General features: G+C 42.1%; 8 protein-coding genes and 1 long non-coding RNA gene across 17 annotated transcripts; 2 read left to right on the forward strand and 7 right to left on the reverse strand.

The window, feature by feature from the left end:
- Nucleotides 1–21924: 21924 nt before the first annotated feature.
- LOC147208876 (uncharacterized) lies at nt 21925–23208 on the reverse strand. Its single transcript, XR_015098930.1, has 2 exons — nt 23152–23208; nt 21925–23075 (listed from the first exon to the last, which is right to left on the reverse strand). It is a non-coding gene; the product is annotated as an uncharacterized LOC147208876 (long non-coding RNA).
- Nucleotides 23209–23249: 41 nt separating this feature from the next.
- Nucleotides 23250–25022, reverse strand: LOC147208877 (uncharacterized). 2 transcript variants are annotated; one of them, XM_086101296.1, is made up of 6 exons: nt 24640–25022; nt 24457–24570; nt 24029–24370; nt 23872–23935; nt 23587–23696; nt 23250–23413 (listed from the first exon to the last, which is right to left on the reverse strand). In XM_086101296.1, exons 2-5 carry the CDS (start codon nt 24472–24474, stop codon nt 23656–23658), a joined length of 465 nt encoding a protein of 154 aa, XP_085957422.1. In that variant the 5' UTR covers nt 24475–24570; nt 24640–25022; the 3' UTR covers nt 23250–23413; nt 23587–23655. The 2 variants fall into 2 exon arrangements, with proteins under 2 accessions (XP_085957422.1, XP_085957414.1); XM_086101288.1 differs by having other exon boundaries at nt 23250–23436.
- A 3364-nt stretch (nt 25023–28386) lies between these two features.
- ubl3b (ubiquitin-like 3b) lies at nt 28387–38958 on the reverse strand. Its single transcript, XM_086101308.1, has 6 exons — nt 38797–38958; nt 38379–38492; nt 32250–32358; nt 31216–31302; nt 31037–31114; nt 28387–29846 (listed from the first exon to the last, which is right to left on the reverse strand). The coding sequence occupies exons 2-6, from the start codon at nt 38403–38405 to the stop codon at nt 29794–29796; spliced, it is 354 nt and encodes a 117-aa protein (XP_085957434.1). The 5' UTR covers nt 38406–38492; nt 38797–38958; the 3' UTR covers nt 28387–29793.
- Nucleotides 38959–39410: 452 nt separating this feature from the next.
- sesn4 (sestrin 4) lies at nt 39411–67888 on the reverse strand. Of its 2 annotated transcripts, XR_015098938.1 has the most exons (11): nt 67671–67888; nt 62580–62777; nt 61156–61338; nt 59924–60172; nt 59484–59580; nt 57676–57800; nt 57416–57582; nt 57182–57326; nt 55716–55857; nt 42495–43011; nt 39411–40729 (listed from the first exon to the last, which is right to left on the reverse strand). XR_015098938.1 is itself a non-coding variant. In XM_086101340.1 (9 exons), exons 1-9 carry the CDS (start codon nt 67734–67736, stop codon nt 55768–55770), a joined length of 1320 nt encoding a protein of 439 aa, XP_085957466.1. In that variant the 5' UTR covers nt 67737–67888; the 3' UTR covers nt 52376–55767. The 2 variants fall into 2 exon arrangements, 1 of the variants encoding a protein (XP_085957466.1); XM_086101340.1 differs by lacking the exons at nt 39411–40729; nt 42495–43011 and having other exon boundaries at nt 52376–55857.
- Nucleotides 41249–51262, forward strand: foxo4 (forkhead box O4). Its single transcript, XM_086101322.1, has 3 exons — nt 41249–42945; nt 44199–45608; nt 46625–51262. The coding sequence occupies exons 1-2, from the start codon at nt 42496–42498 to the stop codon at nt 45594–45596; spliced, it is 1848 nt and encodes a 615-aa protein (XP_085957448.1). The 5' UTR covers nt 41249–42495; the 3' UTR covers nt 45597–45608; nt 46625–51262.
- A 3703-nt stretch (nt 67889–71591) lies between the features above and the next one.
- On the reverse strand, nt 71592–75745 carry LOC147208881 (UDP-N-acetylglucosamine transferase subunit ALG13). Its single transcript, XM_086101381.1, has 4 exons — nt 75543–75745; nt 74520–74682; nt 73504–73642; nt 71592–72306 (listed from the first exon to the last, which is right to left on the reverse strand). The coding sequence occupies exons 1-4, from the start codon at nt 75621–75623 to the stop codon at nt 72195–72197; spliced, it is 495 nt and encodes a 164-aa protein (XP_085957507.1). The 5' UTR covers nt 75624–75745; the 3' UTR covers nt 71592–72194.
- A 1309-nt stretch (nt 75746–77054) lies between these two features.
- rap2c (RAP2C, member of RAS oncogene family) lies at nt 77055–83559 on the reverse strand. Of its 3 annotated transcripts, none has more exons than XM_086101363.1 (5): nt 83186–83559; nt 82902–83101; nt 82166–82316; nt 80898–81105; nt 77055–79268 (listed from the first exon to the last, which is right to left on the reverse strand). In XM_086101363.1, the coding sequence occupies exons 1-4, from the start codon at nt 83315–83317 to the stop codon at nt 80905–80907; spliced, it is 684 nt and encodes a 227-aa protein (XP_085957489.1). In that variant the 5' UTR covers nt 83318–83559; the 3' UTR covers nt 77055–79268; nt 80898–80904. The 3 variants fall into 3 exon arrangements, with proteins under 3 accessions (XP_085957489.1, XP_085957480.1, XP_085957496.1); XM_086101354.1 differs by having other exon boundaries at nt 80898–81183; nt 83186–83546; XM_086101370.1 differs by lacking the exon at nt 83186–83559 and having other exon boundaries at nt 80898–81183; nt 82166–83077.
- Nucleotides 83560–84109: 550 nt separating this feature from the next.
- Nucleotides 84110–107008, reverse strand: mbnl3 (muscleblind-like splicing regulator 3). 5 transcript variants are annotated; one of them, XM_086101393.1, is made up of 8 exons: nt 106759–107008; nt 106124–106641; nt 98047–98211; nt 96993–97196; nt 96698–96922; nt 95089–95236; nt 93729–93829; nt 84110–92215 (listed from the first exon to the last, which is right to left on the reverse strand). In XM_086101393.1, exons 2-8 carry the CDS (start codon nt 106295–106297, stop codon nt 92198–92200), a joined length of 1035 nt encoding a protein of 344 aa, XP_085957519.1. In that variant the 5' UTR covers nt 106298–106641; nt 106759–107008; the 3' UTR covers nt 84110–92197. The 5 variants fall into 5 exon arrangements, with proteins under 5 accessions (XP_085957519.1, XP_085957544.1, XP_085957527.1 ...); XM_086101418.1 differs by having other exon boundaries at nt 106124–106312; nt 106546–107008; XM_086101401.1 differs by having other exon boundaries at nt 93729–93826; nt 106124–107008.
- Nucleotides 107009–112610: 5602 nt separating this feature from the next.
- On the forward strand, nt 112611–116622 carry atox1 (antioxidant 1 copper chaperone). Its single transcript, XM_086101440.1, has 4 exons — nt 112611–112725; nt 114732–114807; nt 115564–115694; nt 116271–116622. The coding sequence occupies exons 1-3, from the start codon at nt 112720–112722 to the stop codon at nt 115686–115688; spliced, it is 207 nt and encodes a 68-aa protein (XP_085957566.1). The 5' UTR covers nt 112611–112719; the 3' UTR covers nt 115689–115694; nt 116271–116622.
- Nucleotides 116623–142967: the final 26345 nt, after the last annotated feature.

Consider the following 142967-nt stretch of genomic DNA (forward strand, 5'->3'; position numbering starts at 1 on the left):
TGTCATTTTAACAACAATATTGAACTGCCACCAAATTGCCGTTTACTTTTTATCTAGCTTTTATCTACATTGTTGATTTTGAAACAATTGAATTGTTTTGTTTGTTTTCCAAGTCTGTCTATGATGTTTCACATTAATGTTAGCAATGAGCTAGCAGACTTTGATATGGTTGCCGTCAACATATTGGTGTTTTAACATACAATGTTCAATTGCATTTCAAAGTACAGTCAAACCTCGGTTTTCGAACGTCTCTGTTCTTGACCAAATCGGTTTTTGACCAAAAATTTCGAGTTTTTAATGCCTCGGATGACGACTTGAATGCGTCACTTGACTCCTCTCGCCTTCCTTACACGAGGAAGTGCTTCCTCGTGGAGCGTTCCATTGTAAATAGACGTGTTCAATAAAGATCTTTTTTTTTTTTTTTAAAGAGCGTGGTTTCGGTTTTCGAACAAATCGGTTTTCGAACCGCCTTCTGGAACGGAATATGGTCGAAAACCGAGATATGACTGTATACTCTGTTGTAGGTGTTTCTGCGCTGTGTTAAAGTAGCAGTTGTTTCAAGGGTCATGATCACAGCAACATTGATGCTAATTTCCATTAGCCTGCCGATGGCAATTCACATTTAATATATGTGAGCATTAAGCTAATGTTTTTTTGGAATGATAGGGTTTGGGTGAACATTTTTGGTTTTTAAATGAATGACGATTCATTCTCTTTTGTTTTTTGTGTTGACAGCCACCTTCAACTATAGGAGGGATTAAGAACTTGAAGCAAGCACACTTGACTTCTCATCTGGAGAAGTGCAGGTGAGTCTGGGAAATCTTGTAGCTCCAGTTAAGCATCCCATCATTGTATTTGATATCCATCCATCCATTATGAACACCGGCGCCTATCCAAGCTGTCTTCGGGCAGAAGACAGACGACACCCTGAATTGGTCGCTAGTCAGTCACAGGACACATATAGACACAAATGACCATTCACACCAACATGCACACTGGCGAGTATACCACTACACCATCAGCGACTCCTCGTATTTGATATTCTAAAATATGTTGAAAAATAAATTTCTCAGCCCCTTTTGCCCTTGGAAAGAAAAAATCCTGGAGCTATCCCTGGCTTCAAATGATGTTATATGACATTCTCCTATTTCTTGACTGGGAGTGAGCGAGAACAGGTGCAAAGGAATACTTCAAAATGGGTTTAAATAAGCTTGTATGTATTCAAACTGAACGGGGAGGTGAGTCTGGAATGCATTAAATCAGAACCGGGTATGTGGACCTGCAGCTTAAATCAGAGAACTACCGCTACCAATACAATCACTTATGGAAACTAAGCAAACAATAATTAAAAGCAGTCCGTTGAAGTACCAGCAAGCATTTGTTTTGCCCTGGTCAAATTTTTGGCGGTCCAGAATGTTTACGACATTGATGCTTTTTGTCCTGTTTACGTGACGTTAGCGAAGAAGCACCTCAGACAAACAAGGCCTGCTCTCCGTCCAAGTCACTATAAAACACTTCCACGTGCTCTTTCAATTCAGTTGCACCTCCCTGATAAAAAGAAAAAAAATTCACTTTACATCCTCACACATTTCCAGAGAAGTGAAAGAGGAGCAGAGCTGCATGGACGGCCAGTCAAAAACAAAACCGAGAGAACGCGGCGTCTCTCTCTGCATTCTTTCCATCATCAGGAATTCGCTGAGGTTTGGATCCCGCAAGCTTTTCCCGTCCACACGTGGGACCCTTCGCGCGTGAGCCAACCTTTAGAGTCCGCACCTTCACAAAAACTTATAGAGAGTTTTGACTTGAGTCAGGGAAGTCACAAGTCGCGTCAAACAATCTTGCTTAGTCACAAGACAAATTTGGACTGGCGTCAATTGGCCGTACTAACATGTTCACATTTTTTTAGCGGTCCTCTACCGGTCTCGTTATTGTCTACAGTGAAGCGTTCCTATATTGTAGGTCATCTTTTGCAATCCCCCCCCCCCCCCCCCCGATTTTATCCAATTTTTATCCAAGATTTTTTTTTAATGTGTTTGTTCAGGACATGGGAAAATCCCATGATTATGTCACAACATGCCGGGAAGAACGGAGCACTATTGAAAGACATGCAGCATAATTAACTCTTTCATTTCACAAGACGTACTTGTACGTCTTTTTAAAATTAGGCCACGCCTACCAAGGACGTACTTGCGCGTCTAAGTCTTTTTTTGCGTCCTAGAGAGGTGGAGGGTCTGATGCAATCTGTGAATGAGAATAAGCCGTTTGCATTGTAAATGTTGGATTGATTATTTTTAGTCATCATACATTCGCTTATGCCTGACATGATAAATTGATTATGCTTGCAAAGAAGAACGCTTATGCTTGCAATCATTAATTGACTATGCCTGCAATGAAGAACGCTTCTGCTTTTAATAAAGATACATTCTTTATTATGTACTCACATTTTATCCATTATATACTCACTTTTATAATCAAGAATGCTTGGTGCACTGTGTGGAAGTTTAGGGACGCAACCACCTTTCCGAGGACATGGTTGGGACGAGATAAGTGTTAAGACTAAACAGTTAGCAACGGTGAACAGTGAATGGAGCCATCAACACCAGCTGCGGCGTGATGTTTTTGTGACAATTGCACACATGTACGTAATTTGCACTCACATACACACACATAGTCAAACAAGTTCAGTGTGTGTTCAACAGCCCCCACCCTTTAGGTTGGACACACCTATGTAGTAGCTTTCCCAATAAATGAGGAGGTGAAGGGGGAGATCGTTAGGGTTACGTGCGGAGAACTGAAACCGAATGCTTCTCCTCGTTCCCTCCTGGTACCAGAATCGAGTCTCCTGTCTCCTCCTTTTGTTTATTCCTGAGTGTCAAATTGGATAAACCTGACAGTAAATCGTGTAAAAAAAGCGACCAGTAGGTGTCAGTGGTGCCTCACGTGCTTGAAATGCATTCTTTTACAAAAAGCTCTTTTCTCCGTTTTTTGCCCAGGAATCGCCAGTTTCATGGAACTTAGCCATTTTGTAATGCCGATTGCTGAAGAATGGAAAATGATAGAAACCATTTTTTTTTCTGCTGAAAGAAGAGAGTCCAAACTTTATTTTGGTAGGCTCCATGGTTATATAGCATTAGAACCAAATATTCCGTGGGCCTTGCAAGATCAGTCAAAATCCAGTAAAATGTTGGGATTGAGGGGGTTGCTCCAGTGAAAATGGCTCGGATTGAATGAGTGAAGAGCAGTACGTACGTAAAAAGAGGAGCAGTACGTCCCCTACGAAGCTGCAATAATATTCACGGTTTTCACAGAACAGAAAGTCTTTTTCTGTGCTGGCGCTTTGCATTACATGTTCGTTTTAAAGATAGCTGATTGTTCTCGTGGTATGGTTTGTTTGAACATTTTTTTCTGATTAGATACAGTATACAATGTCATTTTTTGGGGGGTGTCATGATTGAATTTTACAGTAACCTTCAACTGGTAGTGACGCATAAACAATATAAGGCAAACTATCTGAAAATCGGGGTAAGCGAGTTTTCATTTCCTCGAAGTGATGTTATCCGATAGTCTCCATCTCTTGACCGAGAGAGAGAGTGAGAATCGGGGATAAGGAATATTTTAAAATGTGTGTTTAATTAACCACAAGTGTGTTTACAGCATGTGGGAGGGGTAAATTGACAATTAAAGAATTATTTGGTCGATTCTTATTGCGGATTTTCACTGATTGCAGGCGAGTGTAGAATTGTCATCAAACCTTATCATCAATGGGGGTTCACTGAAATTCAAGTCTAAGTCAAGTTGATTTTCCCGAATGCCAAGTCAAAGTCAAGTTGAATTTCAGCTTGGCAAATCCCAAATCCTAAAAGTTGTGACTCGCTGGGAGCTGTGACGCTGCACCAAAGGAGAACAAGAAGAATAAGAATAAGAAAAAAAAATCTGCAGCTGGAGTGCAACACGTTCTCTTGGAAGATGGCGCAATGACATTTTTGACTAGAATCCAACTTGTCCCTGGGAGCTCGTTGCTTCCAGCTGATATTTCATCCATGCGGGGTCCATCAAGTCAACTGGCGCAGATGAGCGAGAGAGGTGGCCTCGCATTTTTCAGAAAGTCATCATCCAGACTCAGACCGCGGCTTGATTTGATTTAAAGGGGGTCTCACAAGCTTCGTGAATGCATGTTACTTGACAAGAAGTCTAAAATATGCAAAGGCCACCGTGAAGGAAGATGAAAAATGATCCTGGCACAGGAAAACCTCTGCCTAGCGGATAGCATGTCTGCCTCACAGGCAAGAGGTTCTGGGTTAGAATCTTGGATGTGTGGCTTGAGGGTTACTTGTGTAGAGCTGTAGTTTACTAGAAATATTTAATTGCGTACTAGTCGTCCAAAAGTGGCACTCGCAGAAATACGAATGCTACTAGTAAATTGTTATTTGTGGGCTGAATTGTCATACGAGTGATGAAAGAGTTTATACATGGACTTAACCTGGTTTTTCAGGACTTGGAATAAAAGCTCAAAACAGCTTTACACAGAGGTCCTGTTGAAAGTTCCGTGCATGTGTGCGTGCCTGTTCGTGTGCGTGTTGAAGGCTTGTCAGCCCATGAAGAGAAGGCCCGGGCCAACTCGCTGGCCCTTGTTCACCCACAACAAACACGGCAAGGACAAACGGAGCAAAGGTTTGAACCCGGGCCACGGCACCATTACGACATGTCCGCTAGCATTACGAGCCTTTTGACTGGCCAAGGCACAAACATTTGGGACAATTAGGGGGGTGGGGGTTCAGTTATGGGGACGCAACAGAATGAAAAGCTTGTGGCAGAATAATCATAAGAGGGAGAATTGTAATGGAAATCAACAAACACCGTCAAAACTGTGAGCTATCGATCCATCTATCTATTCGATCTACCTAGCTAACTAAATGGAGCGATAGTTCGCTAGCTAGCTCGCTCGCTAGATTGATAGATAGGTGGAGAGAGAGATTTTTTTTTTCAAAGGGTAATAACATTAATCTTTACAAGAACAAAGATTCTGTCGGGATAAACAGTGGAGAGAATAACCCCCTTCAAGAAAATCATGATTTGAAAAATCACATTTAAAAACTAAATATTCTTCATATATTACAATATTTTGTAATATATGAACAGGACTATTATATAAATAAATAAATAAAATGCACTTTTTCTGCACGGAAATTTATTCCTGTAATAATAAAAAAAACTTGTTGTAAAACTGTGATTCTCAAAGTGCGGTGTGAGTAGCACCAGCAGCACTCCAGCTCCCTCTAATGGTAAGAAAAATAATTATTGTAGGATTCACTTCAGTTGTATTTAACTTTTAAGTATTACATATTTGCACTTAATCTTTGAGTTTGTTTGAAACTTTTTTTTTTAAATTCTCTTGATATTTAACTTTTATGTACAACACATTTGAATTGAATCATTAAATCCAGTTTTTCTATGAGCTGAAATTGTCCAAACACTTCTGATGTTAAAAACTGTGTTTAATGTTGCAATGGCTTACAATCACATCAAATGTACTTTTTTTTTCCAGAACAAAACCTCTTAAAGCAATTCAGTATGCTGCTTTAGTTTAATCTTCGTTATGATGATGGCACGACTTGGATGGCCATGTAGAATTTATTAAGTCATAATTGGTGTGAAATGTTTGAAAAAAAGCCACTTTTTTCTTTTGGGGGGGTCAGATTTATGTCTCATCAGAGCTTTAATTGGTGGAGTCATTGGTTTCGTATATTCATTTTCATGGTCCCCATATACTGTACATTTTCTCCGATGGCGAACACCCAACCTACAGCTCAACCGTTTGGAAATAGTTTGAGAAGCACTGTTCAGAACAATATGTGTTCAGTTGAGTTGGCAGCAAAACGCGGAAACAGGCCGTCTGAACGCGAGATGGAGCGAGCAAGAGATGAGCGAGGCAGCGCTGGACTCCTCCTGACCTTTCTTGTTGCTGCTCTCAGCGCTCGAGCTGCTCATGCGAGGCGAGGGGAGCCTGCAGGCCCAAAGGGGCACACGCGCGCACACACACACACACGTACACTTTGAAACAAGACACATCCCACTCAGCAGAGGTGCTAATTATGACATTTATGAATGTTTGCAGATTTCTCAGGCATGTTTTGCTAGTTGAAGTTGGCTGTGATAAGCGTTGTTCTGATCAACCAGATGATGGGAAAAATGCCATTGATATTGGGGGGGCAGCTCATTGGCTTTCTTAGGACGAGATCCGATCGGTTAATTCGTTAAGGTTGGCCATAAGAAACAAAAACAAAAAACCTGAATAATTATAAGCGCAAGTTTCATCCGATTGGAACTGATTCGCTGCTGTCAACACAGGGCACGTTCAGAACTTCATTCCACTCTGAGAGCGTGTGTGTTCAGAGACGCAAGATGCCTCTCATTAATTTCTGAACGCAGCCTGTGTTATAAAACAATCGGCAGCTTGTGCTTGAACTGTTTCTAGCTTATACTGCCTGACGCACTGGGCTCTGACAGTCCTTTTTAGGAGCAATCTCAATAACCGATCGGCACATTGGAACAATGCGCTCTGAGTTTCAAAACAGGCGTACTTCTTCTGGTTAAGTAAGCACTGAGGAAATGTTGCTCCACACGCATTGGGTTGCGGAGGTGAAGCCGCGTATCTTAATCTGCCGCCCCTCTTGGGATTCCCCCGTCAAGACGTCTTATTAGCTGGGATAAAAGCCGCGATAGCGAAGGGCCGGGTTGGCAAAGAGGGCCGTGAACCCCCGCGGGCCCACGTTGACCTCCACCTGATCCCTCACAAACTGGAATGACAGCCCCGGCCGAGTCCAACTGGCAGCCGGCAGCCGACGAGCGCTGGACTGTGAAGCCTTCGGAACCCTTAATTAACAACATACACACTGCAACGCGCGTCCGATCGCTGCCAGTGGGATGAAAGGATGCCGGTGGCAAGTAACCAAGGTTAAATATTTTCTTACTGTAATCAAACAGATTTTTCAGGAATCTGGATCAGACTTGAATACTGGGGTACCTTCCAAGATGTCATGCATTGAAATGAATGGAAACACCAAAAATGTGTCATGTGATTTCTTTTCTTTTTTTTGCACAACAATGGGTACTTCTACTTGAAGGGGCGGAGCCTGCGGCAAAAATGTTCTTCCTGTGTCTCCACTTGTCTTAAAAACAGTATTCTGATTACAATTGCATGAATGTCCATTAAGTCGCTGCCACAGTGTCCTGCACCGCCATCTGCTGTCGAGTGAAACTGAAGTCAAAGCGCCCTCGGGCTCGCATTGCGAGGGTCATGTGACCAAATGCAGAAAACAGGTGAGCCGTGACCAGTCTCATTTTCCACAAGTATACAGAGCGTGAGTATTGACGCCACCTCTGTCCATCTCAGCGCTATGCAAGTAGGCTGCAATGTGTAAAGAAGGAATGAGCTTAGACTGAGTCATTATGCGGTGTCACTGAGCAATAATCACACACAACGTGAACACGAGCCTTCATTCTTCCGGTGAGGTTTTTCCCACTTTAATGATGTGAGCAGGTGTCGGAGCGTAAACATACAGAAAAACACCTGAATGTCACTCATCGTCAAAGGCCGCGACATTTGCCGTACACAGGCGGGAATGATCAGCATCCTGTTGGGGTCCCTCGTGCAGCGGTTCACATCAAAGGTGGAAGGTCACATCTGTGCAAGTCATAAGGAGGTCAAAAATTTGAAGCAGAATGCTCCCAGGAAGTCCGAAAGTCAAGTCCAGTCTTGACAGACTTGGAAAGGGGAAGGATTATGCAACACGTGCTAACGAACAGCGTCTGCGAGAGGAAGCCGTACTTCCAATACAATATCATATCGATCGCTCTCCAACACGTTCAAGGTCACATTAATACCTTCGTATAAGGCTGCCTTGACATGAATGTTTAAGAATAAGAAATAAGAAAATAAGAAAACCTTTATTAGTCTCGCAATGGAGAAATTCCCAATTCACAGCAGCAAAGTTATGAAAGGAAGAAGTAGAACAACAAAATATAGGAGCTGCTGGAAAGGCAGCCACTCTCGCGGCGCCATTTTGAAGTCAAAATAACAAAAATAACACAACACAACACATAGGACACAGACAGTCGTGCAATCTTCACCACTTTTCTACATACACTTTGTTGTCTGAAGCAGTTATATATGAAAGAGGAGAGGATCAAAGTGTCCTTTCAACAGTGGGTCAGACGTCATGCTGAAAATGTGCACACGTCTGCTACAAGCTAAGTTTTGAAAGCAAACACGAAGCTGTAGCGTCCATTGACAAGAAGAGATTCGTTCACTTCTCCTGTCCCACGTAATCCGCTTCAAACTCCAAGCCGCGACTCCCAGTTCCAAATCTGCATCGGCGCTCCGCGCTAACGCTCCTTTCTTCTCATCATCGGCTCCTCAAGCCTTACATCCATCCAGCCGCAGACCGTTCAACAGCACTGATCTCTTCGTTGACAAAGCGGGGCTGTGAAAAATGCTGCCCATTACAGGCGCAAGACACAAGCGCCCCGGGACAGTCCAGCAACAACAGTCAAATGGCGCCGACATTCCTCCCAGTCAAAAACAGTGCTGGTATACCCATGCTGCCGAAAAGGCGCAACCACCAAGCACAGTCTCCTCCTTGATGAATGTCGTGGCCAAAAAATGCTGAAAAAAGTCCACATCAAGTCCACACGACGTAACAACAAACACAAAGTGACAAAACAAACACAAAAACAACAAAAAAAGCAAGGCTCATGAGAGCACTTGCCGACGGCTGCCTACTCGGGCGCCATCTTGACTTCAAAGAAAGATATATATATATATATAACCAGATATGAGAGTTACCGTGGCAAACAATTGGTGAAATCAATAAAAGAGACTCACGACTAGGGCCACGACTAATCATGCCTGTTGGTTAGTTAGTTAGCAGGCGACTTCATCGAGGTGTGAGGAATAGACAGTCTGGGCTGCACCGTTTCTATACTGCACGAGTTTGCAATACATTCCTCATTTTATTGGAGATCAGGGCCAATTTGTAATGGCTTCTTCCCGGTGTGATGGAAAAAAGACAAGCAGGAAAGATAAAGCAGCTGCCTATGGCGGAAGCTTGCCAAAGATTATCTTATTTTGGACTCGCACTAACAAGTACACAAGGTCCTTTTGGCGATCACCACAGCAAATATTTTTCATGGGATTCAAGGGACATCACTAAGCTTTTACTTTCTGGCCTGCATGTTGTCACTTTCTGGCTTCACTCGTGCTATCTAATCACTTCAGCATGTGTCCGATGCTCTAATTTTTTATTTATTTATTTCTCCTCATATGAAGTCAAGTTCGAGGAAGGCTGGGATCCAAATCAACCATCACCACCACACTCAGGACAGACAAGAAGACATTGTCGACGAATTCCCGACCACATACGTCTTTGCTCTTGCGAAGAATACAACTTTTTTTTTTCCCTTGTAAAAATGCTGTTTTTACACCAAGTCCCATCCATGAGGGAATAGTTTGTGTTTTGAGTCATGAGTGAGTCTTAACATATTAAGATAGTGGACTTTGGTTGGAAGAAATGATGTGGCTTGGTTGACTTTTTAGGTGTTTTTTATTTTTTTACATGTGTTTTCTTTATTTGACATGTAAGTTTTAACAGGAAACTTCAACTTGGGCGCCCGTGCCCCACCACACTCCGATTTCACGTATTGAAGAGGTGCGAACCGCTGATGTCCAACTTTTATTGAGATTCAGTGGGAAAAGATTTCTGCGCCTCAGACCGGACACATTTCACAAGTTACAATACGAAACAACTTTGCGGAGCATTATTTATGTTACATTCATACTGCTCATCTAAAAATACATAGACATATAGTTTGTTACCATACCCTGAAAACAAATCCAAAACCCGAGCCCCTAATCTTAACCTGAAAACTAACCCTAACCCAAAACCCTAAACACTACCCCAAAACAAATTCCCTACCCTAACCCGAACCCCCTAACCTGAACCCAAACACTAACCCCTAAACCCTAACCCCGAAACCTAACACTAACTCTAACCTTAACCCGACCCCAAACCCTAATCCCCCTAAACCCTCACCCGAACCCTAAACCCTAACCCTAATCCCTAACCCTAACATCTAACATCTAACCCTAACTTTAAAACCTAACCCTAACCCCGAATCCTAACCCCAACCCCAACCCTAACCCTAATCCCTAACCCTAACCACAACCCTAACACTAAACCTAACCCTAACAACTAACCCTAACCCTAACCCTAATCCCTAACCACAACCCTAACACTAACAACTAACCCCAACCCCTAAACCTAACCCAAACCCCAAACCCTAAACCCGAACCCAAACCCTAATCCCTGAACCCTAACCACTAACCCTAACCCCAACCATGACCCGAACCCCTAAACCTAACCCCTAACCCTTACCCTAACCCCGAACCCTTACCCTAACCCTAATTCTACCCCAAACCGAAACCCTAATCCCCTTGACCCTAACCCCAATCCTAACCTCGAACCCTAACCCCTAACCCAAACCCTAAAGCCTAACTCTAAACCTAACTCTAACCCGAACCGAAACCCTAATCCCCCTGACCCTAACCCCGAACCATAACCCCAACCCTAACCCCAACCCTAACCCCTAACCCTGAACCCTAACCCTAACCCTAACCCTAACCCCTAACCACTAACCCAAACCCTAAAGCCTCACCCTAAACCTAACTCTAACCCGTACCGAAACCCTAATCCCCCTAACCCTAAACCCAAACCCTAACACTAACCCTAACTCTAACCCTAAACCTAACCCAAACCCTAATCCCCTACCCCAACCCCGAACCCTAACCCTAACCCCAACCGTGACCCCAAACCCCTAACCACTAACCCTTACCCTAACCCTAAAGTCTAACCCTAAACCAAACTCTAACCCGTACCAAAACCCTAATCCCCCTAACCCTAAACCCAAACCCAAACCCTAACCCTAACTCTAACCCTAATCCCCTACCCCAACCCTAACTCCTAACCCTAACTCTAACCTAAACCTAACCCAAACCCTAATCCCCTACCCCAACCCCGAACCCTAACCCCTAACACTAACCCTAACCCCTAACCCTAACCCCAACCATGACCCCAAACCCCTAACCACTAACCCTTACCCTAACCCTAAAGCCTAACCCTAAACCAAACTCTAACCCGTACCAAAACCCAAATCCCCCTAACCCTAAACCCAAACCCTAACCCTAACCCTAACCCTAACCCCAAACCCTAACTCTAACCCTAAACCTAACCCAAACCTTAATCCCCTACCCCAACCCTAACCCCCAACCCCAACCCTAACCCTAAACACTAACTTTAACCCTAACCCCAACCCAAACTCTAATCCCCCTAACCCTAACCCCAACCGTGACCCCAAACCCCTAACCACTAACCCTTACCCTAACCCGATCCCGTAACCCTAACCCAAACCCTAAGCCTAACCCTAACTCTAACCCGACCCGAACCCTAACCATCCTAACCCCGAACCCTAACCCTTAACCCTAACCCCAAACTCCTAACCCTAACTCTAACGCTACACCTAACCCAAACCCTAATCCCCTAACCCCAACCCCAAACCCTAACCCTAACCCTAACCCTATACCCTCTAACCTTAACCCTAAACCCTAACCCCAAACCCTAAGCACTAACCCTAAACCCTAACCCCGACCCTAACCCAAACCCTAAACCCTAACCCTAACTCTAACCCGACCCCAAACCCTAATCCCCTAACCCTAACTCCGAACCCTAACCCCTAATAAAAACGTGTGATGCAAATCCATATTGACACAAATGTTGAAATTTAACATTTATTCTACATATTTTTACAGCATTGGAAAACGTTAAGAATGTTTGTGTCATGTTTGTCCTCCTACACAAACCATAGTGAAACCAAATATATATTTCCCTCCCCCATCTTTTTCCATTTTCAAACATTTTTGAAAAAGCTCCAAGGAGCCACTAGGGCGGCGCTAAAGAGCTGCGGATTGCCGACCCCCGCAGTAGGCGTTTGCTCAACATGAATCAATAAGCACTGGAGCAGATGTTACTGACAAAAACAAGCTTACTGAGGACTGTTGTTGTTATGTCAACATACATGGCTTCCTTTTATTCCTTTGTTTTGGGGAGAATGAGGCCCTGCCACTGAGTCATACGTTGAAGAAAGCAGCAGCCGAGCAAATGTGTGGTTCTCCTGATTAAGACGAGCGTTGTATGAAATGTGTTCCTTTGTTAACACCCTGCTGGGTTCCTTCTGGCCCTGCATGAGTATGTGTGTTTTCACACTGGCCAAGTCAAATTTCACATGTCACTCACCATTTACAGACACGGGATTGCACACTCAAATGGCAAACCATGCAGCTGCCTTTCTTATATCGGATCTCAATACAAAGCGGAGAGTACTCAGATTTCATGAAAAAGGACCCCGCTATAAACATGCTCAACAGGCTAATTTTTAATTAATTAGCATTAATAACCAATGACTAATCACTAATCACTCTGAGAAATTACCTTTATCACGTTATTTATGGATTCCCAGCAATGCTATTAACCCTTTCAGCGACAGCGGTGACTGCAGTGGACAGCTACTCATATTATCAGGTTCCAGGTTGTCATTATTGGTGCATGAAAGGGTTGAAATCACACGGTAGATTGTTAATTATTTTTTTCTATTAATAACATATGCAATGAAATTTCTTGATATAAAGCATACAGGAGGTGCAGTTTTATTCCCTTTCATTCCGCATTGTGCAGAATGACTACTAAGAACAAAATAATAGAATGGATGTTTGTTTATTTTTTTCTCCCAAGAAAATGATCATTTGAGATGTAAGGATTTCAGCCGACATAGACATTATGCAAAACTGTAAGAATTTACCGAGATTCATACATGAATATACATTTTCCATCACCGGTGTACCTAATGGTATGGCCAGTGAGAGGATGTTGTGCTCAGTTCTGTCTGTGCACACGCGCGCGCGTGTGTGTGTGTGTGTGTGTGTCGCTTTGTAGGCCTTTTTACTTGGTCCTCACTGTGCCCAAAGTGCAGGAATCTGTGTGTGGGTGTGTGGGTGGGTGTGTTCACAGCTGCTTTTCATATCTGCCAGATAAGAAAATGTTCAGCAGCAGAGAAGAAAAACATAAATCTCAATCAATCATAAATCTCTTTTTCATCCTAAATCTCACACCGTCCGATTATCACTCTTCTCGGGCTTTCGAGCAAATACAAAAATGTGTCTTGCGTAACTAGATTTATGTTTTTAACACCGTTTTCTAATACCCAAGAATTCTTTTGTTGAATATATGACCATTATGATCATGTGAAAATGATGAAGACGACTATTTCATCATTCTTCAGTTGCATAATCAACCACATTTCCAGCAGTGAAGGCATTGTTGGACCGCTTACTGTAAAATCCTTTGATGAACAATCAAATGAAGACTTTAATTGTCTTGAGTGCTGACTGGGACGTTTACTTTGGCACATAAAGTCAGCCCAAAGGTGTAGTTTTTAGGGGTTTTTTTTGGGTTCAGAATTAACTAATCACATAATTCAATCGTGTTGAATGGGAGTCAGCACACACTTGCTACTATTTAGAAACCCTCTGAAATTTTATTTGGGTTTCAACCAAATAAATTTTGGATGTTCGCATAGGTTTTTCTACATTTTTTGTTGTTGTTGCTATCGACAGAAGCTTGACAGTTAAGTCCTATTGGAAAGAAAAAACAGCCCAAAAGCGTGATGCAGTCACGTGATGCGCAGTGTTGTGATTGTGCCAAATTTACATTTTGACACTCAGGCCAAAAAGTTCAAGGTTGCTTTGATCGGGCCAAAACACATTTTTCTACATGTAGAAGATTTTCAGTGTGTTTTTGCAAACTATAGCCGGGCTTGGGTGTACAGTATTTCCAGGCATACGTACAAGATGGGAAGTTGTTGTCACATACACTAAACATCTGGCACTTGAAAGAAAAGCAGCTTCTTCAATGTTGCCGAGCAATTTTCCAATTGTTGTCGGGAGGTTGAGTGTGAGTAATGTCGTTTTTGTGCAACATTTTCTCCATTTGATGATGCCTGTCTTCAACTGTGTTCCATAGTATAGGTAACACCATGTATATATATTTTTTACTGTTTTTCCTTAACTGAGATCTCTTGGATGCTGTGGACTACTAACATGTCAGGAAAAGCCTTCTTGAACAGCTGAACTTTATCTGGGATTAATCAGGAGTCATTTTATATCGTGGCAAGAGTGTGATGACTCTCATTCAATGAGTTTGAAAGTGATTGGTTCATTCTGTACATCGCTGCCACTCCAGTTACATGGGGGTGCACACTTCTGCAACAAGATGCTCTACGTTTATGTGTACTTCTCCAAATTATTAAACTTTCCCATTCAGTTGTATGGGTTGTAGGTCATATTAATGTTGAAAAAGTTTTGAAATGATTTATCCTGGCTTTTATTTTATTTTTTGCACAAATAATATCTACCTTTTGGCCTAAAAGAGTAATTTAAGTTGGATTTTTATAAAGTGTATAAATTACTGCACGATTTATGGCAACAATGTTAGTTGGCACAACATAGAACGTAAGTTGTTTTTAACTCCTAAAGTTCAATGAAAGGCAAAAGCGTTCTGTAAATGCTTATTTCTTGGTTTTGAAATGCACAAAAGCTAATTTTCTCCACAGCAAAACTGAAAACATTGATTTGAATTGCACAACTCTGAAATGTTATCAAAATTTGTTGCCTTGAAATTTTGAATGCACCTAACATTTTTATTTTCCAGTGTAATGAGCACAACGAGTGCACATGCACCTTAACCCATTTAATCCCAATTTTTCCCAGACATTTAAAAGTCAAAATCAGGTGTCATTGGCAACCCTTTTAAGTAATCAGTAATAACTATTTTTAGAGCCCTGAAAATTTAATCATTGTTGTCCTTCACAAATGTGACCGGTGGGATTAAATGGGTTAAAATGGGTCTGAAGGATATTGAATAAATACTTAAATGGACTGTTTGCTACCCAGTCAGCAAAATTGGTCTGGCCCAGCTCTGGGGCAGACACGGCACGTACACTCAGCCCACATACCTCAATGAATGACGGTCCTGCAGTGTCCCACGTCTGGCATCCATGATGTGGGCTGCATTCGGCCCAGATCTGAGCCGCATTGTAAAACCATATCTGGCCCTACTCCGGCCCGACGCTGGGCCAGAACAGGTTTCTGATATCAGCCTGAATTCAACCTCAACTAAGCCACATCTTTCATGAGCCATATTTGACCAACATTTTTTTAAAAAAGTCTCAAAAAAGACTGTTATAAAAAATATGTTTATTGTCATAATTTGTGAACCTCACATATAACTCCACATACACTGGAAAAATGCACTTTTCTTTATTTGACAGTGAACACAAAGTCCAAATTGTAAAATAAGACGTTTTTCGACGAAAAAAACGACCATGTATAGAAAGGCATTTTAAGCCGAAAAAAACGACCATGTGTCGTAAGGCGTTTTTAGCCGAAAAAAACCCGACCATGTATAGTAAGGTGTTTTTGGCCGAAAAAAAAAACGACCATGTATAGTAAGGCGTTTTTCGACGAAAAAAACGACCATGAATAGTAAGGTGTTTTTAGCCCAAAAAAAACCCGCATATGAATAGAAAGACGTTTTAACAAAAAAACAAAAAAAACGACCATGTACTGTATATAGTAAGGTGTTTTTAGCCGAAAAAAAGGAAAACGTATAGTAAGGTGTTTTTAGCCGAAAAAACCGACCACGTATAGTAAGGCGCTTTTAGCCGAAAAAAAACGACCATATATAGTAAAGCGTTTTTAGCTGAAAAAAATGACCATGTACAGTAAGGCATTTTAACTCGAAAAAAACAACCATGTATAGGAAGGCGTTTTTAGCTTAAAAAAATGACCATGTAAAGTAAGGCATTTTAACTCGGAAAAAAACGACCATGTGTAGGAAGGCGTTTTTAGCGGAAAAAAACGACCATGTGTAGTAAGGCGTTTTTAGCCGAAAAAAACCAACCATGTATAGTAAAGCGTTTTTAGACGAAAAAAACGACCACTATAGTCAGGCGTTTTTGCCAAAAAAAAACCGACCATGTAGAGTAAGGCATTTTTAGCCGAAAAAAAACGACCATATATAGTCAGGCGTTTTTAGCCGAAAAAAACCCAACCATTTATAGTAAGGCGTATTAACCCGAAAATAACGACCATGTATAGTAAGGCGTTTTAACTCCAAAAAACGACCATGTATAGTCAGGCGTTTTAACCCGAAAAAACCGATTATGTGTCGTAAGGCGTTTTTAGCCGAAAAAAACTGACCATGTATCGTAAGGCGTTTTTGGCCAAAAAAAACCCAACCATGTATAGTAAGGTGTTTTAACTCAAAAAAAAACGACCATGTATAGGAAGGCGTTTTTAGCTGAAAAAAATGACCATGTATAGTAAGGCGTTTTTAGCGGAAAAAAACGACCATGTGTAGTAAGACGTTTTTAGCCGAAAAAAAGGACCATGTACAATATGGTGTTTTTAGCCGAAAAAAAACGACCATGTATAGTAAGGCGTTTTTAGCCGAAAAAAAACGACCATGTATAGTAAGGCGTTTTTAGACGAAAAAAACGACCATGTATAGTCAGGCGTTTTTAGCCGAAAAAAACGACCATGTAGAGTAAGGCGTTTTTAGCCGAAAAAAACGACCATGTATAGTAAGGCGTATTAACCCGAAAATAACGACCATGTATAGTAAGGCGTATTAACCCGAAAATAACGACCATGTATAGGAAGGCGTTTTAACCCGAAAAAAACGACCATGTATAGTAAGGCGTTTTAAGCCCAAAAAAATGACCATGTATATAGTAAGGCATTTTAACTCGAAAAAAATGACCATGTAAAGTAAGGCATTTTAACCCGAAAAAAAACGACCATGTATAGTAAGGCGTTTTTAGCTGAAAAAAATTACCATGTATAGAAAGGTGTTTTTAGCCGAAAAAAATGACCATGTACAGTATTTTTAGTAAGGCGTTTTTAGCCCAAAAAAAAAGACCATGTGTAGTAAGGCGTTTTTAACCGAAAAGAACGACCATATATAGTAAAGCGTTTTTAGCCGAAAAAAATGACCATGTAAAGTAAGGCATTTTAACTCGAAAAAAACAACCATTGATAGGAAAGCGTTTTTAGCTTAAAAAAATGACCATGTAAAGTAAGGCATTTTAACGCGAAAAAAACGACCATGGCGTTTTTAGCGGAAAAAAACGACCATGTGTAGGAAGGCGTTTTTAGCCGAAAAAAAAGGACCATGTATAGTAAAGCATTTTTAGACGAAAAAAAACGACCATGTATAGTAAGGCGTTTTGAGACGAAAAAAACGACCACGTATAGTCAGGCGTTTTTAGCCGAAAAAAACAACCATGTAGAGTAAGGCGTTTTTAGCTGAAAAAAACGACCATGTATAGTAAGGCGTATTAAGCCGAAAATAACGACCATGTATAGGAAGGCGTTTTAACCCGAAAAAAACGACCATGTATACTAAGGCGTTTTTAGCCCAAAAAAATGACCATGTATAGTCAAGCGTTTTAACCCAAAAATAATGACCATGTATAGTAAGGCATTTTAACTCGAAAAAAATGACCATGTATAGTACAGCGTTTTTGGCCGGAAAAAACCAACCATGTATAGTAAGGCGTTTTTAGACGAAAAAGATGACCATGTAAAGTATATACTAAGGCGTTTTTAGCCGAAAAAACCCCAACCATGTATAGTAAGGCGTTTTTATCAGAAAAAAGGACCACGTATAGTAAGGCGTTCTCAGCCGGGGGGTTTTTTACGTCTAAAAACGCCTAACTGCACACGGTCGTTGTTTTCGGCTAAAAACGCCTTACTATACATGGTCGTTTTTTTCGGCTAAAAACGCCTTACTATACATGGTCCTTTTTTTCTTCTAGAAATGCCTTACTATTCATGGTCATTTTTTTCGTCTAAAAACGCCTTACTATTCATGGTAATTTTTTTTCAGCTAAAAACGCCTAACTATACATGGTGATTTTTTTTCGGCTAAATACGCCTTGCTATTCATGGTCGTGTTTTTTTTCGGCTAAAAACGCCTTACTATACATGGTCGTTTTTTTTTCGGCTAAATACGCCTTGCTATACATGGTCGTTTTTTTTGTCTAAAAAGGCCTTACTATTCATGGTCATTTTTTTTCCCGGCTAAAAACGCCCATATATACATGGTTCTTTTTTTTGGCTAAAAACGCCTTACTATTCATGGTCGTGTTTTTTTTCGGCTAAAAACGCCTTACTATACATGGTCGTTTTTTTTCGGCTAAATACGCCTTGCTATACATGGTCGTTTTTTTTGTCTAAAAAGGCCTTACTATTCATGGTCTTTTTTTTTCCGGCTAAAAACACCTATATACACATGGTTCTTTTTTTGGCTAAAAACGCCTATATACAATTGGTCCGTTTTTTTGGGCTAAAAATGCCTTACTATTCATGGTCGGGTTTTTTTGCGGCTAAATGCGCCTTACTGCACACGGTTGTTTTTATTCGGCTAAAAACGCCTTACTCTACATGGTCGTTTTTTTGGTCTAAAAACGGCTTACTATATATGGGCGGGGTTTTTTCGGCTAAAAACGGCTTCAGAGACATGGTCCTTTTTTTCGGCTAAAAATGCCTGACTATACATGGTCGTTTTTTTTAAATCTAAAAACGCCTTACTCTAAATGGTCCTTTTATTCGACTCAAAACACCTTACTATACATGGTCGTTTTTTTCGTCTAAAAACGCCTTACTGTACATGATAGTTTTGTCGGCTAAAAACACCTTACTCTATATGGTCGTGGGTTTTTTTCGGCTAAAAACGCCTTACTAATTATGGTCGTTTTTTTCGCCTAAAAACGCCTTACTATACATGTTCGTTTTGTTTCGGCTAAAAATGCCTTACTATCCATCCATCCATTTTCCGAACCGCTTGATCCTCACTAGGGTCGCGGGGGGTGCTGGAGCCTATCCCAGCCGTCTTCGGGCAGTAGGCGGGGGACACCCTGAATCAGTTGACAGCCAATCGCAGGGCACACAGAGACGAACAACCATCCACGCCCACACTCACACCTAGGGACAATTTAGAGCGTCCAATCAACCTGCCATGCATGTTTTTGGAATGTGGGAGGAAACCGGAGCACCCGGAGAAAACCCACGCAGGCCCGGGGAGAACATGCAAACTCCACACAGGGAGGCCGGAGCTGGAATCGAACCCGGTACCTCTGCACTGTGAAGCCGACGTGCTAACCACTGGACTACCGGGCCGCGCCTTACTATTCATGGTCATTTTTTTTTGGGGCTAAAATCGCCTTCCTATATATATACAGGACATGTTCGTTTTTTTCGGCTAAAAACGCCTTACTATACATGGTCCTTTTTTTCGGCTAAAAACACCTTACTATTCATGGTCGTTTTTTTCCGGCTAAAAACGTCTGACTATACATGGTCGTTTTTTTCAGCTAAAAGTGCCTTGCTATACATGGTCGTTTTTTTTTTCGGCTAAAAATGCCTAACTGCACACGGTTGTTTTTTTTCGGCTAAAAACACCTTCCTATACATGGTCGTTTTTTTTCTTGGCTAAAAACGCCTTCCTATACATGGTCGTTTTTTTCCGCTTAAAATGCCCTCTATACATGGTCGTTTTTTTCGGGTTAAAATGCCTTACGATACATGGTCGTTTTTTTCGGATAAAAACGCCTTACTATACATGGTCGTTTTTTTTCGGCTAAAAACGCCCTACTATTCATGGTCTTTTTTTTTCGGCTAAAACCGCCTTACTCTACATGGTAATTTTTTTTGGGTTAAAAAGCCTTCCTATACATGGTCGTTTTTTTCGGCTAAAAACGCCTTCCTATACATGGTCGTTTTTTTTCCGCTTAAAGTGCCCTCCTATACATGGTCGGTTTTTTCGGGTTAAAATGCCTTACGATACATGGTTGTTTTTTTCGGCTAAAAACGCCTTACTATACATGGTGGTTTTTTTCGGCTAAAAACGCCTTACAATTTATGGTCCTTTTTTTGCTAAAAACGCCTGACTATACATGGTCGTTTTTTTTCCGCTTAAAATGCCCTCCTATACATGGTCGTTTTTTTCGGGTTAAAATGCCCTCCTATACATGGTCGTTTTTTTCGGGTTAAAATGCCCTCCTATACATGGTCGTTTTTTTCGGGTTAAAATGCCTTACGATACATGGTTGTTTTTTTCGGCTAAAAACGTCCAACAATTCATGGTCGTTTTTTTTCGGCTAAAAACGCCTTACTATACATGGTTGTTTTTTTCGGCTAAAAACGCCTTACTATACATGGTCGTTTTTTTTGGCTAAAAACGCCTTACAATTTATGGTCCTTTTTTTGCTAAAAACGCCTGACTATACATGGTGGGGGTTTTTTTGGACGAAAAACGCCTTACTATACATGGTCGTTTTTTTTCATCTAAAAACGCCTTATGATACGTGGTTGTTTTTTTCCGTCTAAAAACGGCTTACGAGACATGGTCTTTTTTTTCGGCTAAAAACGCCTGACAATGCGTGGTCGTTTTTTTCGGCTAAAAACACCTTACTATACGTGGTCTTTTTTTTCGGCTAAAAACGCCTTTCTATACATGGTCGTTTTTTTTTTCGGCTACAAACGCCTTACTATAAATGGATGGGTTTTTTTCGGCTAAAAACATGGTTGTTTTTTTCGTTGAAAAACGCCTTCCTATACATGGTAGTTTTTTTTGTGTAAAAACGGATTACTAGACATGGTCGTTTTTTTCGGCTAAAAACGCCCTACTATACATGGTCATTTTTTTCGGCTAAAACACCTTACTATACGTGGTCGTTTTTTTTCATCTAAAAACGCCTTACTATACATGGTCGGTTTGTTTCGGCTAAAAACACCTTACTCTTCATGGTCGTTTTTTTCGGCTCAAAACACCTTACTATACAGTACATGGTCGTTTTTTTCGTCGAAAAACGCCTTAATATACATGGTTGTTTTTTTTCGGCTAAAAACGCCTTACTACACTTGGTCGTTTTTTTCGGCTAAAAACACCTTACTATACATGGTAGTTTTTTCGGCTAAGAACACCTTACTCTACATGGTCGTTTTGTTTTCGGCTAAAAACGCCTTACTACACATTGTCGTTTTTTTCGGCTAAAAACGCCTTACTATCCATGGTCGTTTTTTTTTTGTCTAAAAACGGATTACTAGACATGGTCGGGGGGGGGGTTTCGGCGAAAAACGCCTTACCTGATACATGGTCGTTTTCTTCGGCTAAAAACGCCCTACTATACATGGTCATTTTTTTCGGCTAAAACCGCCTTTCTATCATGGTCGGGTTTTTTTCCCTCTAAAAACGCCTTACTATAAATGGTCGGTTTTTTCGGATAAAAACACCTTACTCTTCATGGTCGTTTTTTTCGGCTCAAAACACCGTACTATACATGGTCGTTTTTTTCGTTGAAAAACGCCTTCCTATACATGGTAGTTTTTTTTGTGTAAAAACGCCTAACTATTAATGGTCGGTTTTTTCAGCTAAAAATGCCTTATTTATACATGGTCTTTTTTTGGTGGAAAAACGCCCTACTATACATGGTCGTTTTTTTCGTCTGAAAACGCCTTACTATACATGGTCGGTTTTTTGTTTCGGCTAAAAACCCCTTACTATACGTGGTCGTTTTTTTCGGCTAAAAACGCCTTACTATACATCACTGGTGTCAAACTCATTTCACATGGTGGGCCACATACGGCCTCGGTAGATGTCAAGTGGGCCGGACCATTAAAATGATACCATACTTTGCTATAAACAACCAAAACAATGTCTTTCCTTTGTTTTGGAATAAAGAAGCACAAGAACATTTGGAAAATGTTGAAATTTAATGAACGTATCTTTTACAAAACATTTCATGAAGCACCTTACATTTCTTTCAACAAATGTGCAATTTACTTTTATCATTCACATATATGCATTGCAACTGATCCCATTGATTGTACAAACTTTAACAAGTAATTGGTATTGAAAAATATAGTAATGCACTTTATGATTAAACAAGATTTATCAAGAAAGGAAGTTTTAAACCATTTACACGTGCACATAAAATCTAAATGTAATCCCTGCCTACACCTTACAAACTAAGGAGAGTGCTATTAAATGTGTAAATGTGAGAGTGCTATTGATAGCGTCTGATAGCGTTTCGCAAAAGATCTGCGATCCCTAGGCTCAAAGGTGCGGATCAAACCGTCGCCAATTCCTAGTGGATCGCAGTGAAGTCCGTAAGGGAGCCTCCACGCCGAATTGACGGGACTTTCCATCACTGGAGAGTTGGTGCGAAGTGGTAATGACCTTCGGGTCAGCAAAATCCCGCGGGACCGCGTCCGGCGGTATACAAATCCACCACAGTCCTGGCGTTAAGCGCCTAGCAAGGTGTCGGACCGGATCCCCAAGCCGACCATCCCCATGGGTTATGAAGGAATGCCCACCCTTCAAAATAAAACACCGGGCCCGGCGCATCCACGGTCCAACCTCGGGTGCTGCAGACCCCCTGGACCACCACCGTCGGCCACCGCGCTGCCGTGGACCCTGGCCACGGGGTCGAAGTGCGGGGGCGGGGTTGCGACCCGTCCCCCTCCCTCACGCTACATAGCCCCCAGGATGGCGATTCTCCCCCCCCTCTTCCCCTCCCCTCTGCCCCATCAACCCGTTTCCCCCCTCTCCCGATCCCCCAACCTCAAGAAGTCCGGCGGCGATGGCGCGGGGTGTCGGGGACAGGCTCAGATGAGGGCCCACGTCCCTAGCTCCACAACCACACGTCGGCGGCCGTGGCACGATGGTCGCTCCCCTTGCGAACTGGTGATGGTGCAGGGGAGAGGCAGCGACCACGGTGGCGGAGCAGGACTCTCTAGTCGCAGCGCTGCTCCCCTCAATCCGAGGAAGGGCCAATAAAAGGCGGCCTAAACACGCCCATCACCGCCATCGATCGGCTGGAGACCCGCCTCCGGCAGATTCATCCTTTATGCGGGCGAAACAAATACAAATATAAAAACCGGACTGCTTTCCTGGAAATCGGCGCTTGGAATGTACGAACCCTGATGGACAATGCAAGAGCAAAGAGACCGGAGCGCAGGACTGCCCTCATCGCCCTCATCACCCTACCTCTGTGTCAATCCCAATCCCTTGTCATCATCAGCGCCTACGCACCTACCCTGGACGCCTCGGAGGAGGCGAAGGAGTCCTTCTATGCCGCGCTGCGTGGCCTGATCCTCCGCGTCAACCCCCGGGATAAGCTCTTGGTTCTGGGGGATTTCAATGCGCGGGTGGGCCGGGACCATCAGCTTTGGGGAGGGACTCTGGGGAAGGAAGGCGTTGGCAACTGCAACGAAAATGGAGAACTACTCCTTGGTCTCTGCGCAGAGACGGAGATGGTAATAACCAACACACTGTTTCGGATGGCCAACAAGCACAAGACCACCTGGCAACATCCAAGATCCGGCCACTGGCACCTGATCGATTACGTCCTTACCCGAATCTGCGACCGATCCGACGTCATGGTCACGAGGGCCATCCGCTCCATGGATGACGGATGGTCCGATCACAGGCTGGTAGCCTCAAGACTTAGGCTGAAGATCGCGCCTGCGAAAAGAAGGAAGAAGATCCCCAAGAGGATACGTTTCAATGTTGGGCTGCTGAGGAATCCCCAAGTCCTCGAACAGTACCAGACGTCCCTCGCGGACAAACTGGACACTCAACCTCGGACCCTTCCTGCCACTGTCCACTCAGACTGGGAGCACTTGAAAACTGCGCTCACCAAATCCGCGGAAGAGGTCCTCGGTGTCCAGAAGAGGAGAAATCCCGACTGGTTTGCCGAAAACCTGGAAGAAATTGAGCCACTGATTTCAAGAAAGAGAGAGGCTCGCATTGCATGGCAGAACTGCGTTTCCTCCAAGAGACTTGAAGAAGCCTACCGGACAGCCAAGAGTGAAGCACAGAGAGAGATCCGGAGGATCCAAAATCAATGGTGGGTCAACTTTGCCCACCAAATGCAGAGTTCCGCTGACCGTCACGATACCAGATCCTTCTTCGAAGCAACGAGGAAGATCATCGGTCCGGCTCACAGTCCTCCAATGGCTGTGAAGGCAAAGGACGGCACCATCCTGCAGGAAAAGGAGGATACTCACCAGCGATGGAAGGAGCATTTCATGGAGCTCCTGAACCGTCCGACATGCGCAATAGACGGCTTCCTCGATCCTGTCCCCCAGCTCCCCGTGCAACACTGGATGACGACTCTCCGGGAGATCTCCGGAGCCCTGAGGAGGATGAAGAAGAACAAAGCTGCTGGAGTCGACGACATCCCCGTAGAACTTTTACAAGCTGGGGGTGCACATCTCCTCACCCGCCTCCACACCTTCATCCTTCAATGCTGGATCGAGGAGACGGTGCCTGGGGAACTGAAGGACTCCGTCATCGTCACGATATTCAAGAAGGGCGACAAACTCGACTGTGGAAACTATCGTGGAATTTCGCTGCTGTCAACTGCTGGAAAACTCATCTGTCGTATACTGGCCGACCGACTCACCTGTCTCGCTGAGCGGGTTCTTCCGGAGTCCCAGGCGGGCTTCCGTCCAGGAAGGGGAACCGCGGACATGGTGTTCTGCGCCAGACAGCTCCTGGAGAAGTGCCGGGAGCAGCGGAGGGAGTTCCACGCCATCTTTTATGATCTGGCCAAAGCGTTTGATTCTGTGCCCCGAGCAGCACTCTGGAAAGTGCTGGAACGTCAAGGCTGCCCCCCCAAATTCATATCCCTCATCCGGATGTTTCACGACGGCATGAAGGGTTGCGTCCTGACTCAGGGCGAAATGACTCCCCCATTCCCGGTTCGGACCGGAGTCAAACAGGGCTGCACGGTGGCACCGACGTTGTTCTGCCTCTACATCGCCGCGGTCATCCACCACGTCACCCCTGTCCAGGAGCACGGAATCACTCTAGGCTACCAAACTGAAGGGTCGCTCTTCAACCTCAGCCGTTTGAGGAGCAGGCGGGGGACCATGGTCACGACCGTCAGCGAACTCCAGTACGCTGATGACAATGCTGCGGTCTCCAACTCCTCCGGGGGCCTCCAGCTCATCGCGGACGGCTTCGCCGCGGCGTACAGGGCCTTTGGCCTCTCCGTCAACACCAAAAAGACAAAGACCCTCCACCTGAACCATCGTCCACCCCAAATCTCCATAGACGACGAACCCATCGAGCAGGTCTCGGCGTTCCCTTACCTGGGCAGCATTATCCAGGAGGACGCCGGCCTCACGGAGGACCTCACTTACCGTATCCAGGCAGCCCACACAGCCTTTGGACGCCTCGGTCGTCGGGTCTTCAGGAATCACGCCATTTCCACCAACACGAAGATCATGGTGTATAAGTCTGTCGTCCTCCCGACCCTTCTCTATGGCGCCGAATGTTGGACCCTCTATCGGAGCAGCATCAAGAGGCTTCGAGAGGTTCCACCAAGGATGACTCCGATCTCTCCTCAACGTTTCCTGGGAGGAGAGAGTGACTAATAATGAGATCCTCACCCGGGCTGGCCTCACGAGTATCGAGGCCATGATCACCCTGGCCCAACTGCGGTGGGCCGGCCACGTGCAGCGGATGAGCGACGACCGTCTCCCGAAGCAGCTCCTCTACGCGGAGTTGCTGGAGGGCACCCGTCCCCGCGGTGGCCCGAAAAGACGATTCAAAGACCAGCTAAAGGGTCATCTTCAGCGGTGCCGGATTCCCCCGGCACAGTGGGCTGACCTGGCCGCGGATAGGGCGGCCTGGCGTGGGGCTGTGCGGGGCGGGGTCCAGGTCCTCGAGACTCGACGCGTCGCTGCGGAGGAGGACCGGCGAGCGCGGAGGAAGGAGAGGGCCCGGCAACCGCCCGGCCCCCCAACCCACTTCTGTCAATCCTGCGGGCGGGGCTTTCGGGGAAGACTGGGCCTCTACAGTCATCGGAGACACAAGCACCAGGAGCCGTCGCCTTGTCCTGGGGGCCGCATTCCTCGATAACGAGGGCCTTCACCGACCGGTATTGAAAAATATAGTAATGCACTTTATGATTAAACAAGATTTATCAAGAAAGGAAGTTTTAAACCATTTACACGTGCACATAAAATCTAAATGTAATCCCTGCCTACACCTTACAAACTAAGGAGAGTGCTATTAAATGTGTAAATGTGAGAGTGCTATTGATAGCGTCTGCTGACATGGGTCTGTCTCAGGGACGGACTGAGGCTGCTGTTGTCTTCTTCTCTGGTCAAAACAGTGTCCTCTAGCGGATACTCAATGAATTGCACTTTATTTAAAATATTCATTCTGTCTTTTATGCATTTTTTTCATTTTTAAATTATCCTGCGGGCCTGATTTAACCTCGCACGCGTGTGTGTGTGTGTGTGTGTGTGTGTGTGATGAATGGAATTCCGCATCGGTGTGCAATTGTAAAACAATGCTGTGTGTTGAAAAAATAAATCTGAAACCGCATTTAAGCGTGGCTCAATACTGGCTGGCCATATACGGGCCGGAGTTGTAAATTGATTTTTGGCCCAAATACTTCACTCCACAACTGGCCCTCATCTGGTTTGCCAGAGTCAAGCCAGTGCCTCCTTTGCCACTCTTGGGCCGTGTTCGGCCCACATGCATTATGCCAGTGCCAACTCAAGGCCAGCTGTGCCAGCTTCATGCCGAATCCGGGCCAGATGCCTTTGCTGACTGGGTAGTCAAGTGGAGGGATAAACGTAGCCATTTTCTAAACATGTCAGGGATTAGCAAATCTATTAGCACACCTGTAAGCGGTTTTCATGTGAAGGCTATTTGAAGGAACGTTCAACGCACGCGTAAAAAATTCCCAACGGGCCGCTTCTTGACGGCGGCATATTTACTTTTGGCGCGCGGCCCGGCGTGCGCGCGTACGTACGTACGCCTGCGTTCATGTCAAATCGAGCCCAGAAAACAATTCATCCACCGCGCCCAAGTAGCGACTCATTTCAACACGTTGCCTGCGCCGGCCTCTCCGAAACACTCAGCCGACACGTTGAAGGCCTTCAAAAGTCACCGTGAGGACGTGTGGAAAGAAAAGCAGTTCGAGCACAAGCATTTTTTTTTCATCGGTTCAGTACAGTTTGTTCAAATTGAGGTGGGGAAAGAGAGAAAAAAAAAGCAAAACAGCTGAAAATGGTTTGAACGTATGAAGTCAAGTGTGAGAGTTTGGCCAGTGACGTGATGGAGATGATGTCTGCATTTACATGAAGGAGCAATTGAGCGGGAGGACTACTGTCACCTTGAGGAAAATAAGGAGAATTACACCATGACAGTTTCGATGCAGGGTACAACTCTGGAAGTTGCTCGTAGCACTCGCCTGTCGTGTGTGCGGGGAGCATAGGATCGGTTCATATTCAATGACGAGGTGGATGTGGGTATGAATGTCTTTTTCTCTCTATGTGCGCACTGATTGACGACCAGTTCAGGGTGGAGTGCGGTGCAGTGAAGTGCTGAAGGGAAGAGCACTTGATGCCGGCCAGCTGCTTCTTCGTCTTTATGGTTGTACAAGTTTTAAAACTTCATCAGTATATCAGTAGCCAAAAAAGAAAAAATTGTGAACTCATCCCGGTGGTCCAGTGGTTAGCGCGTTGACCTCACAGTGCAGAGGTCGCGGGTTCCATCACAGCTCCGACCTTCCTGTGTGGTGTTTGCATGTTCTCCCTGTGCCTGCGTGGGTTTTCTCCGGGTACTCCGGTTTCCTCCCACATTCCAAAAACATGCACGGCAGGCTGATTGAAGACTCTAAATTGTCCTCAGGTGTGAGTGTGAGCGTGCATGGTTGTTGGTCTCTGTTTGCCCTGTGATTGGCTGGCAACCGGTTCAGGGTGTGACCCGCCTACTGCCCGAAGACAGCTGGGATAGGCTCCAGCACCACCCTTGCGAGGATGAAGCAGATCGGAAAACGAATGAATGAATACATTTGATGTTGAAAGTGGAAAGGGAGACAACTACTTGTGCCGGAGCAGCAGGTGGTGCCACACGGGCCAAAAATAACTCAGACCCTACACACACACTAAAACCATTCACCCTTGAGTTTTATTGGCGTGCAAGATTTTTCTTTGGTGGTGAGCCTGAGAATTTTTTTTTGCTGTGTGGGAGTTTTTTGGGGGTGAGTATGAGAGGTGTTTTGGTGATTTTGAAAACGTTCACATGAACTTAGACAAGTCGGCTATTGAGCTCAAGAAAACGGACACCTTGGGGAAATCCGAGGTTCATGAAAACATATTGCAGAACGTTCTTGAATAAAATGAAAGCATTTTCTACATGGGTGAGAGGAATTTATTTCGGACAGAATTCATTATTATTATTATTAATATTCACACTTCTATACAATATGCCATTAAATCCAGAGGTCATCTTAATACTTAATACACCAAAAGTCAACCATTTCAAAGACAGCCATAAATCCAGAGGTCATCTTAATACTTAATACACCAAAAGTCAACCATTTCAAAGACAGCCTATTAAAGTACATCGTGTATAAAACAGATGACATGAGGAGAGACATTAGGCAGCCGTTCAAGCTTTTCTCCAGAGTAAAAAGTGGGGCGCGTTTGCCTAATTTCAAGATTGATCACTTTATCATACAAGCGCCGAGAGCCCACTTTGCAAGTTAGTCTGTACATGAATTCATATGGACTAGAGTTCATAGCAGTGACACTGATAAGACAAAAAAAATAAAAAAAAGATCACAACGCAAAGGGCACTCGGAAACGTAAAACAGTTCCATTTTATTCCCACCTGGTAGCAAAGCTCGTCACCGCTCCCTCTGTGACGCTACCCCCCCTCCCACCAAGCATCAATCATACGCACGCACTCGCAAACAAATACCTATACACAAGATAAAAATTGATATATTTAAATTTCAATATTAATGATATTACTGGATTCCACGATAAAAGGCAAACGAGAAGTAGAGACGGCATTCAACTAAACAGGAGGGCAAATCCACAATTTCCTTTTCCCACCCCCGAAGAATCCCACTTCAACTTTGAGCTCGACTGGCCTGCTGTGACCCACAGGGCACACAGCGTGTTCCCTTTTGAGGCCGACCCTTTTCCTTTTTCCTTCCTCAAGTCTTTTTTTTTTCCTTTTTCTTTTGCCCCTTTTTCCGTTGGTCCGAACAAAGAAACAAAGATTTTCATGGCACAGATGCCAACCGGTGCCGAGGCAGAAACGTGGGATGAAGAACATGGCACAAGTACTGTGTTTTGAGAGAAAGTAACTTCCGTGGAGGAGGAGACGGCGGGAGGCGCAGGATGAACAACAATACACACTTGCCATGAAACGGGGTTAAGTGCATTTAGGGGTTAACAGCGTTCAGTCAGAACTGGGGATCCACAAAAAAAAGCATCCGGGCTCTATTCAAGTGTGTGTGTGTGTGTGGAGGGAAGGTGTCCAGCAGTTCAGTTCGGGCACAAATGCAGATGTTGAAATATTTGGAGTTAAGCGTTATGCATGAAGAAGTTGGCACAAAAAAAAAAAAAAAAAAACCTGACAGGACGAAACAAAAACATCAAGTAGACTTCCAGTGATTTCGTCCACCGCTGACAGGATGACTGGCAAGAGGAGGACGCGCGTGTGTATGTTTCTGTGTGTGTATGTGTGCTGATATCGTATCATGTATTTATTTATATCAGGGTGTAGGGGAAGGGCGGTTTCCTTACAAGAGGAGACAGCAATTGCTCTCTGTGGTTTTTTCTCTGTTTCTTTGACCTAAAAAAAAAGGAAAGCAGAGATGAGAAGAAGTGAGATTGATGATGATGACAATGATAATGATAATTCAGGCATGGCTATATTGTGTTTGATGCAATTTTCCCTGGAAGGAAATACTCTCAAATGTCAAGTACGAGTTGGATATCAATAGGGATATTTTATTCATCCTGTATGGGAAATTAAATCCTCTCCTCAGCAATAGTCACATGTATAAATTAATTTTATTGACACGTACTAACAACCAGCAAAGTAAAAATGCAAGGCGCAGCATTTAGGATGGATCAGAAGTTTAAAATGCAACTTCAACAAGAAACCCCCCCCACCCAAAACTGAATATTAGGATGTTGCGTGTCGGCATAATGAAGAAAAAAAAAAAAAAAGATACACCTGAAAAGTTCTATTTGCACATTAAAATTGAGTTTATCTCATGTGTCTTAAAGCGCGTAAAATACTACTACTACTACTACTACTACTAATAATAATAGGGCCGATTTTGAGCCCAATTCCTCCATTGTTTGGTTGTGGCAACTGCCCAAAACATCAACATATCGTCATTATTGGGTAGAAAAATGTCCAAGAACTCATGGAAATTTGCTTGAGAGTAAAGCTACAAACTCTCTTGTTGGACAGTTGAACTGCCTGAGAAGTGTCACATGCCTCAACCTCTTTTCTTAAATGTAAAATGAAATGAAAGTCAGCTTCATTTTCTTAACATAGCAAAGCTCGTTCTCCATTTTGGAGAAAGCTTAAGACTTTTAACTCATTCACTCCCAAAGACGTTTTTAAACGTCTTTTCAGACTTGGTCCAGGATTGGCTGGTACTGAATGAGTTAAGGGCGCCTCCATGGTCGTGAAAATACGGTATTCTGCGATTTTTGCACCCCAAGGTGCTAAAAAAACAGTTAGGGCTGCCAATCCAACTCGTTTAGGATTTAAAAATCACAAATCCATGTTGCGATTTTGCTTTCCAACGCTCGTGTACACGTTGTCTCTCCTCAAGCGATGACATCTCCGGTGGGATGAGATCAGGTTGAAGCGAGGATAAAAGCACCCAGGAGGGTGCAAATAAGGAAATGAGATCAAGTCAAGACCGGCAGTGAGGAAGTCGGTCGACAACGGCGTGTAACCTGGGATTTAAATCCGCACGGCATTATGGACGCGTGGCGTACGAGTCTATTTTGTGTGCTCACCATGAGAGTTGGGCTCTGGAAGCGTTTCCCTGGCAACCAGGTGCATGACGGTGGTTCGGCCCGGGGGCAGCTTCAATGCTGGAAGAAACAACACAGTGATTCGGTCATCTCTCGGCGAATGATAAGAAACAGGAAAACGGCTGAGGAGACAGCGGGAAGAAATCAAGTGGGAGTCTCACCTCCGAGGGTCACGTTGCCATGAAGAAAGCGTCCCTGGAAGATGAGGCGCAGTATGCTCGGGCTGCTTACCCGCTCCTCCTCCCATCCTGGATAGACAAAGAGAAATTGGGAGAGACGAGAGTTACAGCATAAATTGCTCTGGGGAAATGGAGTCACCCTTCCAATAGCTCACATATTCGTAAAAATATAGTGCACGCCTTCAAACAACCCAGGCTTAAAGTTTAGGGAAAAAAAACTGATAGAAGTATAACGGAGCCAAAATATTTACAATGCGTCGAATTGCATTGAGTTATCCACGGGGGAGGCCAAGAGGAGGCTGATTTTATTCATTCATTCATTCACGGCTCAAACACGTGCTATGAAAAGTGTTATTCCAGTGTCCGACATTAATGGTGGCCCGACGACCCGGGTCCAAGACCTGACAGCATCGGGCCAATTTAAATTCGCTGTTGCTGGCCCGAGACCAGGGACACAAACTTCGCAAATGTGACCAAAGCAATACATTCTAATGGTTTTCTTATCTTATCTTATCATTCTTCCTTTTTTAAAATATATTTCAGCCTCAATTTTTTTTGTTTTATCCACTTAAATTGATCCTTGTCATTTTATCCCTGCTGTGCATCGATCCCATTCACGGACCCCTTGTCACGCCACGATTACTTCCACAGGTAGGCCAGCAAATTTTGTCATGTATTGTTTTGTTTTTTTTGTTTTGTTTTTTTAATTAAGTGGCAGCCTAGGTGGCCCGCTGATGTGCTCATGTCGGCCAACATACTGTATATAATGAGGAATTTTTCTATGTACACAGTCAGAGAAGACAACTGTGAGCAGCACCGTCATGGTTGGTGCTGTAATACTTGTGGCCTTGGGTAAACACTGACGATGAAACCGAGACCTGACAGGAAATTTCAACATGATGTCTCACTCGCTTGCACGCACAGGCGTAGCTTGGGTTAGGAAAAAAAAAAAAAAACAACAACAACAAAAAAAAAACTCTTTCAGGTCATTTGACCAAGGCAAACAAGAACCTCACCCGTGGGCCAGTTTTCAAAAACGTGCTTCGCGATGTCCGTGGCCGAGTCGTTTGGCGAAAAGGTGAAGTCCTGCGTTTTCCCGCTAACCAGGATGAGGCGAAGGTGCACCTGAGACATCAAAACATCATATTCGTTAGCAACACCACACCGTCATCGCATCCCGGGAATCTGTCCCCGGCCGAACGGGTCCACCTCCTCTAACCTCGGCCGGCACGGGGGGACACGAGGAGACGGGCATTCCGCTCTAATGAGATTTAGCCCCGCAGCCGATCCCCACCCTTCTGACGCCGCGCCCCGAGTGAGCGCCGTTTGCCAGACGTCGTCAGAGAAAAGGGGCGGGGCCGGATGGGCGGCCAGCTCCCAAGCATCCCTCTCTGTCTGTCGGGCTAATGCGCTAACCGCAGGTGTCCCAGACAGCTCCGGGCCATGTTATTAAATTTGCATGGCCAGGGCGTAGCAAAGAAGGGAGGGTGTTGGGCTTCAACGTGTGCTTGGGAGGTGCTTTAATTGGGGGGGGGGGGGGCACTAAGCAACGTGCTGGAACAAAGAACTAAAAATAGAACAGGGGACACCCCCTTCATAATGTTTTAAAAAATGCAGCAGGAATTCCAGAAGACTTCAGGGTGGTAAAAATCACGCACGCACACACACACACACACACACACACACACACACACACACACACACACACACACACACACACACACACACACACACACAGTCATTTTTCATTTCCTTAGAGTGATGTGATGTAAGAGGTTCTCGTTTCTTCTTTCGTGCGAGAAATTGAGAACAGCCACGACGGGACTTTTGAAAAAGTTTCGACAAGTGTATGCCGATACGATCACGTGATCGGAAAGCACCTGGTCTAATTGTTACGTTTGTGTAAGACTTGGATTGAGAGGAAATCAATGAGTCAGCCAAAAGGTAAGAAGACAGGATATAGAAATGGAATTTGCTTGTGTCGGTATTTTGTGCTGCACCGCTGATATGCTATAAAAAATATATATAAAAAATTGTTCATTTGGTTGGAACCGCAGCTGCAAAAAAAAAAAAAAAGTTCGATAGTTAAATTTTAAATGGGTGAGATTTTCGTAAAGCTATTTTCTATTTCTTGTCCTATGAGTCTCTCTATATTGCAGATTTTTAACAACCGCAGGTGAGTCAAGAATGTTACACCCGCTAGGAACTATATTCCCATTATTTACCGGGTGGAAAAAAACTGCTTCATAACATCAACAAATGTGGTTAAAAGTGTGTGTGTGTGTGGGGGGGGGGGGGGGGGTTCCCTGGAGGTAGAAGACAAATGCACGACGCTTTCAGGTGATTTGTTGTGCCAAAGACGAAACATCCCAACTGTTCAGTCCTGTCTACTCGCTCACGTTTTGCGAACATCACGAAAGAGGCGAGGTGAGAAGAACAAAGACTTCACCACGAGGTGTGACGTCAAGGCAGGGCAATCCCGCTCTCTTGATCTGTTTACAAATACGCCCCCCCATCGCCGCCCCTTCCCGCGGTTGCCCCTCCCTCCTCTGAACCGAATAACCTCAAAGTGGGGTCTACATACCCATGTCATATGAACAAGCTTCCCCTCCCCGTGCCCCTTTTCATCCGCCATCAAATGAAAACAAGCGCCAATCTGCCCCGTTTCCCGTGGCAACATCTTGCAACGACAGCGTCCTTGAGGTTCTCCAATCCAAAGGGCCTGCACATCAAATCCTTCAAACGCTGTTAGAATGACTTTTTTTTTTTTGTGATAATGAGGGGCTTGCGGGGCTCTCAAAGGCTTAGCCGCTCTTGATGGTCTTACATTTTCCTAAAAAATTAAAAAATAAATAAAACACCAGCAACTGCTTTAGCTAGAGTCACGCTTCTAGATTGGGCAAGATGTCCGACATCATGAAGGATTAATGCACCTATGACGGGAAATGTAACTCCTTTTCGTGTGCCAAATACAACAAATCCTCGTGATGATCAGATTTTAATGTTTGTATGAATTCAATTATACCAAAAAAAAAAGGCTCAATGAGCCTTTTCACACAAACACATTTTTATACAAACTTTGAACTTCCACATTTTAATTGAGTTGAAAACCTTGAACGCCACTAAAAAAACAAAAAACGAATAACAAATCCAGCACAGATTGACCTTGATGAAAACATCAAAAGAAATGAAAAGCTCATTTTTAACGAGCCACACTTTTCAAATGCAAGCTGCCCCCCGTGAGAAAAACTACAACAACCATATTTCAACACATCGCCAACTTGACACACTCACACAAAAAAAAACCTTTTTTGGTAAATGTTTTCTTGCTTTGTTAATCGACAACCAAAAAACCAAGACACATAAAACCCACTTTGTGCCGTTCGTTTACCATCCAAAAGCTGCCTCTCGTCCTGATTTGAGATTATCTTAATCATATCTATGCGTGCACATGCGACCGCCGCTATAACTGAACATTCCCCAGGACAGAAATACCTGTCAAGTGACCCCCCCCCCCCCCCGCAAAAAAAATCTTGCACATTGATCTGTGTGTGTGTGTGTGTGGTATGCCAATTCGGAAACAGGGGGCACGGCGGTCAGGACTTAAGCACCGGCCGGGGTACAGTCAATGGCCGTCGCAACCTTTAAAGGAAAGTAGGGCAATGTTTTAACCGAGATTAGACAGATGGCGTTCACGCGGGCAGCAGTCACTGTCTCGGTGAAGTGTTTACGGACATTGGTTAATCCGTAACCCTGGACCCGCGTCCGCCCGCCCAACCGCACACCTACCCACACAAGCCCAAAAAAACAAAACAAAACAAGAAAAGGCATAGTTGTCGGGAAAAACAAATAGTTCTCAGCTTTTACATAATAGCAAGACAAATGAATACCTGGCTGGACTTTGCAGTGAAGAAAAAAAAAATAGTCGCCATAATCATAACCAGAAATGAAACAAGTTCGGTTTGCGGTTGCCGTCAGCCAGGAGAAGTAGCCTATAATGTTACATGTATTATGTATAGTTAGAAATATTTGTAATATCAATAATCTTATTTGTCTGATTTCATAAAAGAGTCTTGAGTTGTAATTTCGACTTTTGAAGTCTGCACAATAAATCTTCTCATGTGACATCACAGTACATCTTATGGTTAAATAAAAAAAATGCTTTGCTTCTCTGGAAGAAAATACAGTCTAGCTGCAATAAACAAGGTGACTTTAACAAAAATAAAACTGTTGATGATAGAAAAACAAAATATTGTAATTTTATTGGTTAATAAAACCCTTAATTCGGGGCCCTGGAATTAACCGGCCCAAAAAATAAATAAAAATAAAAATAAAAATTTTAAAAATACCCAAAAATTGCTCCAGAATATTTGGAAATTGCTCCTCAAATGAAGTCACCGACTCACATAACGATGCTGCAAAGACATACCGGTATATAAGCTTTGGGAATGGTACAGAAATTTTGCTATTTCCATGGACTGAATTTATAAAAGGGAACCAATAATTCTGGACATACCATTTTTTTTTTGTGTTCAAATGTCAATAAAATCTGAGAATTTTATTTTTCCCCCCCGTCATGCTATTGTCTTCTGACAGACGCCCTTTATCATTTCCAATCAAGAGAAGACTTACTGGTAGAACAAAAGTAACTAAGTTAACATTTGCCAAGGGTGTGACATATTGTGGCCTTGACTCTAGATTTCTTTGTGTAACGCCTCAAGGTGCACAAAGCGGCACCAAAAATCTGGCAAAGAGTAAAACGCTAATTGGTGTCAAGGAAGTATTTGGATGTGTTTCTATATCTGTGTTTGTCTGGGAGGAGCCAAGTTTAGCTGGCGTTGCTAAGCAGAATTTATGGAGTCTTTGGCTGGCCAAATATATTCACAATGTAAGTCCATAAAAAGCAAGAATGGGTTGATTTCATCGTACGTATTTATCGACCAGCCTATCCAGATCGCTAATTTTAATTAGGCCCAGTGTTCCATCTCTCTTGGAAGCAAATTAATAACTCACGTAATATCATCTTTTCAACTGACACTTCATACATTCAAACTACAAGTGCAGAGAAGAAGGCGAAAACCATTCAAGCCTTTTATTAGTTTTACCCGGCACTGACTGCCTGTCAGAATCGGTCACTCTGAACAAGCCACATTCTTGATTGCGCATTTTGAGATCGATGGAAGTGTTTTTTTACCACATTTCACTTTGTTGGCATGAGTCACCTTCCAACTAAACACCACAACCGGTGACATAAGAACACACGTCCTTATTTTAATTGTGACTTGGAAATTCCTCCGAAGAGCAAGTACCGTATTTTCCACACTATTAAGCGCTTCGGCGTAAAAGGCGCACCTTCAATGTATGGCCGATTTAAAAACTGTTTTCATATCAAGATTAAGATTAAGATATCCTTTATTTGTCCCGCAATGGGGAAATTACAATCAGAATTCAGAAAGGAAAAACGCTGGGTAGGGAGAGGGAAAAAAAACCACGCTCGAACTATCCTCTTCCGAGGATAATTTAAGTCCAGGATAAAAAAGACCCTAGCACATGAATAAGCATTAGACAGTTACAACAAGTCACAAGACATAACATGTATAAGGGGGGGGGGGGGTGAATGGGAAGGGGGGGAGGGGCCCATATATAGGGCGCACCGCATTATAAGGTGCATCGAAGCTACAATAGTGGCTGCGGTTCCATTATGCAACCACTAGATGGAGTTACGCTAAAGAGAATACAATGCAATACAGCTTTTTTAAATAGAGAGCTTTCACAACCGCCGCAGCTGTAGCGAAGCGCTTTACAGAACATTTAAAATACCATATCCAAGAAATCAGAATATTGATCCATATATAGAATATTGATCCATATATAAGGCGCATCAGATTATAAGGCGCACTTGAGAAAACCGAATGCTTTGAGGTGCGCCTTATAGTGCGGAAAATACGGTATATGTTTTACAAGAGTATAACATTTTCCAAATTCATAGGAGGCAAAACCCCCTCTAAAAAACTTATCGGTGACGACGAGCATTTTTCAAACCCATAAATTAATCTTTATAATATATTTTTCTCGGCTTCTGTTGATTTTTATGTAAATTGGTCAATTCGCAGACACATTTTTTTAAGACCAACTGATGGGCAAGTCCATTGAGGTTACTTTGACCCACCACAAAGGTTCATTCCGTCATTTCCAATGCTATTTTCATGAATTTTATCAACGACAAGTGCCTCTGACTATGATATACTTCGTCCTTGCTGTGTATTTTTACAACTTCAAGTTCAGAACCATCATTATGATATTGAAAGACTTGTGCCTTTGAAGTGGGCATGAGCAGATATAAGGGTGAGGGACGATCATGTTTTTCAGACGTAGAGGCTCAGAGACCTTGACTTTTGGAGGCTCAGGCTGGTTGCATTCACAGGCCAATGCCACTGTAAATGTCTTTTTATTCGTCTAAGGAAGAACACGAAACGTGACATGATTGGGAGTGGTATCTAAAATGACACATTTACAACAAATCAGTCCAACAAACAAGTGATAAGTGAAAAGTGCTTTGTTACTACGCGCGTTACGTCAGAGTAATCAGGTGAACTGCTCACAACTGGCCAACATAATGCTTGCTGCGCAGGGCATATCTTTTTTTTCCAAGGAATCAGACGCAGTTGATATTTGCACTATTATTATTTATATACACACTGCCGCATTGAATGAAGGACAACTAATTTTCAGAGGTGATTCATTTCACACGATTGGCTGGCGTTGGAGGCTGCCACCTGACCTGGCTGTCCTGGTGACCCGGAAGCCTAAGTGACGCTTTGCGGCTGAATTTTTAGCTGAATTTGGAACTGGATGTTGATTTTCCTTATTATTTTAAAAGTGTAAATGAATTCTAATTGATAGCGATTAAATTCGGTGTACGTAATTCAGGTTCAGAATCTGATGATACAGATACTCTATACGTCTATTTGCCTAAGTCAAATGACTGAAATGGTTTGTTTACTCGTGAAGCCATTCGAGAGTACTTCCGACTTTTTTCACCGTGTTACGTCATTGTGATCAAATGTGCGAAACGTTGAGCAATGGGTGCAAATTGCAAAGTATTCCCAGGGTAAGCACAATATGTACTAGTTAGGCTGACTGACCATGTCAAGGTCCTGGTGGGTGCTCATAACTCAGCGAGGAGACAAGGCAGCGTAGCCGGAGCAGAGAGGAGGCAGGACGGGTGTGCTTCAGCTGCAGCAGACGGGGCCAGAGCCCTGGCAACAAACAACACGACGACGTTTTTATAACCTTTTACAAGCGACACAACTGCACGGCATCAATTATGTGGGCGGCGGCGTCGTAATATCAAGTGCTTGCACTACCTAGATTTGACATAAAATCCGTCAGGGTGCCGGACAAAATCGAACCCATCAAAGTGCGGAAAAGGAAAGGGGGGGGGGGGGGTGATTCGGCTAAAGTTAGCATTAGCTTACGCCAAACCAGCCGCCGCTGGCTATAAGGAAGCTAAGTGGCGAGGAGCAAAATCCACGCCGTTCATTTACTTGACGTCGAGCTCACCTGCATTTGACGACGGCGGCCAAAATGCGCATTCAGCAGCGTGGAAGAATCATCGAGTGTCGCTTCTCTGACGAGGGTAAATATCGAGTGCAGATGGACAAGGCTGAATGTGGAACTCGTCCGCTAATGGACGAGAAGACGCCGGATGTCAGCTGATTGTAAACACACAAAACAGCCGCAATGCACGCCGGGAAATGACGTTCCGACACGACGACCGTTCATTCAGAAACGAAATTGAGATAATAGTACGATTTATGACAGCAATAATATAAAATAAAAAATGCTTTCAAATGTCGGGATAAAAAAATCAGAAAATACCTATGCCAGTACAAATACCTGATGAATCAACTTGAATACTGTCACAAAGTATTTGTACTTCATGCCACTGGACTGCACTGTAGTTATTGTACCCTTTAAATGTTGTGTGACTGAAATCATTTTATAATATAAATTTGAAATTTCTTGGTTAAATAAAAAGTCAATTTGGAAGCTGTCTTTAAAAAATGCATTTGGAGGACTGGGGGTGGGGGGTTTCTTGACACATCAATGTCATTGTCAAGACAAAGGGGGCATAAAAAAACAATCCCAATATTGACTCTGTTTTTACATGATGGTTGTAATTCAATTAATGACCATTTTATTTTGATATGTCTGTGCATTTTCTGCTCATTCACATTAACCATCAAAGGCAAATGAACCCACACGAGTGTTAATCGAAGCTCTCCACATCTCATCCTAATGTACGAGAAACATTGGAGAAACAGATGCAAGGATCCCCAGTTTAATAAATTATCCAGCTTCCTATCAAAGCAATACAGTATCTCTTTTTTAAAATTCAACCAAGAGTTAAAGATGAGTAACAAAACACACAAATTGTACTACATAGTACTTTGTATGTTTCGGTGTAACTGGGAGAATATGTTAATCATCACACAAGTGATCAGCAAGGAAGAAAAAAAACACATTAAACATGAATTTTAGGCTCTAAATCTAATGAGCCATCATATCATACATGTTACTTTGGCTTACACGTGTTATTTCCATGCTTCCTGTTTATCTACTTCTATAGTGATAATTTGAATAATAAAACAGAAAAAGAACACACCACGTTGTTGCCAGCCAGGTAAACAATAACCGACATGGAGCACACTTTGTGCCCTCCCATACAATCACTACCTTAAAATGTTTGTGGAGTTGACATGGTGAATCAACTGTATGAGCGGGACATATTGAGTGGTGCAACCATTTTAAGTTGATTTTTCAGATGTCTATACTTTCCTTTACTCAAGTATTTACTTCTACTTAAGTACAACGTTTGTGTACTTTTGCCACATCTCTCTCTCTCTATGAAAAAAAAAAATATATATATATATATATATATATATGAAAAAATGTGTGTATATATATATATATATTCCCCGCCACGGGATATTCTATTCAGATCAACCCAAATAACAATTTTTGATGATAAATCCTGTGTGACTGTCATTAATGACAGTCCAAAATGCTAAATTTAATCTGTTACATGTACTTAAGTAACACAAATTTGACTTTTCAGGGTAATTTTATTGCAACATATAGAGTATATATATCTTTTTTAATGTAAGAAACAATTGTACTCAATTATAATGACCTGCGGCCCGGTGGTTCAGTGGTTAGTGCGTTGACCTCACAGTGCAGAGGTCATGGGTTTGTATCCCGGCTCCGGCCTTCCTGTGTGGACTTTGCATGTTCTCCCCCGGTGGGTTTTCTCCGGTTTCCAAAAACATGCATGGCAGGCTGATTGAACACTCTAAATTGTCCTTAGGTATGAGCGTGAGTGCGGTTGGTTGTTCGTCTCTGTGTGCCCCGCGATTGGCTGGCAACCGATTCAGGGTGTCTCCTGCCTACTGCCCGAAGACAGCTGGGATAGGCTCCAGCACCCCCCGCGGCCCTTGTGAGGAGAAAGCAGATCGGAAAATGAATGAATGAATATAATGACCTGCATTATGACCTTATTCTTTTATAAAATGCATTTTCGTTTTCAGTTCAAGGGATTATTGTTGGGGAACATAAGTATTTAGAATCTCTTGCTTGATCACGCTAAGGGTGACTTAAAAACAAAAAGCTCTATGATTTACTCAAAAGTTGGTCATCACTTCAGGGAATACTGACTGAAGTAATTATTTCGAAGACTACTTTTTACTTTTACTTAAGTGATATTACTCTAAACTTTAGAGCAAAAATTGTACTCAAGTTAGTTTCTAAATAACAGTACTCTTACTTGAGTACAATTTTTGGCCGATGACCTCTGGTTAATGCCTAATTGGCTCGCGTGGACTGTACGTACCTGGAACAGTTACGTAAGCCACTATAAAAGGCTCAAGTTTTGTTTACGCCCGCGTTTCCCGGCCGAATGACTCCATTTCCCAGAATGCACATGGGCGCATGCGCAGTACGTTTTACTTGACATTGGTAAACAGACGTCAGAAGGGAGTCTTCGCCTCGAGTCAAAACAAAACAAACGCAAACAAACTATTCAAGACATCCGAGGGGAGCATCTTCGGACCACCGGGACGACCACAACTTCCAGGCGAGACGTCGCCGCCTCCAAACTGCCACTTCGCGCGAGTTCTGGGCGGCTCTCGGCGGACTTTTCGGCGCGTTGCAAACTCCGGAGTAGCAGCAGCTTAAACGGCTAACGTGATCGGGGGGCTACCCGGGCTTGTTTTCCCAACAAGTTGGGAGCTTCACCCCGGGGGGACGAGACGCCGCTACCGCCGCCGCTGGACGGGCTTCCTTTATACGACCACTTGTTGAAAGTCGAGACGAACACGTCGCGGGGGTAAGAAGCCCGGCGTGGCGAGCTCCGGGGCCTCGGCGGCGTAGTCAGAGGCGTTTTGTAACTGCCTCTCGTGGCATCGTGTGCGGCGCCACGAGTGGACAAACATGGCAGATGGCGACATGTGGCGGATTGTGCACACCTAAAAACACTGCTCTTTGGATGAGATTCTTGTAGTTGCGTACAGTTAGTAAGTAAATTTCACCCGCCCCTTGTTTCGTATCAATCACACCACCATTTCGTACTTTTTTCCCACTAGTGGTTAAATTGGTGCTGGGGTTGTTTGTCTTTAATTTCAGACCTGACTGGACTGTTAGTGTGAAGTACTAAGGCTCGTTTGAGTGGTTTTTTTCATTTTCTTTTTAAATATTTCTTTTGTCTAATTTATTATACTCCTTATAATCCCTCAAGTGGAAATTGAACTGGCAACACAGGTCACCATCACTTTGTTTACAAACTATTCCATTTACTGTCAAACTCCCCACTACTAAAAGTAGTGTGCAAAATTGAAAAGTACTTTTCATGTTTTACTCCAAAGTACTTGCTTCTTTGGCTTGCGTATGGGAAATTCACTACTATTATTTCAAACAAAGGAGCTCCCGTTCCCTCCTTCAATATAAATCAGAAGGTTTATGATAGTTAGTATTAAGGAGATTATTTGGGTTCCCTAATCTCCAATCTGAGGATTAACTGGAGCGATTGGTGTGCCCAGATTATTACGTCTTTTTTTTTTTTTTTTATAGGCCCCCAGTGTTTACTCTCAGAATATTGTTGTTTTCCTTCCCGGGATAAAAAACATTTGGAGGGTTGTAAGTAGTTCCGGTGTTTTGGAGTAGAGCGGAAGTAGCCAAGAGGTGGAGGTGGACGAGAGACTCACCATGGAGGAGTTGCCAGCACCGCCCATTGACCCAGATTTTGAGCCACAGAGCCGGCCCCGCTCATGCACATGGCCGCTTCCCCGGCCAGACATCTCGGCCGTGAAGCAGGAAACCCCAGACGGCGCAGAGTCCGCCGCCGGGACACCGCCAGCTGATGACGACAAGCCGGATTCGCAGCAGCGGCATGCTGCTGCCGTGGCCGAACCAGAGAAGGCGGCGGCCACTGTGGCAGGGGCAGCAACCGACCCCACCGTGGGCGGCGTGACACCCCGCAAGGGTTCGTCCAGGCGCAACGCATGGGGGAACCAGAGTTACGCCGACCTCATCAGCCAGGCCATTGAGAACTCGCCCGATAAGAGGTTGACGTTAGCGCAGATCTACGAGTGGATGGTCAAGACGGTGCCTTACTTCCGAGATAAGGGCGACAGCAACAGCTCAGCCGGGTGGAAGGTCAGTCCAATGCACCGCTTGTGGTAGACAGTAACAGTGCTGCTCAACTGATGGGTCGAGGCCAGACTGACAGGACAGAAAAAAAGGTTGAAAACTGTTAAAAATTAAATGTCTTTATTTTGTACATTTTTGAAAGGCGGAGAATAGTGAAATTGGTCAGAGTAAAACATCCTAAAAGTATTCTTTTTACTGTGTTGAGGCAAATGGAGGAATAGGTAAAAACAACATTTTTTTTTTTTTGACAGTGTTTATTGGCAAATAGTGAAATAGGTGAACCATCCATCCATCCATCCATTTTCCAAACCGCTTGATCCTCACTAGGGTCGCGGGGGGTGCTGCCCAGCTGTCTTCGGGCAGTAGGCGGGGGGACACCCTGAATCGGTTGCCAGCCAATCGCAGGGCACACAGAGACGAACAACCATCCACGCTCACATTCACACCTAGGGACAATTTTAGAGAGTTCAATCAGCCTGCCACGCATGTTTTTTGGAATGTGGGAGGAAACCGGAGTACCCGGAGAAAACCCACGCAGGCCCGGGGAGAACATGCAAACTCCGCACAGGGAGGCCGGAGCTGGAATTGAACCCGGTACCTCTGCACTGTGAAGTCGACGTGCTAACCACTGGACTTCCGGGCTGCCCATAGGTGAACCAATAAATTGAAAAACATCTTGAGTGCAATTTTTGACAGACGTTACGTGGAAATTCGGAATGTTTTAGAAATTGAAATTGATGCATCCACCTCAAAAAGGGATTCATTTGCCACAAGATGGCAGTAAAGCACCACATGAAGCTACTCGACTCACTTCGACATAGTTCCTTGGTGCTAAGATGCCATAGGATGGCAGCAAGGCACCTCTAAAACTCAATTGGACCTAGTTTCCTTTACCCACGATGGCAGCAAAGCACTACATGAAGCTCCTCAACTCAATTTGACATAGTTCCTTTTCCCTAAAATGCCAACAGATGGCGGTAAAACACTACATCAAGCTCTTCAACTCACTTTAACATGGTTGCTTGGTGCTAAGATGTCATATGATGGCAGCACAGCACTACATGAAGCTCTTCAACTCATTTCAACATAATTCCATGCCACTAAAATGCTATAAAATGACAGCAAAGCACAATATGAACCTCCTCAACTCACTTCGACAGGATGGCGCCCCCCAAAAAATCTGAATATGTGAATCAGAATAATAATTATGCGGGGAACATGTGAAGAGTGGCCTCCCTGAAAATGGTTTTTCCTTATAGAATTCCATCCGCCACAATCTGTCGCTGCACAACAAGTTCCTGAGGGTCCACAACGAGTCGACGGGCAAGAGCTCCTGGTGGATGCTCAACCCCGAAGGAGGCAAAACGGGGAAAGCACCCCGCCGCCGTGCCACCTCGATGGACAACAGCAGCAAGCTGCTGAAGAGCCGCATGCGCGCCAAGCAGACCAAGAAGCAGGCGAGCGCGGGGGCCGGCGGCGGCGGCGTTCTACAGGGTGATGGCGCAACAGTGGCGGCGCGGACCGGCGCCGACAGCCCCAACTCGTCTCAGCAGTTTCCCAAGTGGGGGGTGAGCAGCAGCAGCCCGTCGTCCCGCGGCAGCCTGGACGACGCCGACATGTGGACTTCCTTCCGGCCGCGCACCAGCTCCAACGCCAGCACCCTGAGCGGGCGCTTGTCGCCCATCGCGCCGGGGCAGGAGGAGGACGACAATGTCCCTGAGGACGGGCTGCTGGGCCGCTACGCCGTCAGCGCGCTGACGCCCACTCTGGCCGAGACCCTCATGGAGGAGCTGGATCTGATCGACGGGCTGACTCTAATGAGTGGCCAGCAGGGCGGTGCGAGTCCCAGCACGGCCCCACCGGCACCGCCCACCCCGCTGCCGTCCGCCGCCACTCTGCTGCCACGTGGCTCCTCGTCCTTCCCCTCCTTTCATCAGCTGCAGGCACCGCAGACGCCGCCCCAGGCGTCGGTGGGGCCCGCCAGCAAGGACGCCGCACCCGCTTTTGGCAACTCTCTCTTCAACTCCTCTCACGGCACCACCACCGCCCACTACGGTACCCACGTGCCCTCCAGCTTGGAGGCGCTGCTCACCTCCGACTCTCCTCCTCCAAGTGACGTCCTCATGGCACAGGTGGACCTGCTCGTGCCCACCCCGGCAGGCCTCATGGGCTTGGGCTCCCCGGTAGTGGGCGTCAGGCCCAAACCCACGCAGCTGCTCCTAGGGAAAGGCCTGGAAGCCAACACGGTGGGCCCTCGAAGCCTGCAGCCACCCATGCAGCACCACCAGCAGCACCATCAGCACCACGCTCCCCGTAGTCTGGGCATGATCCTCTCCGGCATGTCCCCGGACCCGCTGCAGATACCTGGTCTGAAGGTGCAGCATGCCGCCCCGCAGCACACCGCCCTGTCGGGCCCAGGCCCGGCCCCATTTGTGGCGCCGCCCTGCTTCCAGGCGGTGCCGGAGCGGCTGCCCACTGACCTGGACGTGGACATGTTCACTGAGAACCTGGACTGCGACGTGGACTACATCATCAACAGCGACCTCATGGATGGAGACGGTATCGACTTCAACTTTGACCCCGTCCTGCCCGCTGGGCAGGGCTATGCAGGGCCCTCCACCACGCAGGGCTCCGCCCACAACTGGGTGCCCAGCTAAAGGCTTTGCCAGGTAGGTGTACTGCTGTTTTCTGACTGCCCTTAGTCTCCCCTAAGGTCAAATTGTTTCCGTACTGAGGAGTAAACACCAGTATTGGCCCTCTGTTGGCGCGCCATTTTCGTGTTGCTTTTAGTTGACTCTTGAATAACAGTCCTTTCTTTCAGTGTTTGTTTTATTTCTGCCCTTAGTCTCCTCAAATTTGTCTGATTACCAAAAAGTTAACAGTAATTTACCTCCTTTATTATCCGTTTTCTGTTATTTGTTGATGCTACATTTTCTTGCTGCCCTTAGTTATCCTCTTGGTTAGTCGTTTCATCATTTTGTTTCCTTTCTCTCCTTAGTCTCTTCTTTGATTCAATTAGTTTCCTTGCCAAGAAATTAACCAGTATTTTAATTTGTTGGTACTCCCTGTGCTTGCTGGACGCAGATCAAATTGTCTCTCTACTGAGAAGTGAATGCCACTATTTACCATACTGCTTAACTTTTGTTGTCGTTTGCTCGCACTGTTTCTTTCTGACCGCAGTCTCCTCTTGGATAAACATCATTTCAGCGTTTCTTTTCTGTTTTTCATTTTCGTGCTGCCCGTGGCCTTCTCTTAAGCAAATTTGTCTCCTTACTGAGAAATAAAAATCTCTATTTACCTCATATTCTCCTTTTTCGTAATTTTTTTGCCCTCTGTTGACTTTCTGCCCTGATTCTCCTCTTGGATAAAATTTGCCTCCTTACTTAATAATAAATACTGTACTTGTATTTTTATGCACGTTTTTTTTCCTTCACTTGCTAAGGTGTCTTGGAGCTCCATTTTCTTTCTGCCCTTGGTCTCCTCTTGAATATAAATGTTCCCCTTTGCCGCGAATGAAAAAGAAATGATCTCTAGAATTTATTTATTTTTTTATCCATTAATGGTTAACTTTCTTCAAAAAGAAAAGTCCAATTCCCATCTTTACTTGCCAAAAGAAGATGAAGGTCAAAGCTAACGTTGACGATTTTGGCCCTCGGTTGCTGAACTTTCTCATGTTTCTCTCCAGGAGACGAGACCCCGCCTCCCTGACTTGGCCCTCCCCAAAAAGGACAAAAAGTCTTTCCGCGTCATCACGCGGACCAGCCTCTTGTCACGTGCCAACGCCACCGCCGACTATGCACATGCTTCCCCCCACCACCACCCTGCCTCTTTCTCCTCATCTTCCTCAATTTTCTTGGATATTTTCTTCATCAAGACTTCCTCAACTCCGCCTGCGAGTTGTCAACATGTTACGCACAAACATTTTTCCGGGTGGATGCGGTACCCAGTCGGCTTCTCGATGGAGGCTTTGTGCGTGTGTGTTGAAGAAATGGCCAGTTTCCCTGCAGGAGAAAGAGCCTGCAGATCAGTACAAAATGAGAACGCTGACGATTGTTTCTCACACAAGACGATACATGACTTTTTTTTAAAAAAACGTTTTGTTTTGTTTTTTTAATTCAACACTACCGGTAATTGCTATTTGGCCAATGTCTGTTGTTGTTTTGTTTTGTTTTTACCTCCATGCAGTGTATAAAGTAATTAAGCGGTGTATAAAGCAATTAGGCGGAGTACACACATACCGATAATCGGGACACATTTCTGCATTCTCCCCTTTCCCAATCTAAGACCTTCTTCATGGATGTCTCAAAAGATTGTCCTATGGCGTGGAGTGTCGGGATTTACTACTCAAAAACATTCGGGGCTGATTGTTGCAGATGTTAAACCCGTTCAATATCTACACTTGGAAAATCCGGATGTGTACGGTCAAAAACGGAGTTTGTCTGAGCGACAGACTTGGCGCTTTTGACGTGAAATGAAATGACGGGCACTTAAGCTGAATGTTTCATTCCGATCATAGTTGGCATTGGTCCGATTGTCGGCTCTCTCAAAAAGATTATCTTTTGATGTGGGGGTGTGTTTGGGGTGCGATCTGGTTGGGCCAACAATTGTGAACGTGAAATATGTTTCATATTTACAGTGGCCAATAAGCAGGATATGTCCATACCGAAAGACAAAATATTAGCGTTTTACATCTTTTACAGTCGGTCATTTTAAGGCCTGATTAATTGACATCTCTAAAAAATTATCCCGAGTGATTAACCTGTGGTATGGAAAAATAATAAAGCCGCTCAATTGACACAGACGAGAGTCAACAATTGAGTACACTGGCACCGTCCTCGGTTTTTCTCCCCGATCGAATTGGACAATCGTGAAATGCCGTTCAATATTTATGATGGCAAATTCTCGTGCGCGCATCCTGGAGCTACGACCTCGGCGTCAGGATCTTAAAATGTTTTGCAAAGTGCTTTGTTACAACAAGCACTGTTGAAAGGGCGAGATCGGTAAAGATGACCAGATAAGCTAGCTGTTAGCCTTGTGTTAGCGATTCAGTCATGCTGTGCTCGGGGTCACATTTGGTACTGCGGCATCGACAAAATGGGGTCTCCATGTTGAAAATTAATATGCGTGTGTGTATCCCGCTTTAGATTTGATTTGCAGTAGGATCATTCGAAAAAAATATCCTAATTAATGAAATGAAGTTATTTGTTTGGATGTTTTTTGGGCATTTGAGGTTAAATTGCCATACAAGTGGTTGTTTGGCTTCTTATCAAATGTTACTACCTAATTTTTGAATTTGTTGTAATTTCTGTGCATTTTTTTCTAGCACTTAACATATGACCAGGACCATACATTCAACTTTTTTTTCTTTTTGGTTTGAAACATTTCGACACACAATGCACACATTGCACATAACTATTGACACGCGATGCAGATTTATTCAGAGAATTTTGAAGGAAATTTTAATCAACAACAACAACAAAAAACCACGAAGGGTTTTAATATTTTGCCGCATACCCTCACTAACTTGAAAAAAATATATATATATATTTTTGGGGTTATAGCTTTAATATACAAGATAGCTGGAGAATTATAGAGATGCTATTTTAAATTTTTTTTTTTTTTTTACATCGGAGGGTTGGATTTTTCAGATTTGTAACAGCAGTTTTTCTATACTTATTTTTGTAAAAATGGACACGCATGTAGACTTGTGTTTGTGTGTGTGTATATATAAAACCTTACCAAAGGAACACTAATATTTGCATATGCATGGCATTTAGGGGGCGCACTCAACTCGACAGTGTCTCAGTGTACATAAGCTTTTTTTTGGGGGGGGGGGGTATTTTTCTAGCTTTTACACATAAGTCATCTCAAAACAAAATGGTAAAAACAAACACAAAACAAAACAAGACTCATACAACCGTTACCTCTCAGGGTCGCTCAGAAGAAAACAAGCTCAATCATGTGACAAAAGGGAAAAAAAGTATTTATTTTTAAATTTTCTGCCGCGACTGGAAATTGTTTGTTGCTTTTTGAAACCTTGGCATCTTAAAACAAACAAACAAAAAACCTGCTATGCATTTCATTTGTAGCTTTTTTTGGGGGGGGGGCATTTTCACTTCCTGCCAAGATGGAAACACTAGCATGACGTTGCTACTAGTGTGTACGCAAATTGTTCTCTTTTTGTGTGAGTGTGTGTGTGTGTATTTAATTTTCTGGTCATGTACAGTTTGTTCACCAATCATTTCATACGTTTAAAGAAAAAAAAATGGTTTAAAAAGAAAAAGTCAAAAAAAGCACTCTATTTGCTTTGGCGTGGTGCTATGAGTCATTTTGGATGCATATCAGGGCCTTGGTGAAAGTTACCTGCAAGACTCAATAATAATCCTTTTTACTTGTTTCATCATATATGTTTTATAATCCCTCCCCTCTTTATATACGTATATATTAGTCCTCAACCTTCCCACAATAACTAGTATGACACCCCAATCATTTGATGAATTTATGTATGGAATGTTAACTACATGGAACTGGACGTGTGTGTGCGCGCGTGTGAGTGTGTGTGTGAGAGATAAATTGCCGCGTTAATTCCATGTTCTACTCGTGCACCTGTGTACTAGTAAGCTCTTTGTCCTCATGAGTCGGACGATTCGGCACACTAGTAGGATATGGCAGCTTCAAAGTGTGACATTATTCAATTCCACGAGTTCTAGTTAACATCTTAGCGCACGGGTGTCAAACTCAAGGCCCGGGGGCCAGATCCGACACGCCACGTCATTTTATGTGGCCCACGAAAGCAGATCATGTGCGTCAACTTCCATGATCCTTTCTAAAATCTGTACCAAAATGTCATGTGTAATAAATAACACTGAGATTTTGCAAGAATTTTCTGACCCGGTTTATACTCACTTGAATAGTAAGTGAACAAATAAGAAACAAATAATTGACTGATTTCAAAACTAGTAATCCATCAATTTGTTGTGGACAAGTTATCATACTATGTGATGATTCAACATTAATTCGGCCTTCCGAAGGATGACGTAACTCCAAAGTGGCCCGTGACAAAAATGAATTTGACACCCCTGATCTAGCGCGTAACCGTACTTGTTCTACTCGTGTGCAGAAGTGTCCAATAGTCGTGGACGATTGCAAAAAATATGAGCATTTACTCAATATTTTACTCGTACGCTGCCATGTTCTAGTTACTCGTTGTCCTGACAAGTGAGACTATGCACGAGGAGAATGAATGACTGTCGACAATTATGTTTCTACCATTGCAATTTGACACTTTTGTGCACTCGTAGGACGCCTTTGGCATCCTCGTAGGACGACGACGTGTTACTAGTCAGGCAAAAGTGGACAGTAATTGATATTTGAGCACAAGTGACATTTGACTAATCTGTTGCTTCACTCATAGTACTACGAAATTCTAAAAGTAACATCTAGCGCTTGACTAGTCGTACAAGAGGCAAATCTTTCTACTAGTGCCGCATTTTGCCTCACGAGGAACTAGTCCATGTCCAATTAGTGTGCAGAAACGAAAGACAGTCATCTTTTTGACTTAAGTGTTACTAGTAAGACATTGTTGATTGTCTTACTAGTAGTACTGTATACTGATGTGAACGACAGCACACTTGCCTCACTAGTGACATGTCCTACAAGTTGTCCAAAAGGACACAGAGTATACTAGTACACATTGGAAATCAAGGATGTGGAATAAATGCTGGAAACAGTTGTTTCAGCATTTATTTGATATCCTTTGGCTTCAAGTGCGCGACACGTTTACTAGTTGGCCAAGTAGCGTTTCTAGTGCAGCACAGTGGTTTAGTAGTAAACAAGTAGACCAAAAGTGGCACTTGTAGTGGAAAAACACTCCTATTTAGACAATCACTCTCGCGGTGTGCTGAATTGGCACACTAGCGAGAACTATAGAGTGTACTAGTACACGGAGCTGAAGCAGAATACGGAATGAATGCTCCATGGGCTTTCCAGAATTGTATGTTGTTTTGGTTTATTTTAATTTTAATTTTTTGCTGGAGTCACTCCACTTGTACTTGATCTCGATTTGATTTTTTTGTCCCTTTGAGCTACTAGTCAGTCCCCTTTGATGATGTTTTTGATGACTTGGAGAAGTCGGTCCCCAGGTCACACAGTATTTTAGAATTTAGCTTAACGGGATGAGAGCATGAAGAAGTTATTTTCATGATGATTTTGTTGATTGATGGGTTGATCTTGATAAGTAGTTTTCAACCTCCTTCCTCGTCCTCATCGAGTCAAATGAGACGCAACAAATGGAAACTTTGAGTTAATAAACTGCTTTAATCCATTTTGCTCTCCTGAGTTCAATTCATCATGTCTGGCGTATTTATTTCCTAGAATTAGTTTTAGCCTCAAAATTCAGATTTAAAAGCTATAAAACAAGAGTTAAAAAAAAAAAAGCTAAATGTTTAATAATGGTCGGCTGATTAGCGGCTCCGGCTCACCGTGCAAAGGTGCAGGGTTCGATTGCGGCTCTGGGCTTCCTGTGTGGAGTTTGCATGTTCTTCCCGAGCCTGCGTGGGTTTTCTCCGGGTGCTCCGGTTTCATCTCACATTCCAAAAACATGCATGGCAGGCTAATGGAACACTCTAAATTAAATTAAAAGTTCATTATAATCTTTTTTTAAATCAGATTTTTGGGGGGTTAGAAAATGTAAATTCTTTTTTACCCGATTTTACTTTCAGAGTAATTTTTTTTGTCAATGTTGAAATAAATTTCCAGTCAAAATTAGGGGTTTTAATTAAAATATAAAAATAAATGAAGTTTAAGAAATTGATTTTATTTGCTTCCACATCAAAAGAATGTTAAAAAAAACAGAATTTCTAGCATGCACTGATTTTTTTTTTAAAAAGTACTTTTTTTTTGTCAATGATAAAATACGTTTCAGTATTTATTTTTGGGGGAGGGTAAACGTTTTTGTGAGTTAAAAGTCTGTAAAAAGAAAACATCAACATTAAAATAAATAAGAAATTTCGATTTTTTTGGGTCAGTTAAAATAACTAAAGTAAAAAAAAGATGTTAAAATCAGAGTACAAAGTAAGAGCTCAATGCCAAAAAAAAAAAATATATATATATATATACAGTACTGTGTATATATAATACGCATATCTATATAGCTGTATATACACACATACATAGTGTTAGAAATTCAGGTTTTTGGGGCCGTTTTTTAAAATTCACAAGTTTATGGGTGTGCTTTTTTGATATGTGAAGTCTGTTTTTGGTGCACATGCTTTTTAGGTGTGTTTTTTTGTGTGGTTGCATGTGTTTTTGGTGCAGGTGAGTTTTTTTTGTTTTGTTTTGTTTTACATGAGAGTTTATTTTTGTCGTCTAAGTCACAGCACTTCCTGCGGTTGTTTGTTGACTCCGATGGTAGCAGGGAACAAACAAGACAACAGCATTTTGATTTTTTTCCTCAAACATCTTTATAGAAAACAGAACTTCACGTTTTTGCGTCTTTCAACTTTTTTTTTCTTTTGTCACTTGCTTTTGTGTCCATTTGTTCAGGGTGGAGCGCAACATCCGTGTGTGTCAAACGTTTGTTTTGCCTCATTCCCGAGGGGTTTGATGACAGAGTCAGTTGGGGCATTTTATTTATTTATTTATTTTCTCCTTGTGCCACCGCAGCCCGGCCGCTTCGTGCGATTCCCAGAGACGCTTGTCTGTGCTTTCATTTGTTTCATTATTGTCGTCCAACCTCCACAGGAAAAGCTTCGGAAACATTTTGGTTCCAGCTGAGATTTTTTTGTTTCCCCAAGGAGCCTCTCATAATCTTAACGCAAGTTACATGTGCATAAAAAAACGCCAGATTTTAAAGTTGCTTATTGCAGAAAAAAAAAAAATCAAAGTTGTCGTATCTTTCCAACACAAAAGTCATAACGCTATGATAGCAAATTCATATTTTGTCCAGAAGAATTTGTATGAAAGTTATACCTGTATTGTCTCAAGAAAAAAAGTTCCACGTTTTACAGGAACGAAGATTTATTTGCCGGAATGAAAGGTCACAAATCTTAACAGAATAGACGGATATTATTTCCATGATCAAGTCATGATGTGACAATAGCAAATTCATAATTTTGTCCAAAAAAACAAAACAAACCAAAATAAGCAGTCAGAATCCATTCAAGAAAATGATGTATTTTGTATTTAAAATTCTGAATCTTACAAGATGTATTTTACCAAAGTCATAATGTCAGGATTGCAATTATTTATTTATTTTTAGAACTAAGCAAATTTTGATGTGATGAGTACAATATCTCAGTATTTTGAAAAGAAGAGAGATAATTCATCGGGCTAAAATGCTGCAATTTTAGCAGAATAAGACTGGATTTCTTTCAAGATGAAGTCATAATATTACGAGATGGTCCATCAGACTTTAACACGGGTAGGAAGTGATATTTTAACACGTGAGTTTCAAAAAGGCAATTTTATTTTCACACTACAACGCTTTTATCTTGAAACTGATGACTATCCTTTAAAAAAAAAAAGGTTATTTTTAGATTAAATACGCTTTTCGGTATCGGAAAAAACAATGTTTTCCAGTAATAATACACTTGTTTTTTCAAAAGAAAGGCCCTTTTTGTCGCAAACATGTCAGATTTATGTGATGATTTATTGGCGTAGCTATGCACTTTTATTGAAATGATTTTTTTCGCAAATGACTTTTCTGACCCCAGTTTGAGAAGCATTTGCTAATCCTACAGAGCACAATAACAACAACTCCAGCACACAAAACCTGTCAAAATCCAAAAGAATCATTTAACAAAACAAACAAAAAGTTAGCTGCGCGTTCTGCTTGGCAAACGGTACCGTGCAATGTGTTTCCATACAGCAGAAAAACAGATTTTGTTCAACGGGCCAGGAAAACAGAGACAATCATCTTGTCGATGGCTCAACTTCGTTTCTTTTTTTTTTTTGTGTACCACAAAGCGCTCACGCACAAGCTTACTCTGAAATTGTTTTTGTTTGTTTTTCAGTCAGTCACTATGAACTTTTCAGCAGGTCTTCCATTAAAAAAAAAAAAAAAGAAATCCTCGGATACACGGGAAGAAAAGAATTCCCATGTCACGTCTCCGCTCTCCACTTGCTTCCTTGCGTTATAAATATATATAAAGTTGTTTTTTTTAAAGTGCTTAAAAACAACAACAAAAAAAAAGAAACTAAGGTTGTTGGGTTCTCTTTTTTTGTACAAAACAGCTCTGGAGATCCAAAAGGGTCCTTCAAACAACATTGAATGAGGACAACATTCATCTTATCCACATTGGGCAAAAACTTCACACCTACGAATATAAGGAGAGTGTTCATGACGGACAGTATGCTATGCACAAAAAGTTGGGGATATTGGGCTGAAATTCAGGATGAGCCTAAAATGCCCGAGAACATTTTGTGTGATTTTAATTTGACCTTCTCAAAACCTTTGAATGCACCATTGTTCAACGTTTTTGTTGGACAGGAACACGCAACAAATATTTGATTCAGAACAATTTCCAAGCCTCATCCATGCCTTTCTGTCACTTCTATCGAGGGCTGTGTGTGTGTGTCTATATACAGTGTATGTGTGTATATATATATATATACACACACACACACACACACACACACACACAGTGTATATAGTGGACCGGTAGTCCAGTGGTTAGCACGTCGGCTTCACAGTGCAGAGTTTGCATGTTCTCCCCGGGCCTGCGTGGGTTTTCTCCGGGTGCTCCGGTTTCCTCCCACATTCCAAAAACATGCATGGCAGGCTGATTGGACGCGCTAAATTGTCCCTAGGTGTGAGTGTGGGCGTGAATGGTTGTTCGTCTCTGTGTGCCCTGCGATTGGCTGGAAACTGATTCAGGGTGTCCCCGCCTACTGCCCGAAGACGGCTGGGATAGGCTCCAGCACCCCCCACGACCCTAGTGAGGATCAAGCGGTTCGGAAAATGGATGGATGGATATATATATATATATATTATATACTGTATATAGACACACACACACACACACACACATATACATACATACATACATACATACAGCCCTTGATACAGAGAGACAGAGAGACTGGATATATATATATAATATATATATATTTTTTTGTCTCGAAAAAATGTGAACAAACGGGACCGGAGATGCATACAGTGAATATGGGGGTGGGGTGGATTGGGGGTTGTCCTGAGAAAAAAAGGACAGGTTCCCAATAAGAATCCACAAATAAGTGATTATCAATATCATTTTTTTTTTTGCTTTTTTTTTTGCCCCTGGAAAAAATTGCAAATAAGCAGCGGCTCAGGGAAAAAATAAGTAGGGGTTTCCACAAAAAATGGGGGTCACGGTCCACCAATAAATCCTGGAATAATTGACGCACATTAAAATGGGCACAAATTTTTTTCCCGCCCAGCTATTTTTTGTGGGTGCAAGCGGTTTGGAAAATGGATGGATGGGGAAAAAAGCGATAAGTAGATTCAAAAATAAAAATCTACAAATAATTTCTGCGTATTCAGGAGTTTACGGAAGGTCAAATGAAGTTGACCTGTAACAGTTGTGTATTTTCATCCTGAAATGTCCCCCACAAGTTAAATACTTTTTTGTGAATGTGGTCTGAAGTCTTAATGGGATTGCACATAGTGATGAGGAGGAGGGGGTGTGACACATCTGGGAGAAAAAAAAAAAAGAGCACAAGTGCGCCTAATATGGCCACAGATTTGTCCCGCCGCCAGTGAGCTTGTCGCTCGCTCACTTTTTGGCTCGCTGGCGTACCTCGATGGAGAAGGAGGAAAAAAAATATCGAGCAGGAGCTGGCGGGAAGCGCTCAGGCGACCATGTACTGAGTGATGGCTCTCAGGGCGTAGAGGAGCTCCGCCTGCAGACGCGCCTCCATGATGAGTAAATTCACATGGATCTGGGGAAGACGGAGACCAAGTGATCGCGACGGCCATGTGGCACATTTTACGTGGAAAACAATACCAGCATCATTATAGTTACATTTTTTTGTCATAGTTGTTATTTAATTTAATTCATTCATTTTTTTTCATTTGGTTTCAATTAGTTTCCAAGTTAGTTTCTTACTTTTAGTTTTTATTCCTTGTTTGCAAAAATTAAATACACACATATACATATATATATATATATATATATATATATATATATATATATATATCTACTAGTAAATATTGTATCGTAGAAACGTGACAAAAAATATGACTTTAAAAACATTTTAGCTCATTCAATACCAGCCGTTTTTCTCAAATTGGCTGAGCCAGGCGCTGTCGGATCCGGACCACACTCCACACTCACCCACACACTGTGCGCGACAAAGATCTGATCAAAGCCACTCCTGCCATCTAGTGGTCATTTAACATACTAAAATCATTCCCACAGCCTCGAAATTGAGGTGTGCGGAAGCCCTTTATTAATATTTAAAAAAAAAAAAACCCCAAAACGATTGTGGGTTCATTCAGTCATATTTTTTTAAACATTCATTTTTATTTTATTTTGTGAACGAAAATATATATTTTTTCAATTTTAGTTTTCATTATTTGATCCATTTTTGTTGACTATAATAACCTTGAATTATAACATGAACGAGAGAATGCAATTTTGTAGAAGTTGTTCACGAACACTGAAGGGCAGTCGCGGAAATACTTGAATTGTTAAAATGCAGGATGTGTCAAGGAATGTGGAGGAAGGTAAATAGATCAAATTTTTACATTTTGAAATGTGGGTATTTGTCTTCTCTGGACGACAGTCCGCTCAAATTGCATCGGTTCACAAATGTGAACAAAGGGGATAAAAACGTCAAATGAGTTTTCATTTGGGAATTTGGAAAAAAATGGGAATTGATAGAGTGTGCAGAACAGTTCCAAAAATGTCCTGAATGTTGTGAACATTTTCGAGTTGGAATGGTTTGAATCAATCGGTCAAGAAATGTAGACTGAGCAGGGAGCTATGACAAATTCCTTCAGTTGGGATTTTTATTTTTATTTATTTTTGGGGGAGTCGTGGGGGGAGTGAAAATGTTTTAAATCAGTAACATGTGAGAACTGAGATTTGGAAAATATATAATTGGGAGAAAAGTGGGAATAACAGGAAGATGGAAAAATATTTGACGTGAGGTCAATTGCAGAGGGATGTTGGTGCTTCTCTGTCACAACTTTGGAAAGAATTTTGTACATTTTGAAGGGAAGAATGCCACACTAAATGTCCACTTTTGAGAGGCGACTCACCCTCTCTGATGTTTTAAGAGGAGCCCAGCCCAGTGGACGCGCCGAACTTCTGCTGGGGTCAGGGAAACACGCAACAGCCTTGATGTACACCTTCAAATCTCGCTCCAGGAGCCGGTCCACTTCCCCGTAGTCGTAATCGTCGTACCTGCCGCCAGTCATAAACCATCTTTGAATCCGCTCACCGTTTCCACGCCGACAACCAAAGAACGTTTGGGCACGAGGACGAAGGCTGACCGAATTCCCAACATGCAGTGGATGTAGTTCCAGACGGCCCTCTTCAACTCGGGCCCGAGCGGCGATGTCACGGCGGTGACGCTTCGAAAGCGCTCGTCCAGGAGGTGGCCGATGTCGGAGTACAAGCGGTTGGCCAGCGAGAAGCCGTGGTCCTCCCACGAGTAGTCCTGACGACACACAAACACACACAGACACAAAAAAAAAAAGTCACAACCCCCCATCGATCCAAATTGCGGGCTTCCACTCACGTTAAGCCTCACCTGAACTCGAAATACTTGGAAGTGGTCTTCGTCCCTGCGGGCGAAATCCTGGTAATCAAAATCGGGGTCTGTGACAAAGCGCGACGGGTCCGCGAGGCACATCATTTCGTCGTCTTCTTCAACATCTGAAAAAAACAAAAGAAAATAACAGTGAACCGCTGCAAGAAAAATAGACACCTCTCACAGAGGTCTATCTGGAATCGCATCAAGGCGGCACATATCGCATATCCAACTTTGAACAATAAAACAGCAGGCAATGTAACCCTTTCTTGCAGAAATAATGAGCATCTACATCAGGATTTTTTTAATCAACTGTTATTAGTCTTTAGGCACATTAATATTAATTAGTATCAGAGAAAACAAGATTTGCGGAGCTGTCCACTCTAGTAACCGCTGTCCCTGAATGGGCTGATCAGCGTCTGGGGGGAAAATTAATACAAAATAATTCTATACACATAAATGAACAGGAAATGTCACGCCGTCCCGTATTCCAACCTGGAGGAGTGGCCTGGAACATTAAATGTAAATTAATATTGAGGATCAGCAATTCAGAAAATGGATGCATATTATATTACAAATGTGATTTGTTTTCGAAATACAGGACTGAGTTTTGATTGTTTCTTTTGAGACCTGCAAAATGAATGTTCTCAAAATTACATTAGAGTAAAGCTCTTCTTTTTAATTTATGTTTTTTTTTCATCAATTTCTGTCAGAAATGTTGCCTCCTATTTAGATTGACATTGTCATGATTTGGTTTGGGACCAACAGGTGGCACTGTAGGGCTCCCCCTGCAGTTGCACACCTGTTGGTCATTATGTAATTGTTAGTTGTATAAAAGGACTCCTCCCCAAACACTCAGGGTCGGGTCATTGTTGCTCTTGGCTACTGTCATGTTTGTTCGTTGCTTTTTGTTTGTTTGCTTGCAACTGTCATGTTTGTTTCTGTCATGGTTCTGTTCCTGTTAGTTTTTTGCCACAGTCATGGTTTTGTTTTGCTACTTTGGATTAGTTTTGGTTGTTCGCACTTTGTTTTGGATTCAGTTTTCTCTGTTTTATTAAATATAATTCGTCAAGTTCACCCTGCTCCTCCCTCCTGTCTGCTTTTTGGGGTCCACCACCACCTCGCAAACGTGACAGACATCTATATTTGTGCAAAAATGTGTCGACTACTTTGCTTCTGTTTACATTTGATAATTGTGAAAAGCAGCACGACTCGATGCATTTCTCATTTGATAGGGGTCTGTTTTATGTCAGTGCAAAATAAAGTGAGAAAAGGTCACGCATTGCATTTTTTTTTTTGTAGAATAACTGAAATATATTGTTGTATATCGTAATTGGGGGCGGCCCAGTGGTCGACTGGTTAGTTTGATTCCGGCTCCGGCCTTCCTGTGTGGGATTTGCATGTTCTCCCATGCCTGTGTGGGTTTTCTCCGGGTACTCCGGTTTCCTGTCACATTCCAAAAACATGCATGGCAGGTTGATTGGGCACTCAAAATTGACCCTCGGTGTGAGTGTGAGCACGGATGGTTGTTCATCTTTGTGTGCCCTGCGATTGGCTGGCAACCAGTTCAGGGTGTCCCCCGCCTACTGCCCGAAGACGGCTGGGATAGGCTCCAGCACACCCCGCGACCATTGGGAGGGTAAGCAGATCAGAAAAGGGCTGGATGGAAGGATATATCGTAATCGGGACTCAAAATGGCTAATATCGTAATAGAAGTTTTTTTCCAAATCTCCCAGCACCAATTATTGATTGTTTTACGTGCCAATGAACGTCACGTGAGTGAAGGGAGAGCAGTTTGTGTTGTTTACCGGCTTGCTGGAGTGTCTGGGCGTGCAGCATCCGCTCCTCCTGGGCTCTGTGGATCCTCTCTTTCAGACACAACACGTCACTACTCGAGTCCACAGACTGACAAAACAAAAACAAAAACAAAAGGACAATGTGAGCGGTGACTGATTCGCATGCTGCAAAAACACAGGCACAAATCATCATCTGCTCATTGGAAGTAAATTTGTGTCCGTTTCGCTTGGATTTACCAGGTCATCTCAACAGATTAAAATACAGTCAAAAGGTTCCGTGATTTCAGTCGATCAATTCCAAAGCTCATTATATTGATTGGCTACATGGAGAGCAAATTTCTATACCTGATTTCACTATTACTTCGGTTATGCATAACTATGAAAGCCACAATTGTTAGCCATCAAGTAAGTGTGAACTTCTGCAATTCGTAGAAGAGCTTTTTTTCTTTTACCCATCTTCGCGTCATTTGCTCGGCGGTGTTGTCAAGACACAGAGGCCCGTTGGGGTTGCCGTTTGCGGCGTCAAAGGCGCATAAGGTGGGCGGAGTGCCGTTGGGGGACTTGCTCGGAGGCGTCGGGTGGCCCGAATCGGCGTTGGAGCCAAATACGAAGCTGCACAGCGAGTGGCAGTGGGCCAGAATCACCACAGCCTGAACTAGCTCGGCCAGAGACCAGCACGACTCGCCGCACTTCAGCAGCGTCTGCGGGAACACAAGTCGGGTGTGGTGGTGGGTGGCCAGCTCATGCGTGCACACATACCGATAATCGGGACAAACTGGAGGATTATTTGTATTACTCTCCAGTGTTGCGTGTATTAGGAGGGACTTTTCATCCCTTTACATTTAACCTTTTAATACCTCTTAATGAAACCTTTGAAATGTTGGACAACTTAACAGGGGTCACCAACGTCTGTGGAAACCGAGAGCCACTCCTTGGCTGATGATTAGTGAGAATGACTAGCAGTTTGACACACACTTCTGAAATAACAAATCTTAATTGACACTGGTCAAAAGCAAATTTTAATCAGAGATGGCTTTATGTGATTTTTGAAACCGATTTCAAAAACTTTTTTCAGCACATCAGGTGATTACGATATACAATTTTTTTTTGTTTTGTTTTGTTTTTTAGTCTGACCTGTAAAAGCTTGTGCAATCTAGATTTGACCATGCATTGTAATTTACAGCTATGAAGTTTCAGAAAAAAAATTCCACCTGCTGCTGATAGTAACCTGTAATTTGAAATTATTCCAAATTACTAGATTACTTATTATGATGATGATGATGATGATCATTATTATTATTATTATTGGGAAGGAGATCGACTTTGGCTTACTTGCAGTGGAAGGACAAAACAAAAGGTGATGCGAATGTGCCGTTAAGCTGGTTTGCCAATTGACCCTCAGGGGAGGAAGAACCAGGAAGTCAAATTTGGGCTTTAATCGTCTGGGCTTTCAAGTTATGCGCAGAGCACATTGGAGAGAAACGTTGCGATAGGTTTTATCCAGTACAATACTCTTCAGAGCATTTTTTTTCTTGTGAAAATACACCCCCAAAACTTTTTTGGATTTGAGATACAAAATAAAACCATTCAAAAACAATCGCTGAAAAAAATCAGCGACAGCAACAATGAAGCTCACCCTTGCGTAAAGGTGAACGTGCTTTTTTTCCCCTTTTTCTCCTCCTACCTTGATGTGTGAGCAGGCGGCAAGCCAGGGCTGGTGAGCCAGCACTTTGTTGATGTGGTCGAGCAGGCGCAGACGCGGGGGCGCCGCCTCCAAGCCTTGCAGCCACAGGGGGTCACCGCCCAGCCTCAGGAACTGAGCCGAGTGCAGGTAGACCAGATAGTTGCAGTGGTGGCGCGCCGCCGCCTGGGAAAAGCAAGAAAAGCTCAAACGTGTTAACTTCAAATTGTCCAAATCAATTTCAGACATTCTCCAGTAAATATTCTCCGCTTTCTATAGTCTTCCATTAAGGCTAACTGATTAGCTTTGTGTTTTGTTTTTTTTCCAAAGTAGGACATTTGTAAATATCGTCTTGTATTTGGAAAACAATCAACTACTTTGCCTGTTTTGTAATATATTCCAGACGGAACCAAGGAATCATAACCAAAGTCTGTCATTTATGTTTGTGCATTTTTTGCAGCATCAATTGGAAATAATGTCCGGTTTCTGGATAAAGGGATGGGAAGTTGCCTATTTATATTTTTGAAAAACGTTATGATGTTATGAGAATCAAGTTGTACTGTTTCAAGAAGAGAACAAAGACGTATTTTGTCTGGATAAAAATTAGCATCTTACAGGGATGAATCCCCCCCCCCCCCCCGAAATAAAGTCATGATTTGATGTTAAAGTCAAAGTTTAACAAGGGAAGAAAGTCATAAGTGAATTTCAATACAACCTATTCTTGTGGATTTTTATTTTTTGCTTTGAAAAAGTTGCAAAACAAATTGTTGTGTTAGGGTAGTGAACTCAAGTGACTTGAAAAGAAGCTGCAGTTGGGCAGATAGTAACCTATTCTTTGGAAAGGAGGCTTCAAGACATTTTTTGCCACACCTAGGTAAAGTTTAACTGTCAAACAAATTAAAAAAATAACACAATTACACATGGTGTATCTAAACAACCGCAGAACTTAGTAAAGTCCATTTAGCTCAATGCTAACAAGCAAGGCAAAAACACAGGCGCACGGTTTGCATGTATGTCGTGGTGCATGAAGCAACGAATATTTCAACATGAACACAAATACGGCATCAACACATGTAGACAGACAACATTGATACTGGCATATATTCTTCATCCCTTCTGAAGAACAACTAAGATGACTGTGGCTTGCTGGGGACTGACCGGCTCTGTACTTTATATCCGTATGGCTGTGCTATACTGCCCCCTGTGGCCAAGATGCACACACCAGAAGGAGTAGCGTGTATAATTCTTTCCGATGTATTTAATGATGGCATTACTGTTTGTTTTTATCAAGAACAATGTTATGGAGTGCTATTTTGTTGATTTAAAAACCCTTCACAAACAGTTTCTTCATTATTTGCTGGAAAATCCACACCATTATTTTTCAAAGGAAAATATTCTAAAACAGGAAAAACAGGCCGTTGACGCACCATGATGGCGATGTAATGGCGACAGGGCAGTGGCAGAGGTCCGTCCATGTGCAAGATGTAGTGCTGCGCTCGCAAGAAGCTCTCTAGGTACTGCGGGTGCGAAGCCATCTGCTGCGACACGGCGTCCACGCTGCCGCGGCCTAGCGCCGACTTCATCAGCACCAGCGAGGCGCGCTCCTTTTCCTTGCTCACCATCGCCTGATCAAACAAAACAACAGGGGAGCAAAATTACTCGACAGTTTGTGCTGAAGTACAAGTACACACTAGATATTAAATTATCAGAGTGTGTCTCCCGTAGTTGGAGGCATTCAAAAAAATAAAAGCCTCCTAGAATACAACAAAATTTATTTTTGATACTCAAGTAAAAGTTAAATGTACAGTAATTTGAAGTGTAACAAAGGCAGCACTAAAAAAAACGGTGATATGGCAGGCGTTATCTGTGAAGGGGTTTTTTTTCACTTTTGTGACTTGGGCAATGCATTTTCTCATCATGACTGTCTCGGAGGGAAAACGATGAGGACATTTGTGATGTCATTTCCCAATTCAAGTGTGTCTGAGGGGAAGCCGAGCCACAGCTGAGGCTGGCAAAAGTCTCGCTTTACGTGAAAGCGAAACTTCAAGCCGCCTTTCATGGGAACACATATGGCAGAATGAATCATGAATCATTTCCTTCCTCATACGTCTAAATCACTGTATTGTGTATCCAGAGAGGAACCAATACTTGTGATGATTATTTGGTGAATCCCTGCTCGATCGCAGATTTTTTTCAAGTTTTTTATTATTATTTAAGCGGGTGTGTGTGTGTGTGTTGTTTCTTTTGTTTTTTTGTTTTTTTTACAATATACAGGAAAGTTTGAATTTACAGTTGCAGGCATTCAGTGTAGTACCACCTTGTGCCACAACATGCCAGGCAGCAATGAGCTCGACTGAAGGAGATGTCGCAAACGCTTCCCTTTTTGAGCGCCGTTGATGAGAAATATCGTCAATGAGAATCACAACGACTAGCGTCGGCAACTGACGTCAACTATTTTCTTTATGGGAATGGGCGGAGAAAAGTCTTGGCCCACTCTGGTTTGATCATTAAGTTGGAAAAGTTAACACACACACACACACACACATTAAAAACTAAGGCCAGCAGATAGCAGCATTGGGTCTCCTTGGATGAGATCGCCATGTATCAAAACAATATGGACGCTCTGTGGAAATCCGACCGTTACAAGCAGCTTGTGATTGATCAAAGTGTTTGACGTGTGAAATCTACAAAAATGAGGAAAGATGATGGAGATTATTTAAATTCATGCTGAGAAGCGTGACTTAATGTACAAACATACACACGCACATGATGCGCACGCACACAGCAAGTACTATAACTAAATACTTAAGTGTGTCAAATATAAAATTGTTACTCTGGTGATTCATTGATCATTTACAGTAATCCCTCGTTTATCGCGGTTAAAAACCACCCGCGATAAACGAAAATCCGCGAAATAGCGTCCAATTAACATAAACAGGTAAAATATATATATATATTTTTTTTTAAAGGCCGCAAACGGTCCGCGAGAAGCTGCAAAACAACAGCGAGTCACATAGAGCAACATATGCAGTACTGCACTCCATGTATATGTAAAAAAATATATATATACTGTACCTGTATATATATATATATTTTTTAATATGTTTGAAAAAGTCCACGATGCACTGAACCCACGATAAACGAACCGCGAAGTAGCGAGGGATCACTGTATTATTTTGCCATCAAAAACACATTTTCTTGGCTGATGTTGGAGCAGGTAAGCACCTATACCTTTTTTTTTTTTTTTTACATAAATGCCTTTGAAATCTCTCAGCCTTTTTCATGTCCAGACAGACACATAAAGATGCTTCCTATCTATTGGCTGAAAACAAACAAGATGCCGACAACAGCACTCTTGAGAAGGACAGACACACACCTTTATTGTACACTCGCATGCGCAAAAAAAAAAAAGGAAAAAAATAAGCACCCGCATGAAAAGGAGAGGAAAAAACACGATGCATGTGGGCAGATAACGCTAAAAGGAATAAATCATCATTTCGGAGACGGTGGGAGCTATTACAAAGCACATTTTTGTTCAGTGCAGTAAGCAGCGAGATGGAGGAGGGCATGACTACCAAGGCGTTTGTGCACATAATGCGACAGCAACTATAGTAAACACAAACAGCGCAAACCACAGCACAGCTACGGCTGCAACCAACAGTTGTTTTTCAGAATTTGTTGGTTAATTATCTTTTTGATTTCATGACGTGAATTTCATAGTGCACTAGTAGGCTTAAAGAGCCATGCATAGCACCATAAAATAAGAAGAACTCGCTGTAATGATTCCGCAATCTGATAGAGCTTCACGGATTTTGCCGGATTGGCGTATGTTGTGAGGAAAAACAATTTGCAGAAAAAAGATCAAGGGCATGAACTGACAGTCGAAAACGAAGGAAAGAACAGCGAGCTTGTTTTGTTTATTGATCGGGGAGCTTCTTCCTGTTCCCACGCGGGAATGGTGAAAAACATCATTGGGAGTCAAAGGAGACAAAGACGAGGAGTATGACAGGCGTGATGAACGCACAAAAGAAAGCAAACAAGATGGCTTCTCGGCGCGTACATGTGACATCTTGAGTCGTGTGTGTGTTTTTGTGAGTCACAGATACAGGACATTCAATCCGCATGCCAATTGCGTCCAAATCACGCGGTGGGCCGGGCATAAATTCATCCGGAAACACATGGGCTGCTTTTGGCCATGCAACCTGAACTGAGGTTGGCGGTGGTGGCGCAAAACCAGCCAAATAGGCCACAGGACGGAAACAAAGAGGAGGAGGAGAAGTAGAAGTAGAAGAAGGAAAGAAGGGGCAAGAAAGAAGAAGATGGAAGGAAGAAGGCTGTAGAGAAGAGGAAAGAAGCAGGAGGAGAAGACAAAAAAATGTGATCCAGGGTGAAGAAAAAAAAAACAAAACTTTCAAGTATGACTGATTGAAGCCTCGAAACATGAATTTCATTCATTAAAAAGAAAAAAAAGTGGATTTGGCCTTTTCATGAAGCCACTGAAGCATTTATTCAGTCTCCTTGAAAATTATGAGCACGAGTACTCTCTATTGTCCTCACTACTGCAAGGCAATTCAATGCATTATTTCTTACCGGTGCCATTTTTCTTTTTCATGATAAGCGCCACTTCTGTCCTACTAGTGCACAGCTACAGTTCATGTTCCTAAACTGTGCCTGTTGTCGTCATCTGAATGCCTAAAGTACTACGAGTGACATCAAATTCTTCTAGCTATCATCTCATGCGTCAAGAGTAGTGCTAGTAGCAAACAGATGTCAACCAGAGCAGTTTTGCGGAGTTGTTAGAACTACAACGATGTCTTTGTTTCTAGTATGCAGAAACGCGGTACAGTACTGGAAAATGTTTTTACTAGTTAGACTCACTCATTCGACTTGTTCGATGATGAATTGCTTTACTAGAGAGGACAAGGAGTACTAGTACATTGACCTCGATCTGGATATCAAGGATATTCAATTTATGAAAAGCTTTATGAGCATCAATCCCACATCGTGACAAGTGCCAACATAAAATTAAACGAGTTAACATCTAGCTGGCAGCATGTTGATTTCACCTCGGGCAGTTTTGCCTCACTAGTGGCATGTAGTTGTCCTACTGATTGGATGAATTGTTATTCTTTACCACGAGGACAAAGAGCACACTAGTCTATGGACCTTCAGCTGGATATCAAGGATTTCGGATATACGTTTGAGCATTAATTCCATATCTTTGGAAAGGACTACTTGAGCCTCGTAGTGTTACTAGTGTAGCAAAGCAATTTACTGGAAAGGTTTGTGTATTAGTGGGCAAACAGTACTGTAGCACTAGCAGCGGAAAAACAAATGGAGCAAGACAACTTGGGCACTGAATTGTCTTTCTAGTGACAAAGAGCATGCCAGTGCATAGATCTTACACTAGGTATCAAGGATGTTGAAAAAAATGGTCAAATGCTTCCCCTGGAAGAAGAACAGGACCCGTGGGAAGGGGCAAGACAAACAAATCTCTATGCTACAAGGTAATGAAGAAAAAAAACTGCAAATGAGGGATTGAACCTTGTAAATGTGGATTTCACTCGTTTAAAAAACGTGGATTTGGCATTCTTTACTTTAGATTCGCCTTCTGTGCTCGAAAAACGTGGACATTTGATGGGAACGAGTGGCCTTGCTCCTGCAAATCCTTCAATGCCCTCACATTCCTCCTGCCTGTTTTGCTCCATTTCATCTGCGGCAAACACGTCTCTCCTCTTTTTTTGGACTACTTGAGACAGCGCCCCCGTGTCGGTTGCAAAGCAAACAGCAGCGGCACAGGAGAAAAACAAGTTTGATTGGCAGTCCTTGTTGAGCTGCAAAAACAACGTAAAACAAGTGGTGCAGGGCAACACAATCGATTTGGATAAAAAATGCTAAACTGTAGATATTTTGCTGTGGCTGCCGACTGCACTGCACGTCTTCACTTGACACTTTTCGCCTCAAATCTTCTCGCACTGACGTCAACTCCCACCTTCTGTGAAGCTTGTATACTTCATCCATTTCAACACACAATCAAACTCAAAGGTGTCTTTTGTCACACAAATGTCAATTTACCGACAAACTATAATAAATAAATCAAATGCAAACTAAGTGTATACAATTAAGTCACATAAACACGACATGTATTAATAAGAGTGACGAGAATGTGGCTTTATACTGTAAAGGAACCACTCGCTAAATTGTTTGATGGATATTCAAAAACTATGTGGCTTTATATGTATAAATAATTCCTCACCGATAGAAATGTTTAATTAGGTTAATGATAGATGTACTGTATATATTTGTTTCCTCAGTATGTTACGTTAAAGTTACCAGGCCAAAATTTCCGAAAGCGAGTTAACAACATTTCGGTTAAGTAGACGCCGGTGCAATAAAATGAAATGAAATTTGATATAAAATGTAAGAGAATGTTTTTAAAGCCTCGGAACAAAATGAATGAATTTCTGCTATGGTGTTTAGCCGTTAGGCGCTCCCGTAACTTAGCCACCTTCACTTACCTGTTTCTGGACTCTCTGGCACTGGCTTCTGAGAGGATACTCCATTTTATTCGTGCAGATGATCATTTTCCAGCCCAGTGTGCAAATTACATGGACGCGGCGATGTCTTATGGGTCCCCCGCCGGGTGCTGCTTGTAACAAAAGGCGGAGGAGGACCGGAGGAGTTGAAAAGCGGAGGCCGTGTACGGTGTTCTGCTGCCCCGGCAGACAAGTGACGACGGAGCTTGGCGAAAGCTGCCAACGTGAGAACTGACAGCTACAGTAACAGTGTGGCCAATCACAGCTAAGGAGGGGAGGGAATGATGGCGGAGCTGGAGACGGGGTAGCCAATCAGGATGAAGGAAGGGCGGGCGATCTGCCGTTTGCGTTGTCACCTTGGCCAATCACAGCGAATGGGGACCGATCGAGATTTGAGTTTTTGATAATGTTTTATTCATTTGTTTTGTTTTTTTCTATCCTTGGTAATTTTGCTTGCTTTTCTATTATGTGTGTCTTTAATGAATTGTCGTCTGTTTTTTTTAAATATTCGCTAGAAATAATAAGACAAAGAGGCGGAAGAACAGCGGCTCTGGCAACAGAGTGGCCAATCACAGAAAGAAGGGGCGGGCGAGCTGGCGATTCGATGTCAACGTGACCAATCACAGTTAAGTAGGGGAGGGTTTGACAGATGGAGGGCGGAAGATAAGGTCCTAAAATGCCAACTGCAAAAAAGTGTACAAAGGAACCAGAGCATAACAACATGACCTCTACTTGGGACACCAAGCTTGTTATTAAAAACAAACAAACAAAAATAATAATTAATAGAGAAACGAGACTTTTGTTTCTTATTGTTTGTTTTGGACACACATCATTATCAGTATTGCGTGATAATTCAAGAATAAAGCAAGAAAATTTGAGACTGTGCACATTAAAACTCGTAGTTATTTTAAATATGACATTCTCACAACAATCCACAACATGATACATGCACGTTTGTCTCCGTTTGTCTTGATGAGACAAACATGGATGCATGTGAACAACTAAGTCTTTGATTGGATTGGTTAAGCTGCCTTTTTGCCACGGAAGGGCTTTTAAACGCTCACACGTGCATTTAAATATTGCCATGAAACAAAATCTGTGGATCTGTAATATAAAACTCCCTGTATTATGAATTCGTGACTAGGGCAAAGGAATGAGTGAATGATTCAGGAATCATTGAGTCATTCCTAACTTTTTTGTCGTGATGTTGGGATTTGGAGGGGACTTTTTAGTTAACTCGATGAAGTCTCTATATTAGTGATGAGGGAGTAGAGCGTATACTGTGTTTGCTGTGCGGTAATGAAAATATAAGCACGTTTGTTTTGTCCAACTCTCTGTTTGTTTATTGGCAATGCAAAGTGGCAAAAGAAGCCCAATGGAAGGGGGGCGGGGGGATTGCAGTCACACATGACAGTGAGAGAGCAAGAAAGAGTGAGTGTCCACCTTTATTAAATTACTTGCGGCTTTGCACAAACATCATGTGGATCCTATTGAAGAGGCTGGCAGAACCGGTCTGAACAAGCAGATAGCTAAAAATCCGTTCGGAACCGTCTGCGTGGCGGATTCAAATGCTTAATTCTATTATCCGCCGTGCTGAATTGAGAGAGTTGGAAATAGCTCAATGAAAGTAACAAGTAGGGGAAATTAGAGCATTTTCGCCTCCTTGTGAACAAGATCAGCAAAAGCCCGATTATCAGAGGTCTCTAAAAGACGATGCAGAGCGATTAGCGTGTGGTGTGGAGTCTGTTCAGTGGTGTATTTTTCCCAACTGAAGTAGCCCCCGAAAACAGGCAGGGCTGAACTATTGTAAATGTTAAACCAGTTCCATATTTACAACAGCATATGTACCAACAATCAGGTCAAATTAGCATCATGCTTGAGATCAACTTCAGCAAAGGCCCGGTGGGGATTGGGATTTATCCTAAAGATTATCGTGCGTGATTATCCTGTGGTGTGGCGTGTGCTCGGTAATTTTTTTCCTCCCAGATCTGCTCAGAAAAACGGTCGGGCTTGACAATTGTGTAAGCATGTTCAATATTGGGCGTGCATCCTCTCCTTCTCATCAAAGTGAACACAGGCCAAAATGTCGGATGTTTCTAAATTCTAAATGAACTATCCGGAGTGATTATCCTGCAGCATGGGGTGCGTTAAGACTGGTTTATTTTTATTTTTTGCTGTTTGAGACTGACTATCGGCAAAGTTAAACCTGTTCAGTTTTTACAATCGTGTGGGGTTTCTCATATTTAAAATTTTGCTTAAGATCCACATATTCCGATAAGCAAGGCAAATTTGAACCCTTTCATGCCCTTGCAATTTGATTATCCTGAGTGATTATCCCCTGGGGTGTGTTAAGTGTCACTTTTCCACTCAGAAGGCAGTCGGGCCGCCAATTGTAAATGGTAAACATGTTTCATATTTGAAATTACAAATCATGTATGGTCATGAAAGAGATTTGCGATGATCAATGAAGTTACCGTTGTGTGTGCGGTGTGCTGTGTCAAAAGAGGACATATACAGTATGCCAATTTTTTTTCCTTTTCACATGTGGAATCTTCCACATTTTAAAGTACATTTGAGATGTTGAAAACTGTTGTGCGAATGGAGCTATTTCTTTGCATTTTGTTTTCTCAAAGAGAACTCACATTTCCTGTTGTATTATGGTTTTTATTTTATTAAAAGCTGTTTAAATACATACTTGTCCCAAGCAATAATCTTGGATGATGAAATTCCTTACAGTAGTTGGAAAGGTTAGGTCAATCCTGTGTTTATTGGCAACCAACAGGTGTGAACTTCGAGCTAATAGAATTGTGTATGCGTCTGTGTGTGAAAGTGTGTGTGCGTAACCTTGACTTGGCGATCAGGATACAGTGTAAATAGTGTACAACCTGCCTGTGTGTTGCACATTTGTCCCATTAGGTTCATCACAACAGCATATTTATTGTGCTTGCAGGTTGTAATCCCGTTTTCATGAAACTAAAATATAAATGCTGTGGACTTGCCCAGAATTGTGGATCTTTACGTTGACTACTTTTTTTTCATAATATAAACTGTACAGCCAAAATTTGGAGTTGCACGCCCTCTATGTAGTACAACACTGTACCACAACATGCCGGGCAGCACTGAGCTAAACTGGAAGAGATGAAGCCTAATTAAGAGCAAAAAGAAGAGGCAGAGAAGGTCCCCTACCAAGCTGCACTAATAGTCGAAAATTCATGCTCGTGAGTATTGCTGTATGCCCTGTTTGTATGTGTTGTATGTTTAGTAACAGTTGTTTTAAGGTTTATAATGACAGCAATATTGATGCTAACTTATGTTAGCCTGTCTGTGGCATTTCACACTATTAGCATTAACCTAGGAGATGTTGGTTACAGTGATATGTTTTTTGGATGATCATTTTGGTGTTTAAACAATGTTTAATTTTCCTTGGTCGCATGTGTTGCAGATACGTGTTATACCGTAGTAGCAGGTGTTTGGAGGTTTATGATGACAGTAACATGCTAATTTCTGTTAGACCATCTATGGATTTTCCCATTATATTCGTGTTATGCTAGCAAACTCGTTAGACAACACGATATGGGTAATGTTTAATTGTCTTTGATGTTATGTATCAGTTTGACAGTAAATTTCAACTGGAAGCAAACATGCCTCACCTTTTTGTTTCCTCAAAGTGATGTTATACAATAGTCTCGCATTTTTTTGGTTGGAGGAGAGTAAGAACAGATTCTAACCAATACTATAAAAATTGTGTTTTGAAAAGCCGAAATGTTTAAAGGGCTTGGGATGGTAAAATTTTTTTTTTTTTTTTTAATTATGATGGACCTTGATATCGGGGATTTTTTAACAAGGGTTGACTGCATATGGATTTTTACATGCTGACAAGGTAAAGAAAGTGAGAACTGAACATGATGCTCCACTGGCTTTATTGGAGGGATGCCCACAAAGCCTACAAGCCTATGATGACTTTGATAGCGTGCACTACGGCCGACATACACATGATGGAGTACCAGATTTATTTAAAAATAAAAACAAAAAACGAGTTTATCACTCCTGAGTACACATAATTCAACTTCATGTTGTTAAAAAGAGACATACTGCATATTATTTTAGTCACAATTAATTAAAAACACTTCACATGTGTACTCATAATATATCTGTGGCATGTTTTTTGTCAAAATAGCAAAGGAACAACTTCACCAAGCAATTGAGTATGCTGCGCTTATCACAACGTAACACCGGCAGCTAAGGCTCATGTATGCATCGATCAAAACTCAATGCAGCTCTGCTAACCTTTTGACTTTGACGTGATACGAAGGCGCGCGTTGGGGATATGACTGTTTTTGCATTCTAACATTTCAAACAATGCAACCCTGCTGTCACTTGATCTTCACTCAGCCTAGCTGATCATGTCATGGGTGGTTATTAGGTGACATTTGGGTGGGGATGAATGGCAGAGAGCAAACCCTTTGTGGGGGGAAAAAAAGTTCATTTTCCATAATAAATCCTGTTTCACTGGAGTCCAAGCGCTTTGTCCATAAAGTTTGCAAACTTTTTTGGCTGACCCGGCACAAAAGGCTGAAGGAGAGAAAGATTCATGTTCCTCAGTGTTTCGGTCAGTGTTCTGAGAGAGGAGAACAAACAAGGGTGGGCTCTCACTAAATTTCATAATTTACATATTGTCGTGGAGGGGTTCTCAAACTCGGGGTCCGCAAAATGATTTGTCATAAATAATTATGCAGACGGGGTGAAGGAATGCTGGAACTAATGCAGGATAGGTGAAAAAAAAAAATTAAATCAATCAAATCGATCCACAATAACAAAACCCACTTCCAATGAAGGAAGGATGTTGTGTTAAACATTAGTGACTTCAATGACTAGCAAATCACGCTCAACGTATCTTCAATTAAATAGATGACAAAGACAATATATTCAATGTTCAAACGGATAAACTTTGTTTTTAGCAAATATTAACTTTGAATTTTATGGCTGCAACACATTTCAAGAATACTGGGACAGGGTTATGTTTACCACTGTGTTAAATGCCCTTTTGCTTTGTAGGTGGAATTCTTTCCCATTCTTGTTTGAACTAATTGCTCTTGATTTGTTTTGATGAATTCAGAAGTCAAACTTACCATGTTAACATGATTACAGTATGTATCTTTCTTAGCGCATTGAATCCATCGCAACTGGACTGCTCTGGGTGCTTTGGAAGACGTTTGGCCTCTCATTCGAGAAAGCTTCATGAGTTCATGCGGCACGGCTTCTTTGGGACTGGCCAGCCTGAGTTGGCGTGGTAAACCTGACCTATTTATGCTCCAAGTTGGAGGCAGACCCCACCAACCTGAATGGTATCATTCTTGCAAAATGACTGTCATTAAGATGCCTTGCAGAGGGGCCTCTGTGAATCAACAAGTCCAGGTGGAGTCGAGCTCCCTCTGCGGTCAAAGGGGACTGTGTTTTCGTTTTTTGGTCATGGATGGAAGGTGAAACGTCTTCAGAGATATCCAGAGCAGTCCTGGTGCAATCGATTCAATTTCCTGAAAACTGACTATGGATGAGTAAGAATATCCACCAGCATGTGATAATGCATCATGTTAAACTTCAAATTTATCATGTTATAAAGAGATATGGAACTTTTTTTTCTCAGCATTAGTGCTTCCATTTTTCTGTTAATGTCCCTCAATGTAAAAAAGTTTAGAACTCCCTGATTTATGCTTACACGTGGTGTTTAATTCGCAGCAATGTGTGCTTGGAATTGTTTTTTTTTTCCTGGACCCAAAGAAGTTTGAGAACCCCTACCCAGGTCTATGTTACATACGGGCAAGTGCAGTAGAGCAAATGTGAGTCCGTGTGCAGCTGTCTGGCCAGTTCCAGCTGGTGGTTGTCCATCAGCTTGTCATTGACCACCACCAGCAGGGCTTTGCCGGCACCCAATGCCTCCAAGCAGCTTCCGGCCCCTGAGAGAAACAAGATCTGCATTCTTCAGCGCGTCCGCGGGCCCAACAGCAAATTCCCGTTTTCACTTCACATCTTTTAATGGACTGTGATCGTAAAAAATAAAAATAAAAAAAATACAGGAGAAAGCATGGACATGTGGATTACTGGGCATGTCTGAAAAGTTGGAAATGGAGCCTGAGGGAGTCGTTTTCCAAGTTGGTGCCCTTCTTGGAAGAATTGATGGGAATAAACTGTGAAGTGAGAGTGCCTCATGTTGCCAGCCGTTTTAGAGCATTTCTGACCTTTCAAGGGGCACAGAATCTTGTTTTCTGCGACAATGTAAGGACCGACTGTACCAAAACAAAGAGTAGACACTTGTCATTCACCCTCAAAAGTTTGTTTTTAGTATTTTCCATTTTTCAGCAAGCAGCAGAAGAACATGGGTTGGCTTCACCAAAAACAGCTCACCTATTATATATCAATATTTCTTGCTTTTGTGACATCTCAAAAACATGTCATGAAAACAAGACTGAAAAATAAATAATTGATTTTCAAATATACAACGAAGAAACAGTCCGCGAGTGGCATTGACTCATTCGACATTCACTCCTTGGGTCATGTTTTCTCACGGTCACCACAGAAAATTTAAACTACCCAAGGCGATACGTACGTTGTTTATAACATACTGTACACACACACACACACACACACACACACACACACACACACACACACACACACACACACACACACACACACACACACACACACACACACACACACACACACACACACACACACACACTCTGTTGGAGTGTCAGGTGCCTAAACTTGCCCACCTTATGACATTTTGGCATTTCTGTCTCATATAATTGACATGACAAGATTTGTACTTGCCCGCATGGCTGATGATGAGGTCTGCTTGTTCCATGTCCTTGGCTATGGAGTCCTTGAAGCGAAAAACCTCCAAGGTGACATGCGGAAAGTTCTGTGGATCTGGGAGAACCGATCCTCTTCCCACTTGGAGAATCAAATGCTCATAGCCGCGGTACTTTAATGCCTGGTTTCAAAAAAAGAACCACTGGTTTATTCAATTGGGATAAAAAGTACAATATATTTGCATCATTCATTTATTCGCCAAAGCCATGTCTAATACAAAACTACAGTTTTGGCATCATCTTGTGGCATCTATAGGCAATTGCTGTGTACTTTGTGCTATTTGTGGCAAGGCTTCTGTGTATCTAATTGCATTGTTCTGGATGACGTTAGTGACCAAAAGCCAGGATCTGTCCCTTTCTACTCCTGGGTTTGTCCAAATAGGCTCTTTACTTTTTTCACTCGTAGTCAGAAGGTTAAAAAAAAAGCTGTTCCATGGAGGAATGTAAACTGGGGAACATTAACAATGACACAACAAATTTACCATTCACAATTAATGGGGAATATATTGTCTTGTGGCAGCTTCTGGCATTCTTTGTCTAACTTGAAAAAATATATAAACAAGGTGCATTTTTAGTTGGTATAATTTGCTAATTTTTCATTTTTATGTTGTTTTTTTTTATCATGCAGAGCCTGTTGTCAGTTCAGTCCTGCTTAATAACAGTCAGAAATTAGCTGTGTCCACTAGTGACTTACTTCAAGGGAAACAGTTTTGTATGCAGTTTCTCTTTTATTGTACCAAATTATCAAAACAGGTAATGCATTTAAATAAATGACGGGGGGCAATTTCACGGTAGTACCAAGTGCTTAAAAAATTACTTGAGTGGAATCAGTACTTCATTTTAACAGAGTATTTTCGACACAAGTATCTGTACTTCTCGTTAAGTACAGAGTACAAGTACTTATCATACTTGATTAGTGGTGTAAATGCAAATACGTCAGTATTAATGGCTCTTATGCCTACAGGCGCCAACTTGAAATCACCTTTAGAGCCTCGGCGGACGTGATTTCCTCGATGAGGTCGTCAAAGCTTGTAGTGCCAACGGTAACAAACACAGTCTTCATCGCGGCTCACGCGAATTTGGTCGTTCCGACGCGTTTTTTTCCGCCTTTTGGCTCAAACTGATTCACCGAAGCAGAAGTCATCACTGCGTACATCTGACCACTTCCGGATTCATTGGTGACGTCTACCCTTAATTTAAAATGTGCTGCCTCCAATGGTTGGAGGCTAAACTGCAACGTTTTGAAAATGAAGCGGACGCCAATTTCAGTGCTGAAGAGTAAAAAAAATTCCACTCGTGCCAATTTCGCCCAACAAGTATTTAATTACATCTTAATAGTCAGCTACTGTTTTGCACGAGTAACACCACTAGGCCCAATAAGTAGGATTTCGCATAGCCTCCTTCACGGATATAGAAAAAAAATGCTCAGACGGTTTCGAATAATTTGCTATCCATTCGGTTGTGTCACACACAAGTAGGCACACAAAGATGCAAATTAAATGCCTTACAAGCCGTTGGAGCATTTATTCGCTAATCCTTCCCCCCAGGTCCGGTACGTATACTGTACCGGTACTAATTAATGTGCTGTGTCCTGACAAGTACTGTAATGCAATTCAGCACAGGAGTAGAACTAGATTACACTAGTATAAAGACTATTTTGATAGTAATATTGTTCCCGCTAGGCTTTCGACATTCAAGATTTTGGAGCCGGTCACCGAAAAATAAAAGAACTTGTGGATCTGATCAAATACTTCATTAATCATTTGTGAAATTGACATCAAAACCAATAAAATGCTAAATATTTGCTCATCTAATTTTGACTACTAATGGTTCTCTTGGCTTACTAGAAAATAATTAACCTTGTAAACGACTGAGATGCACACGTAACACTACTTGGCCCAACCAGAAGGATGTCACGTACTAGTCTTGGCCCAACCAGGATGTCACGTACTAGTAGCCTCACACTCCGAATTCTAGTTAACATCTGGCTCTCCACCAGTACAGTAGTTCTCTAAGCACACAGATGTCAACAGGTTCAGTTTTGTATCACTAATAAAATATAGTTATCCTACTTGCAATACAAAATTGTCCTGCTCGTGATGATAGTGTACTCGCATACTGACCTGATATTCAATATCCTTTATACGGATACTAGTGACATACTGAGTAGTCAAGACTTTTACTATCGCTGCATAGGTTTACACTAAGTTTTATTTGTTGATTACTCTACTAGCAGTAGTGAGGAACGTTACTTGTAAGGTATAGTCATTTCTACTCGTGCGCCGAGTTGTCTTATTTATAAGGACAAACACCGTGGGAAGGTGTGAGCCCAGATCGAACCCAGAACCTTGAATGTGAGGTTGATGTGCCAAACAAGAGGTCAACACAATGCTGTTTTGCGTTGGCGAATATTTTCACTGCCGATGTTAGTGTGACAATGAGCTGCAGAAAAAAAGAGGATGTCTGCTAGCGAAAGAAGAACAAGACACCATGATGCACCAGAAATTATTTTAAGGCTCTGTTAAATTCTCATCTTAATATAAAACCAAAACAAACAAAAAATACCCCACAATATATACCTTTGTAGCCGGATGTCACCAAAGCAGAAAACTAGTATAAAATTAACTGTTTAAAACTGGCTACTCACATTGTTAGTTTTTAATAAATATGATACTATTTAAAAAAAAAAAAAAAAAAAAGCCATGTTAATAAATCCGCTTAACACACAGCTGGAGTTACTGAACGACAACAAATGGCCAAGTTGAAATGAAAAAGAAAAAAAGTCAAAATGTGCATGTGGAAGCGCATGCTCGCTTTGGTCCTTGCACAATCCTTCCCCCGCCGCCAAGACGTCAGGAGAAAAGCGCACGAAGACAGGCGTCCATGTGATCCATGCGCTCGTGTATCTGAGGCTGCGTAGAATTAGTTCAAAACATAGCTCGTTTTAGCAACTCAAAAGGATTGCATTAAACATTTTCAATTTTGAGCATGTGGATTTGAAGTTTTAACGATGGACTTTACTGGAAAAAGAAAAAGAGGAGTCAGTTCAATACAGTTGAACACCCTGCCAGTCAACATTTCCTCAAACTAAAAAAATAAAAATAAAATGATAGAGGAAGCGCAACTTAAGTGTGCATGCTTAAAATTCAAAAATGTCAGAAGATGAAATACTTCAAACTCCCAAAAAATTGTGATGTATGGAAAGCCATTTTGAGCAATTTTTTTAATGTCCTCGATATCCAGTTTATGCACCATGTATGAGTTCACAAATCTCACTAATGACTGTGTTACACTTGTAAACAATACTAGGCCCAATGAAAGGCAGTAGTTGTTCTACTAGCGCACCAAATAGTCATCCTGTGGACAACGAGTATACTAGTAGTAATTGGACCATAAGGAAATCAACTAGATGCAAAAACGGTTTTACTGAATGCCATTTAATCAATATCCTTGAAGTCCATCTGTAGGTCCACGTACTACTGCACTTTTTCTTCACTAGTTAAGACCAGTTTGGTACGACTAGTAGGAAAACTACATGTAAGCCGTGAGGCAAAATTGCACATCAGTTGACAAATGAAACCAGTGGTCACATATTTTACAAGTTAACATCGAGTGCTTTACTACTAGTACCAGTAGTTGGCAGACGAAAACTAGTGCAGTTTTGCTTCACTACTAACTTGTAGTTGTCCTGCGGTACTCATCCTACCTAGCTAAAATTCTACCAGTTAACATGTAGCGCCTCACTAAGTGAACAAGTTGTGTGCAGATGTTGACTAGTGCAGTTTTTCTTCGCGACTAACTTGTAGTTGTCCTACTAGTATACCAAAAATATCATACTAATCAGCAGGAATTTCAAACAGGGGTAGAAACAATCATTACAAACACACAATTGTTCTACTAGTGCGCCCTAGCCGTGTGCCGAATTGTCTTACTTGCGAAGATGAAGCGTGTACTAGTATGAAGAGTGTACTCGTAAGGACCTTGAGCTGGATGTCAATGAGATCGAACAAACACTCAAGGATCCTTACGGCCCAGCTTGTACTAGTAAGCCCTTTGTCCTGACTAGTAGGATGATTCATGGACATTTTGGTGTTATGAGTGGGGTCCAGAAGCCTACTAGTGGGTGAGGCGTGCCTATTAGTCAGGTTGAGTAGTACAACAAGATCAGCATAAAAGTCTTCTACTCGAATAAGAGCACTCGCGCACTGAATTGTCTTGCTAGTGTTGACAGAGAGTGTACTAGTACACATACTTTAAGCTGGATGTCAAGGATATTTGATAAATGCCCAATGGCTTCCCATAGTGATACAAGTCTGAATAATAAGAAAGTATAGAACGGTGATTAGGGCAGCTTGAAAAAGGAGCTGCAATCTCACAAACACTCTTGTTGTTTATTACACTTTGCGGCGGAGGGGCTGGTATGATTTCTCACTAAAAGGAAGGAGGGGAAGGGGATTGGGGTGGCGAAATTCAAGAGTAGTTGACTCTGTGTCAAGTCTCTCAGTGTCCCTTTCAAGGCTTTTCAAGTGGCGGCACAAAACCAAATGCCCCACTGACAGTCGGGATATCAAAAATAGGAGCGACATCTCAGCTGCCAGACGTACGTCTGTTAAGACGTACGCAAGCCTTCAAAGTTAGCAGTGCGGTCATGTTGTGCAGTCGGGGGAACCCCTCGCCCCCTTGCTCCTGATTCAAGCAAACACTGCATCTGGAAAGAAACACAACGCCACTTTAGTACAAACGGTTGCTTGCGAAAGCCACCATTTAGCAAGACCATCAAAATCACACACCAATACAAATTTAAATGTAATACGAAACAGAGCCTAATTTGCACTATCGCACAGAGACAGGTGATGTCACCCCCCTGCACCCCTGATATCAGGACATCAATTAGCTGTCTGATAATTATCATGTATCCCTTTTTCTAACTCTTTACTCAGAAAAAGAGAATACCGCAAATATAAAGGGATCCTGATCAGTTTCTGGTTTGGTCTGTAACATGTCAGAAAATCGGGGGAAAATGTTAAGCATTGCTTTCCAAAGTAAAAACAGGTAAACATCAAGCTAATCAGGGTACTTTCATTGAGGACTACAGAAATCTTAATCAAAGTAGTTGCTGATTCACATATTTTTAATAAAACGTGAACATAATGGATTCACATATTTCTCTTCCTAGAAGGCACACTTTTTTTTTCCATAGTTTGACCAGTCACGCGACTTATATTCAGATACAGGTACGAGAGAAGAGTAGCGGTCTAAGTGCTAATGTGGTTTATGTTAAATCGGCCAACGCTACAATTTGAAAATTCGCAGGGGATGATTACAGTCACACTGTGACACAGAGGCTGAAATTTGATCGGACGTTAACAAAAAACTACAACATCCACATATATGTAATTGGATGCAGTGCAGCCAAAAGAAATGCTACCAAATGATGAGTATAAACTGTTGGGAATAAATTAATACAATTTCCTGTTAAAAAAAAGTGTGTTTTAGTTTCAGAACACAGATGGCTGGCGCTGTGCAACAATGACATGCTAACTTCCTGTTTTGGAACATATATTCTTATTCAGGATGTGGCATTTTCCTCTTTGTACGATCTGCCTCGCTCTGTCGCTCGAACTGTCGAGCGGCAATGTTTATGGCTCGTCCCCGTCATACATCCATCTTAAATGTCACTGCCCACTCATCCTTCACACTACATCTCTCATTTCAATTTTTGTTAATCTGTTAAAATAATAATAATAATCAAGGGGATTTTTTTTTTTTTTTAAAGACACGGTGAACCAACACACATTCGCATTTTGACCAAACCCACGTTCAGTAAGTATTGCTTTGACGCCATCGCGCCATCTTATGGTACCAACGAACCATGTCCAAGTGAGAGGAAAGCAAATAATAGTCTCGTCAAATAATTTATACACTAAAGTTTATTGTTCACAGTTACCCAAAAATTAAGGACGCACCAATATTGACACTGTATGTACTGTACTTGTACTTATAAAAATGCTCCAGTACCATGACATCGATATAACTTTCACAGACTGACATCTCTCTTGCGGTCGGGTGAAATAAGAGCCACGCGGAGATACTTTTATGTAAATACAAGTGGTGGGTTGTTCCAGGTGACCCACAGTACGGTCCAGACCTCAGTCTTCGATACATTTTTCATCCTTGTTTTGTGGCAAAAAAAAAAAAAAAAAAAAAAAAAAAAACTTTTCTCTGTCATTCAAAACTTTTTTTTATTTTGCTTGTTAGCAAAAAAACTGCATTTTGTAGATTGACTAATGCAGCATCCAGTGTGGGACAAATAAAGGATATCTTATCTGATCCATACCTCTTGTTCACTGTACCACACAGGCGGTGCAGCACTGCTCCTGCTTCTCAGGCAGCGTGGAATAGTTCATCTGACGCACAATCTCGGCGAACAGCTCATCCACCATGGTCTTGCTCTTAGCCGAGGTCTCAATGAAGGGGCAGCCCCACTCCTGAGCCAGGGCGCGGCCGTCCGAGCCCGCCACCTCACGCTCTGACTCCAGGTCCACCTTGTTGCCCACAAGAATCAGTGGCACCTTCTCGAAGCGTTTCACTCGCACAATTTGGTCTCGCATTGGTCGGATGTCCTCAAGGTGTAGAAAGAAATACATTTTGAATTGGGGACATTTTGTATGATACAAATGACAAAATGCAGCAGAAAGGAAGAACAAGCAGGACCATATTTGTGCAGAAAGCAGCACAAAACGGTGATTGACTGTCTCAACACACACAGACACACACTAGTCTGTGACATTTTGCCTTATATGCTAGCATTAACCTAGCAAAGTTCCATCAAATTATTTGCTTGAACATTTTTTTTGCTTCAAAATACATGGACCCTCACCATCCGCAGAGGTGGGACGCTAAGTGATGCAGAATTATTATTTCCCATTAAATATTCTTTTTCGAATCTGGAAAGAAATAACTTGAATAAGCAGGCTACTGGGTCAAACAGAAACATGAACAAGGGTGGGTTCGTGTGCCAGTTTTATAGTTAACTTAAGCCAGCAGTGGCAAACAAAGATGAAGAATGCACACTTGGTTTCTTATTTGGACTACCGTGCGTGCTGTCATCTTTTTGTTACATTAAAATGATGGTACACGCTGGTCTCCCAGTAGGAGTTAAATACAGGAGCTAAGGATTAAAAAAGTGTTTAAAAAGATGAAATCACATTAATGAGCCTGAATGTGCTTAGGGGTTGTGGGAAAGGTAAAACTATTTGGAATATTTTTTCCACATATGGTCATTTTATCCAAAAATGTATCCTTTGCAATTTACTGAGTCGCTGCACAGTCAAATACAAAATGGTTGCATCCAAAAACAGTAACACAATAATGTATTCTATTTGTTGGGGGACTTTGAGCATAATTAGTATATTACAGTTAGGACTGTGACTGGCGATGCTTTTTACGTGACAAAGTCTACTTCTAAATGTTTGATGGTCTCTCTTTCTCGCTGGTTTTCACCCATCACTTATGGGCCTGCATCGTATTCTGCGCGATAAAAGGGGTTTCACTTTGTCTGACTCAAAATGAAGCTGCACAGTGTACAAATCATTTTTTTCTTACCTGGAAAGACTGTTGGTTAACCAGGCTGTAGACCAGGATGAATCCCTGTCCGTTCTTAATGTAAAGGTCCCGCATGGAGGCGAATTGCTCGGTGCCTGCCGTGTCCAGGATCTCCAGCACGGAAGGCGACGAGTCCACCTCGATCTCCTTCCTGTAAAAGTCCTCGATGGTGGGGTCGTACTTCTCGATGAATGTCCCGGTGACGAACTGGACGGTCAGCGCCGACTTACCGACGCCGCCGCTACCCAGCACTACCACTTTGTACTCCTTCATTGATGGTCGACGGACGCGAAGCTAACTTGGAGCGGCTAACGGATTAGCTTCGAGGCGCCCCGAAACATTTACGGGCCTTTTCTATTATCCAAAACCAGGCCGAGACAACCATATAAAACGCTGTCTACTTGCGGATATAATCAATGCGACATAATTGCCAGTAGCCCAGGTTGAAAAACTCGGCGGGTAAAAGGGGGGAAAGTTGCTGTCCACTCCGCCTGTTAGCTAGCTCGGCGATGGCTAAACCTTCGAGGTCCCATGCCCGAGCTCATCGAGGGTCCGACCCGGTTACAAAGAGGCACTGTCGGGGAACGTGTCGTCGGGTGACGCACGCCCTGTACCGCATTCTATTTCGCCGTCACCATTCGTACACAAATAGCGCGTTGACGGCGCTGCTCCTGGCCTGGCGGGTCCGACTGTCCGGCGGCCGAGGCCTGCTTGTGTTTCCGAGGCTACCGTCTACCTTTGAGGACTCCGTGAGTGCTCCAGACGCGCTGCCAGGCGATTTGGCAGCGACGGGTTAACTCCGGGAAGCTGTCGAGGATCAAACCGGGTTAGGATATACGGAGACCCATGCATCCTTCCATCGCGCTCATTCTCACGAGGTCGGCGAGCGAGCTGGAGCCTATCCCGGCTGACTCTGGGCCGGATGCGTCGTACACTCTGGAATGGTCGGCAGCCAATCAGGGCGCATCAATCATTTCCACACAAGAGCAACACCCCGACTTTAGTGCAGGGGTCACCAACCTGTTCGTTGGCAGAGTGCCACGACGCAGCACTCGTATCGCACGCGACTATTTCCAGGATCAACAAACTGATCATATATAGCCACAATGACGGAGAAATAATTCCACACAGCCCGTCTCTCTGACAGTGCATTAGAACTTAATTACAAAGCAACAAGGAATCAACGGAACAGTATTATGCAACAACCTATGGAAGTGCGCAGCTGCCGATGTGGAGTAAAAATATTTTTAGACTGGCGAAACGTTCAAACGGGTGGCAAACACGCTCAAAAGAACTCGCAATTACGTTGAAACGTATTTAAATGTGTTAACCGTATTTATCTCGGTCAAACCTATTCGCAACGCTTCAACCTATCTGCCAGTCAAAACATTTTCACTCCACATTGGCATATCCACGCTTCCGTATGCAACACAATAGCAACACACTAACTAATTGCAGGAGCGTAGCCACAACGTTTTTAGTGGGGTGGCCAGGGTGACAACATCTTACAATGTGATGGCCACATGTACATGTGCGTGCTGATTTTCATGCTTGTAACCACCGTTACCGAGAAGTTGTTTATCATACGATCCACAGTCAGGGACTCATGAAATAAAATGCACACATATGCAGAACCTTGGCAAAAACACGAATAACCAGGGTTATTATAGTTTGGGAATTTTTGTTATATTTGAATTAATTTTTATTTAGTTTAGAATTTTCCACCAATTTAGTTATTTTAGACCTTAAAGGGTTAATAATTAATACACCCCACAACACAGGATCCGGCGTTTGCTGATGTTGACTGAAAGGTGATAATTGGGCTAAAAATCAGCCCCGTTAGTTTACCCCCACAGAATATTTATTTTATTCACATTTTGTCGGTCAGAAATACATCGCAAGGATCCAAAAGAAGTGCTGCAAACAATGACGAAAACACCACAGTGAGATCAGAATGAGTTTTTATTAAACAGAAAGGGCATAATATTAGGCACAGTACCTTACTCATAATAACGATCATAATGATCATATATGCGATTGGTAAGTAGCGCGGTACGTAGAAAGCACAAGAAGAAAAAAAAGCAGGCAAACAATGAACAGCAGTGTTTCTTTATATGGCTTATTCTCAAACTCCCCAACAACAACAATTTTGACTTTTCTTCGACATTTTGGACACAAGTATCAAATTAAACATGAATCCTGAACAGAAAATCACATTTGAGTCCTAAAGTCATACATAGTTCTGCGCGCTAGTAAAATGGATGTAACCGGAATAGGACAAGTTTGGCATACTTGTAGAACGACTAAATGTTACCAATGAGGCAAAACTGTGTACTAGTTGACATCTGTGCACTTCTACTACTTCTGGCACAATAAGTTCATAGTAAATCTAATAGTAGAATTTTATAATGTCAATAGCAGTACTAGTAGCACACAGTTGTCAATTAGTGCAGTTTTGCTTCACTCGTAGCATGTAGTCCTGCTAGTATTACGGTTATACTACTGGTTAAAGTCCATGTACTAGTATGCTCTCACTAGTGAGACAGTTTTGCACACTTTTTAAGAAAACCTTTATTAGTCTCGCAATGGAGAAATTCCCGATTCACAGCAGCAAAGTTATGAAAGGAAGAAGTAAAACAAAATATAGGAGCTGCTGGAAAGGCAGCCACTCTCGCGGCGCCATTTTGAAGTCAAAAATAACACAACACATAGGACACAGACAGTCATGCAATCTTCACCACTTTTCTGCATACACTTTGTCTGAAGTAGTTATAGATGACTTGTAGAATGACCTCGTCTTACGAATACCATTTTGTCCCCAATATGCTTTTTTTTTTACACTAGTAGAACGACTTGTGCGAACTAGTAAAATGACTGTGTTACTAGTCATGTTTTCTTTCACGACGAGTGGCACTCTTGGCCTACTCGACGAACCACTACTTCACCATGCTCCAACAATGAATCTTTCCACGCTTCGACCTAAAGATGATATCAAGTATATCAAAACAATTCAGTGCCCTATTAGAAGGACTCTTTTACAAGTAGCATTTTTCCCCACTACTGTATGCATTGCATTTCTGCACACTAACAGAACAAGTTTGGCATTCCACAAGGGGCCAGGAGGCTACTAGCGCATGACACATGCCTACTAGTTGGGCCTAAGAGTTTTACTCGTGCAACACAGTAGTTTAATGGTATGGTTTAATTACATACTACATATCAAACGTGGCACTAATATTAGGGGGAAAAAATTACTAATAAGATACAGTCAATGTACTAGTTCACTATTTTTTGTTTTTTAATACTGAGGACAAAGAGTGTAGTCGTACATGGACCTTGACTACTCGGACAACTTTGGCGCAGTAATATGACAACTGTATATTATCAATGAGGAGAAACTACTCGTGGGCAAATAGGAGGCTACTAATGTGTGGCACATGCCCGCTCGTGACGCCAAGTAGTGTTACTAGTGCAGCGCAGTAGTTTACGTCTCAGGTTTAATTGTGTTCTAGTAGGCATTAGTGATGGAAAAAAATGTTACTCGTAAGACATACGGTAGTTGTTCTACTAGTACAATTGGTTGTCTTACTAGTGAAGATAAAAAGCTTACTAGTACATGGACCTTAAGATAAACATCATGGATGCGGAATAAATGCTCAAACAGCTTTCCATCCCCTTCCCCCAGTCTGCACTAGTGTTCATATGAGCGAGTTGGATGGCTGTGAAACAATTTGTCAGGATGACTCACTCCAGCTGGGAGCAGTGCTATGGCAACAAGACGGCAGGCTGGAGGAACAAAAAATAAAATGCAGAGCGCACGTCCAAACCTGCTGCGCACAAATGCCGCGACCCACAAAAACAAACGCATGGCGAAAAAGCCAAGGACAATTTAGAGTTTTGGGAACACGACAGGGGGGATCCTAGTTTTCCAAACAATGTCCCTCCCCCAGGCAAGGGGTACCACAGAGGCCTCCCACCCAAAATAAGCAAACACCAGGATTCTAGCAGTGTTGTTGATATGGGCCAATATCAACCGACTCTCGCCCCCTACTAGCCACCATCCAACATTGACCAGGAAGGGGCCCAACGCAGGGTATTTCGATACGTTGTCATTGCAGTGTTTAAAGCCGTGTCGTTATTCTGACACTGATATGGGCCAATGTCAGTCGTTCCTCAGGGTCCCCCTTCTCGCCGTCAGATCTTTTCCACACAACTAATTGTGACTTAATGTTAGCATGAGTAAATGATAGGCTACCGAATAAACTCTAAATTCGGGATGCCACTGTGGAGTTGAAACCCAGTGGAAAGCGAAGAGCCCCTTCTAAGTATGAAAAAGTTGGTAGCCATAGTCGTATGGAAGTAGTTTATAAGCAGGACATTAAAGAAAAGGTCATGAAGCACAGTTACCATTACTATATTTAATATTTTTCATTAGATTGTTTTGTATTTATGCCTGACCAGTGTTTTAAATACAATATTTACTATATGACTGCTAGCATAGGTTAGTGATGGGCTACGACGCCTTCAGACTTACATTTTAGTGTTATTGCTAGAAGGTACACTTGTTGTGTTTTTCATTTCCTCACGATTATTTGACATCAACATATGACCTTACTCAAATTAAATATACTCTTTAAAAAAACATTTAGTGAGCAAAAAATATTTTTATATACCGGTATATATATTAAAAAAGGACATGAAGCAGTCGTGTTACACTATACTCAAATAATAGACGAACAGCAGTGTTATTATGAACAACACACTTGTTAGACATTCTATGCAACCCATCTGTCTAGATTTATTCAAAATATTTTTTTGGGCTGGGAGGGGTATTTAGACAGAGTTCTATAATATGTACATAAGTGCATACAAGGTGAAGATCACACATTCATAGAGCATGGATGTCATATCAGCCAGCACAGCTGGACTCCCCCGACTCCAAAAAGGAGACTAGTGGACTGTCTCTCAACACTTCTGAAATGATTAAAAAATAAAAATAAAAATAAAAACAAAAGAAAGTATTCAGTCCAAAAGTCCCTTTACCTCCCTGATAGGATATCGCTTTACACGCCCAAATCACTTTTATATGGAAGTATACCTCCACCATCAGAATTTGAAGTTCAAAAATTTTTAGCATCAAATTCTCAATTTTTTTTTGTAGAAAAAATGTAAAGAAAAAAAGAGTTCATAACATTTTTGACATTGAATTTAGAATTTTTGAAACTCATTTACTATACCATCAAAAAATTCAGTTTAAAAAAATGCTGAATTCAACTGGTTAGCACATCCACCTCACAGTGCAGAGGTGCAGGGTTCGTTTCTGGCTTTGGCCTTCCTGTATGGAGTTTGCATGTTCTCCCTGTGCCTGTGTGGGTTTTCTCCAGGTATCCCAGTTTCATCCCACATTCCAAAAATACACATGGACAAATTGTTCCCAGGTGTGAGAGTGAGTGCAAATGGTTATTTGTCAATATGTGCCCTGTGACTCGCTGGTAACCAGTTCAGGGTGTCCCCCCGCCTACTGCCCGAAGACATCTGGGATAAGCCCTGGCACGCCTGCAACCCTTGTAAGGAAAAGCGGTTTCAGATAATAAGGTTTGTTATGGGGTATGTTCCCATTCATCCATCCATCTTTTTAGCCGCTTATCCTCACAAGGGTCGTGGGTGTGCTGGAGCCTATCCCAGCTACCTTCGGGCAGCAGGCGAGGAACACACTGATCTGGTTGGCAGCCTATTACAGGGGTGTGTTCCCATCTCATCATAAACACAATGGTAAATGTTAAACCTGTTCAATATTTACAATCACAATCACACTAATCCCAATTTTAAAAAAAGAAAAAAAAAAGGTTAAGATATTGACAATTTGTACGTGTGTACCTCGCTCTTGTTCTCCTACAAACAGCACAGACTACCGGTAGTTTTCTTACCTCATACAGACACACAAAAAATTCATTCTTGGCAAAAAAACAAAAAACATTTTCTCATATGTTTGAGCAATTATTTGATATCCTTGATATCCATCTAGCTACTAGTAGGATCCAAAAGTTTCCGAGTGTGTGACGAGCTGGGCCTAATGGTGTTATTCTTGGATCAGTGTATTTTACGAGTGAGGTTTAATAGTACTAACAGTACAAAAATGGCACTAGTAGTGGAGAAAAATGTTACTAGTAAGACACAGTCGTTCTACAAGTGCGCCCTAGTTATATACGAATATACTAGTCCACGGACCTTAAGATGGGGATGAAGGGTATGTAACGATTGCTCAAATCGACATTCCACAGACAGCAGTAAAATTCATGAGGAGACCAAGGCAAAAAAAAAAGGACTTTTGGGGGGGAGTGCAGGTTAGTTAAAATGACACGAATATAACATTCAAAATTATTCATCAGATGAACCGAGAGGAAAAACCTGGTGGCTTTGATTCCTCGAGCAGGCAACCGATATAATGCCTCAGAGTTGTGCTCAAGATGATACACTTCCATTTCAAATGCTGCAAATAAAATGTGCGCGTATTCTGATTGCACTTCGGGTAGAAAGACTTTGAAGGGAAGTTTTTTTTTTTTTTTTTGAGTGCACTTATGTGTGTTGACATGGTATGAGAGTATTCAGGCCACTCAGAAATATAGATATACTGATATAAATTACACTATGATATTATAGTCATGCAAAGTTGTAATATTACAGGAATTAAGTCATATACAGTATTTTTGAGAACATTTTGGGAGTTCTTTAAAAATCGTCATATATTTTCAAGATCAAACGATGTAATCAGACAAGCATTAAGTCACACGTTTTCAAAATAAAAATGTGACATATTTTCCAGACAAATACCTGTATTTTTTTACTCGATATAAAGTTGTACATTTTCAAGAAAAAAAAGTCATACGTGTATACATGTGTATTTTCCATGGTTTCTGTGTGCCACAAATACACATTGCATGTTATCCAAGTGATTTCGTGAAGAATGAATCCATGTAAACATAGTTCTCTTTTACACGGCCACTACAATGTTATCCTCCGAGCATTGGATGCATTCACAAAACTGTGATATGATTTCTTAAAAGGACTCTTGTTCGGAGTGCAAAATCTTCAGCACCAACCAACCAAACACACATTTCACACAATTCCCCATCCCGATCACACTGACACTAAATAAGACAGCACAGCTGCCTGAGAGAGCGCTCAACGACCTGTACAAAATTCAACATTTCAAGTCAAAGGACGGTGAAGGAATTTGAAAGAGGCACGTTGCAATTTAGCTCAAAGGGATTTCGCAACACACAACTGACACCGCAAAACGGCTGCCAACCTAAAACGATTTCCTCGTGAACTTTGACCATCTTAGAGTCTGTCGACTTTGGACCACCGCAAAACAACTGAAACGTTTTTCAAGTTTCAATTTCCCCTTCGAAAGCCAGTGCGCACGGGAATCAATTGTATGGCGTCAATCATTCAACTCGAAAGGCTTCAAAACAGAACGAAAAGGAAATTTAAAAAGTTGACATGCACGTGTAGGATCCAGCATTGCATCGAATGGTGCAGCTCCTTGCATATTACGGTAGATGCCTTTGGCCCAATTGAAATGTTTGCATTCATTCTATCGTCAACATCACAAAGTCACTTTTGTTTCTTGAGACCAAAATGAAGCTTCTTGAGGCTTTGAGGGTTTTTTTTCCTCCCCCGCAAAGAAGAAACAATCCTCACTGAACATAAAAGAAAACAGCTGTCATCATTTCACCTGCCAGTGAAGTTAGTTATGTTTCAATATTCTACAGTTGCGTATGTGACACGATATGTTTATAGATAGACCTTCTTGTAAACATAAATGTTTCTGTGAATGGCTTTTTTTTTCTTTTTACTGTACATAACGACAGTGGACACATTTCAATATACCTTTCCCAGATGAAGTTGGAAATGGAGCTGATTCACTCAAACTGGTCACACTGTCCGGACAATACTTTGAGTCACTATTCAACATTCTTAATTGCCTTACAAGAATTAAAAAAAAAAAAAAAAACCAAATAATACAATAAAAGTGCAAAGCAATTATTTGTGCACCTGCCCTCATTTCGACGATGACGAGTGAACATAACTACAGTGGTTATCATTTCTATCAGGACAAGTGTGATCTATTAATATTATCTTCGGTTTCTAATCATCTCGTTTTTTTTGTTTTGTTTTTTTATACAGCAGGTTTGAACCAGTCATACAGGATAAAATTTTTATTTATGATTAATTCATTTTTTTAATAATCCCTTGATATCATGGATATTTATCAATCGCATGTACTTTTCTCAGTTTTTTTTACATTTTTTTTTTAAACATGACAGAGAGTGCATGCTCCCTGAACTTTGGAGTTTGCATGAAGTCTCCTCTGCAGCTGAAACAAAAATCCCAAACGAGTCGACATCGTAAGTGCCAGCCAATGTCACACAAATGAAAAGTGAATGCACTTACACGCGAGGCCATCTGCAAACGCGTCGTGATGGTTTGTCACAAGTCCGTCATTCAGATGTGGTCCCCATATCCACTCCATTTTTTTTTTTTGTCACCAGTCCAAAGGTTGGCCTGCTGCCTTCTGAGATGAGTCCAACCCATAACTGGGGCTTTCGTCTTCTCTTTGTGTGTGTCTTTCATTTGACAAGTTGAGCTACTGAGAACTGACTCATGGGCTAACTCCATTGTTGTCATGTTCAGATGAATACTGGTCCGAATCAACACTTGAAGCCCCTGGTTGCACTCCGCAGGTTTCTGGAATTCACGAGTGTACCACTGGGCCAACTCCCATTCCAGCAACTTCAAAAGTCAGCTTTAGAGATTAAAAGGCACGAAAAGAAAGTGGTGCTTTAGCTTGGGTGCCAGTGCAACTGAAACATATTTATCGTCTTTCTTGGAATATTGACAGATTTGGTCGATGCTTGGACTTATTTTGATCACTGATTTTGTACATTACTTTTTCACAAAAAGCAACTCACTCAAAATGTTTATTGAGGTACTATGTTTGCCCTGCATATCATTCCAAATCAGCACAAACCTACACATGCTAGTGTATATGGCAGCATCAGACCCAGCCTCAGCACAAGTAAGCCATGTCTGCCATCTAGTGGTGAATGATGATATTACAATTTAAAACTACAGTCGATCAAAAATTGCAGTTCAGTACTTGCGAATTTGCATATTCATAGGTGATTTTTGGATTTTCTTTCTTTCGAAAACACACACGCACACATATATACACACATTTTATATATATACAGTATATATATATATATATATTTATATACATATATGCACATATACTCACACATACTGTATATATAATTTTGCAGAATATGTATATTGAATATTTATCAGTTTCTTTTAAAGAACTTTTGTTTGTTTAAAAAAAAAAAATCCCCCCATTCTTTTTTTCAAGGGGCCACTCAGTTTGTGATCGAGGGCCGTGGGCAGACCGCAGGCCACCAATTGTCAATCCCTGATCTAGATGATACTGACCGGGATACAACCTTTGAAACTGAATATGATGATAGTATCTCAGTCATGAATAAAGTGCAAGCAATGTGATCCAATTTGAATGTTCAAAATGTAAAATCAAACATTTTATATATATATATATATATATATACTCTATTATTTCTAAATCTGAGGAAAACTACAATTTATGCAAAACAAACAAAAAAAAACCACTGACAGTTGCCATAAAACTTAAAATCTCTCTCCTGCAAAATGGCAAAAATGAACAAAGCCCACTCTAGTTCTCAGCAGCTCATTTAGGATGCACGCCTAGTGCATATTTAAGGTGTCGGTTTGTATGGCTGATAAGAAGGTGACGTATCTTGGGCGCAGCTTCCAAAGTTGGCGTGCAGTTGATGAGGCACACTTTTCTTTTGGGTGGAAGGGTTGCTTAAGTGGCATTTGGAGAAAGGCTTACTGAATCAAGGGCCACGGGATCCACCATCAGCAGTTTGGCGACCGGACACAAGTGGGACTGCATATCCACGGGAACGCATTGGAGCTCCACCGGATCTGAGATCACGAGCTCAGAAGGCTCTACTGGGAGACATGTGAGAAGAAAGGACTGGGTCGTCATTGTTTGTACTTGAAAATAGACTGCGAACAAAAAGGCACAACTGAAGATCCACCTGGTGCCATTCATAGAACACAATAATGGATTTGTGTTCAGCTATCCAGGCGCAAAAGCACGGTCAGTGGTTATCGAACAATACTGTGGGTTATCGAACATTACTGTGGGTTAACTTAAATTAGTGACTCCAAGATGGGCGTCTATTCTGCAATAACGTTTATTCTAAAGTCTGAATAATGGTCAGATGAGGACAAAGGCAAGGAGAGGACAAAGGTGACGGATATGTCACCCAAACACCCGGGAGCGCTTAAGAGACAGGTGAATGACACATTAAGGGGCAAACAAGAGCATGCTAACGTGGCTAATGTTTTGTTCCAACCTACTTTGTGTCACTTTAACCCAGCAATGACTTCACACTGAGGATGTCATTGCGTAAGATGACTTGATGTGACGAGGACTTGTACGTGAAAGCGGATCCGTAGAAACGGCTTCACTTTAGAAAATTGTTTCCTTCTTTCAGGTCAATGTTTACGCTGGCAATTTGGCTAGTTAGCATGTTGCGCTCATGCCTATCACTAGTTTGTGGACCAACCGGTACTTGTGTTGGTGGAGTCAAATACCTGATTAAATAAAAAAGCCGTTCTTCATTTGTTGCCACTTTTTCCTGTAAAACTAATTAACGGTCCTTGTAGAAGTGTCTAATAAAAGCATTTATCACACTCAAGGTCATGATGTTGAAGTGTGAATATTCAGTATATTGCTTAAATGCATGCCTTTTGTGACATTTTTGTTTGGTGGTGCGCCAAGAGATTTGCTTTAATAAATTCAGCATAATCCCCCCCCCCCCACTGTAGTTATTTAACCTGCATGCTCATTTGTTCTTCTGCACAATGCACTGGACAAGTGGAATAAGATAATCGAAAGAATGTGACCAACACACGCGCACACGCACGCGCGCGCGCACACACGCACACACACACACACACACACAACAATGCCAATGATGAAGCCTAATGTATAGAAAGCAGTTTGGGCATTTATTCCATAGTCTTAATGTCCATGTACCAGTACGCCCTTTGTCGATTACTAGGAGGATAAATATGTCATACTAGGCGGACAATTACATGTTACTAGTGAGACACAACTGTGCTCTCACCAGGGTTGTAAAAGTTTAGGATTCGTCCTTCTAGTTCGTTTTATTTCATTGTGATTTTTGTTTTGTTTTAATTCGTTTTATTTTTTTTATAAGGAGTATTTGTCGAGTGCAAGAGTTAAAAAAAAAAAAAGGCCAGCAGAAAATTCCAATCAGTATTGTACAATGAAGTACAATAAACTACAATTCCCAAATGACTGTTCGATCTTCCTTCTTCTGCATAGCCATCCAGTAAATAAATATGAAGATATGATATGCTAAGAAAGAAATGCTTGAACGGCTTTCCGTAATACAGAGCTGAATTAAAAGACAAGATGAGAGCAAACCTGATCAGAGGCGGCAGATTCGGCGAAAGGAACATCGGCGACTGCGCTGGAGACGGACGAAACGGCAGAGGAGGAGGCGGGGGCGCCGTGCATCATGGCTACTTTTTTTTCAAGCAGACAAGAGGACGAGGATGAGGGGAGGGGGAACAGGAATGAGATGGTTACCATGTCCACGGGTCAAGCCACATTGGCAGGATGATTTATTGCCGAACGTGCAAACAAAATAAAAGACACAAGTATTAAGTTTAGTGACAAATAGTTCATGGAGTCATACAATGTGATCAGACGGCAATATCTGACAATTGTATTCAAAATGGACGTGGACATGAAGAGGGCAAATGATCAATAAATGACAGGCCTATTTCAAAAATATTAAATAAATGTAACATATTAAATTCACTGGAAATGCATTTAAGAGCTAAATTTCAATGTCTGTATCCTGAAATTGTTTTAATTTCTTGTGTTGATTTAGTCTTGCCTCGACTGCACTGCTTCCAGTACATGTGTGGGGACGGTAATTTTTTTTAGTCCAATCAGATTTCAGCTTTGATGTGTTGTCATACTAATCCGGTCAGCCCAGCGAATTCCCAGTTGCTCATTTTTCTCATTTTATTTGGACGAAATACATCTTTGTTCTTGGAAACATTATAAGCTTTTTCTCTTGAACCTCAGGGCTTTTTTGATACTCTAAAAAAAAAAACCCAACAACAACAACTAAATTGATTGTAACACTACTGACTTTATTTTCTCCCGAAAATGGGCAAGTTTTTCATTCCTGTGACATTGATTATTTTTACAAACGGAGGATGTGTTTTTAAAGTTGTATTTTTGAATTTTATTTGTTAAAATATGACTTTTTTCCCCCATATAGAAGATTGATTTTAATGTCATACTGTAATGAGTCTGAACAAAAGACTCAAGTTTGTCAAATCCTGATATTTATTACCAACAAATTACAATTTTTTTTCTTGTAAAGATATATATACGGTATTTTTTTTAAATTACTTGTCTGATAACATTACAACCTTTTTTCAAGAACACAAAAACGGATTTGCTGCTGTAAGATGATGACTTTTTCTTACATGTGGGCAACAAACACGAGGCCTATTTTTTTTTAAACAGTGAATTTCCTTCACAATTATTTTTCCAGAATAAAAGGTGAATAGCAACAAAAAATAAATTCGTGACTGTTCTCCTTGTTTAATTTCGAAATAGGATGACTTTATCTGGAAAAAAATTGGATTTTGTTTCTCGTAAAAAGGCAACTTCCTTTGGCACTTGGGGGTACACATCACATGAGAGATTGGCGTTAGGGTAAAATGTCTCGTTGGAGGGGCTTGCACAGCAGCCATGCACTTACCAGTGGGGATGAGGGCCGGTTGCTGCAGCTGCATGCTGGCCAAGGCCTGCTGGTAGTAGAACATGTTGGGGTTGAAGACGGGAGCGTCGTTGCTCTTGTCCAACATCTGCCTCTTTGGTAGAGACTGCACCCCTCCCGCCGGAACAGCCTGACCACACCCACCGCGGAGCATGAAAGAGCATTAAGTTAACCCCCCACACATTCAAAAACCAATGAAAAGATTTGTTGGAACGTTTTGGTGTTTCAATACACCATGTTTACTTCTGTTTTGTTATATGCTCTGTTTGTATGTGTTGCTGCTCAGCGTGTTAAATTAGCTATTGTTTGAAGGTTTAAATGACTGTAACATCTATAAGGGTGGGCGGCCCGGTAGTCCAGTGGTTAGCACGTCGACTTCACAGTGCAGATGTCTCTGTGTGCCCTGCGATTGGTTGGCAACCGATTCAGGGTGTCCCCCGCCTACTGCCCGAAGACAGCTGGGATAGGCTCCAGCACCCCCCGCGACCCTAGTGAGGATTAAGCGGTTCGGAAAATGGATGGATGGATCTATAAGGGTGGCACGTGGTCGACCGGTTAGCACGTCCAACCTCACATGCAGAGGTGCAGGGTTCGATTCCAGCTCCGGGGCCTTCCTGTGTTGAGTTTGTATAGTTTCCCCGTGCCTGCGTGGGTTTTCTCCGGGTACCTCCCACATTCCAAAAACATGCATGGCAGGTTATTGGATTGTGCTTAGGTGTGAGTATGAGTGCAAATGGTTCTTTGTCTATGTGTGCCCTGCGATTGGCTGGCAACTGGTTCAGGATGTACCCCGCCAACTACCTGAAGACAACTGCGATAGGCTCCAGTGCGCCCGCGACACTTGTGAGGATAAATGGATTAGAAAGTGGTGGGTGGATGTTTTGCATTTATTTTATATTTATGTCCTAGAATTCTGTGTTCGACAAATGTTTCCAATAATTACGACTTTCTTACTATTTTAGCACAGGTTCTTTTTAGATTACTACATGTTTCAATTTATGTACACAGTGAAGCGATGTCAGTACTGTAGGAACGGAACTGAATTGTAAACACCCTGTATTGCATAGCTTTCCGTTTACAGAAATCTCTAACAATTACCACCAGAGGGCGCTACCGTATGCAATAAGGGATTGCGTGACGTCGGCCCACTGAGTGTCAGGCAAGGAGCAAAACAGGCAACTTTTCCGGGGATTTTTTTAAAGGGCTTCCTGCAATTTTCCGTCTACACAATTTTAAATGTGCATCTAATTTTTTAAGGGCAGCACAGTGTCACAGTCTAAGGTTCAGGGTTCGGATCTCATCTCAGGCATGCATGTTAGCATCATTAAAGTTCATAGTCATTAATGTATGTGAGAATGATTACTTAACTTTGTAATTTCACCTGTATACCTACTTACATAGTTTCTACTTCTCACCTATCTACCTACCTACCTACCTACACAGTATCGCAATACCAACCCAGTACCTATCTACCTGTCTTGTTTCTAGCTTCTATCAATCTACCTTCCTACCTACCTAGTATCTACTGACATAGCCAACGAATAACTACCTAGTATTGACCTCCCTAGCTGGGAAGTGAAGTGTGACTCACCAAGGTGGCAGAAGCCGTGTTGTGCCCGGCCTTGATCCTGGCCTGCAGGTGAGTAGGAGGGTGGAAGTACTTGCACTTGTCCCGGCCACAGCGTCCCTTCACGTAGTCCATGCAAACGATGACACAGTTCTCATTACAGTCCACCATGCCTGCCTCCAAGGGGTGCGCGTAACGACAGTCACTCTCCCCGCGTGTGCAGTTCCCACGCTGGAACTCGCGGCAAACCTGCGAGAGCAATGACCCGCGTTGACCTTTCAGCGTGCGCCACAGGAACACAAAATGCGTACACGCATACCTCCAGCTTGTCGGTGCGTGCGTGCTTGGGTACGGCGGTGCCGCTGCCCGTAGCCGCCAGGCCGGGAGGACTCCCAGGGACTAGCAGGGGTGTATTGGGCAGCAGGTCAGGCATCAAGCCCATGCCCGGGCCCATGTGGCTTAGGTACGGACTGAATGCCATACTGGGACTGGTCGTAAGGGAGGGTGTCATGGAGAATGTTGTCTGTGGGTTTCAAAAACTGGCGTTCACTACATCAGTGCCTCCCAACATTTATTGATCCAAGGTACATAATATACATTAGAACATCTCATGTCATTACCACCAAACGAAAATGTCACCAAAAGTGTACTGTATACCTTACACGACTGTCTGTGTTGTGTTGTGTTATTTTTGTTATTTTGACTTCAAAATGGCGCCGCGTGAGTGGCTGCCTTTCCAGCAGCTCCTATATTTTGTTGTTCTACTTCTTCCTTTCATAACTTTGCTGCTGTGAATCGGGAATTTCTCCATTGCGAGACTAATAAATGTTTTCTTATCTTATCTTACATTGATGCCTTGATTTGAGAGTGCCCCTATTTAAGAGTTTTTGAAGTTACGAGCTGTCGGTTGGTCATCATGGTACAGCAAACTCCTGCTGCAGTATATCGCGGATTTTTAAGCAATCTTTTTTATAGTTAAAAAAAAAACATCCAAAGAATTCCACACCTTCAGTGTAGTACCACATTGTGCCACAATGTGCCGGGCAACACTGAGCTTGCCTGAAATACATGAAGCGTAATTCCGAGGAAGGAAGAAATGGATGACCCTTCACTGTACTATAGTTCGACCATTAGCCAATTTAATAGCAGTTGTTCTCACACAGAATGAAGAATATAATAGCAATGCTAATATCCATTCGCTCACCTAGAGTTTTTTTTTCATTATATGTTAGCATTAAGTCCACAGACTATTTTTCCAAGATTCAGATTTTCACCTATGTCAGGTGGGTCTGCAATATATCCAATGAGATACAAGTGGCTCACTGCGTCACTGTGTTTTAAGAATTGAGAATGGATGTCATTGGTGGACTCACGATGGGCTGCAGCTGCGCTCCGGGGAGCATGAAATGCATCTGTTGAGCCAACATGGCGGCGGCGGCCTTCTGCTGAATCAGGTTGTTCCTGCCGTTAATCTCCAACTGGGTTTTGAGGTGCGGAGGAGGATGCAGGTATTTGCAGTTCTCTCGCACACACCGGCCCTGAAAAAAAAAAAAGAACAGGAGAGGTGACACACTGCACACTGCTCCAAACACTAGACCACACAATAATTTCCATTATGAAACAGTAGGACATTATCAGGCCACCACAAAAGATGAACATCACAGGTGCAGATTTTAGTTCAAGCATCAAGTTGCTCGGACCACCTTAAAGCAAAGCACTAGTCTTAAACCAGTACAATCTTGGAATTCTTAACAGAATGATTTGAAGGGTTTCTGTTTTTCTGTTTCCGTTTGTTTGTTTATTGAACATAAAACATATATACAGTAATAATTTGACAGAAAATAAGGTAGATAAAAAAAAGTAAAAAGAAAGAAATCAATCTTCATTCAACACAGTTATTATGTTCAAGGGAGTAGGAAGAAGTAAAAAACTTATCTAGTCCTACCCCGTTATGTGTTTATATCTAATAAATCATTTTTATATCAATCAGAAAAGAAAAAGTAAGAAGAAAGAAGTCTCCATTAAGGCTCATACTTTACCCTTAACCGTGATATTTTTACAACATTTGGTTTGTATCGGGATTATATACTTCCACACCCTGACACTCTTGTGTCAATTTTCTCTTGTATTCATAATGGATATTTATATACCTTTCTCTATTTATCAACTTAGTTCTGATTTATCATTATATTTAATGTTTTGAATTTATCATTTTAACTCTGATTGATGTAGGTTGTTTGTACTATTTTTTTGAATTTGTTTTTGAACTCAGCAAGCGATTTACTCATTTTCAGGTCCGTTTCGAGATTATTCCACAGATTAACACCTTTGATAGATACACTTCTTTGCTTGATGTTTGTTCTTGTTTTGAGGTTTTTGAATAAGTTGGTACCTCTTAAATCATAGCTGCTTTCTCGAATTTTGAAAAACTTCTGAATGTTTTGGCAGAGCAGGTTATTGTGTGCTTTGTACATTAATTGGTTGTAATGTAAAGCCCCATTTCTCACAGACCTCCCCTATTGTAGTTTGACACAGAGACCATTTGAAAACATTTTTAAATACTTTATCCCTCCAACACACTTGCGCTTATTAAAAGAGATGTTTTAAAGCCTCCCTTAGCTTTCGCTGTCAAACAGTGGAAGAGTATCATGTAACATCCCTTAAAAAAAGACTGTCTTGCTCAGTTGTCCAAATAAGAGGCACTACTAGCATCAAGCTGTTAAGCTACTCCCAGTTAAAATGTATTGTAAAACTCCATTAAAGGAAATGAAACATTTAAACACCCAAATGTTCAACTAAACAATTTCATTTTTTGTCCCATAAGCCCACTGGCTTAATGCTAACATATAAAGTGAAACACCACCGAAGGCTAACAGAAATGAGCATAGATGCTAATTATAAACCTTCACACTGCTACTTTTCCACACACACACCACACAGTGAGAAATACAAAATGAGAATAAAAACAACAACAAAATTAATTTGTGGCTCAAATAATGACATGGTCCATGTACAGCACTTTGTATTCAGCGATGGCTGTTTGAAAGCGCTCTATAAATACAGTTGAGTTGAGTTGAGACGAAACATTTTTCCCGTGAGCATGGCAAAACAACACAACTTGTTAGCTAAACGTCAAATGGGCTTTAAATACAGGGCGGCATTTTGTAAGTCCTGTTGAAATTAAGCACTAATGAGGTCTCTGAGGTGCTCGTGGTAGATAATTCATGAGTAATGCGCCAGCTGTCTCGAAAATTGTACATGGTCAGAGATGTAATTGGCAACGTTATGTCTGAGTAAAGCACAATTCAGACATGTAATTGCAAAAAAATTGTCCACATAAAAAGAAGGTCAATCTGTCTCAATTTCTGAAGCACTTGCCTTCACTGGCGTCACCGGTAAACTGAGGTGTACCCCACCTGAGTTTGGATGGGAGGCGTGGTACACAATGGATTGGTTGCCAGCCAATCTCAAGGCAGACAAACGAGCATTCACACTCACTCATGAGAACTCTGCCTCAAACAGTCGACTCCTTATATGTGTATGATGTAAGTACCTCTCACAATTTTAGACCAATACAACGGACAGTTTAATTCAATTATGCTAATTTGCATATTTTGGAAATAGTGCAGTATAGTTCCTTGACTCAAATGTAACAGCACTAAACATTTGCCGCAGTTTGTGAATTTAACTGGTGGCAAACAAGTTGAACAAATAAGACTGATGAGATAAAGTTCGAGTGCAAACAGATGGTCAAGTCTCACCGATCCCAGTTGCCAATTGCTAATTGCCATCTTTTATTGACCTAAAGTGTTCGGGCACATGGTACCAGTGTCATTTTAGGAAATCTGCTTGTGTTAGACAAAATTATGCTAAAATATATGTTCTCAAGTGCATTTAAGTCCCATATTAAAAGCCAAACTTCAATTTTGTAAATTCCTTGTTCCTTCTTATTATTTCCCCTGGAGAGTTTCCATTTTTAAAAATCAACAAAATGGTTTGTAATTTGTTATTTGATTTAAAAAAAAAAAACAATCATATCATATTCTACTTCTCTTAAAAATGACAGTAATTATATAATTAAACAGAATGTACAGAAATGAAATAGTTTCTGCTACATTTTTGCCTCAGTTTAACGTACATTGTGCTGCTCGTTATGGCCGCCTGGAGGCAGTACAATACGGACATACTGTACACGTTGACGGGAACATCACAGAAAAGCGCAGGAATGTTTGTTGTTTTTCACAGCGGCTCAAGAATATATGCTTGTAATAAATCATATTATCCATAAACTTGTTTAAATAGCCATTGCTGAAGGTTAACAACACAACAAAACCAATGGTAGTCACTAGCACATCAATGCCGATTTGCCATTATGTATAGCATTAAGCTAGCAGAGGTTACGAGGTTGTTTAAAATTCTTTGTTTTATTAATTAGTTGGACTGCAAACCTCAACTTGGAGTGCAATAAACTTTTTTCAGGGATTCTTTACTATGGGCTAAACCGCTGCCTGTTTTGAAGTTAGTTGACTTCACTTGGGCCATACAGCGACAACTCGTATCTTGAAAATGTCAGGTCATTCATATCTCAAGACACCACTGTACATCGGAAGTGACCCCAGGGATCTGAATTGATTGTTTTTACTAGCTGGACAGAGATGGGTCTAAATTGAATAAATCAATGGTTTTTACTTGTGCGGAAACATCCTAAAAGGGGTTGGTGCAGTAGCACTGCATGTCGACAAGGTGGAAGGAACTGCATTCACCCTGAAACCCCCCACTGCAGGTCAGCTGTTCAAAATGACCTCCACGTAGCTTCCACTTGGTCAGCAAGCTGGGTCGCGGGCGTGCTGGAGCCTATCCCAGCTGTCTTCTGGCAGTCGAGAGGCTACACCCTGAACCGGTTGCCAGCCAAACGCAGGGCACATATAAACAGCCATTCGTGCTCACAACCACACCTAGGGACAATTTAGAACATTCAATAAACCTACCACACATGTTTTTGGACTGTGAGAGGAAACCGAAGTACTCAGAGAACACCCACGCAAACTCCACGGAGGAAGGCTGGGGCCAGAATCGAACCCCGGGCCTCTGCACCTGGGGTCAGTATAATATAGACATAGTGATAAACGTGGAGAAGGTCACTCATTAGTAAGCCGTAGAATTATCAGGCAGTCTTCGAAGAGGATAACCAATATGTACCTGAAAGGACTGTTATACTGTTTGGTTACATGTGTGTCTGAATTGTGTGTCAAATATCCATTGCTTAAAGGATGATGATGCTGTTAAATATCTGCTATTTTTTTATACTGTCAATGGTGTTTTCCATTACATGTTAGCATGAAGCTAACAGAGGCTATATTATTATTTTTAAATACATCTAACACTGCTTGTCTTCTGTTTAGTCTGAAAGAAAACTTTCAATTCGGGGTGGCAAAAAAGTGTTCACGACCAAAACGCTGATTTGAGTAGAGTCCGCTGACACCATACAGGGCTAATATCTTGCTTATAAGTCAAAGCAACTAAAATAAATAAATAAATAAGACAGCGGCAGAACAATGGCTCGTATCTTGGAAAATTTGGGACACTCGTATCACAAGACCTTTGGCCGGTAACAACTTGGCAGGGGGTGCGGTGTGTGCTTCAAACAGTCACACGAGGCCTCCACCAATGCGTCCACCTGGCAGCAGGCCTCTTGCTGCCCTCCATGCCAGCAATACCGAGGCAGACTGTTGCTCTGCGCTAAAAACAGCCTTGCCATTGAGGAAGATCAAACTATCCAATGGCTACGCACGCCTATGCTGTTGCTAGGCCCCCTCTCTAGTCTCCCCAGTCCCTCCATCTTTCTGCTGCTCTGGAGAACATCACATGGAAAATTGACCAGTAATGCATTCAAATTCAATAAGCAAGGAGACGGAGGCTGGCGGGTGCTCTGGTATATGAAACCACTCGTCTCGTTCGCACTTTCCCTTTGCAGCAGGCACCAAACATCTCGCAAAGCCACACTTTGAACAACAAAGGCTTAAAAAATGTCATATCATCAGACCCCCTGAATGCACAGTGGACCTTTATTATATCACAGTTCCTCGTTCGTCTATGATGCACGGGGGCAGCACTGAGCTACTGGAAGACAGCAGCGTAATATAAGAGGAAGAACAAGAGGCAGAGTGTCCACCAGGCGAAAGAGGAAAAGCGTCCTCTAGACTGTTATGGATGCAAAGTTCAAAAGCCAGCATCTGTGATGGTATGGGGCTGTTTTAAGTGCCAATGGCACGGATAACTTACGCATCTGTTAAGTCAAGTCATGTCAACATTAATGCTGAAAGGTACATATAGGTTTTGGAGAAATATATGCAAGCATAACCAAAAAGATGTATTTTTTATGGATACCCCTGCTTATTTCATCAAGACAATGTCAACTTGTGTTACAACAGCAAGTGTGTGGGTACTAGACAGGCCCGCCCGCAGTCCAGACCTGTCTCCCTATTGAAAATGTGTGACGCATTATGAGGTGTAAAATATGACAAAGAAGACCCCAGACTGTTGAAGAACTGAAGCTATAAATCAAACAAGAATGGCAAAGAATTCCACCGACAAAGCTTCAACAATTACTGTCCTCAGTTCCCAAACGTTTATTGGATGTTGTTAAAAGAAAAGGTGATTAAACACTGTGGTAAACCCTGACCCAGTTTTCTTGGAATGTGTTGTAGGCATAAGATTCTAAGTTCATGCTAACTTGTGAACTTAATTGGAGTTGGATTTGTATTCTTGCATCAAGCTAGCCAATGTTCAGGAGACAAAATTATCTGGAACCACTGAACATTTTGATGTTTAAATACACAATTTTTAATTCTCTTTGTGTATTGTCTTTCTAAGTGTTGTTGCTCAGTATGTATTAATGTGCTACATGCAGCTGTCCCAAATCAGGAAGACAAATTAAGGCAAAGCTTGAACCACAACCCTGAAGCGGAAGTTTGGCCAAAAGTCTCCTGTGGCTTGTCGTACATTGACTTGTCGCATAGCGCTTTATTGAAAGCCTGAAAAAAGTAAATCAATATTTTCCGACGCTTTGGATTGGGGATGAGTAGCAAAGGCGTGTGAGTCACAAGTGCCGCTGCACTGAGGGTTTAGGACGCACTAGGCAGCCACCGGTCCATGTCAAGATGTGACTTAGTTGAGATGTACCAAATTCATTTTCAACGTTGAAATATAATGAAACGGCATTCATCCTTTCAAGCCCGCCCTCCCCAATTTTGTTCATCCTCAACAAGGAAAAATAACACAACGTTGAATAAAAACAAACATTGTGAAAGTCGTAACGCTGGTGTTGTATTGATGCCTTTAAGCTTTTAATTGGGCACTTGTAAGTCAAGGTATCACTTTGCTATCACTTGTAGAGGGAAGCCCCACCTATTCACAAATTCACCCTTTTTTTAACGTTGAACCTATCCTCATATTCTCTCCAGGTATTTGCTGAAAAAGTAAGTTATTTGCATATTTTTGTGGGCTTTCTGCAACACCCTAAAAATGGCACAAGATGCCGTCAAAGCCCTGTCAGAACATAGTATTTAGTGTCAAGGAAATATGTGGAAATGGAATCATGTGGAACTAAGTTTAGCCAGGTTTGTTACGTGTTACGGTTTTGTCACATGAAATCCAACTCTCGGTAAGACATTTATTTACTTGGGTTAATGTTGTAAGATGAGTTCGAAATGTTACTTGAAATGTTTCGGGAACATAGTTTGTGGTAAATTTATTTTTAACAGTGATTCTCAACCAATGAGCTGTGAGAGATCATCTGGTGGGGTGTGGGAAATGATCCACTTTCATAATATCACCAAGACAAACAAACAGACAAAAAAAGTCACACACAATTTCTTTTCTTCACGATAAATAAAGTATTTTGGTTCTTCAATCTACTATCTGGCCAACGGAAAATTTCCTGATGATAATAATGTAAGTGCGCAAGGTGTTTTTCAAAATGTGGTTTTGGCCGACGCTCACGCACATTTAACTCATTCAATACCAGCCAATTCTGGACCAAGTCTGAAAAGACGTTTAAAAACGTCTTTGGTAGTGAATGAGTTAACAAGGCTCCTCAGCTCGTACGCCAGGCGCTGACAAGTCGTCGTGTGAACAAAAAGACACACCTGCAGGTGTCACTTTCTTAGAGGAGAGCCAAACTGAAGCTACCCAAGGATTGTGGGAGGAACCTGTTTGATTGTACTGCTCATAAATGTGGTAGACGGGGAGTGGGATAATTTTCGCAATCAATGCAAAGGAACATTGCTAACTTATGAGTGCCGCAGCTTGGGTGTTGTTCAAACTACAAGCAGTCATTCCGCGAGTTGTTTTTTTTAAAAATATGAAACTCCAGAGAGCCTCCTAATGAAAATGAAACTCCCCAAATCACGTCTACATAGTTCCTTGGAACCAAGGTTGTGGCTGAGGGACTATGTTTGTCTAAATAAAGCTCCTCAATTAATTTTCATATAGTTCCTTGTCGAAAGATGTCATCAAAGCACTCTTCAACAAAAACTCATGTCAATATAGTTTCTCTGCGATTGGCTGGCAACTGATTCAGGGTGTCCCCGCCTACTGCCCGAAGACGGCTGGGATAGGCTCCAGCACCCCCCGCGACCCTAGTGAGGATCAAGCGGTTCGGAAAATGGATGGATGGATGGATGGAATATAGTTTCTTGGCAACAAAACACCACGAGGTCACAATTTCTGTTCTGAATTCTGAATGAAAATCCTCCACTCACCTCAACATTGTTGGCTGACATGAAGGTGCCAAGAAATGGTGGCAAATGGCTACTTTGGTCAATATGACGCTCCTCAACTAACTTTGACAAAGTTTGTTGACACCAAGACGCCACAGTATGGCGTCAAGGCACTATGATATGTAACTGAACCTGCTCAATTTAATTCAAGCTCGGGAACGGGCCTTACCACAAATAATGAAAGTCTGCATATAAGTGACGCATACTGAAATGGATTGCATTTCCACAATAAATGAGGGACTCCCCTCAAAAACACTGTTAAAAAGTATGGGAAACAAGTTATTTAATCGCCCAAAAAAGTCCCTGCAAATATGCAACTATGTGGCTGCTAAACTGCAAGTATGTGGGGTCCACTGTATTTGCTTGGAACCAAGAACCCAAAAGATTGTGGCAAAACACTATTTTGGAGTAAAATGGATTATGTTTCATTGTGGTTTTACAAAAAGCACAACACATTATTCAACCACGTTTTTTATGGTCTTGCTGTAACGTGATAAAGGTGAACTTGGAATGAATTAAACCATAGACCTACGCACGAGTGTATTTGTGTCATTAGCAAGCAAACCATTAGATGCTTTAATGGAAACCAGCTTCCCAGTGTAAACAGTGACGCACCTGCAGCTAAACCCGAGCGACAGCGCAAATATTATACTGTCCGCCGCCCGCTTACCTTGAGCGAGTCGAAGCAGGCGATGACTCTGCCGTTGTCCACATGACAGCTGCGCGACGGGTGCGCAAACTTGCAGTCGGCGTCCGAGCGCGAGCAGGTGCCTCTCTGGAACTCGCGGCACACTTCCAGGGTCAGCCATTTGGTGTCCCGGCCCACGCTCACGTTCACCGCCATGACCGACGAGACGCACTGGAACAAATGGAAACGACGATGCGCGGATGGAAAATCTCCACGGGGGGGTTTCTGCGGAGGGGTGCTGTGCTTTATTGGCTCTTGCTGGGAATAGTGGCAGCTGAAGTTGGACTGGGGTGAGATAGCAGGGTTGAATGTCCATGGGGGGTAAAAAACTAAACTACGCCGAGGACATCAGTGTGGCATGGTGGGGAGGGGAGGTGGAGGTAGGCTGCCAGTGCCAGGCCCACCCTGCGTTGCCGTTGCATTCACGTCAACATGTTGCAGGCAGAGGCAGTCACCGCAGTGCGCGTTTGTCCGACGAAGTCACTGAGCAGGTCGGCGTCCTTGAAACGTTCAAGACAAAAAGGTGCAGCTCGTTCAATTGGAGTCTGCATTCCAGACTAGCTGGCACCGTGCCGCCCTCATCCACCCAGAAAAAAAAAAGAATAGCTCCTCCTTACGTCCCACTTCCTCTTCTTACTTTAGCGTCTTTTGCATCCTTTTCTTCCGCATCATCCTCGTCGTAACTGGAAAGGGGCTAAAAACACACAATGGTTGACAGAATAAATGTACATGTACGACCAATTAAAGAGTGTGCGGCGCTGAAGGTGGAGGAGGAAGAAGAGGAGGCGGAAGAGAAGGACGGTGCTGATGATGACCACGAGGCAGGAAGGGAGGCAAAGATACATGCGACGACAAACAAACAGGGAGGGGAGCAGTCGGAGGAGGGAGGAAGTAATAAATAGAAATGTACGGAAGAGGATTAGGGCCAGTGAAGTTTAAAAAAAAAAAACAAGGTTGGCAATTTCTTTGTCCTGTCCTGTACACTCCGAACTCTTGAATTTAAAGTTAGAATTCTCAGTATAAAGTCAGAAATCTGAGATATAAATGAGAATATTGCCAACATTGTTTTTCCCCCTTCATTGGCCCTAATCCTCTTCCGTAGTTTACTCACCCTCTGCTCCACCGAAAGTGAAAGGATGTCCTCTGACAATCCTCAGCCATGCAAAACGTCGCGAAGTGACTACATTCTGTCCATTCTTCAAAGCCACACCACACGCTGATGTCCCCCCCCCCCACACACACACACAATTCATAGCTCCACGAACGTCACAAAGTTAGAAGTCTGAGTATAACGTCACATTTTCTGAGATAAAAGTAAGAATCTTGCTAATTATTTTTTTCATTGGCCCTAATCCTCTTCCGTAGGAATGGGCAAGGGACCGTATGCCTTCGATAAATCAGAGAGAGAGAGAGAGACCCCAAAGAGCATATTTTTTGCCTCACAAGAATAAAGTGTAATTATACATCCACTACAGTAGGTGGCAGTGGCGCTCTCATTATCAGAGTGTGTGCAGGTATTAGCTCTAAACCAAAGTGCAGGGTGTTCCCTGCCTACTACCTGAAGACAGCTGGGATAGGCTCCAGCACAACCGTGACCCTCGCGAGGATAAGCGGATTAGAAAATGGATGGATGTATGGATGAAGGGCAGGGATACCTGGATGCACTTGTGAAGGCTAAGACATGCTAAGGTGCAGGAGCAAAGTAAGTCTTCAAATAAAATGCTTTGCATTTTGCAGTGTATAGTTCTGTGAAAACAAATACCTCCTGTAGATAAGGATGGCTACTGAGGTCAGTACTTTTTTTTTGGTTCCTGACTTCTGAATGACCTCAACTGATTTTTTTCCGTGACCCTAATAGCAAACTCTATCGAACATTATATTAAAAGTAACAAATGTTAAACACACCTGAAGTATTCTGAGGGAATGCCTCCTTTATTTGCTGTACAGTTCCTGTATTCGGAATCATTCAGTCATCCCAACAGAGCCACTGACTAACGTGACATGAATCATATTCTAAGAGCGAGGCAGCGTCCTTGACAAGAGCCCACGCTGATGATTTAACGCCCTACCGGCCAGGCACACACTAACCAGCCAGCTGAATAAAAGGTGGGAGGAAGGGAAGCAGGCCAATCGGATCCCTCGGACAGCCGGAAGCGGCAACGCGGGCGTTCAATGGCTGCAGATGTTTCCATAGTGACTCCTCTCTTTCACCGAGAGCTCCCTCCACAGTACAGTCATGGCAGAGCCACAAGCTGGTTTTCCAAATGGAATCCACAAGGGAGTAAAGTGAGAGAACATTTAAAGTGTTTCTTCTACACTTTTAGGACACAGTGACTATGTATAGAAGTCCCGTGTTTCGCGCGGGAATATAAAACCAGACACAATCGGTGAACATTTGCAATACCTCTCCCACAATCATATTAAATCACACTTATTAAAGTTTTCTTAATGCTGATTCTCAAACTCTCGCTGTCAAGGAATGGGAGACTATCATATAACATCACTTTGAGAAAAGGAAAAGAAGACTTTTGCTGGCAGAGATCTACAAACAAGAGGCGAAATGTGCCTGTTTCAAGTAATTAGTCAATCTTAGTAAAACAAATATAGTAAATACATAATAATGTACATAATTTAAACACCACAATGTTCAAACAAACCATATCATTTTGGCTAGGCCACTAGCTTGATGCTAATATATAATGCTAAACACCATTGATGGGCTAATGTAAATTAGCAAGATTTTATTATAATTTACTTGCCACTTTAATGCACATGGAGTAGCAACGCATACAGACAGAACATAAAACAAAAGAGAATTAAACAATGCATATTTCCACAGCTAAATATTCAACTGAACCATTTCCTGTAACGAAAGTCCGTCATCTTAAAACTAACATCAGGATCAGATTTTTACGTTTTCTCAATTTCTAAAGTCAGAAATAAAATATTGGATTTGTTTACTTGATTTGAAACCCTTGCTGAATTATAGCCAGATAAAAATGTACCCGTATCATGTTGGGATGCCTTTATAGGACTGAGATGACTGAGCATTGTTTTTCTACTCTGGAAGCATTGATGAGGTATTGGACCGGAACTCGATATTTGCAGATACTAAAAATCAAGTGAGTTGGACTCAGACTCAGGTGCCAACAAATGTGATTGGGACATCCCTAAGAATAATTCTAAACCTACAAACGACTGCTACATTAAAACACACGGAGCAGAAACGCAAACAAACAACATCCAAAAAAACTCACACGCATATATTCTTTCTCCTTTATGGGGACAAGCACTTTTACTACATTTTGGTATGGGACCTTCTCTGCCTATTCTCCTTGCTCTTAATTCCACGGTATCTCTTCTAGTTCGGTACAGTGCTGCCCCACGTTGCGGCATAACACACTGAAGGTTCGCAACTCAAAATGCGGAGTTGCATGTACTGGATATTAAAAACACTGATGTCTGACTTTCATGTCTGATGGTGGCAGACACAGACGACGCAAACTGTGGGGGTGGGAGGGTGCGAGCCAGTGTGTGTATGCGTGACTCTGTGTGTGTGTGTATGTGTGTGTGTGTGTGTGTGTGTGTGTGTGTGTGTGTGTGTGTGTGTCTGTGTGTGATGGAGAGCATGCAGATAAGACACTGCACTGTCGACACTGCAGTGAAGATGGAGAAAATGGAATAGGAGGAAATTGAATTTGAACAGCCACTTCCTAAGACACGAACATAGGCATGTTGTCTTTCAAACACCAAACAAAACAGTAGCAAGTACATCATGCAGTCTTGCTTGGGTCTGGTCCTCCCTGCAGATTGATACAAACTTGACTCAAGGGGATAGTGGCCGCATTTTATGGTCTGCGCATGACATCACCAACATGCTCCGCAGTTGCTGTCGTCACGCTCGCCACATCAAGTCTGTGTTCCAAATCATTCACAACTATCCTCTATGTGGCATGCTATTATCGTGAGTTGAATATTTTGAGGTGCTGTTCAAACATGTAGTTGGCTTGGCAATTGTAATCATAATTATTCATTACAAATGATTCATTCACTCTTATGTTTTTGTTGCACTACTTTTCAACAAATTACGGCTCTAGAATATTCACAATCATGAAGTCATGTTACACCAAGAACATCTTCAGTAGTTCAGAATAACATCAATGACAGTTGACTGATTCAAAAGCATGTGCTCAGTGATCCATGAATCATCAGTGACGGTGAAAGTCAGTGCAGGAGCGATGATAGTAATTAGGTTAAGCAACAAACAGTACTACTCTGTGCTTATTAAAGCAGCAGGTCTCGTTCCTGCAGCGCAAATGACAAAATATGAAGCCGTGACTCGTCTGTATTTGGCTGATGAACAGATGAGAGACTAATGAATAGTCGCTGGCTTGTTTTCACTTCTTGCACTTGAAGACTTCAAATGCAAAGCAGACGACTTGTAACTTTTGTGAATTGGGAGAAAATTAGTTTTTTTCTGGTTCCAAGTTGAAGCTATTTCACTTTTTAGCACTATGCATTTGTTACAGTATTAATGTCCATGTGCATAAATAAAGTCCTAGTGATTTACAAAAATATTCAAAATAACTTTTCAGAACAAACCCTCTGCCTCATTTTTATGAACACTTGTGTCTAAATGCACCTGTATTTTATTGTTGGGGGACCTCAGTACTTTTTATGTGGCACTTTCAAGGCATTTGCAAACCCTTGTATGAAGCACTCAAAAGAATGCTAGTTACTTCTAGCCTCTCTATGGCATTTCACATCATATGTTAGCTTTAGGCTATTGGAAAGGTGTCGATTTTGGTGCTCATCTAAAATGCAACTCCTCGGGTGGCCCATCCGAGGCAGTTAATGTTTGCGTGTACGTTTGCATGCGTGTGTTTGTTTCCTGATCATCTGTGTCAATATTAATTAAAGACATACAAGATAGACTGGCGCACAGTCCACAGCCTTGGTGGTGGTGGTGGTGGTGGTGGGGGGGGGGGTGTGAACTTGTCGTAGCTGGTTATAATAATAACTGAACCAAGGGGTCTGCAATTCTTCATTTGGTAATGTGTGTGTGTGTGCGTGTGTGTGCATGCGGGCATGTTGTGGCAACACAGCATGCCAAGGTGGTGGAGTGTGTGACCCTTGTAAACAAGGACAAAAATGTATTAGTTAATTTCTCGTATTGCAATCAAGTTCACAAATCAAGTAGATAACATGTTTCACTCACGAAAACAATCACGTAAACTATTCATGTTCCAAAATTTTCCAAAATGTTCAAAACAAGAGCATATTTTTATTTACATATTCACCTCCAGCTTCCACATTTCTTGACCAATTCAATGTGTATAATTTTGAATATTGTATACCTGTGGAGCATTCCAAAATATTTATATAATTTATGACAGAAAATATAGATTTCATATGGATACAAAACAACAAAAACATCATGGCGAGAGTTACTGTTTTTCAATATTTTTAATTACTCAGCATATTGTCACCATCCTATAATAATGGCCAATCATTTTTTGTATATGTATAGCCATCTTTATATACATAGCCCCCACCCATTAGGAAAAAATGGCACATTGAAAACGTTGCATGACACTGTTACGTGAAGTGTTGCGTTTGTCGCCCTTAGTGGAAAAGTTTGTAGTCCCAGACATAAACCATTTAAAGGTGCTTCACGAAATCAAATTTACAGTACAGTAAATAGAAAGTGAGATGCTACGCGGGCTTCCTCTAGTGGTACACGTGGGAATCACGTATTTGACCCATTTTGACATTTGACAGCAATCCATCCAACCATTTTCTCATTTTCTTACCTCACGAGGGTCGTGTTGGAGAGACTATCTCAGCTACCTTCAGGCACTAGGCGGAGCACACCCTGAACTGGTTGCCAGCTAAACCTAATCCTTACCACCAAACCCTACCCCCCTAACCCTATTACTTATTAGAGTGCTTTACGTGCCTGACGTTGTTTTTCTAAATTTAGCATATTTAGCCAGCTCCTGATATATTTGGATTCATAACAAGGGTCATGTTTTCTTTCATTCAGCTCGTTTTTGTCAACATGGAAATGAAATGTTGTGCCTCTTCGTATTTTTGTTGTTTTTAATTTTAATATTACTGCATTATCACTTGTGGCCTGAACAAGCTCTGTAAATTTACTTAGAATTTAGCAAAAATATTTATTTTTGTCCTTTTCAGATTTTTATTTGGTGACCCCTGCGTAAGCGATTGTCTGCAGACTGAAAACGTCAAGGTGGCTCGAATGTCATCATAACACAAAAAAAAGCGGTAAAGATTAACAAAATAAAATACTATTCAAAACGAGTTGTGGTCACGTTTTAGAAGTTTACAAAATATTTGTAATATAAACACAGAAGTGTATGGGTGAGATAAGTCTGTATTTTGTAGTAAAATGCAACAACTATTCAAATATGCAATATTCAATAACGGAAATGCTGTTCCTCTTCAAATCGGATGTTAGCTTGATAGTTAAACGTGAGTCAAGTGGTGGTTTATTTGTTTTTTTCGTCTCTCGGTTGAAAAGTTCACCTACGGATTGACGTCGCATCATCATAAACATGCCCGTGAGTTCTCTTGACATTTTAAAACATGATCAGAGCTGGATATGGAGCTTTTGCATTAGCACTCCTCGGGTTTTAGTACTTGGCGGTGCGGTGCAGTCGCTGCTATGCTAGCAATTGATTGTTTTTATACGTAACACTTATTCAATGTTTTCGGGAAATGTGGATTCATGTCGCCACAAATGGCGTGGATTGCAATTTAGAAAGTGGACTCTGTATTGGCAAAGTGGTTTGCTTTCGACGCGCAAAATAGCCAAGTCACCGCAGCAAAGTTGTATTTACAATCATCATTGTGAAATTCATCAATTATTTTGATAATCGCTGAATCGATTGTCATTCGTTTGCTTAAAATGATCCAAACCAACATGGCGTTTCAGCCTCTAAACGATATTCAGATTTAAAAGTAATTCTTTGGTTTATATCGTTCTCCATGAAAGTAGACTGTATTTGTGTTTCATCAAATACATCTGCAAACGTCTGCATTTACCTGTATTTTGTACAACGACTACTTTATCAATCATTGAGGAAAAAATGTCGGTTTAATCTATTTTAAAAATTACACTTTATTTGCAGCCATAGTTTGAGTAACCTGTAGTTGAGGTGCTCAGAAAAAAAGTCAATTAAATAAGATAAATCGACCACAAAATAGGTTTACACAATTTTTTTTTTTGCCCCAAAGCTTCTCTGGCACCAAGTTATGGCATTCACCCAGACATTTCCAGTGTACATAAAACTACATTGTGCTGTATTCGAACTACTCACCCTCGATTAGTGGTAAACTGGACAGTGATTTCAAACTCGATCGGCAAATTGGTGCCGTTGTTAAATCCAGCTTCTTTCACCTTAGACAGCTGGCCAAAATAAAACCTCTCCTCTCACATGAACACTTTGAGATGGTAATTCATGCCTTTGTCACATCCCGGCTCGATTACTGCAATGCCCTTTACTTTGGAGTCAGCCAGTCCTCCATTAAGCGCCTTCAGCTGGTCCAGAATGCCGCCGCTCGCCTCTTGACTGGTACTCGTAAGAGGGAGCACATAACTCCTACTCTGGCATCCCTTCACTGGCTCCCCATTCATTTTAGAGTTATTTTCAAGATCCTCTTATTTGTTTTCAAATCTCTGAATAATCTCGCGCCACCTTACCTCTCTGAGCTCATCCGCCCCTACACACCTGCCCGGCGCCTCAGGTCTGTGGACCAGACTTTATTAGAAGTACCAAGAACTAAACTGAGGCTCAGAGGGGATCGAGCCTTTTCTGTTGCTGGTCCCTCTCTCTGGAATGACCTCCCACTAAACATTCGCAAGCCTCCTCGCTGCCCATCTTCAAAACCCTCCTCAAAACTCACTTGTATTCTTTGGCATTCGACTCAGCATGACTTAGATTTGTTCTTGGTTTTGCTGTTTGGTGCTTTCTACCGCCTTTATTACCGATTTGTCTTACTGTTTATTGTGCATGTTAAATTGCTCCATGTACAGCACTTTGTATGCAGCGATGGCTGTTTGAAAGTGCTCTATAAATACTGTTGACTTGACTTGACTTGACTTAAATTAATTGCACCAAATTTATCCGATCACTTGGTTACTTAATGGAGTAATCAGACAAATAATTTGAAAAAGATGACATAGTGACACATTTCGACATGCACAGTAACTCAGTTTAACAAATGCTGGTGAGAACAACATTGGTCCCTCTTGTGTAATATTGCTGAATTGTTATCCTTTTCTTTTTGTCTAATCACTAAACCGTACCAAATAAACAATAATAACAAAAAAAATTACCAATAAACTTCCAAAATAAATAATTGAATGTAAAGATTTCTGAGAGTGACAGCCTAATCTTGCATGACCCTTTTATTCATTTTGCCACCGCAACAAACGAAGAACTGATGACTTGTCATCGATTAGAACACACATTCAAAAAAATATTTGTAATTTTGTCACAGATTGGAACACGCGTTGAATAAAATGTTTAGTTTTATGAATCTGAGTTCTTGTGTAATGTGACAGAAACACGAGTTTGCCGTGGCCATGACGTGCGAAGGATGTTCCGGCGCTGTCAGCCGAATCCTCAGCAGGTTGGAAGGTGAGAAGCCCATCCTGATATTGAACATTTTAACCGATTTAAAAGTCCAATGATCGGATGTCTTTGTACGATTATCCAGAGTGATTATCCTGCAGGAAGGTTTCCTGTTTCATCCCCAATCTGCTTGGAATAACGGATAAACCGACAAATTGTAAATGTAAATAATAGGAAAAGTTTACACAACCCTGATAAAGTGCCAGGGTTTTCCATCCATCCATCCATCTTCTACCGCTTATCTGGGGTCGGGTCACGGGGGCAGCCGCTTTAACAGGGAAGCCCAGACTTCCCTCTCCCCAGCCACTTCTTCCAGCTCTTCCCGGGGATCCCGAGGCGTTCCCAGGCCAGCTGGGCGACATCGTCTTAAATCATAAAAAAAAAAAATCCACTCACCATTAATCTGACCTGTAATTTGTAATGACTCAATTAAGAAAATGGAAAAGTAAATGACTGGAATTATGTGCTTGCAAAAGTATGCACACCCTCTTAAAAGTTGGTGAGGATGTGTTCAGAATTCACCAGTCACTTTAAAACACAATTTAGATGCAAGTCCGGACTCATCTGCCACCATTTAAAGTGCCTCCGATTAATCCCTAATAAAGTTAAACTTTTCTGGTATGTGTGGATCACTCAGGATCATCTCTTAGAACCGTGATTACCAAAGTGGTATGTGTGAAAGAGTCACAGAATGAAATGTCCAAAATGTGCATAATGTGACGGACATCATTTCACAAAATGTCCCAACGGTTGATCTCATAGATGTCAAGTTTGAAATTGACCTCCCGAATCAGCTGGTGTGGATCGAGTCAGACAAGGACGCCGACATTCTGCTGGAGACGCTAAAGAAGTGCGGCAAACAGGTCACCTACAAGGGCACCAAATGAAATCAGGTGATGCTGCCATTGTTTGATTACATTATCCATTTCATCAAGTTCAACTTCTGTAAAATATATACTTCCATATAATGCAAAACGATGGGCTAACGGAATTTAGCATCAATGTTACAGTATTGATAAACCTTCAACTCACCGCTACTTTAACACACACGGAGGAGCAGCACACAAACTGAGCGCAAGCATACATTCTCTCTGCTCTTTGGGAAAGATGGCTCTTACACGGGTGTTATGTTAGGGACCTTCTTTGCCTATCTTCCAGTAGAGCTCAGTGCTGCCTGCTCGGTTGTGGCACAAAATGGTACTGCACTCAAGATGCAGATGTCTGATGTCTGTACTGTGGAAAAACAAAACAAGGTGGCTAAGAAATCTTCAAGTTTAAAAATAAAAATAAACCCAACATTAAGTCACACAATAAACATCACATAAAAAAAATCAAAACATAGAATGAACCACACATCATCCACAGGCTCTCACGTAATAAGCTTTACCCAAAAACTGCATGTCCAGTGAGATATGTTGCACTAACTGCATGTTCTGTTGTGTGTGTGTGTGTGTGTGTGTGTTTCACAGGGACGAGCCACTTTTTGTGGTGCCAAATGAAGGAATGAGCTTCAATTGTGGACATCATAGGATTAACTCTCAACAACATTCTTTTATTTAAATCGTGACTTGTACGTGATTCATTCCATGCTAACGCCATCAAAGAGATGCCATTATATGCTGTTTTTTTTTTTTTAAACAGAACACCAATTTTTAAATCTTTTGATTTCTGTCCTTGACACCACAATTAATATCTAACACTACAAACAAACAAAGAAAACAACCTAAAAAAACATTTTCACTCACTTTTGTAGCAAGGAAAAAAAATTGCATACTACGCATGTACTGTACGTTATCAATGCAATAAAGTTACAAACTTCAATGCTCATGTTTCTAGCAAGTTTTTTCAAGATTAACACTGATGAAAAAATATTCTATATATGAATCACTTGATAAAATCTACTGAATTGCCCAGTCAAGGAAAACAATGCTTAATAATTATAGGCTGATTTGGGCTGGAAAATGCCGTTGTTATACTATTAATGTGAGGCTAATTATTTTCCAAACTGTCAAAGGACGCAGTGTTAAAATGCTATATTATGAAATTTTTGTGTTGATTAATGTGCACTTTCCCAATGGAAAAAAAATATATCTATATACACACACACACACACACACACGCGTGCTTGTATACGCACATTTTTAGTAGAAATCCATATTTTACACCAGCAGTCAGCACGTTGGGCTCAGTTGCAATTGCGTTCATGTGCCGGCAGATGGCAGCAACAGTCTATCAAGCATAAACTTGAAATAATTCCCCCCAAAATGTTTCAATACGTTAAGCGCTGTTAATGATTCCCCCCCCCCCCCTCCCCCCAGTGGAGTGAGCATAACATTGATTCAGCGCAAAAACATCTGAAGTTACATTTTCATGTTTTATCATTTAAAAAAAGTTAATTATATATATCACGGCACATGCTCATATAAATGTCACCGGGGACGGTCGAGCTCATAAAGCTTTCTCTGTATATAATTCACTTCAGGGACCATTATGATTGTTACTTTCCAAAATTAACTGGTAATTTAATGATTTTACTTTCCAAAACTACAATTTTGATTTGAATGTAACCCTTGCCCCCTCAATTTAGTAGCGTTTTACTTTCAGTTATCATCGTGAATCATTCCTACTTTCTCAATGATTATTTTTCAAGTTCCTTTCAGTGCTCATAACTAACTGTCCAAACTTAATACGTAAATGTAACCCTGTTTTGCAGTTTCCTCAGCAACCTTCAGGCATCATGAATAGTACAACAGTTATAATGAACACATCCTGCGTTATGACCTCTAAACTGCTTGTTAAAAGCATTAGGAGGCCGTAAATTATTAAGTACAATTTGAAGGGGGAGTACATTTGCATGACTCAAAGCTGCTTTTGCGATAAGCCAATCAAATGCAGAGCACGAAGGAGGCGGCCAATCAGGTGCCTGCTATGCCTTTGGAGAGCAGCTGGTGGGTGTGTCTTATCAGGAGCCTGACGGATGCGTGTCCGGGGCGTCTTGTGACAGGATGCAGAAAACTATGATTGAAGAGGCCCGCCGTTTATTCACGCGCGTCCCCACATGAACGCCGATCAAATTAGAGCTTTATGAGCTCGCCCGTCCACGCTGACATTTATATGAGTAAGCGCCGTGATTTATGTTTACGGCCCAGGCGCCGGCAATAAATAACAAACAAGTCAACAATAAACAAAGTAGCCTGCAATTAGATCGGAAAGGAAAGCCACGCTGGCTGTTGAAGTTCAAGGGTCACAAACGCCTGCATACCCTCCGCGCATAATTTTAAGATGATAACAATGATCCATGGACAAATAAATCATCAATTAATCCCTGCGAGCGGGAGACAGCTGCTCATTTCCTGTTTGCAGCTGTTGTCTGCAGAAAAAAAGGTTTAGTGGCTTGGTTTTTTTCCCCTCCAGTTTGGAAGTTTTTGACGTCAACATTAGCCTAACTTTTGGGGTATTTTGTGCCAAGACGTAAAGTTGGAATCGTTCTTCTTATGAGGGCTGAACGTTTTTGAAAAACAATCCATTGACGTTTTTTTTTCTTCTTCACTCAGTATTGCGATGTACTGTAATATGTGATTATTTTTGCCATGTATTTTTTATTTTTATTTTTTGTGGATAAACCCAAGCGATAAATGAATCTGTATGATAAGAGACATCATCAAATTAATTTACTCAACCTTTTGACACAGTGACAAAATTCTGCCAAACAAGCACGAAGAAGAATTCTACCCCTCTCCGCTCCCATTATGCCACCATTATGTTTTTAAAATGGCATTGTATGACAGTGAAATGTCAATTTGACTTTGAGTGATTGTTTAGCTACAACTTGAGATGGTGCTTGATTGTCCCATGAAAATATTTGCCCTCGTCAGCTTCCTGTAGGCCGGTACACACACAGACAGACACCCGGGCTGCTTCTGTTCCGATTTTGCCTCTTCCTGACAGAGGATGTCCAAAGCTCGACTATCGTATGATTTGTAAGATTCGACGGTTGTCTGGGGTGTGTTAAGCGTGAAATTGCACCAGTAATCGGGTCAAGCCCAACTTGTATAGTCATTAAAGAAAAAGGAATCCTAAAGTCGTACAGAATATTATCGCTTTTTTTTCCTTTACTGTAGAAAGCTTCCACTCAACGCCCCCCCGCCCCCAAGAAGTAGCCGAGCAATAACTTCATTTTGCATTTCATAATGGCGCTTGGTACAGAACAGCCACTTGATGGCAGCAAAGTATAGCTTTATTGATGATCATTTATTTATTAGTCTAATTTATTTATTTATTAGCTACGAGACCGCGCCGAGGAAAAGTGAGGACGATTGTCATACTGAGGAGGAGGAAGAATGAGGATGAAGAGCATCCATAAAGTATGTGCTCGCTGGGAGGAAGATGCAGAGTGAGGCTAATGATGGCACATATGCTAGGTAGGGGGGGGGGAACATCACAAATGACACATTCACTCGCCCACGTGGACGCACGCGCGCGCGAACACACACACACACGCACACACACATAAGCACACACACTTAACTGGCCATTGTGACATCTCCTACAGATGTTACAATGAATCCAATTATTAATTGGTTACAAAGAAAAGTTTATTGATCAAAAGTTGAACGTATTTATTCAAAGTTGATGGCTCGATATTCATTAGTCACCACATTAGGTACATCCATGCAAGCAAGGCAAATAGGAGGAAACCAGATCAACTCTCGGCTGTCATACATGTGCAAAGAGAACCATGATTATTTTTTTTAGGTCTTGTGAAGTTAGTAACTTTTTAGTATGACTATTTTTTTTCATAAAAAAAAAGTCTCAAGGGCCTATGCTTGAAAGGACACAGGAAGTCTGCTAAATTGGTTCAAAGCCCTGCTTTTAAAGATCATTTTGGAAGTCAAAAATTGAGCCCATGAAACTTGTTGGAATTTGCAACTTGAAACGCGTGTCTATCATGAGTAGACCCACAAAAAAAAGAATACCCAACCTTTCAATTCCTAGCATGACACGTGATTCCTTACAAGAACAAACGAGACTACTGTGACGCTCTTTAATCAGTGCGGATGCGACAGACGGCATGTGTGTCTTCTCATGCCTGAGAAGACACACAAAATTGCACATTGTGTGTCTTCTCATGCCTGAGAAGACACACAATGTGCAATTTTGTTTCATTTTGGCCATTTTTTAGTTTATTTTGGTCATTTCTAGCTCTTTGAGATTTTATCCGATTACTACCAATTTTGACCCTTTTTGACAGGCAGATGGACGACATTCAATTGCGAATCATTTCACTTCATATCATTGCGTATATGAGGAGCATGGCTCTCCTTTGCTGAAATGGCCTACCAGTTACCTGTATTGCATTACACATTCAAACTATACTTCTTCTGCAAATTCTTTGAAGTATGACTTTTTTTTTCCAAGTGCCTCAGATCTCTTTGTCTTTGGCCCCAGTTTGATCTTGATTCTCCGCTTTAGGAACTTCCAAAGTTTTGGGCCTTATTAAAAAACTTTACTTCTTTTTTACGGTGCACGGACGACGTGGTCTTAAAGATGGAGGCGACAAAGGCGGCGGGATTAAAAGCACCTGAGCGAGGCGGGAAAAACGAGCGAGCGCTAACTGGCTGCTAATGCCTTCCTGTTTAATCATAGCAGCCCCTCACCTTCGTGGAGAATATCTCACAGACACTTGTCAGCGAGACTGCGGCAGAACATTTACGATTTATCGAGCCGCCTTGGATTTTGTGTAAATTGGGGTTAAAAGAAAACGGAAAATGTCGCTTATTGACACCAGGGAAGGTTTGCTTCCCCACCGAGAGACGCCGTCTGTCGCATCCGCACTGATTAAAGGACGTTACAGTAGTCTCGTTTGTTCTTGTAAGGAATCACGTGTCATGCTAGGAATTGAAAGGTTGGGTATTAACATTTGTGAAAATAAAAGAGATTTACTTGTGATACTTGTGGTGATAATTATGCACACACAAAATATGATTAATTTTATTGACTAACGTAATGCAGTCTTTCTGTCAGTGTCAATCTTTTCACAGCGTCAGAATCTACAATTGCCACTTCAAACCATCATGGCAGGCTTCTATGTATTTTCAGACAAAGCATTTTGTGGTTTATCCATGATAGACATGTGTACCAAATGTCTTATGCTACATACAATTGGCTTTGGGGCCAGAATATCTCACTGGGCACAAGTGAATTAATTGAGCCTCAAATTGATGCTTCAAACCAAAATGGCTGACTTCCTATATCTTTTCAGGCATGTCTTCCTGACCGTTTTTTTTTTTGGGTCAACTCATGATAGAGATGGCCACCAAATTCCATGTTGCAAAATGAATCAGGATTTGGCTGAATTTAAAACCAGAAAAATCTGGTTGGGTGCAACTGAGGCAATTGTGATTATAATTTCAGCTTCATAGCAAAATTGCAAGATTTCTCTTTTCAGGCGTGACTTCTTCAGACTTTTGTTGTGGGTATTCTCATGACAGACATCTGTACCGAATTTCACAATGTTAAGTGAAACAGATTTTCAGGGCATAATTTTTGGATATCCATGAGTGGACAAAATGGCGGCTTTGAATCAGAATGGCAGACTCACTGTGTCTCTTCGGGCATGGCTTCTTTAGACTTTCTTGTAGGGCTACTCATGATAGACATGCCTACCAATTTTGATATGGCTAAGTGTAGTAGGTTTTGAGGGCTACATTTTTTTAAAATCAGAATGAGAATCAGAATGAGCCAAAAATGGCTGCTTCAAACCAAAATGGTTGACTTCTTGTACCTTTTTGGGCATGGCTATTTGAGACTTTTTTGTGGGGCTACTCATGTGACACATCCATCCATCCACTTTCTATTTCGCTGATCCTCACAAGTGCCGGAGCCCATCCCAGCTAATCGCAGGGCACACAGAGACGAACAACGATCTGCGCTCACACTCACACCTAGGGACAATTCTGAGTGTTCAATCAGCCTGCCATGCCTGTTTTTGGAATGTGGGAGGAGACCGGAGTACCCGGAGAAAACCCACGCAGGCACGGGGAGAACATGCAAATTCCACACAGGAAGGGCGGAGGTGGAATCGAACCCTGCACCTCTCCCTCTGTTAGATATGTCTACCAAATTTCCTTTTGCTAAATTAAACGTGCTTTGTGGTCTGAATCTACCCAAATATCCAGGGGAGGCGGTGCTACTGAGCCATTTTATTTTCAGAGCACGGGTCTGTGACCCAAAGTGACATTACTGCACTGTCACCGTAGCTGGAAGAGGACACCTGAGACGAGCAAAACTAAGCATAGTCGCTCGCTGTCATATCCCACAGTCCCCGAACACGTCGTGGCCTGACCCTGCAGGAAGAAAGTTCCCGCTGTAAAAAGTGTGTGGCGGGCCTTTTAAAGCCGCTGGCATGAATAATACAAAGGGGCCCTGAATTATTAATGCAGATTTTTGCACACAATCTGCGGCGGCCATTAGGGGGACGTGTGACGGATCTCATTTGATTTCTGCAGATTAGAGGGATGGGCCCACCTGCAGGGATCATTACAGTCAGATTATTGAATGTGTTTCAAACATACTGGGAATGAGGAGTTTCCAAACTGGGAGTCTGCGATCCATACGGAAGGGATTCGCAAAAAAACAGCAACAAAATACTTTGCATGTTGTATCATTTTAAAAAATATCTACATGCCTCCTGTACATATGCAGCCAGTAAAACCAACACCATATACCAAAATATTGCATTGGAATAGATTACTAGCAAGATATACTGCGTAATCTTGAAATATGTGTTCCTAATGTGGCCTTTTTGTCAGTAAATGTGGTGCTTGAATGGAACTAAGTCACATTTAAAGAAAATAGCAGTATATAATATTACCATTACACTCATGAAACCACAGGACCGGAAATCGTTCTTTGCCGAGGATAAATAATATACAGTATACCTGAAAGTATTGTTGTATTGTCTGCTTGAGTGTCACCGTTTGTGTTCAGTTATTTGCCGCTAAGAGTGTTATAGCACCGCTCCATACATGCTATTTGTTAGCCCGTCTATGGTGTTTCCCATTACTGTGAACAAAAAACTAGCAAAGCTGTGTGGTTGTTTGTATTACGTATACTCTCTCTCTCTCATACATCAGAATTGCTGGAGCCTATTCCAGCTGACCCTGAACTGGTCACCAGTCAGTCGCAGGGCAGATATAGAGACAAACAACTATTCACACCCGCATGTCCCACACAGCCCGCACACATGTATGGCGAATGTACCACTACATCATAAGCAACATTATTATTATTATTATTACTATTATTATCAATTATTATTATATTTTTATTGTAAAAGTATGATATTGTTGTAGTTTAGTGTCAATATATAACATTTTCAGGCCATTTGTGAGCAAATGTAATGTCACGTAAATATTGCATTCAAATGACAAACTAGGCATTTTAATAATAATCAAATATCATTAAAACTGTTTTGCCATTTTGAGAGCAGATTTTGTCTTTTAATGAGAAAATGTTGCATTTCACGGAAAATACGCATGATTTAAACAAAAATCTGATATTTTACTGTACCTTTTAAGCAAACAAACTCCAAATATAGGCGTTTGGCAAACAAGTGTTTTAGTGACAAATCTTTTTTGTCCACGCATGTGTAGACCATTTGTGAGCAAATCTGATGTTTTAATTGCAAACTATTTCCTTTAAATGGGAAACCGAGCCTTTTAAGTGAAAAGCTGGCATTTTTTAATCATGCCAAACATCATGCTTCGTACAGCTTGCTTTTAAACAAATAGAGTGTTGAGTGACAAAACACATTGCCATGCCCAATGAAGTCCTTTTTTTAGTCCATTTCACATCACTACAGTAATGGCAAAATATTACAGATAAATGGAATCCTAGCTAGCCTATCAAATGCAGAATGTAAACTTTCTGTGAGCAAAAGTGTTTCAGTAGAGATATAGAGTGCTGTTTTCTATCACTTCCCTGTCCAAATGGATCAGTTAAATGACAATAGATAATGTTTTGAGGCAAATTTGGTGTCAGAGAAAAGAAGTGTAAGCTGCGAGATGAAAAATTAAGATTCCTTTTGCACACAGTCACATCAGACGGCTATTGATAGGAGTGCTCACACCCGCACAAGAATACATCTTTGCCTTCACAGGCTGCGATATGAATCACATTCCAATCATTGCACGGAGCTGCTTCCCTCACTCAACTTTTCCATGCTCTAATTTGTTCACCAGAGGTTTGTTTTTTGTCCAGCGCTCTAAACCAAATGGCAAAATAACGAGGGGGGCAATTCACATGCAAGGTGAGGACTTTGCTGATTTAGTTGTGTTCACACACACCTGCCGGACAACAACAATGATACTAAAAGTCTGAGCAGATGATAGCTAGCCAGCTAGCTAGCCTATCAGCTAGTCTAATAGCTAGCCTGCTAGCTAGAACCTGCTAGCTAGAGCCTGCTAGTTCGCGCCTGCTAGCTAGCCTGCTAGCTAGCTAGATTCATAGAGTGTAAAAAATATATCCCCTTTGCATCCATCCATTTTCCGAACTGCTTAATCCTAAATTGGGACCCGACTGGATTCCTAACTAGGGTCGCGGGGGGTGCTGGAGCCTATCCCAGCCGTCTTAAGGCAGTAGGCGGGGGACACCCTGAACCGGTCGCCAGCCGATCGCAGGGCACACAGAGACGAACAACCATGCACGCTCACACTCACACCTAGGGACAATTTAGTGTGTTCAATCAGTCTGCCATGCATGTTTTTGGAACGTGGGAGGAAACCGGAGCACCTGGAGAAAACCCACGCAGGCCCTTTATCACCCATTATTCAAATTAAAACCATGGGCAGTTTAGCTAGAAAATACATATCAATCTAAAAATCCATCCATCCATTTTCCGAACCGCTTGATCCTCACTAGGGTCGCGGGGGGTGCTGGAGCCTATCCCAGCTGTCTTCGGGCAGTGGGCGGGGGACACCCTGAATCGGTTGCCAGCCAATCGCAGTCAATCTAAAAATAAAAATGACAAATATCCACTTTGTCTGAAAATAAAATACTTAGAATGTAGGATATGTTCACATTACATGGAGCTGAAATTTGAAATTGATTGATTTAGTTCACATGAAGCTCAATGCAAATCACACATTTTATGATAATTATAATCATAAAATATAAACATATACTGATAATAGTTAATTAACATATTTTCTCCTCTTATTAATTAAGATAAATTCACTTTTCCACCCCATCCATCCATTTTCCAACCTGCTTATCCTCACAAGTGTTGCAAATGTGCCGGAGCCCATCCCAGCTGACTTCAGGCAGTAGGCGGGGGACACCCTGAACCGGTTGCCAGCCAATTGCAGGGCACACATAGACAAACAACCATTCACACTCACAATCACACCTAGGAACAATTTAGAGAGTGTTACATTAGCCTGCCATGCATGTTTGTGGAATGTGAGATGAAACCGGAGCACCCGGAGAAAACCCACACAGGCACTGTGAGAACATGCAACACAGGAAGGCCAGAGCCGGAATCGAACCCAGCACCTCTGCACTGTGAGGCTGGAGTGCTCAGCAGTTGCTCACCATGACCGCCAGTTTACAAGCTCACAAAATAATTCTGTGTCCTTATAGTTTTAATTACAAAAATAAAATTGGGGGGGGGGGGAACAAATTTTCACCAGAATTTTTTTTTATATTAGTTTGAAAAAGAAAAATCAAATTTTTTCAAAAAGAACATTTCAACACTTAATTGTGATTATTCATCCATCCATCCATCCATTTTCCGAACCGCTTGATCCTCACTAGGGTCGCGGGGGGTGCTGGAGCCTATCCCAGCCGTCTCCGGGCAGTAGGCGGGGGACACCCTGAATCAGTTGCCAGCCAATCGCAGGGCACACAGAGACGAACAACCATCCACGCCCACACTCACACCTAGGGACAATTTAGAGCGTCCAATCAGCCTGCCATGCATGTTTTTGGAATGTGGGAGGAAACCGGAGCACCCGGAGAAAACCCACGCAGGCCCGGGGAGAACATGCAAACTCCACACAGGGAGGCCGGAGCTGGAATCGAACCCGGTACCTCTGCACTGTGAAGCCGACGTGCTAACCACTGGACTACCGGGCCGCCCATTGTGATTATTCATACATTATAAAACATATTCAACGTATTTTTCATAATCAACCATTGAGTTACAAGAACTAATGCTGAATAATGTTTGCCTCTAAATGATAACCAAAAGTAAAAACCTTTTTGATGTTCCAGGAGGAGAAATAGGAGGTGCTTGTTCCCTTTGAACCTGAACGTCTCCTTCTGATGATCTCCTCCTTGTCATCTTAAAGCAGCTCTGATCACACAAGACACCCCACAAATCATAGCAAGTAGGAGGAGGAGGAGGGAGGAGAAGGAAGCTCCCCAGAGAGCAGCGAGGGGGAAAAAAAGTAAGTCTGCAAAGCATCAATTAACATGTCAACTCTTCTCCCCAAACACCCCCTGTGGAGGATGTGAGGAGGAAGAAAAAACCCCCATCTGCGATACGTCGAGAGGCTCGAATCCTAACGGGTGTCAGCCGTCAGCAACAGGGTGTTCAGGTGAAATATATATATATACATGATGAAAAATGGAATAAATAATTCCACTAAAAGCCTGCTGGAGAGCTTCTACTCAATATTTGATGTTTTGAGAACCTTGGATTCAATCTGCATTCCTGGGACACAAAATTAGGTACACCTTTCAGTGAGCTCAAATGGGAAAAAACAAACAATGGTACATTTTTTATCACGTGTTTTTAATAAAAGAAAAATAGCACTGTATTGTATAAAAAGTGTAATATTGAGAATTGAAAAAGAAACGAGTACTGTCGGGTTCCTGTGACTTCTTGAAGAGGCGTGGCCTCATGAGTGACATGGAGAACTGGAGTTGGGTTGGTCGGTTCGTCTCCGCGTGAGTGTCTTGGCGTGAGGTGTTGCCTACAGCAGCTCCTTGCGAGTTTTGACCGTTTGTTTGATTTATTGAGCAGCTAAAAGTGCGAGTGTGGCTCTCCTTGCCCACGAGAGAGGGCAAGCGGAGCCGAGTCATCAGATACGTGAATCATTGAATTTCTTTCCACACCAACTCAGTCTCGTGCGGTCGTAAAGCCTTGTCACAAGAACTGATGCAGCCTGATTGGATTGGGACACAGAAGGTCTTTTAAGACAGCCCAACTGTCCTGTTGCAATCGATTCAGTGCCGAGAGAATGAAATGACCTGCATGAATGGGACTAGTCATAAGCTTGCCAGTCAAGGTCTCACTGTAAAGCTTCCCTGAACTGAGACAACGCTTCGAGAAAGTCCGGAACATTCTGACAGCGCAGCATAAAGCGAGAAGGCTTTCGAGTCAACAAAAGCGGCGGGTTGCATTGCGCAGACCATGCGAGATGAAAGCATCACTTCTAAAGGTCTACACAAAAGCGCCGCACCGATGTTCCTCTTGACACGCGCTGCCGCCGCCATTTCCTCAGATCAGTCAGAAACGCAAAAGCCGCCACGGCTGCCGCCTGCTTGGCTCTATCACAGGAAATCATCAGGCTTTAATAGTTTTTTAATGAGTTTGCAGAATGCACTCTGGCGACAGGCCGTGCACGCCAGAGCCAGGCTGAATAATGTATAAGGGCAGAGGTAGCGCTAATGAAAAGATGATGAGAGGCATTCCTGAGAGACGGAATGAACGGTCGGCAGGACGGCACGCGCTAAAAGTTGAAAGAAAGCGCCAATTAATCTTTGTGTGCTTACAGGAGAAATTAAACTAAAGGCTGTGGAAAAAAAAACACGGTAAGCGCAAGTTGAAGGAAAGAGCTGGAAAGCGAGCGCTCAGGTGAACAAAGAGATTCCGCAATAGTTTTTAATGATTGCAGGTTTTTTTTCTCAAAAAGTTTGGTGAAGAAAGCAAAGAAAAAAAACCCCAACCTTTGTCAAACAAAGAAACTTGAAAGACTCCCGGTTTTAAGATCTTTCAAAAGCAGGTTCATGCTTCCTTAAGACACCAAGGAACCAGGTGAAAGTAGCACCATTTAGAAAATACACATCAATAAAAGGAAATAACACCTACTAAAAACACCGAGCATCGTCTGGCATCAGCGACCTTCCGGAAAATCCGGAACTGTTTGGTCCAAGAAACCTTCTGCCCACCAAGAAGTCACCAGAAACTCTGGCAACAAGTCAGTCAGGAGAAAAGAAAATCGTAGCACACGAAAGGACTCTGAAAGTTACAATTTGTTTTGATTTGGTGACGGCAGATTGGCACTTCCGAATGGTGCAAAGCAACCACGTGAACATAGCAACTGTTAAAAAAAAAAAAACATGTTAAAAAGACGACCCAACAGCCACGAGGAACCAAAAACGCTCTTCGTTTCCATGGCTTCAGTTATAGGTTGCTTCTTTTCAGCAATCCGGTTATTCACAATTGCCTTTTTATGTGACCTGACAGTACAACTCTCTGAGGATGCATGTTTTTGATGTGAGTGGGGATGAATCGTTACTTGATTTGTTATGACCAACCAATTATCTTTGATTTGATTACAGTCCCACAATAAATGGAGTAGAGTTCCTTCATCAGCATTGCATTTTACGCCGTCGACTGTCATCATTCAAGCCCATTTTATGGAGCTGTGATAAAATTCTGTTTAGAATCTTTCGCTTTCTCCCTTTTTGTCCCTTCTTCCGACTGCTCGCTCCTCTATCGCTCTCTGTCACTCTGGTCGCGGCAGATAGCCGCCCGGCAGCGAGGACCGCTCAACCCGTGCAGCGAGCGGGGTTCTGCCGCAAGATTTCACAAGTGGTCGAGACTTTGCGGCGATTGAAAATTTGAATCACATTTGCATGACGATGTGGCAATGTTTCAATTTACAGCCAATCAAAATGGAGGGAAGCTTTCACACAGGTGAAAAATCAATGCCTCCAAGTGATAAAAATACAGTATACACATTGCACATATTGTATTTTATAACTACACTTAACCATATTTATAATTTCAAAAACAACTGTCCAAAATTCCCAGAGATCCCTGATTTTTTAAAATGGAATAGTGGATCAGTTGTGCTGAGTGGCTGATCTTGGACAAGGAAATTATAATCTGCCCAATCACCTGTCAGTCACGATGAGTCTCGCTAACAAGATGAGGTTAATGTTAAAAATACTAACATCGACGTATTTATTTGTTTGTTTTTAATCAAAGCCAGGAAAAAATTCGTGTCCCGTTGGAGTTGCGTGTCAGTTTGCCAGCTCCCATCAGTGAAGCAACATCGACCCGAACGCCGCGTCCCGTTCCTCGGGAGGGGGGGGGGGGGTCATAGGAAACTTCCCCGCTGCTTCAGAGGATGAATTCGGTGGATGCGACTAAGGCCACCTGTGCACCTGTTGCAGGCACTCTTCTGTCTACAAATCAAGGGCTCTAGATCTTGATGTCAATGCAAAAAGCTATATAACAGCAACCGGCGATGAAAGACTCGTAAATAGCTTTGCTGAGCGCAAGTCCTGTAAAATTAACTTGCATTGTGTGAGTACAGATTGAAGTGGAAATTACTGAGATTGAAATCTATAGAAAAGTACCTGTAACCTTGTTTGCATATACAGTGATCTCTCGCTATTTCGCGGTTCATTTATCGCGGCTTCAGTGCATCGCGGATTTTTTCAAAAATATTCATTAAAATAAATAAATAAATAAATATATTTTTTCATATACATGTAGTACAGTACTGTATATGTTGCTCTCTGTGACTCGCAGTTGTTTTGCTGACTTTCACAGCTTCTCGCGGACCGTTTGCGGACTTAAAAAAAAAATCTATTTTTACTGTATTTTGTTATTCATAAACTAACCTAACTTATACATGTTTAAATCTATTAGTATACAGCATTAAGTCATGTTAATTACTTCAAAATGCTTTTTGTGAAATTGTGAATGTTCAATAAATGAATCACATTAAAATTGGACACCCTGTTCTCTCGAGTGGCTATGCGTATGTGCGTGGGGGGAGGGGTGCTCCGTTGTCTAGTTCTTGCTTATGCAGGGTTCACCTATGTTCAGTTGAGACACTAATGGTAAATTAAGAAGTGTAGTTCTAGGCCCGTACTGCTCTGAGATCACTTCTGTTGTGATTTGGCACCATATGAATCAATTGTTGTACTGAACAGACAACCAAATCAAGAATCGGGGAGCTGTAAGACACTCTCTCTCCCATTGGAGACTTTCTGACACTCGGAAGCATCTGGAAATGAGAAAGCAGTAAGACACCCGGAACAAACGCTAAGTCTCTTCACCCAGGAAATAGTCTGTGACCGTCAGTCATGAGTTGAGCGCTGGTTGTTTTGAACCATCCTGGCGTTCAAACAATTATCCCCTTCTACGTTTTAAATCCATCCTAAAAATCCTCAATAGGTTTCATACAGAGCTTTCGTTCGTTTTGTACGTGGCCCCGGAAAAAAAATAAAAAAAGAAATCTCAGCAGGTCAGGACTGGTGTTTGCATCATTTCGCCAGAGTTTAATATGAGCAAAATGAAAGTTTTTAGTCTCTGTCTCTGGGAGAGAAAATGTGACGGAAAACCTTCCCGTCTCGTCTGGCGGCAGCCAGATTAGCCTCATGCTAATTTCCACTTGAATCCTTAGCTGATTTAGCATCCGCGCAGACGGCGCAGGTGGAGCGTCGACACACTCTGGATAAATCCAGCTGGCTTAGTGTTAATATTGTTCTCTGTGACTTATCCTCCATCACTCTGGCCCGCTGCTTGGATGAGGCGGCTGCCGCGGCCCCGGCGGCCCGGCAGGCATCGCTACTGCTGCCGCCATCTTTTATTATTTATGAATCTGATTAATAATCTGCCGTCCTGCTGCAGGAGAGAATAAGATCCATAACTGCACCCAGAAGAAAAGCGGCGGCTGGTAATTCCAACCTCTGTGTGCACCAATGAAAAGAAAAAAAAAAGTCTCCAAAATCCCAGAGTCAACTTGTTGTAGTTGACTTTTCATGGGGGTTAAATTGCATGGGCCACAGGTTAAACACTGGTGGTCAGGAGGTGGACCAACACGCTGCTTTACCGGCTAAAGAGAGAGAGAGAAAAAAAACAAAACAGCAGCAACAGTGAGAGGCCGTGAATTTCATTACCTGGAAAGAGATACTCGCATAAATATCATTTGGATAATTTTGAGCTTCTGAACAAAGTCGGCCAAACACAAACACGAACTCGTACCCTTAACACTTTACCAAAGTCCATACCAAAAATCAGCAAAACCTTCAACCTAACCTGAAATCTTGGTATCAAAGTCAGCAAAACACGAACAATGCACCCAAACCCTGAATTGGGATTTTTCAAACCAACTAGGAAAAGTCCACTGGAACGCTACTTGAATTCAGAATTTCCAACCCTAAACTAATAATTATCAACTCTTCACTAGGAATGGTGCAATTTGGAACACTACCGGAATTCAGAATTTACACGATGTAGTTAAACTCTAAACTGGGATTTTTCAACCTTTAATGAGTAAAAGATGCTATGGAACACTACTCAAATTCAGAGTTTGCACAAGTTGGCGAAGAGCCCAAACCTGAAATCAAAACCATGAGAATCCCTAACCCAAAACCAAGAATGTAACCTTGACTATAAACTGACACAACAGACATCCACTCGCCCAAACGCTGTCTATCAAGTTGGATTTTAAACGTAATTTTCCACTCTGCCTCACTTTCCTTCTATGTGAGATGTACATGCACTCACATCTGACAATGAGGCACTCTAAAGTGGCCAAACCAATGCAAAGCTCCTGTCCACATGCTTGCTGTCAAATTGGACTTTAAAAAAGTCCTCACTGTTACATCTATCAACTTGATGTGCACGCACTAGTGGCCGACAATGAGGCACTCTAAAGCATCCAAACCAATTGCCTCAAATTAGTTTGAGAAATTTAGGGTCTTTTTTCAACAAGCTCAGATACAAACTGTACATTTAAGTTCAGCCCAACAACTTTGATTGTTTTTCTCTGATCCTTTTGACCCGTGGTAATTTATGCTAATCCCGTGGGTAAATGTAGGGAGGTTTTATGCCAATTATTCAAATCAACCTTTGAATAACCCGAGAGGCCGAGCAGAATGAACCTTATCCTTTGTACGCTGGTTAAACATTTTAAAGCGCGCAGAGTGTTTGCAGCCCACTTGTCGGCGGGGCCGAGCCCTCCGACCGCGTGAAAGACTGGCGGCTGTTCTGATAAGCGTGGCGGCAATTGGTGGGGGGGGGGGGGGGGGCAAAAGTGGAGAGCGGAAGTCCATGCAAATGAGCGCCGCTCTTTGCATCTGATAAGCGTGACGCTAATCCTTCACCTTCGCTCCGCCACCTCCTTTTTTTTTGTGATATCTCTCAACCTTTCTCGACGTCGCTTCATTTGCTTCGCATCTCGTGTCGTACGTTCTTCCTGACACGCAGCTATTTTATTCCTGTTCCGACTAAAACGCTTGACACGTTTATTAGATGGAGCGCTTGCTGTTGAAACGGAGCAGAGATTCCAATGTAACATTATGACATCATATTTAAATGTCTATACACTGCCAACCCATGCTGGAAGCCCTCGTTTGAAAACCTAACCCGGTCTTAAAAGTTTACATCAAAACTGTCTTGAAACCCTATTTTGAACTCCGAACCCTTATTTGAAACCATAATCCAATTTAAAAATCCCATTTTGAGCCCCTAACCATTGTTTGAATCGTTCACCCTGGCTTGAAACTCGACTTTGAAAAACGATTCATTTAAAACCGTTCTCTATTAACGCTTGGTTTGAAGCCCTATTGGAAATGTTTTAAGGCTTTTTTTCCTCAAGCGTCAACACCGTTTTTAAACACTGAATTTAAACTCTGACCCTGGCTTGAATCTCCATTTGATCCTCTTACACTGGGTTGAAAGCCAACGTTGAAACCCTAAACCAGTTTAATATCCAATTTTTGAAGCCCTAACCCTTGTTTGAAAACTTAACCCTGTCTTGAAATGCTATTTTGCTCCCCTAAATCTTGTTTAAAATCTTTATCATCGCTTGAAACATTACGGGCCTTGTATCTACCCCGGTCAAGGATGACGCCTCGTTCTGATGTCCAAAAAACGTTTAATCGTGGAACACCGTGAAAGGATTTAAAGAAAAAAAAAACTCAAATAAAAAAGTTCACATAGAAATATAAAGTACTTTTACAAAACAATAAGCCTAAATAAATTATATTTTCGTTGTCATTGCAACCAACGACTCAATATTGGCGCCAGTTACAGGACTAAAAACCTTCCTTTGAAACTCTATCCTAACACCCTAAGAATTTGAAAACCCAACCTTGCTTACAACAAAACCCTAAATTTAACCCCTAGCCCAGACCTGATATGCCCATTGGACTCCCTACCTCTGTCTTGAAAACTCCCTTTCCACCCTCAATCTTTGTTCAAATGCAACCTTCGGCTTGAAACCCTACTTCTTTAATCCAGTCCAGCCAAAAATATGATGACAAAGAGTCTTAAAATCATTCGGAAATATACTGAGCAGAGAGTGGTCACATTTAGTAAAGGTGAGGTGTTAAATCTTGCTTCCTGCAGATAAGGGCGTAGCTGCACATACATTCTACAATCTATGAGGCAGGAAATTAAAGCGAGCCATTTTATTCAGTCCTCCTCCTCCGCTTTCTTCCTCCTGCCGCATGCGAATCACACTCATGAATCTCAAACAGCACGTTTGCGTCGAACCTCCTGTGTCTGAATCACTTTGAACAATTTGCCTTTGATGGTGCTAATATCGGCTCTGACCCGAATCCTGTTTGGACCCTGGGCAGGTAGATGACACGCTTTCTCTTCTTCATGCCGTCAATTAACTGCCGCTGCTGCAAAATAAGAAAAAACAGCGAGCCAGCGATTTCCCCCAAATGGCTGTTTCAAAACAAAATGGACGACTGACTGTTTTATTTCACGCATGGGTTCTCGAGACTTTTAAACGTATCCTGTTATGACAGACATTTCCACCAAGTTTTATGTTGATTCGTGAAACTTGATTGTGGGCTAATGTTTCAAATCAGCGCTGATTGGACAAGCAATGTAATGTGATTATTTTGCAGCCAGTGATGGCCAAGCGGGTGTGTCATAACTAATTGACATGTTGAGTCGGGTGTATGCTAATCTCCATGGCAGAGGCTCCATCGAACCCCTGAGACCGATTCACCGAACCCAGGTTAAGAACCACTGGACAAGCCAGATTGACCCCAAAATTTCTGTTTTGAAAGAAAATCTCTGATCAAGGTTGGGTCCTTGAGAGGTTTTCATGTCTTCTGTTATGATAGACACGTCCACCAAACTTCATGCTAATCGGCCAACGTTGAATTTGAGGCAGATTTTTTATTTTTTTTTTACAAACCTTTTAAGCAATGTATAAGTGTCATCAGAATAGTTTAATTGGAAATGAATAATATTTTGTTTCAACTTCAAGGCAAAGAGGACATTTTTTGTTTTATGTACATTATTTATTCACTTTGTGAAATATTTATTTTGTAAAATTAAGTTTCGTTATTTTGATTTTATCGCTATTATCGCGAGACTTGCGCTGTGGTAAGGTGGTTTTGCCCAGACACGTACAGACACTTGAACGCAAGACATACGAAGAGCAGCAGCTATAAGGACTGTTCGCTAGCTGTTGAAGGTATTTTGTGATTTATTTGGCTGTGTATATGAAATTAAATGCAAGACCTGATTGTAATTGTTACATTTTGTCATGTAGAAACCAAAAGTGTATTTTTGTTGCCCAAGACCTCCGAAGTGGCAGGCGGCAATGAGGTTAGCTTTAGCCCACATTTTTGCATTAGCTTCATATATTGTATCTCTATTGTAAATTGCTGAATGTATTTTATTTTACCAACAGTTTTCACGGTGTTGGTGTACATAGGCAACCCTAAAGACATAATTAAACACCCGTCATTTGGAAACCGTGCCCTGGTTTTGTTACTTTGGAGCTACATAGTGCTACCGAGTGAATTTTGAGGGGTTGTGTTGAAATCCTGAAATTTTCCCACAGATACACAGGCTTGCCGAAATTGCTTTGTTTTTGAGCATGATGAGATTTACCCCCCAAAAGATTACAGCAAAAACTCCACGAGGGCCTGTGCTATTATATTAACAACAATCGCAATAATCATTATTAGAATCAGAATAAAAAACAGGCTTCTCTCTCTGTGCATGACATGACAGCCAGCCAATAAAGAACCGCTTTGAATTTGGCGAGGCAGCGCCCGCCCTAAACTCCAGGAAAGCGGCTCACCTCCGCTGATGCATCGCATGACAAAGTGGCTGCTTAATCATAAATGTGTTGCCATTTTACAGCGCCGGCGAATGCGACATGGGCGGACTGCAAAAAGAAGGCGAAATAGGTGGCGGCGGCATGTTATAAAGACCGCACGAGTCAAGCGTGTAGCGCATAAATCACATGCCTGCGTCAGAGCATTACTCATGGAAATGCCTGGCTTTGTCTGTGTGTGTGTGTGTGCGTGTGTGTGTGTGTGAAAAATCCCATCCTGCTATTAGTGGAAAATCATCGAAGTAATCATGGTAATTGTCATTTACAAGCCAGTGAACAGTGCTCATTAATGCCACTTTGATTAAACATACAATCCTGCCTTAAAACCCTATCCCGGGCTTGAAACCCTAATTTGAAACTGTAACCATTTTTTGGACCCTTAACACTGGCTTTATCTATCCCTATCGGTCTATTGAAACCCCGAATTTGAAATCACGAAATCTGTCTTGAAACACTAATTTGAAATCCTAACATTGGCTTGAAACATGAATTTGAAATCCTAACCCTATCTTGAAATTTAATTTTGAAAGCAAAACAACTCATTAAAAAAAAACACAGCTGTTGCTTGAAACACTAACCCTTGTTTGAAGCATCAACTTATTCTTTAAGTCAGGGGTGTCAAACTCATTTCACATGGTGGGCCACATACGGCCTCGGTAGATGTCAAGTGGGCCGGACCATTAAAATGATACCATACTTTGCTATAAATAACCAAAACAATATGTCTAACCTTTGTTTTGGTATAAAGAAGCACAAGAACATTAGGAACATGTTGAAATTTAATGAACATATCTTTTACAAAACATTTCATGAAGCACCTTACATTTCCTTCGACAATTTTCTTTTATCATTCACATATATGCATTGCAACTGATCCCACTGATTGTACAAACTTTAACAATTAATTGGTTTTGAAAAATATAGTAATGCACGTTAAGATTAAATGAGATTTATAAAGAAAAGAAGTTTTAAACCATTTACACGTGCATATAAAATCTAAATGTAATCCCTGCCTACACCTTACAAACTAAGGAGAGTGCTATTAAATGTGTAAATGTGAGAGTGCTATTGATAGCGTCTGCTGTCATGGGTCTGTCTCAGTGACGGACTGAGGCTGCTGTTGTCCTCTTCTCTGATCAAAACAGTGTCCCCTAGCGGATACTCAATGAATTGCACCTTATTAAAAATATTAATTCTGTGTCTTTTATGCATTTTTTTCCACTTATAAATTATCCTGCGGGCCTGATTGAACCTCCTTGCGGGCCGGTTCCGGCCCACGGGCCGTATGTTTGACACCACTGCTTTAAGTCTTCATTTGAATGCCCACATTTAAAACTCTAAGGACTGTCTTGAAACCTTAATTTAAAACCCTCAATATAATTTGAAACCCAAATCCAGTTTTGAAATTTCAGACCCTAAACCTGTATTGCATTGAATCCCATTTTGAAACACAAACTCTCCCTTAAAACCCCAATTTGAAGCCCCATCAGTTGTTGAAACCATAAACCAGATTTGGACATTTAACTTGAAACTGGAATTGAGACTGAATTTCCAACAATTGTTTGATCTTCTATTCCAAGTTTGAGTCACTATATTGAAACACCAGCCCTTGTGTGAAAACCTGACCGTGTCTTGAAATCCCAATTCAAAACCCTAAACCTGTCTTGAAATGACAATCTGAGACCCCAACTCTTATTTAAAACATTACCTTGTCCTGAAACTCAAATTTTGAAACCTGAAACCCAGGCTCAAAACAAAACATTGAAAACCCAGTAAATAGCAAAAAGTCATTTGGAACCCTAATACAGATTTGAACCTTTAATTTGAAACCCTAAACCTGTATTGAAACCATTTCAATCTCAAACTCTATCCAGCAACTCTAATTTGTATCCTTAACTGTCTTGAAACCTTAATTTAAAACTCTAGCCAAGGCTTCAAAACTTGGTTTGAAACCCTAATCCAGATTAGAATTTTTAATTTGAGACCCTAACCCTGTCTTGGAATCTCTGAAATCCTAATTTGAAACTAACTTTTTCTTGAAACCCTATTCCATACTTAAAAACAGTATCCATCTGTGAAACGTGTCTGAAACCCAAACCCTGGCCTGAATTTGAAACCCTGGCTGTCTCACCGTTGCGTGAGGATCAAGTGGCTGTTGACTCCCAAACCTGTCGCCGTTTCACAGCGGCGCAATATTCATGCAAATGGAAACCGGGTGTCATTTTCCCCAAAACTGGCGTCCTTTTATTGGAATCCTCACAAAGCGCCGTTACCCACCAAATTCAAGTCAATATACCAGCAAATGAACTGTGCTCATAAAAGCCACCGTGTCAAATTAGATTAAACATGCAAGGCATTAGCGGGCCTACCTGTGGAGGCATTTTCATTTTCACCCCATTACGTGGCAATTATGAGTTATTATTTGTTAATTTTCTTGCCGTGGCTAAACCAACAAAGCCAGCAGGACTAACAAGCAAGCAAACAAACGTGTTAAAACACAAATGAGGCCCAGGTGGGGAGGCAGGAGGCTTATTGGACACTCGGAAAAAAGGGCAAAAAAGAGGAGAGGACGCAGCTGGCTAGCGCGAGAGGGCAAGAGTGGAGGAAGACACAGGAAGGCCACCATTTTGGTTTTAAGTAAGATCAAATATCTCAGTTGGCCCAACTTACTTAAAAAAAAATATTTCAGCCCAGCCAAATTCACTCCTCATCATACAATTTATATATCCGTCATGAGTAGACGCACAAAAAAAATCTCAATAGGCCATTCCAGGAATGACACAAGAAGTCTGTAATTACGCTTTGAAGTGGCTGTTTTACTCTCATTTGGACTAGTTGGGCCAACTTGATCATTTAAAAAAAAATTCATATTCAGAAGCCAGTTTCACATTTGGTTGACTGGTCTATCTTGAGTAGAATCACAAAACGTCTCAAGAACCCATGCCTGAAACAAATTCCAACGGATATCTGCCATTTTGTTTTGCAGTGGCTCACTTGACGCAAATATAGATATCATAAAATTGAGTACCTATGTCTATCGAGAAAAGATCCTCAAAAAAATCTTCAGGAGGTGTGCCAAAAAAGACAAAGAAGTCTACCAAATTTGAACCTCATATCCTAGACAAATGCACAAGGTTAAAAAGTTAAACATTTTGTTTGGTGTCACTCCAAGGCAGTGGCACGTTTGAAAACTCGCACTGAAAAACCCATAACGCTAACAAATCAAGGGAAAACACATAACCTCCCTTCTGAAATTCTGATTCCTATCAAACGTGGCACATTTTAATGTTCCACTGGGTTGGCTCAGGCCTTCAGGTCTCCAGTTGGACACCTGTGCTATAGCTTAGCCTCAGTGAAAAAAGAAAACAAAAAACAAACAAGAGCGGTACTCTAATTGGCCGCCTTTAATTAGCCAGCTAAGGTCTCCCGTCCCTGCGGTCTGAGCACAGTTGAAGACTTGTCGGAACAAGGCCTTTCCTGCGGCTCAGCGCTGGGAACTCCTGATTGGGCCCTAAGCTTTTTTTTTTTTTGCCGACATTGCATTCGTTTGGTTGCACTGAAAATGGCAAGCAATCTTTTGCTCTGCGTATGTGTGTGTGTGTTGTTTCCAGGTAACAGAGCGCCTCTGAGCCATTTGGAAAGCCTGTTGTTTGTTTTCTTTCAACGCTACCTCTTGCCCTCTGTGGGCCGCTAAAATGAGCACTCTCTAATTTAACTTATTTGATTTAGCGGGCAAATTAAATGCCCTCGTCACGTCGCGTTTCTCGGCATGGCGGAAGCATTAGCGCCCTGTGTTTACTTTGATTTTTTTTTCCCTGAAAAGCAATCATTTCTCCCAAAGTGCATCTCTGTAACCGCATTTGCTCTGATTAGTGTCGTAAAAAGACGTCTCGCCGATTGGCCTTTCCAAGAAATAGCCGAGCGACATGAGTGCACTTGGGTCAATCGTGGCGGGTGCATTGTTGTTTTTTTTTTTTTGTTGTGTCCTTGCCGCCGTGATGAGAAACAGCTTCTCATTTTGCAGAGGCGGGAATGAACACTCAGCCTCCAGCGTGATTATTTTTGTTTTCATGTGGGAATCGACACTGCCGCTCACATTTATGGTCAACGTGCATCTTTAGACTTCAATACAGCATTATTGCCTCAATATATTTCTGCCAGAAGAGAGGATATGACCTTCATCCCACGCATGATGTTTGATCATGTTTAAGTGTTGTCCAACTGGCGATAACTCAACGTTTTAAATTTGGTCGTGATCGGACAAAGTCACCAGTTGGAATTTGTATTTGAAGGGCCTCTGGAAATGGACAATCTGCCTAAAATCGTTGTCTCAAACCAAAATGGGAGACTGTCTTTTCAGGCTTGCTTCTCGTGATAGACGTTGCTGCCAGATAGCATGTGGCTAAGCCAAACAGGCTGTGGAGGATGACTTTTCAGAACGAATTCAAGGGAGCAAGCTTCCCTGTAAAATCGTCACTTCATTCCAAAACGGTAGACTCACTATCTTTTTAGTCATCTTTTGAGGGTTTATGTGGTCCCAATCCTGATAAAATGCCCACTAAATTTGATTTTGCAAAGTGTAACTGGCTTTGATGAGGGCTGAATTTTCAAGCTCAGTGAAAAGACTTGTCATGTTTTGCGGTGGGTCATCAAAATTTGCTGCCACGTGCTCTCCAAATCCAATTAAAATAAACTCAAACTCTTCATAATGTAGCATTAGCGATATATTTACTGTATATATTAGGACCAATTTGTCTTTGAAACGTCCCTGGAAATGACAAATCAAGCCAAAAGTTGTTGCTTCATACCAAAAACTTCTGATGTGTTTTGATTTGGCTGCGGGTGAGCAAGGACCCTTAGAAAATGGCCGCTTCAAACAAAATGGCAGACCCTCTGTAACTTTTCAGGCTTGGCTACCTGAAATGTTTTTTTGGTTTTTTTTTTTGTAGGTCTCCTTATGCCTGCCGAATTACATAATGCTAAGTCTAACTGGCTTTTAGGACTGAATTTTCAAACTCAAACTTATTCGAGTTTTGTGTATTACGTGGAGTAATAAAACATTGGCACTATGCTACATCCACATGACATGACAAAAACTCTTTACAATTTAGCATTGGTCATTTCATTGGGATTTTGTTTTTAATTTGGCAGTTGTTGAACATGTTCTCTCAGAGGAGTTCAATTTTGAAGAAGTCCGGGAATTTGTAAAAAGACCCTAAAATGGGTTCTGCTCATGCTAGACATTCCCTACAAAATTTCATGTTGCTTCAAGAAACTGGCTTCTGGACTGAATTTCAGACTGAAATGGTATGTGGTCTTCCTGTATCTTATCAGGCATGGCGTCTTGAGACTTTTTTTTTTTTTTTGTAGCTATACTCATGGTAGACATACTGAATTTCATGTTGCACTGTGTCACTGGCTTCGGGGCTGTGAAATGTAATGTTTTTCTGGCGTCATCAGTGCTACTATTCAAAAAATGTGTTTGAATGTTAATGAAGCCACCTCCATCTCCTCTGCCATTAGAGGCTCCTAGTGGCACTGATGCATGCTGGGAGAGGCAAGCGGGCGTGACGCGGGCCTGTCAGGCAGGCTTTAATGCAGCTCTCAGGCGTCCTCCTTCACCCCCCCCCCCCCCACTAGGCCCCCCTAACCCCACTACTCTGCCACAGACGGGATTAAACGAGTTTTCAATGAGGAGGCCCATCACCCTGGCAACATCAGGCATGAATTACATGATGTGAGAATGTTGGTGTCAAAGTGGGCAGTCCACGCCCACAAATTCATCAGCCAATCAGGAGCAGAGAAGCAATCACATAGCTGTATTTCACATCAAAGTAAGTAACGCCAAGTGATTTCTCAAGCACGGCGGCGGTGCAAGTGCCTTTCACGTCAGACCCCAAAGCCAGAGTGACTTTTGAGCTCAAGTTTGGTCGATAAGTCTCATGAGTAGTCCAACAAAAAAGTCTCATGAAGCCATACTCAAAGAGGTTTTCCATTTTGGGTTGAAGTGACTCAATTGTGGCCAACCAGATAAAAAAAACAAAACAAAACAAAAATCAGCCCCAGAAGCTAGTTTGACTTCGCAATGTGAAATTTGGCAGGGATGTCTATCATGAGTCTCAAGAAGCAATGCTGAAAAAGACGAAGGGAGTTCGGTCATTTTGTCTGAAGCAGCCATGTTGAGTTAAGTTTTGACCGTTTCCGCCATCCGAGACAAACTCGTCCTAGTTTTTGTGAATGTGTATTGAAAGTTATCTGCAGTAATAAGAGGCGGCAAGTGGGTCTAAGCTTCAACAAAGTAATTCCAGATCATTTCCTTTTAGGAAAAGTTGTTGTTTTCCCCCCATTATCTTGCATACATGTTTCTTCTTCCCTCGAGTATGATTTTCTGTCTTCCTTCCGTGGCAAGGAAGTAAATTTAGAACGCTGCAGTTGGGATTGGATTCCTGAAGAGAAAAAAGGCAAAGTTGCTTTTATAGGACAAGCACTCCATGATGCTCCCGCAGGCAAAGAAGCCAGCCTGCAGGCTTTGACTTATGAAGCGGCTGCGGCGGCCTCCTCCCATGATGCTTTGCTGCTCGGCGGAGAGGGGCCGGACGGGAGGGTCCAGGGAGACCAGTTAGAGAAGCCAAGTGACCCGCACCTCGGCCCATTAAAAGTTTGCATAACAGCTTGTGGCTCAACAACAACAACAACAAATGTGGACGAGGGAGGGCTGCTGGCCGGCTGCCTGAACGCCGTCCTGAGAGGCCACATTGGGAAAAACAAAGCGGGGCCACTGGAGTCCCTCAGGAGTCCATCTGCAGTCCCTTCAGGAGCCAAGAACAAGAAACCACAAAGACTAAACACAACTTCACCAAAATACCATCAGAACATGTACAAACATCTGCTATCTATCTTGATAGCAAGCTACCTACACTAACACTGGCCAGGATAATTTTCAGGAGCCATGTGCAAAATGAACAAGACAAATAACGGCTTGTTCATAATGATAACAGACATCTCCAAAAGGAGTGAGATTCTTCTCTCATCGAAGATAAAAGGATAAAACAACAACAACTGTAAGAATTATAATGAAAGTGATGATTGAATAATAATATAATAAATAATCACAATAACAACCACAATAATACTAATACATCCAAAAATGTACCGCATCTCATATTATTTTTTTTGTCCCTACCCCAAAATGCTCCCGATTTTAAAGCACACGCTTGTCGGAGTCTATTTCGACACTACCGGTGAGCTAGCGCAAATCCGCCTAGTGCTCCACCCGCCTTCCCCGCCGCGCCGTCTGCGAGATGGACTTAATTAAGGCCAAAGTCGTGCGGCAGAGGCGGTAAAGCCGCGGCTCTGTTCCGCTGATCCGGAAGGTGCGATGCAGGTATTTGCTCCAGCTGGGCGGCACGTGGGGCAAAGCGCTAACTTGCTAACGCCGGATTAGCGGCAAGGCCCTGTCAGCTCGCTTTCTCGCCGAAGGGGGGCCGCATCAGGAGCTACCGCGTCATCGGTGCTTTTAGGGAATTTTTTAAAACTTCCTGGGTGGGCTAGAGAAGCATTTAGAGGTGCACGCAGAATGATTCTACCTCTGTCAAGAGTTTTAACTTTTTTCTTGACGGACCGTTCTGACTTTGAGGACATAGTTTTACTCCTGTGACAATGGGCCAGTTCTGACATTTTGTTGTTTTTCTTGGGAGATGATGGATAGCCGCAACAGCTTTGAAAAGTACTCATTTTTGGTTTTTACTTGTGTGCTGAGGGACAAGTACAACATTTTCCCATTTATCAGATTTCACTCTCCATGGACAGTTACGATGTTTTTAC

This window comes from Hippocampus guttulatus, chromosome 2, assembly GCF_054856545.1.
Source record: "Hippocampus guttulatus isolate MCC_2025c chromosome 2, RoL_Hgut_1.0, whole genome shotgun sequence".
NCBI classification, from domain to species: Eukaryota; Metazoa; Chordata; class Actinopteri; order Syngnathiformes; family Syngnathidae; genus Hippocampus; species Hippocampus guttulatus.

Excerpts from the sequence above, each read along its gene's own strand:
- LOC147208877 (XM_086101296.1), bottom strand. Across the intron at positions 23,936-24,028 it reads GCTTCACTCTTGGCTGTCCG|GTTTTCGGCAAACCAGTCGG; the intron begins GTAGGCTTCTTC and ends AATTTCTTCCAG. Across the intron at positions 23,697-23,871 it reads GGACCTCTTCCGCGGATTTG|GCGCGATCTTCAGCCTAAGT; the intron begins GTGAGCGCAGTT and ends TTCTTTTCGCAG.
- ubl3b (XM_086101308.1), bottom strand. The coding sequence starts at position 38,405 with ATGAGCACCCACCAGGACCTTGACATG. Across the intron at positions 32,359-38,378 it reads CCCACCAGGACCTTGACATG|GTGCACCTTCGCCTCATCCT; the intron begins GTCAGTCAGCCT and ends TTGATGTCTCAG. Across the intron at positions 31,303-32,249 it reads TTTTGAAAACTGGCCCACGG|GATGGGAGGAGGAGCGGGTA; the intron begins GTGAGGTTCTTG and ends TTGTCTATCCAG.
- foxo4 (XM_086101322.1), top strand. The coding sequence starts at position 42,496 with ATGGAGGAGTTGCCAGCACCGCCCATTGACCCAGATTTTGAGCCACAG. Across the intron at positions 42,946-44,198 it reads ACAGCTCAGCCGGGTGGAAG|AATTCCATCCGCCACAATCT; the intron begins GTCAGTCCAATG and ends TTTTCCTTATAG.
- sesn4 (XM_086101340.1), bottom strand. The coding sequence starts at position 67,736 with ATGATCATCTGCACGAATAAAATGGAGTATCCTCTCAGAAGCCAGTGC. Across the intron at positions 60,173-61,155 it reads CCGCCTGCTCACACATCAAG|ACGCTGCTGAAGTGCGGCGA; the intron begins GTAGGAGGAGAA and ends GTGTTCCCGCAG. Across the intron at positions 57,583-57,675 it reads TCCAAGTATTTCGAGTTCAG|GACTACTCGTGGGAGGACCA; the intron begins GTGAGGCTTAAC and ends GTGTGTCGTCAG.
- LOC147208881 (XM_086101381.1), bottom strand. The coding sequence starts at position 75,623 with ATGAAGACTGTGTTTGTTACCGTTGGCACTACAAGCTTTGACGACCTC. Across the intron at positions 73,643-74,519 it reads CCTCATCATCAGCCATGCGG|GGGCCGGAAGCTGCTTGGAG; the intron begins GCAAGTACAAAT and ends TGTTTCTCTCAG. Across the intron at positions 72,307-73,503 it reads TTGCTCTACTGCACTTGCCC|AACACTGACCGAAACACTGA; the intron begins GTATGTAACATA and ends CTCCTCTCTCAG.
- rap2c (XM_086101354.1), bottom strand. The coding sequence starts at position 83,317 with ATGCACTGTCAGAGAGACGGGCTGTGTGGAATTATTTCTCCGTCATTG. Across the intron at positions 83,102-83,185 it reads GGCACTCTGCCAACGAACAG|AGTGTACGACGCATCCGGCC; the intron begins GTTGGTGACCCC and ends CGACCATTCCAG. Across the intron at positions 82,317-82,901 it reads CACTCACGGAGTCCTCAAAG|GAAGGAGATCGAGGTGGACT; the intron begins GTAGACGGTAGC and ends GGACTTTTACAG.
- mbnl3 (XM_086101418.1), bottom strand. Across the intron at positions 97,197-98,046 it reads GAGCGCAGCTGCAGCCCATC|ACAACATTCTCCATGACACC; the intron begins GTGAGTCCACCA and ends TGAAACCCACAG. Across the intron at positions 93,830-95,088 it reads ACCGGCCCTCATCCCCACTG|TAGCCATGATGCACGGCGCC; the intron begins GTAAGTGCATGG and ends TTGAAAAAAAAG.
- atox1 (XM_086101440.1), top strand. Across the intron at positions 114,808-115,563 it reads AATCCTCAGCAGGTTGGAAG|ATGTCAAGTTTGAAATTGAC; the intron begins GTGAGAAGCCCA and ends TTGATCTCATAG.